The sequence below is a fragment of the Muscardinus avellanarius genome, assembly GCF_963383645.1.
Source record: "Muscardinus avellanarius genome assembly, chromosome: 9".
NCBI classification, from domain to species: Eukaryota; Metazoa; Chordata; class Mammalia; order Rodentia; family Gliridae; genus Muscardinus; species Muscardinus avellanarius.
Window position 1 is genome coordinate 29846993 of NC_137795.1, and position 144179 is coordinate 29991171.

The 144179-nt window shown below is 41.3% G+C and overlaps 1 protein-coding gene across 2 annotated transcripts; it reads right to left on the bottom strand.

Moving 5' to 3' along the window:
* Window positions 1-8025: 8025 nt before the first annotated feature.
* SP4 (Sp4 transcription factor) lies at window positions 8026-76719 on the bottom strand (the record flags this gene model as incomplete). 2 transcript variants are annotated; one of them, XM_080701098.1, is made up of 5 exons in its annotated part: window positions 76597-76719; window positions 74533-76087; window positions 24763-24991; window positions 19065-19264; window positions 8026-8273 (listed from the first exon to the last, which is right to left on the bottom strand). In XM_080701098.1, exons 1-5 carry the CDS (start codon window positions 76666-76668, stop codon window positions 8026-8028), a joined length of 2304 nt encoding a protein of 767 aa, XP_080557224.1. In that variant the 5' UTR covers window positions 76669-76719. The 2 variants fall into 2 exon arrangements, with proteins under 2 accessions (XP_080557224.1, XP_080557225.1); XM_080701099.1 differs by having other exon boundaries at window positions 19065-19258; window positions 76597-76704.
* Window positions 76720-144179: the final 67460 nt, after the last annotated feature.

Sequence of the window (144179 nt, forward strand, 5' to 3'; positions counted from 1 at the left end):
CATCTCAAAAATAATATTACTATCAATAAAATATTTATTAGACCATATTTTATAGAGGATAGTAAATAACACAATTGAAACCAAGCCAACCACCTAGAAAGGCATAATTCAAAGATAAACTGGTGTCTGAGGCAACTGCTTATGCTAATTTCTTCATCTTTCCCGTACGTTGCTTTTGTCTGATTTTATCCACCAGATTTGACTTCTTAGCTCCCCTGAGACCTGGGCATTTAAACTTGGCCCAGTAGCCAGGCGTGGTGGTGCACGCTTGTAATCCCGGTGCTTGGGAGGCTGAGACAAGAGGATCGTGCAGGTTCGAAGCCAGCCTCAGATACTTAGTGAGGCTCTCAGCAACTTAGTGAAATATAAAAATGGGTCTGGGAGGCCGGGCGTGGTGGCGCACGCTTGTAATCCCCGCACTTGGGAGGCAGAGACAGGAGGATCGCACAGGTTTGAAGCCAGTTGCGCGCGCTGGCTTAGGAGACCCTGTTTCCAAATAAAAATGTAAAAAAGTAGGTCTGGGAGTGTAGTCCAGAGGTAAAAGGGCTTCCAGGAACCCCAGTACCACAAAAAAAAAAAAAAAAAAAAAAAAAGGTCTGGGAGTATAGCCCAGAGGTAGAAAGCCTCTGGGTTCCACCCTCAGTATCACCAAAAAAAAAAAATAAATAAATAAAAATAAACTTGGCCCAGTATTACCTGAGCCTGGCTCCTCCGATAGATGTGGTCTTAATGTGCGCCAGTATCTCTGCAGTCCTTTCCTAGCCAGGCACGTGGATCCAGCTCTCCGGGAAGGCTGCCATCATATGATTTAGAGGTTAGGGTACTCCAAGCTAGCTGTTAAATAGCTTGAGAAAAATGTATGGGTAAAATGAATAATTCCCACCAAGATTTTTTTTTCTCTTTATGGAATTTTGAGAAATAACTTTTCAATATATCATTGTTCCTTTCCAAAGCATTTCACTATTGGCTCATTTGGTAACCAGTCCTGTTTTGGTCTAAATGTTTGAGTTCCCCAAAATACTAAGACCTGATTACCAATCTGGTGTTTGGAGGTGGGTCCTTTAAGAAGTGACTAGATGCCTGCTTGTAATCCCCGCGCTTGGGAGGTGGAGACAGGAGGATCGCGCAGGTTCAAAGCCAGCCGAGCTGGCTTAAGAGACCCTGTTTCCAAATAAAAATATAAAAAAATAGGTCTGGGAGCATAGCCCAGAGGTAGAAGGGTTTCCAGGAACCCCAGTGCCACAAAAGTAACAACAACAACAACAACCACAACAACAACCAGCCTCAGCTGGCTTAAGAGACCCCGTTTCCAAATAAAAGTATAAAATAGGTCTGGGAGTGTAGCCCGGAGGTACAAGGTCCCTGGGTTCCATCCCCAGTACCACCAAAAAAAAAAAAAAAAAAGTGACTAGATTATGAAATGGAGCCTTCGTGAATAGGATTGATGCCATTACAAAAAGGCTCCAAGAAGCTGCCTTACCCTTCCACTAAGGAGGACGCGGCCAGAAATGTGTCCATGAGACACATGAACCAGGGTACAGGCTCTCACCACACACTGAATCCACTGGCATTTTGACCTTAAACCCCCAACCTTTAAACTGCGAGAAATAAATTTCTGTCACTTATAAACCACCTAGTTTATGGTATTTTGTTATAGCAGGCGGTACTAAGACTAAGATGACCCTCTGACTTGTGGATCAAACTATAACAGCAAAAAATTTACCTATTGACCACCGTTTGTCAGGTGCTTGGCATAGTTTTCTTAATTTTAATAGATTCATGAGGCATCAACCACCCAATTTTGCAAAAGAAGAGATACTGCAAAAGTAAGTATCTTGCCCAAGGATGGGCGGTGAGCAAGTGGCTGCACCAGGGCCCAAGCCTGAACTCGTGGACTCCCAGGCAATGATCTTTGTCAGGGATTTGCTATCACCATGGAAAGCAACTGTGTTATCAACCGGCCTCTGGGCTCCTTCTTTCCCTCTCCCTTCCTTAGTTTCTTCACTAGTTTCCACTTGAGATTATCCTCAGGTATCCACAAATAAAGTTTCATTTTCACTATTAAGAGGAGCAACACTCAAGGCTTAGGTTTATCAGCTAATCCTTAGAAGAATGAAAGAAGCTGGGCGTGGTGGTGCACGCTTGTAATCCCAGCATTTGGGAGGCTGAGACAGGAGGATTGCACGGGTTCGAAGCCAGCCTCAGCTACTTAGTGAGGCCCTTTGTAACTCAGTGAGACCCCGTTTCAAAATAAAAGAATAAAAAATAGGAATGGGGTGTAGCTTGGAGGTAAAATGTCTCTGGGTTCCATCCCCAGTACCACAAGGAAAAAAAAAAAGAATATGCCTTAAAAACCATGCCTTCATGCCGGGTGTGGTGGCACATGCTTGTAATCCCAGCATTTTGGAGGCTGTGACAGGAGGATTGTGATGTGCAGACAGCCTCAGTTACTTAGTGAGGCTCTTTCCAACTTAGTGAGACCCTGTTTCAAAATAATAATAATAGGAAAATATGGCTGGGGATGTACCTCAAAGGTAAAATGCCTTTGGGTTCCATCCTAAATACTGCAAAAAATGAAATAAAATAAAAATCCTGCCTCACAATAACAAGTTGGTTCTGTGTATATTAAGCAGACATTACTGCTTAGGCAGCAAACATTTTAATACATTTTTCAGATTCACTGAGAGATAAACTTTTACATTTCTTACAGATACTTAGAAGTCTCTGTATCCTACAAAACATTTGAACTCTTAAATACTAAGCTGTACTGGATATAATTTTTTCTCATGACCCTTAAGTCTTTATAAGCTCTATCAGTTACAGTACTGTTGGGCTGGGAATGTACAGCCCAGTAGTAAAGTTCTTGCCTTGAGTGTATGAGACTGTGGGCTCAATTACCAGCACCACAATACAAAACCCCAGTAATGCTCTTACCACACTTCACCATTCCTAACTTATGGCACTGATGGTTTTATGTCAATAATCTATGAGTGATTTTCCAATTTTTTCTTTTGTGACTCAGTCTTCTTCATGTGGCTGTAACTCCTAGAATTCAGCTGGGCATGAATTCTAATGGCTGTAATCCCAGTACTTGGGAGGCTGAGACAGGAGGACTGCGGGTTCGACGACAGCCTCAGCTACTTAAGTGAGGCCCTCTGCAACCTAGTGAGACCCTGCATTAAAATAAGTAATAAAAAAAATAGCCTGGGGGTGTGGCTGAAGAGGTAGAATGACCCCAGGCTCAGCCCCAGTATTACATACACACAAAAGATTCAAGAGTGATGGTGATCTGAGATTGCATGTTTAGCTCTTATAAAAGAGGTAGCCGGGCGTGGTGGCACATGCTTGTAATCCCAGCATTCGGGAGGCTGAGACCTGAGGATCGCGGTTCACAGACAGCTTTTTAGCTAATTAGTGAGGCCCTCTGCAACTCAGTGAGACCCGGTTTCATAATAAAGAATTAAAAAAAAAATAGGGCAGGGGGTGTAGCTTGGAGGTTGAATGCCCCTGGGTTCCATCACCAGACCCGCAAAAAAAAATAAAAATAAAATAAATAAATAAATAAATAAATAAATAAATAAATATAAAAAGAGGTACTGTGGTGGGTGCTTGATTTCACCATATCTCTTAGGACAAGTGGTTTCCATTTTATGAGACTCTCACCAACCTAGTGAGATCCTGTTTTAAAATCAAAATAAAAGCTGGACTGCTGGGTGTGGTGGCGCACGCTTGTAATCCCAGTTCTTGGGAGGCAGAGACAGGAGGATCACGCAGGTTCAAAGTCAGCCTCACTGCTTAAGAGACCCTGTTTCCAAATAAAAATATAAAAATAGGGCTGGGAGTGTACCCCGGAGGTAGAAGAGCTTCCAGGAACCCCAATACCACCAAAAAAAAAAAAAAAAAAAAAAAAAGAGCTTGGAAGTAGAATGCCCCTGGATCCAATTCCTAGCATCACAAAAAATAAAAATTCCTACGAATTCCAAAAACCATATGGCTGCCATATTAAATGTACAAAAAAGCAATTTTCTTTAGTTTTCTAACCGCATTATCCCCTTTTATACACTATCATCCTGAGTTTCCAAATGTAATTTTTCAGGTGATTAAAGTATACACCTTCAGTTTTGTTATCTTTGGATAAATTCATTCCTTACTATTTTACTTGGCAGAGTAGGGATACATTTTGTTCTTTCATTTGCTATGAACTTACACTACATTAAGTTGTGATATAACCATGCTTTTAGGGCTTTCCTGGATAAACATCTGCCCCACACTGTGTAGTCTCAGGTACTGCAGACTTAAAGACTCTCTAGAGTTTTGGCCAGCTTACTTTCCCTTCTACTTCATTGGTGGCCCACAGCTCTCCCTTGCCGCCTTTGCTGTGTCTGGAGCTTGAAAATGTGTTCACGGCAGCAACCCAGTATTCACTGTCAGTGAGGTTCTTCATAAGATTTACAAGGCTCTCTCAGAGGCAAAGACATTTTTGCTTACAGACTTTGCATCATCTCTGTGGCCTACAATGGCTGCTTAGTGTTTCTGTGGGCTTAAATAATATTTTAATTATGTTTTTCACTTTTAGATCTTTCTACGTTTTCCTAACATTTATTGCTTAAAATAAGTAAGATGTATCTCTAAATCAAATTTTAATTTTCATAATGTCTAAAGCAATGGCTACAAATTAACATAAATTTGAATTGCTATTCTTTGATGGCATGTTTCAGACAAATGGTGACCAGATCTTAGTACCAGAAATCGTGAAGGGCTGCCAATACATTTTCTAGTGAGAAGCATTTAACTTTCTAGTGTTCGTCGTGATAAAAAGGTTGATAGTTCAAACAATTTATTGCTGCTTTATAGTATACATAATTAAATGAAACATGTTAAACTCAAGGGAATTTTTAATAGGTTACTTGCAATTGTTATTGCAGGCAACAACTTGTACATGATTTTATTTCCAAATCCACAAAAAAACAAATTTTATACAAATCAGCACTGTAAAAATGTTGTCAATTACAGCCCCAGAGGCTTTGCTGGCAGAATAATTGTCTAAATTCTAGAATATGGGAAACAAGTTTTTTTTTTTTCTGGATTCATCTTTTTTTTTTTTTTTTACAAAACAATTTACAAGTGAAATGTTACTACGAAACTTTTTATAAGGAATTTTTGCAAAACATTTACATTTTACCATCAACTATTTCTGTTTTAAAATCATTATGTAGATTTAATACCCTATGCTGCACATCAATTTATGTGGGATGACAACTTAGTGACATGCATAAAAAAACACCACAAGGCATTAAAATGAAGACTTAAATACAAATATTGTTGCAATAAAACAGTTATAAAATTGAAAAATAGGACCTAAACATCATGCTTATCTAAGTTTGACAAATTAACTTTTTCTCCTAGATTACACACTTTTATTACTGCTCTCATGAGAGTGTGATAAATAATGACTTAACATCAAGTTCTAATGTATCAGCAACACATACACAAACCTAACCAAAGAAAGTATACTGTAAGAAAAAACTATTCTAACACTGGAGTTCTACCATGATAAATACATAGCTTTGCACTGATAATTACAATAAAGAAAAGTTTTATAATGGTGGCAAAGGGAATGAACAGTGAAATGCCATTAAACAAGACTCTACTGCACATCTGTGCCCTATTACTTATAACAGCTATATCCCACTGAGTCAAATAAAGGATGTTGAAATTTACGGTTCTTGTAAGACAGAAAAGTGGACTCAGAATGGTATGCAGAACAGACTGTCAAAATATTTCTAATTTCAGTTGTGAAATGTGCACCTGCTAACACAAATATATTTTATATGCTATAAAGCTATCCAGATTCAGTTTGATAAATTTATAATAGGCCTCATTGTTGATTAAAAATAACTTTCAATTCTGATAAACATACGTGGGTTTGCATTAAAACTGGTTCATGAAATAATGATGCAGAGTGCTTATACATGGTATTAGCAAAAAAACTGTCACTCGGAGGAAACATGATTAAAAGATTAAGAAAGTCTTTTTGCATAAAAAAATTTATAGCACTGATTGTGTAGCATAACGATAGATAAAATATATATTTGATGTTTCAGCTCCTATATAATAAAATTAAAATTAACACTACCAAATGCTCCTCTGTACCAAACAAAACAACAAACTGATTCTGATGTTTTAAAGCCGGATACATCAGTTGTTAAGAGTACATTAAATAAAATATACAAAACAATTTACAAAATCCAACTAAAATTTAAAGACTTTGTTACAAGTCTACAAAAGCTTTAAGAAACTTGAAATTTATAACCACAGTGTAAAAATTGTTTCCTTTAATCTCAAAGCTTTTTTATACAAACTGAAAGCACAAAAGACCTTCAGTTTTATATAACGCTACAAAGGGCTGGCCTAAGGATACATAGTGTAAACAGTGATCATTACAGTATTTCTCCTTCATCAAAAATACAAGGAACATCACGATTTGAAGGGAATTCGGGTGAGTAGTACTTTTCCTGAAATAATAGAGAATGCACAAGAAAACATGTACCTATATTCAAACAGTCCCCAAACCAATGATGTTAGTAAACCAAGCAGATAAAAACTTCAGTTTTCAAATGGTCAATTTATTTATGATTCTGTGTAAATACTTCTTAAAAACCTGAAGCATTTTACTAATGCTTAAGAGATGAGAATAATCCAATTTTTTTCTTATGAAATTTTTGGCCATCTTTCCTAATAAGACCTTTCTCTCTAAGTCCCTTGAATAAACAATGAAATATATTTTTCTTTAGTCACTATTGGACTGAAAAGTATTGATTTTTCAAAAATAACTTTTGCTTCATAATATATCTATTATATATTTGCTAAGCTGTCAAGATTTTTAGGAAAATTTAGTAAGTGACCTAACATGAATATTACTGTGATATAAATTCCTAATTAATCTTCTAACACAGGATTAGCTGATTTTTAGTAAAAGAAAACAAAAATTATAATGTAGTTTAAAAATAATTTTCTGTGGGCCTTGAAAAAGTGTGGTAATTCTTTCTTTGGCTACCAAGTCAAAGCATAAAGAATTCTGCACATTGTCAACCTAACTCATATTTACAGAATAGGAAACTACAAAATGATTTGTAATCTATGCAAATATTTCTAATATAAACATTTAAATGAAATTTTGTGGTTCAACTTAGGGTTAGGAACATAATCAGTCCTAACTTTAAATCACTGCATGTCAAGTTGCTTCATTTCATTTTCTGAAGCTATTATGAGTTCTGTTTTAACCATTTTCCCCCAGCATTTTCCTAAGGTTTTCATCTAAATTTAAACCTAAGGTTTAGCTCTAAGTTCCTCTGTATCTCCAAAATGGAGAAAGTAACTGGATTTCACTGATTGTCTGCATACACACTACTACAATGTAGTGGTAATAGAGATCTGAGGTACATCTCAGATTATTATTTTTGGAACTTACCTAATTTAACTTTTGAAGAATTGCTAACATTTAGAAAAGACGGCCAAAACTATTTTGAGTTGATTTCCCAAAAAAACAAGCTAAGGAAATATAGTATTATCCCTATCATCAGTTAACTATGCTTCCTGTGCTATAGAGAAAAAGAAATATATGTAAATTATTACTGACTGAATTTATAACAAAGTACTTTCAAAGAATAAGTCCAATTAAGGTCCAGCCTGCAAACTACCGAGGTCTGTCTTTTTAAACATTTTAACACATGATGTAAAGGAAGGGGAGGATTCTGTTTAAAAGTTATGTGATATATATTTCCAAATAACTACAACATACAGCATGGAGGAAATACTTTTCTGTTTCCAGCATATTGGTTTGCTTTTTGAATTTTTAAAGATTCAACACTTCATTTGTTGAAGCAAAACCCTGGAATACTTGAAGAAGCCAAGGATGACAACATGATTTCCTACTCTGTAATCCACTTGACCAGCCCATTTCCAGATTTTCAAAGGTGTGTAAACTTAAGTGCAGCACTAGAGGTCTCTGATATAAATAACTTTTCAGAATTCTTCCATGTTGGTTGAAACATTGGGAGTTGCTGGATTCGAATCTTGAGAAATGGCTGCAACTGTGACAATTCTTGGGGAGCCAAGCACCTCTGTAACAGATGAGTCCAGTTCTCCCGAGGTAACAATGGCAAGAGCTGTCCCACCGCCTTTTTTATTCTGGTGCGTTTTGACATGTTTAGAGAGATGATCACTCCGCATAAACCTTTTAGAACATTCTGGGCATTCAAATCTCTTTTCACCTATAAAGAAAAATAGTAAATGAAATTATATACATTTTACTTAGATGAAGTTATAATTTTTTTTAATATGGTACCAGGGATTAATCCATTTACCACTGAGCTATACCCACCAGCCCTTTTAAAATTTTTTTTTTTTTTGAAACAGGATCTTTTGCTGAGTTATCAGACGCTGGCCTAGAACCTACAATCCTCTTGCCTCAGCCTCCTAAGTACTGGAATTATAATCATGTGCTGCCTCACCTGGAAGTAATATTATTACTTGGTACTATAATTATAATAATTTTCTATAATACTATAGAATTCTATACTATGTTATAGTATAGAATTATATACTATATTATATGCTATACTATAATAATTTTCATGGAAAATTCTATCTTCTCTTTTTATTCTTCATTCTGAAATAGGATCTTGCTGAGTTGCTGAGAATCTCATTACGTGCTGAGGTTGGCCTCGCACCTGAGATCCTCCTGCCTCAAATTCCCAAGGACTGGGGTTACATGGTATGTGTGCCACCACGCCTGGCACAAATGACAATGTTTTCTTTCTTTCTTTCTATTTTGGTGGCACTAGGGATGGAACCCAGGGACATTCTACCTCTGAGCTGTATCCCCAGCCCTATATTTTTATTTTTTATTTTGAAATAGGATCTCATTAGGTTATGGAAGATCTTGCTTAGTTGCTAAGGCTGGTTGTAAACCTGAAATCCTCCTGCTTGAGTCTCCCAGTGCTGGGATAATAGGCACTGGCCATTGCAATTGGCTGAAATTATAATTTAATAATTTTTTTTCTGATCATACCATACATTTTGTATGATACAATATTTTGTATTTTTAATTATATGCATAATTTGTTTTATTTAAAAATGTGATTAAACAAGTCCTATAGGAGAAAAACTATGGATGGTGAATAAAAGACTTAAAGTCTTGGTTCTGCTTTAAACTGGGAATAAAAGCTGGAACAAGTAATATAACCATCCTCGGCCTTAGTTTTATCAACCACAACATAAAAGGGGTTTTAACACATATCTGGAAAATCTCTACCAGATAAAATTCATAATGTCAAAAGCTCATGTCTATTCTTCTTTAAAACTGTTATGTGGGTTTTCATCTTAATCCTTAGAAGAATGAAATATTTTAGAATGGCTTTTTTTTTGCTTTTTAATTAACTATAAAAAAGAACCCATCTTGTTTTATATATAATTGATGGGGCACATGAAAATTAGGTTAATTGGTATATCCTGATGGTAACAAAAGATGACTTTAAGCTTTAGTCTTTCCTTTTAAACTTGTTACTTATGGGAATAACATGTGTTTTCCTAATCTGACAGACATAGATCATGAGAACATTCAGCGTGGCTGATTTCTTCTCTTGGCTCTGCCTCTGACTTACCAAGAGAAAAGCGTCACCGTGTGCCACAGTTAGGCCGTAAGACTTTAAAGAGACCCGAATATTACAAATGCTGACATTTAAGTAAGGGTGAGAATAGTAAATGCTGCCAAGTATCAATCTTGAACTTCTTTCCCTTTTCAACTTTCCCATTTCATTTTAAAAGGAAACAATCTTGCCAGGTATGGTGGCACACACCTGTAATCCTAGCTACTTGGAGGTTGGTCTAGGCAAAGCAGAGAGACCCTGCCTCAAAGTAAAAAGGGCTGAGGATGCAGCTCCGTCGTAGAGTGCCCCTGGGCTCAATCCCCAGTATTGAGGGAAAAAATGTTTATGAATTTTTAAGTTGGAGAAAATCTTATTTCATACTTATTTTTACATATGAAATTTCAAGTTGAGGCTCAGAAACTGATTTGCTTGACAGATGAGCATGGTGGTACATGCCTGTAACCCCAATATTTAGGAGGCTGAAAAAGGAGGATCAACTTGAGGACAATCTCAGCAATGTAGTGGGACTCTCAGCAACCTATGAAAACCTAGTTCCATAACAAAAATAAAACGGGGTCTAGGAGCCTGTTGTGGTGGTGCACATCTGTAATCCCTGCACTTGGGAGGCTGAGACAAGAGGATTGCAAGTTAAAGGACAGCCTCAGAAAGTACTGAGACTCTCAACCTCAAGACACCTGTTTTGAAGTAAGAAATCGGTCTGGGGAAGCCGGGTGTGATGGCGCACGCTTGTAATCCTAGCACTTGGGAGGCTGAGACAGGGGAATCGCAGGTTCAAGGCCAGCCTCAGCTACTTAGTGAAGCACTCCACAACTTAGTGAGATCCTGTTTCAAAAATAAAACAATTTAAGGCTGGGGGTGTAGCTCGAAGGCAGAATGCCCCTGGGTTCCACCCCTAGTACTGCAAAAAAAAAAAAAAAAAAAAAAAAAGAATCGGGCTGGGGTGTACCCCAAAGGTAGAATGCCTCCGGGTTCAATCCCCTGTAGCACACACACACCAAAAAAAAAAAAAAAAAAAAAAAAAAAAAACACATATATAAATACAGGGCTGTGGGGAAGGTAGAATGCCCCTGGATTTAATCCCCAGTACCATCAAAAAGAAAAAAGATTTATTAAAGTCAGAGCAGGATTCAAGGCTGTGATTTATGCGAGAACTCACATGGTGATGGCCTAAAAAGACGAGATCACTCAGTAAGTGAACAACTGGTGATCAACCTGTACACAATGGCTGTTTAACAAATATTTATTAACTGTGATGGTCATAGACTCAGACATTTTCAACAAGCATTTGTAGAATATCCACAATATATCAGGTGCTGGTGATATGATAAATAAACAAGTGAGTCTCTCTCATATTAACGAGCTTCCCATTCTCTTTAGACAGTTACTTGCAACCATAAAAGGGCTATGATCCCAATTAAGAAATGAATTCCAAGCCAGGCATGCGGCTCATGCCTGTAATCCCAGTATGTGGGAGGCTGAGACAAGAGGATCGCAGGTTCAAGGCCAGCCTCAGCAAGTAGTGAGGCTCTCATCAACCTAGAGAAATCCTGTTTCAAAATAAAAAATAGGGCTGGTATTATAGCTAGAGGTAGACTGCCTCTAGTTCAAACCCCAGTACAAAAAAGAAAATAAAAAAAAGTAAGTAATTCTGTATTTCCTGCCCCCTGCTACACAGATGAATGGGAAATAACGGTGACATGGTTAGTATGCAGACCTCCTAGCCTGTCTACTCAGAAGTGATGTGGGTATCTAATTAATTTTCAGCAATAAAAGCTGGCTAGAATCTAGAATATGCAAATTATGTTGTACAATTACACTTTCATTAGAAGAATGACTCATTTCAGTTCATTATCCTTTTCCATACAGAAGTGTTTTCTGTTGTGTCAGATAATTTCTGTATTTCCAACCCTTGGCAAACATTCTTAGTATACTTGCTCAGAGATGTAAAAAATGTTATACTAAGTATATATGTTATCTTTCATATTTGTAATTATTTTTGTAAGTATCCACAATATATAAATTCTTTTTATAATTAATGTATATAATTATCAATACTGTTATTAGTTACTGTGGTGGGTGGAATGGCCCTGCAAAGTCATCCGATCCCTAGGACTTGTAAATATACTGTATTATATGATAAAGGGACTGCAGATATAACTCAGGTTATATACCTCGATACGGGGAGATTATTCTGAATTATCTACATGGGTCCAAGTTAATCACATAAGCTAGTCAATGCAGAGAGTTTTCTTTAGCAGAAGTCAGAGAGATTAGAAGCATGAGAGAGATGTGAGTAACTGGAGAAGACCATAAGGCAAGTCTTCGAGAAATATGGGCAGCCTCGTCTAAGGACAAGTGCTGGGCCCCTAGCAGGGAAACAAGGACTAAATTCTGCGACAGCACAAAGGGGAATTTAGCTGGCAATGGGAATGAGTGTGGAAGCACATTCGTCCCCGGAGCTTCAGGAAGGAGGGCAGCCCGGCTGACACCTTGGTTTCAGCTCTGAGATGCTGAGCAGGGTGCTCAGCTGAGCTCACTTGAACTGACCTACAGAAATGGAGATAACAAAGTGTTATTTTAAGCTGCTAAGTTTGTGATATTCTTTTTAGTTTGCTGAACATTTTTATAAAAATGCAGACTTTTGCCAAATATTTACTGTGTATTTAAGTGATGATGATTTTTTTTCTTCTTTCATCAGTAATGTGAATTATATTGCCTGAGTGATTTTCATATGTTCAAATACCCTTACATTCCTGGGATAAACTCTACTTAGTTCTGATGCATTATCCTTTTTATATATTGCTGGATTTAGTCTGCTAATATTTTTTCGGGTCCCCTCCACCCCCGGTACTGGGGATGGAACCCAGGGGCATTCTACCTCCAAGCTACACATTCCAGCCCTACTTTTATTTTTTATTTTAAAACAGGGTGTCACTAGGTTGTGGAGGGCCTAAGTAGCGGAGGCTGGCCACGAGCCTGTAATCCTTCTGTCTCAGCCTCCCAAGTACTGGGAGCACAAGCGTGTAGCGTGTGCCACCACCCCCAGCTTGCTGAGATTCTTGACACCTAAATTCATATTATTAGTCTCTCTAATGTTTTTCTTTTTCCCTATTAATGTCTGGTTTTGTTACAATAATTTAGGTCTCTTACAATGAGCTGGAAAAGGTTCCTTCCTCATTAATTTTTAGAGACTATGTAGAACTAGTATTCTCTCTCTCTCTCTCTCTCTCTCTCTCTCTCTCTCTCTCTCTCTCTCTCTTTTAACAGTACTAGGAACTTGAACACAGGGACATTCTACTTCCAAGCACACCATAACCCTATTTTATGTTTTATTTTGAAACAGATTCTCACTAAATTGTGGAGGACCTCACTAAGTGAGGCTGGCTGTGAACCTGCAATCCTCCTGGTCTCAGCCTCCCAAGTACTGGGATTACAAGCATGTACCACTATGCCTGGCTCAGTTTTATCTTTTTTAGCAAACCAGATTTTGCTTTGATTTTTTTTCTTTTTTCTTGCTCCAATCCTTTTTATTTTTTATTTTGAAAGAGGGTCTTGTCCTCTTATCTCAGTCTCCCAAGTACTGGAATTACAGGCACGCACCACCCCATCCAGTTTTGATTCAGTGTCTCTACTGTCCTCACCCCTTCTTCTTCTTCTTTTGGGTACTGGGGATTGAACCTAAGGGCATTCTACTTCCAAGGTCCATCCCCTGTTCTATTTTCTTCCTTCCATCTACCCCCAGTCCGTCCGTCCATCCATCCATCTGTCCTTCCTTCCTCCCTCCCTCCTTTCCTCCCTTCCTTTTCTTTCTTTACGGAGACTGAACCCAGAAGCATTCTACCTCCAAGTCACACCCTCAGCCCAATTTTACTTCTTATTAGGAAACAGAGTCTCACTAAGTTATGAAGAACCTTGATAAATTGCCGAGGCTGGCTTTGAACCTGCAATCCTCCTGACTCAGCCTCTCAAGTACTGAGATGACAAGTGTGCACCACCACAACCAGCTTTATTTTATTTTATTTTATTTTATTTTATTTTATTTTTGCAGTACTGGAGATGGAACTCAGGGGCATTCTACCTCTGAGCTACAGCCCCAGTTCTATTGTTTTATTCTTTATTTTGAAACAAGGTCTCATTGAGTTGTTGAAGCTGGCTTCGAACCTGAGATCCTTTTGCTCAGCCTCTCAAATGCTGAGATTACAAGTGTGTGCCACCACACCCAGTTTTATTTTTTATTTTGAAACAGGGTCTTGCTTAATTGCTGAGGCTGGCCTCAAACCTATAATCTTCCTGTCTCGGTCTCCCAAGTACTGGGACTACAGAAGCATGTGGTGCCACAATCAGCTTGTTTTCCTATTTTCATTTCATTTCTACTTATATTCCCAACTTGTTTTGGATTTGATTTCCGCTTTGTTTTTTAAGATGAAAGTTTTATTTTTTTTACTGACTGACGACATTTCTTTCCTTAATGGGAGGACTTATGTTATAAATTTACTCTAGGGATTGCTTTACATACATCCAACAAGTTTTATCATGTTGTATTTTTGTTCTGTTTCAACGTCAGAGGATTTTTAGATATTTTTGATATTTAATAGGTTCTAGTTTAATGCAATTATGATGAGACTACCCTTTGTATGACTTATTTTAATTGTTAAGGTGTTTCAAAACTCTACTTTTTGTGGTGTGTGTGGTGCTAGGGATTAAAACCAGGACCTCACACATCCTAAGTAAGTAAGTGCTCTACCACTGAGCTACATCCCTGGATCTTTTTTTTTTGGCAGTACTGGGGATGGAATCCAGGGACATTCTACCTCCAAGCTGCACCCCCAGCCTATTATTTTATTCTTTATTTTGAAACAGGGTCTTACTGAGTTTAAAAGAGCTCACTAAGTAGCTGAGGCTGTCCACAAACCACAATCCTCATATTTCAGCCTCCCAAATGCTGGGATTACAAGCGTGCACCACCACACCCAGCTCTCCCCAGAGGGAAACAGGTTCTGACTATATTACCCAGGCTGGACTCAAACTTGGAATCCCCCTGCCTCAGCTTCCTGAGTCGCTGGGATTATAAGTGCGTGCCACAATGTCTGGCTCCATGTACTCTTGAATAAAATACAGAATTTATCAGGTGTGGTGGCACACACCTTTAACCCCAGTACTTGGGCTGTAACAGGAGGATGACAAGTTCAAAGACAGACTTAGCAATGTAGGAAGACTCTCAGCAACCTAGTGAGACTGTTTCAAAAAAAATTAAAATATTAGCCATAAAGAAAATTATGTCATTTGTGGAGAAATGGATGGAACTGGAGAACATTATGCTAAGTAAGATTAGTCAGTTACAGAAAGTAAAAAGTTGGATGCTCTCCCTAATATATTGAAGATAGGGAGAAAAAGGGTCACAGGAGGAACTCTAGACGAAGAAGGAATCACATATAAGGTGACCTAACTGAAGGGGATGGGAGGGGGAAGAGGGAAATTCCCTAATGTACATGATGTACATTCACAAACATGTCGAAGTCAATCACCAAGCCAAATGAGAAGGAGGGAGAGGGGAGAGAATGGGGTGAGAACTGGGGAAAGGGTAAATGAGAGATGAGTGCATCTATGCCTCTACCATTTTGTACTCCATTAAGATGTATGACTACAATGCACCAATAAAAAAATTAAAAATTTTAAAAATTTAAAGGGCTGGGGATGTAGTTTGGAGGTAGAATACCTCTGGGTTCAATCCCAGGTAACACACACACACACACACACACACACACACACACACACACACACACTTATTATTATTATTACTACATATTTTACTGAACTTCCTGAATCTATAATTTATACCTAATACGGGAAGCTTGAAAGACTGAGATAGGAGGATTGCAGGTTTGAGGCCAGTTTCAGTAATTTAGTGAGACCCTATTTGAAAATAAAAAGTGAAATAGGGCTGTTTAGCTCAGAGATACATTGCCCCTGGTTTTAATCCCCAATACAAAATATATATATATATATATATATATATATATATATATATATATAATACATACATACATATATATTATCAATAAAGCTCTAGGAGAAAGTTTATCTGCAGCAGAAATTTATAAGTCTAGGACTCAAATTGGTGAGAAAGAGACATGATATGTAAAATAAAATATAAGTCTAATGCCAGGCTTGGTGGCACATGTTGGTAATCCCAGTGCGTGGGAGGCTGAGACAGGAAGAGCACAGATTTGTGGCCAGCCTTAGCTACTTAGTGAGGCCCTCTGCAACTTAGTGAGTCCTTGCTTCAAAATAAAAGAATAAGCCGGGTGTGGTGGTGCACGCTTATAATCCCAGCATTTGGGAGGCTGAGACTGAAGGATCAAGGTTCACAACCAGCCTCAGTTACTTAGTGAGGTCCTTTGCAACTCAGTGAGACTCTGTTTCAAAATAAAAATAAAAAATAGGGCTGGGGGTGTAGCTCGAAGATAGAATGCTCTTGGGTTAGATCTCCAGTACCACAACAAACAAACAAACAAACAAACAAACAAACAAAACTACTACAAGTGTAGCTCAGAGGTAAAATACCCCTGAGTTAAATCTCCAATACTGGGGTGGGGGTGGGGGGAAGGCTGGGGTGTGGTGTGGTGGTACATGTGTATTGTAATCCCAGTTCTTTGGAGGCTGAGACAGGAGGATTCCGGGTTGGCAACCAGCCTTAGCTACTTAGTGAGCCCCCCCCCCCAACAACTTAGTGAGACCTTGTTTCAAAGTAATAAATGAAAACAAGAAATAGGACTAGGGGTATAGCTGGAGGTAGAATGTCTCTAGGTTCAATCCACAGGTAAAAAAGAAAAAGAGAAAAGAGAGAAGAGAGAGAGAAGGAGAGAACAGAGAGAGAGAGACAGACAGACAGACACAGAGAGACAGAGACAGAAAGTGGCTGGATATCTGGCTCAGAGATAGAATTCCCCTGGGTTCCATCTCCAGTTTAAAAAAAATTAATTTGGGTGAATTAATTTAAATCTAAATACTGACTTATATATCAGGCATATTCTAGAGAGTGGGAGTTCTGAGCAAATAAATGAAAACTGCCCTACCAGAAGTCAAGACTTTAAATGGGAAAAGTTTCATTACAAATCAATAGAGGAAGAATGAACTTGTAAAGAAATTACTTTCAACATAAAAAAAAGAAGAAAAATAAAACTATAGCCCCAATTCATTTCATTGTCAAAGAAAACAAAAACCTCTAGGCTGTTAAAGGACCAAACTTACAAACAGAAAACCTTTTTTTCTGTGTGTGTGGTGCGAGGAATTGAACCCAGGCGCATTATGCCTCTGAGCTACACTCTCAGCCCTATTTTTTTTTTTTTTTTGGTGGTACTGGGGTTCCTGGAAGCCCTTCTACCTCCGGGCTACACTCCCAGACCTATTTTTACATTTTTATTTGGAAACAGGGTCTTCTAAGCCAGCACCACGCGGCTGGCTTCGAACCTGCGTGATCCTCCTGTCTCTGCCTCCCAAGCGCGGGGATTACAAGCGTGCGCCACCATGCCCGGCTCTCAGCACTATTTTTAAAATTTTGATACAAGGTCTCGCTAGGTTGTGGAGGGCCTCCCTAAATTGCTGAGGCTGGCCATGAACTGTGATCCTCCTTTCTCAGCCTCCCAAGTACTAGCACTCCTGACTAAACAGAAAACTTTAACACTATTAAAAGAAAATGCTTACTTAGTGAGGCTCTCAGCAACTTAGTGTGACCCTGTTTCAAAATAAAATATAAAATAGCACTGGGAGTATAGCCCAGAGGTAGAAAAGCCCCTGGGTTCCACCCCCAGTACCACACACACACACACACACACACACACACACACAAAAAAAAAAAAAAAAAAAAAAAAGAAGAAAATGTTTAAAAAACTTTAAATAATCTTCAGATAAAAAAAGTAAAAGAAATAGTTTATATCTAAGTAAGCAAACATGTAAAACTTTTTATGACAAAATATAGCACAAAGATAAGACTTTAAATAAAGGAAGAAACTACAACATATAAATCATATAAAAAACAAAAAACCTGCTGGAAATGGTGGCACACATTTGTAAGGCCAGTGCTTGGGAGGCTGAGAAAGGAGGATCACAAGTTCCAGGCCAGCCTCAGCAACTCATTGAGACCCTTGGCAAATTAGCTAGACTGTTTCAAAAATAAATAAATAAATAAATAAATAACAACAAATAATTTTTAAAAAGGGTAAATGTCCTTGGGTTCAATCTCCATTGCCAAACAAAACAAAGACCAAAAGAACACACAATCCAAAAGAAAAATGAAAATCAAAATGAACAGCTGGGCGTGGTGGCGCACACTTGTAATCCCAGCATTTGGGAGGCTGAGACAGGAGGATCGAGGTTCGCAGACAGCCTCTGCTACTTAGTAAGGCCCTCTGCAAATCAGTGAGACCCACTTTCAAAACAAATAATAAAAAATAGGGCAGGGGATATAGCTCGGAGGTCGAATGACCCTGGGTTCCATCCCCAGCCCCGCAAAAAAAAAAAAAAAATACATACATGCAAATATACATATATGTGGACTTGGATAAATCTCAAAACAGTAAGTAAAATAATGATTCTGTAACATAATCTACACAAAACATTAATTTATATAGAAGCCCATGAATATGTATAAAAATTTAAAATTCACTGAACAATTACAGACAGCATAGCTGTTTTCTTCCATATTTATAAGTGATTGTTTTATTAAAAATTTAAAAATAACTGCTAGTTTTGAGTGAAAAGGTGATATATTATTCTTCACATTTTGAATAACATTTCAGGATTAAAGAGGCAAAACAACAAAGCTAATGAAGGTCACCATCAAGACCACAGTTCAATGTTCTCTATACCTACGTAAACACAAAAGAACTATGTGAACTCAACTTGCTAAGTACAAGATGAGAATATGAAACAAATTTTAAGTCATGTAAATATGCTGATAAAGCTTGCAAAAAGTAGAATGAAGCTGGGTATGGTAGTGTATGCCTGTAATCTCTGTACTTGGGAGGCTGAGGCAGGAGGTTGAGGCCAGCCTTGACGACTTAGCCAGGTCCTCAGCAGCTTAGTCCATTTCAGAACAAGAAACAGAAAGGGCTGGGTATAAAGCTTAGAGACAGAATGCCCCTGGGTTCAATCCATAGACAGACAGACAGACAGACAGACACACACACACACACACACACACACACACACACACACACACACACGAACTGTATCTCAAAAATGAGGTTAAAAATTTTGATCTCCAATGTATCTCCTATGTAATTGCTAAAGTGAATTCTTTCTCCTTGAGTTATATACTTCCAATTTGATAGCTAACCTATCACTAAAACTTTCATCACAGTACTAAAAAAAAAAAAAATGAAACCAGCTAACCTGTGTGGGTTCTTCTGTGTCTTTGAAGCTCATCACTCCTTGTGAATCTTTTGCCACAAAACATCCAGTTGCATATGAAAGGTCTTTCTCCAGTGTGCCAGCGAAGATGTGCTCGGAGGTGAGATGTTTTGCCATAAATTTTTCCACATCCTTCAATATGACAAATATGCTGTTTCTTTTTTCCAGGTTCATTGCTGCTCCTAACAAAAACCAAAACAAACATTAACTAGACTTCCAAACTAAACCTTTAATTAGGGGAATAAGAAAGGGAATTGTAATTAAATGATGCTTTTCTGAGTAAGTCTGATCATAATGCCACATTGGAGTTAAATACAGAAAAATGACAATTAAAGAAAAAATATAAAAGGTCTGTGTATTAAACATAAAACTGCTATGAAAAGGTATTAACTTCAGAGCTTCCACATGCTATGGACTTCAAGTCCTTCCCCAGTAGGCTCTTCCTGCGAAAAAGAAACACTACTCTAAAGATGTTTAAGACCCTTTAAAATGCCAAAAGGAGTGGTAACTTAGCAAGACCCTGTTTAAAATTAAAAAGAATTGGAGTTTATCTCAGAGGTAAACATCATGGGGTTTAATCTAAACACAAAGCATCCCAAAGAATAATTAACTCCAGTAACAGTGTAAGGTACAGTTTTATTTCCATAGGGTAGTGTGAGTAGTTCCACAGACCACTTCCCAGCAAAACTGGTGAAAAGTATAAAACAAAATACCATTTAAAATCTCTGGAAATGGTCCTAGAAGCAAATACAAACAAAAATAGTAAGAACAGTGAGACTCTGGGGCACTTCACCTCCTTCCCTTCTCCCTCCCACCTCAGGACACATGTGGCATTACAGACTGGAGCAACCAAGAAAAGGATTCCCTCTCCTCCACCTCTCCAGGATGCACAGGACCCAGCACTGCTCATCCTACCCCCAGTGCTCAGTGTTGAAGCTAAATTCCGGTGAGTGGTTGGAACACAAGTGCTATTTTGGATGTGGGTGGTGATAATGCTATGGCCCATGTGGCCCTTGCCCAGCTTCATTCAGTTCTTAAGCTGGAGTTTCTAAGCTGGAAGAAGCATGCTACGAAGACCCGGGGTTATTGCGGCTCCTCCCACCAAGCACTCAGCTCCTAAAACAGGGTATCATTCAGAGAAATGTCCTGGCCTCCAGTTTAAGAGCCATGACTCAGAAATTCTGGCCAGCATGAGACACACACCATCAGAGAGATACAAATCTCTTTCAGCCGGGCGTGGTCGGGCACACTTTTAATCCCTGCACTTGGGAGGCTGAGACAGGAGGATCACACAGGTTTGAAGCCAGCCTCAGCTACAGAGTGAGGCTCTCAGCAACTTAGTGAGACCCTGTTTCCAAATAAAATATAAAATAGGTCTGGGAGTATGGCCTGGAGGTAGGAAGCCTCTGGGTTCCACCCCCAGTACCACCAAAAAAAAAACAAAAAACAAAAAAACCAAAAAAAAAAAAAAAAAACTGACAATCTGTAACAAAGTAGAAATTGGAGGCTAAGGTGAGGAGGAGGAGGAGGAGGAGAAGGAGGCGGCTGCGGAGGAAGAAGAAGAAGAAGAAACACTAGCCAGGTGTGGTGGTGCACACTTGTAATCCCAGCATTTGGGAGGCTTGAGACAAGAGGATCCTGGTTAGTGGATAGCCTCAGCTTCTACTTAGTGAGGCTCTTTGCAACTCAGTGAGACCATGTTTCCAAATAAAGAATAAAAACTAGGGCTGGGAGTGTAGCTCTGAGGTGGATAGCCCCTGGTTTCATCCCCAGACCTGCAAAGAAAAATAAAGATAACGCAATTGCAAAAGGCATATGAGGGGAGATTTACTAATTCATTGGAGATATATATCCAACTGTAGCTTGGCTAGTTTGTTGAGGTTAAGAGACAGGAGGAGTGAGGGCTCCTGAGATCAGAGGAAATAAATGTCAAACATAGAGATTCTTAAATGAATAATGAGGTATCACTACCAACCTTACAAAATAAAAGATCATAAAGGAACTATGAATAATTACTTAGATATGATGGACAAGTTCCTAGGGAGCACAAAATATAAAACTGATTCAAGAACAAATAGTGAATCCAAATAAATCTATAATAAAGTAAAGAAACTGAACTAGGAATAAAATAACACTGGGAGTGATAGTGCAGGCCTCTAATCCTACTACTTGGGAGGCTGAGACAGGAGGATCACAAGTTCAGGAACGGCCTCTGCAAGTGAGTCTCATCAGCCTAGATATCTGGGGATATAGCTTGGAGGTAGCATACCCCTGTGTTTAATTCCTAGTATTAAAAAACAGTAAAAAGAAATAAAAAGTACCCATAAGAAAAATCCAGACTCAAGTAGCTTCAAGGGTGAATTCCACAAAACATTAAAAAAATTAATACCTGTTCTTCACTAACTTATTCAGAAAATAAAACTGGAAGAAACACTTCTTAACTTGTTCTATAAAGTCAGTATTTACTGTCATCACGACTAAATACATTGCAAGAAAAACAAACAGCAGCATCTCTAATGAGTACAGATGCAAAAATCCTCAACATAAGGCTAGAAAACTGCATCCAGCAACATATAAAAGAACTATACGCCATGACCGAACTGAATGTACCCAAGAGTGCATAAATGCTTTCCCATCTAACAATCAACACAAATTATATTAAAATAAAAAACAAAACCATATGATCATCACAACAAATGCTAGAGAGCATTTGACACAAAGAACCTTTTTCACGATAAAAAATGCTCAAAAACTAGGAATAGAAGAAATATCCTTCCACTTGACTACGGCCCCAGAGCTAGGTACCATTATAGTGAGACACTGGATGCTTCCCCTAATATTAGAAACAAGTATGTGCAATTTGCTGCTTCTCTTCACCATTACACAGAAAGTTCCACACAAGGAATCGATGAAAAGAAAAAGAAAAAAAACTCTTCCTGAGTGGAAAAGAAGTAAAATCTCTTTCGCAGGTAACACGACTTTATAGAGAGAAATACTAAGGAATCTTATCTAGAGTCTTTGTAGAAAATGGCAAGTTGATGTTAAAATTCCATAAATTACAAGTGCTACAAAACAGCAAAAACAATTTTGAAGAATAGCAAAATTAGATGACCCATATTTCCCAATTTCAAAAGTTATTACAAAACCAAAGTAATCATGACAGTGTGATACTGTTATACAGACAGACCTACAGTCCAGATGCAGGGGTGCAAGCCTATAATCATCGTACTTGAGAGGCTGAGACAGGAGGATTGCAGATTTGAGGCCAGCCTCAGCAATTTAGTGAAACCCTGTTTCAAAATAAAAAATAAAATAGGGTTGAGGTATAGCTAGGAGGCAGAAGAATGCCTCTGTATTACTAGTACCAAAGGAGGAAGGGGGGTTGATAATGTAGCTCCGAGGTAGAATGCCCCTGGGTTCAATCCCTGGTACAAAAAAAAAAAAAAAAAAAAAAAAAGTAGACATAAAGATTAATGAAATAGGACTGAGAGTCCAGAAATAAACCCACTGTCTTCCAGGCATGGTGGCCCAAGTCTGTAATCCCACTATCTGGGAGGCTGAGATAAGAGGATCACAGGTTCAAGGCCAGCCTCAGAAACTTAGTGAGACCCTCTTTCAAAATAAAAAAATAAAAACAGGTCTGGGGGAGTCACAGGTTTTCTCTAATATGCAGAAGCTAGGGAGTAATGGGGATACCAGAGGGACTCCAGATAATGGAGGGGAAATTTCAGTGGAGCCAGAGGTGGTCTAAGGGGAGGAGAGGGGAAAGAATGAGGTCCACTGAAGGAATTACTACCATCAGCTTTGTGTACATATATGAAAAAACCAATTTCGATCTCAGGACTCTATATGGGGAGGCGGCAGGGGGAGGGGTGAGGAACCAAGTGCTGTGTGCATGCATGTCACTGTCAACATGATTGACATTATGATGTGAGACTAAAATGCACCAACAAAAGCATATTAAAAAAAAAAAGGTCTGGGGTTGTAGCTCTGAGGTAGAACACCCTTGAGTTCAATCCTCAGAACCCCTCCCCAACAAAACCACATGTCTATTATCAAATGATTTTTGACAAAGGTGTCAAGACTATTCAATGAGGGGAAGGATAGTTTTATCAGTAAATGGTGGTATATAGATGTTTACCTGAGACCACATATAAAAAAATAAATGAAGCTGGGTATGGTGGTGCATGCTTATAATCCCAGTACTTGGGAGGCTAAGACAGAAGGATCACAGTTTCAAGGCCAGCCTCAGCTACTTAGTGAGGCCCTCTGCAACTTGGTGAAACCCTGTTTCAAAATAAAGAATGAAAGCTGGGCGTGGTGGCTCACGTTTATAATCCCAGTTTATAATCCCAGCATGAGGGAGGGAAGCTGAGACAGAAGGATCGTGGTTCAAGGACAGCCTCAGCTTCTACTTAGTGAGGTCCTTTGCAACTCAGTGAGACCCTGTTTCAAAAATAAAAATGATGCAGGACGTGGTGGCACACACTTGTAATCCCAGTACTTGGGAGGCTGAGACAGGAGGATCATGCAGGTTCAAAGCCAGTCTCAGCTACTTAATGAGGCCCTCTGCAACTTCGTGAGACTCTGTTTCAAAAATAAAGAATAAGCCGGGCGTGGTGGTGCACGCTTGTAATCCCAGCATTCGGGAGGCTGAGACTGGAGGATCGCAGTTCGTGGACAGCCTCAGCTACTTAGTGAGGCCCTCTGCAATTCAGTGAGACCCTGTTTCAAAATAAAGAATAAAAAATAGGGTAGGGGCTGTAGCTCGGAGGTCGAATGACCCTGGATTCCATCCCTAGACTAGCAAAAAAAATAAAAATAAAGCATAAAATAGAGCTGGGGTGTGGCTCAGAGGTAGAATACCCCTGGGTTCGATCCTAGGGGAAAAAAAAAAACCTGGCAATGGTAAGGATATAAAATGGTGCAGCCACTTTGGAAAATAGTCTGGCAGTTCCTCAAAGGATAAAAGTACAGTTAACACATGATCCAGCGATTACATTCCTAAGCATATACACAAGAAAAACAAAAGACATATGTCCACACAAACACTTCTATAAAAATGTCTATAGCAGCATTATTTATAATGATCAAACTCTATCAAATGATGGGATAACGTACAATCACACAATGAAATATTACTTATCCATAAAAAAGGAATGAGCGATAGATCATGCTATCTTATGTCTGAACCTTGAAAACATTATTGTCAGTGACAAAAGAACTTAACTGTATGACTCCACTTATATGTCCAGAATAGGCAAATCTATAAACAAAGCAACTAGTTTAAGGGTTGCTGAGGAATGAAAAGGTTGGAGGGTGGGGATGAGTAATCTCTAAAGGAGAGAGGATTTCTTTTTGAAGATGACAAAAACCTTCTAAAAATAACTGTGGGAATAGCTATACAACTCTATAAATATATTAAAAACCAATAGAACATACATTTTGAATGAGTATTTAAAATTGTATAAAGTAAATGAAAGAAGAAATCTATTTGAAAAAAATAAAAGTATGAGATAACACTCAAATTCCATTCCTAGCACAGCCTAACTTAATTATCTTTCAACTTCTGGACTACGAAGGGAGTGACTTTTCAGTGATCAAAGTATGTACTAATGACTTCATTTTTAACTACTATTTTATGTCTTCCAGCGAACTAGAGGTGAAATAGAGAATTTACCTTCCTTCTCCTTCTCTACAGTTAGGACAGGAACAGGCAACTCTCCGAAGCCTCTTGCCAGGCTGCACCTCTTGATCAGAGCTCTGCTGGCCTTGCTGCAAATGCACTTGTGTGAGTTGGTCAGGACTAACAGCACCTATCGTCGCATTAGCAATTCCTCCAACTGCCACCGTTACAGGAGCTATGGTAGCTTGCTGGACTTTCACACCATCTTGTCCTTGCTGCTGACCTTAAAAGAAATCAAGAGGGTAAATAACATTATTTTCCTATAGAAAAGAGTAAAAAAAATCATGTGGACATTTTTTTTTTTTTTTGCATGTGTGGTACTGGGAATTAAACCCAGAGGCATTCTACCTCCAAGCTATACCCCCAGAATGATTTTATTTTTTATTTGGAAACAAGATCTCACTGGGTTCCTGAGAGCCTCACTAAATTGCTAAACTTATCCTTAAACCAGTGATCCTCTTGTCTCAGCCTCCCAAGTACTAGGATTACAAGCATGTGCCACCACACCCAGCTTCATGTGAACATTTTAAAGGTAACATATTTGTCCATGTTAAATTGCTGAGGCTGGTCTTGAACCTGTGATCCTTTGTCTCAGCCTCTGAAGTATTGGGATTATAGGCACACGCCACCATGTGCAGCTCTAAGGTATATAAATTTTAACCACATACATTAAAACTAAAGGAGACATGGCTTGATCAACTCCTGTGAAGTTACTTATAAAAAGCATTTAAAAAAATACATAGACCTTAGTAACATTTTAAATAAAAGAACATGGAGGGGAAACTAGAAATAATAAAGATGAAGATATGAGTTGTGAATTTCCTACAACTATTATTAATTTGATTATTTCACCAATCATTTGAGGTAAGTAAATCAGTTATTAACATTTCCATTTTACAGATTTGATAATAGACCCAAATCAACCGTGCGTGGTGGTGCACACTTGTAATCCCAGCATTCGGGAGGTGGAGACTTGAGGATCTCGGTTTGCAGACAGCCTAACAGGTACTTAGTGAGGCCCTTCGCAACTCAGTGAGACCCTATTTCAAAAATAAAAAGACTAAGCCGGGCGTGGTGGCGCACGCTTGTAATCCCCATGCTTGGGAGGCGGAGACAGGAGGATCAAGCAGGTTCGAAGCCAGCCGTGCTGGCTTAAGAGACCCTGTTTACAAATAAAAATATAAAAAATGGGTCTGGGAGTGTAGCCCGGAGGTAGAAGGGCTTCCACCAAAAAAAAAAAAGAAAGAAAGAAAGAAAGATACATATTTAGGGATAGGCTTTAACAGCTTTGACAGACATGATAAGAGAGTCTGTGGTAGAGTAGTAGTAAAAAGAATAATAGCCTAGGTTTGGGAAGTATGCTTATTAATTACAGAACATTTCTTTGTCTTATCCAAGAGCTACAACTAGTTGTCTCCCTAGAGATAAATGTTAGCCCGAGAATATCAAGGAATAGCTGAGTCCTCCCTATACTGTTTAAATGAAAGAGAACTGATAGGTTGGGTCCATCCCTTCCCCCATGGGACCCCGCAGCGGGGACAGGAGGCGGAACCAAAGCGGAGAAATCTTGAGACTCCAGGTATGGAGAGACTCCAGATGTTGCGAGAGGACCAGCTAGCCCCACCCCAGAATCTGGCTGCATAAATACCATCAATTCCTCTCTGACCAGTGACTCTGCCCATCAAAAGTGACTGCTGGCTGACTCTGTTGACCCCATGGCTCTGCTGCTCCATCATCAGTCCCTTCCCCCACAGTCAGCAGACCTTGCCTGAAGGTGCCAGTTTGATTACAGTTGCCTGGTCTCACACAATAACTTGGCTGGTGTTTACCTCCTTTGCGACACCCCCCCACACTCAATTTCAATGTCACAGTAACCACTTCATTTAAAAAAATTTAGGCAAATGAGTAGACACAACAGTCAGTTTAGTAGAACCTAAAAGTTAAACAGAGCTTTTGGGTCAAGTCTTCCCTGTGAATTATGACTCTCTCTTCAGATTTTTCCTTTGAGGAACTATGAAGAGTGAGCATCAACTAAGATAATATACTTAGCATATTTAACATAATGTCTGACATGTGATAAACACTGAAGAGAAAGATTGACTTCAGTGAGCCTGGTATTCAGTACAACTAGTTAATAACAGCCATTGAGATTTCTGTAAATCTTAGATCTTTGAATGAGAACCTATGGCTTGGATCTGGAATGCACACCAACTACTCTGTGCAAGAATGGCCCCCAGCACTTAAAAACATTCAGTAGGGCCTAGCAGGAGGTTTTAGTCACTAGGGAAGTTCACTAGAAGGAGACTGTATTGCCCATCTCTTCCTCTCCTATTTTTTTTTTTGGGGGGGGGTGGAGTGGTCATGAGGTGAAGATTTTATTACACCATCGGAATGTGCCATGAGCTACACCCTCCCACTTACCACTGACCACCAGAGCCTAAATGCACTGAGTCTGCCTGATCATGGACTGAAACCTCTAAAATTGAGCTAAAATATGTCTTATCTCTTTATAATTTGGTTATCTCAGGTATTTGTTCTGGTAGCAAAAAACTAGCACAAAAATCTAGTATAAGGACTTCCGAGAAGATGGCGACCAAGAAAAGCAGCGTTTACAAGTCCTGCTAAAACTCGATCTCTGTTGCCACAAAATCAGTGCTTTTCAAAGCCAGAAAACACCATAAGCAGAGACATAAAAAATGTAAACACAAGGGACAGGGAAAAGAAAGACTAGAAGAACAATCAGAGACCAGAAATCAAGCCTGCAATGCGGCAGCAGAGCCGTGCTGGCGCCATCTTCCCTCACAGCACCAGGCTCCAGAGAGGAAAGATAAACAAGGAGCTGAAGTGAGCAGCTGCAGATCATTCGGGTGCAATTCAGCAGTTCTTTCAGCGCAATGAACGTCAAAAACTCCCAGGGGTCAAGCTCATAATGCCTTCCAGGGACTCAGAACGGAGCTCAAAACCAGAAAAGAAATACACTAGCCTCATGGCCAAGGGCGTGGCAGCGGCGCCATAATGCCAGTAGCAACAGCAAGTTCACCGCGCCCCGCCACAGCTCCAGATCTGCACCCACAATAACCGTGAGTGTAACTGAGGCCCCTAATGGAGAAATCTCTGTTCTGCACTCCCAGGGACTTGTGATAATCTCCTTGGGTCAGATATTTTGCAGTCCAACCCAGTGAAGGAGTAGCAGTGGCAGAGATACCACACCCTAGTCGCAGCTCCCTGTGGGAAAATGCCCAGCCCGGCACCCCCACGGTCTTGCGCAGCCTTGATTAACTACCTGGGTATGAGACTTTGTGATACAACCCAGTAAAGGAGTAGTGGAGGCTGAGATTACAACAGACTTGAGATACAGAGCACCCTAAGTGAAGTTGTGGTGACCCGGGGAAGAACCCAGAGAAGGCACAAACTTCTGAAATCATGGGAAAGAGAAACAACAACAGAGCAATGAATGCCCACAACCCCATATTATCAGAACCTGAAACACAGAAATTCAGAGATCTCTAGAAGATCAAATCAGGAAAATAACTGTAGAAATAATACAAGACTTTCGAAAAGAATTTAGAGAGAGTCTAAAAGAAATAAAGGAAGCAATCATTGAGGTAAAGGCCTCAATTCAAAGTATAAACAATCGATTAGACCACATGGAGAATAGAATCTCGCTCCTAGAAGATGATCACTCTAAAAATGAACGCATAATTTATAACTTAGAAAAAAAAATCAGACAGCAGGAATCGGACATTGAAGAAATATGGGCCCATTAAGAGAGCTAACTTAAGAATAATCGGAATAGAGGAGGGAAAAGAAGGTGAAACCAAAGGGATCAATAATCTCTTCAAAGAAATAAGAGCAGAAAATTTTCCAAACATAGAGCAAGAGGTCGATACACAGGTCCAGGAAACTGATAGAACTCCCTTTAGAGAGGATTGGAGAAGAGGATCCCCACGCCACATAATTGTCAAAATGACCAATGTGGAAGCCAAGCAGAGAATCTTAAAGGCAACAAAAACAAAGGGCCAAGTGACATTCAGAGGCAAACAAATTAGAATCACTCCAGACTTCCCAGACCAAGTCATGAGAGCCAGAAGAGCTTGGAGTAACATATTCCAAACTCTGAAAGAAACCAACTTCCAGCCAAAAATTTCCTACCCAGCAAAACTATCTATCAAATTAGATGGGGAAATAAGAAGCTTCCATGACAAACAGAAACTGAAGGAATTTATATCTTCAAAACCAGCGCTAGAGGAAATACTCAAAGAGATTAACTACAAAGAAGAAATAGGTAATACACACCAAAACCAGAGAAACAAGATTTTCCATCCAACAGACAACTAAGCAAAGAAGAATATATTCGTGTGTTTATAGGTTGAAATCTTTGGAGATTCATTAGTTATTTCAGTCTTTTACCTATTTCTAAATTGTATTGTTTGCTTTTATTGTTGCTAAGTTTTAGGATTTTTACTTAGAATATTAATATACCTTCAGATATAGCATTTGGAAATATTTTATCCCATTCTATCAGTAACTTTTAACTCTGTTTACATTGTCTTTGCATGTACAATATTTTTTTAGGAAGTTTGTTTATTCTTTTGTTGCCTGTGCCTTTGAAATCATATCCAAGAAATCACTGCCAATTTCAATGTTGTAAAGTGTTATAACCCAGGTTTTCTTCTAAAAGTTTATAGTCTTAAGATTTACATTTAGGTCTTTTATCTCTTTTGAGTTAATATTTGTATATGGTGTTAGGTAAGGGTCCAATTTTATTCTTTTTCATGTAATGATTATTTTTCAACAATATTTAGTGAAAAGATTATTATTTCCTTCACCAAATGTTCTTGGAAACTTTGTCAAAAATAACTTTACCATATATGGAAGAATTTATTTCTAGGCTTTTTATTTTACCCCACTGGTTTATATATCTGCCTTTATAGCAGTACTACACTGTTTCAATTATTGTAGTTCTATAAGGTTTGAAATCAGAAAATGTACATCTTCTAGCTTTGTTCTTTTTTGAGATTGTTTTGGGTATTTAGAGTTCATATTTCATGTTAGGATAGATTTTTTCTGAAAAATAAATGTATGATAGTTTTACCTTAAAAAAAAAAGAAAAAAATATCCTCTGTTAAGAAAGCAAAAAGAAATACTGAAATGTTATCTCTAAGTGATCAAAAGTTTGATATCAGACAGATGAATCTGTTATGTGAGATTATCATTGTTAATTTTGGATAAATTGCTATAATATTAGATGTCAACCACTAAGCCAAGCATGGGAAAGAGAAATGGGGAGGGAATGGGGTGGCGACTGGGTAGGGGCTAACTGGTGTGCATGTATGTCTACACAAGTTTTTATCCCATTATAATATATGAATACAGTGTACCAATAAAAAATTTAAAAATAAACAAAAAAACAAAAACCTAGTATCAAGTGAGATTTATTCATTAAACAAACACTCCAAGTACCTACAATACGTTTAACACTGCTAAAAAAAAAATGAAAATAAATAAAATCTGACCTGTCACTCCTATCTGTAGGGAAGACAAACTCAAATGAATAATTATGTACAAAAACAAAAAGGTGCTTTTGATGCTTTCGTAGTACACAGAAAATTGATTTACTATCAAAAAAGAATAATGAAGGCTTTGTGCTATTAAGCAGCAAAGCCAAGATGTGAACTAAGCTAACCTGAATCCAGAGCCCTGAACTCTTTTCCAGTTGGCTTTTTTGGGAGGGGCAATACTGGGAATTGAACCCAGGGGCATTTTACCTCCAAGCTATACCCCTAGACCTATTTTTTATTCTTTATTTTGAAATAGGGTTTCACTAAGTTGTAGAGGGCCTCACTAAGTGGCTGAGGCTGGCTGTGAACCTGTGATCCTTGTCTCAACCTCCCAAGTACTAGATTATCAGTGTACGCGCAGGACCATGCCCAGCTCAGCTATCTCTTCTTCTTATGAGTTCAGGAATTACTTAGGCTTTACAGACAATAAGTAGAGATATACAAAATAATATCTATCAATTCAGACTATTTAAGATGTTGCATTTTTTAACGTCTCTGAACTAGGAAAGAAAGGCACTCTAACTTCATTTACTTTTAAATCTGCTATTTTTGAGGAATGGTAGCAATTTTTACTAGGGTTTTTCCCCGACTCATTTAAAGCCACAGGAGGACTGTCATTATTTATGTTTTACATCATGAAGAGCAGATATGCACATTTTTAAAAAGTTCCCTTAAACATCACCAATAATTTCATTCCTATCAAATTCAAGTAAGTGTGAAGAAGAATTAACATATCCCTCTGGGGTGAGTACACTAAAGAGAGGCATCTAAGCAGAGTTAAGAAACAATAATAGCCTGAGGATGGTGGTATAACCTATAATCCAGTATTTAGAAAGCTGAGACAGGAAGAGTGCATGTTCAAGGCCAATCTCAGCAATTTCACAAGGCCCTCAGCAACTTTAGTGAGACCCTGTGGTGGATGAATGGATGGGTAGGTAGAAAGGTAGATAGAAAGGATTTCGGGAATAGCTCAGAGGTAGAGCACCTCTTGATTCAATCACCAGTAAGCACGCGTGCGAACACACACACACACACACACACACACACACACACACACACACACACAAAGCAAGGAAGGCATTAAAAGCATTCAAGCAATTGAAAAGTGATAGGTTGGCTCCCTCCCTTCCCCCACAGGACCTCACAGTGGGGACAGGAGGCAGAACCCCGGAAGTTAGAGCAGAAATGCCTCGAGACTCTTGATATCACAAGACTCTAGATGTCATGAGGACCAGCATTCCCATGCCACTTTCCCACATTGTTAGCTCTACCCCAAAACCCCAGCTAAATCGATACCCTCACTTCCTCTCTGCCGTGTGACTCTGCTGACCAACCCAACCACCTGTGACTCTGCTGAACCTGTTACTCTGCTGCTCAGTCATCTGGTCCCTTCCCCCACGGTCGGCAGACCTTGCCCTAATGTGCCGACTGATTAAAGAAGCCTTTAATAATTTGGCTGGTGTTTGCCTCCTTTGCGACCCCAACTCAATTCCAACATAACAAAAAGAACTATCTCTGATCTTGTATTAAAAAAGAAAAATAAGAATATTCTAGTTTGTAAGTCAGCTTCTTGTAAACCCAGATTACATAAACCTATTTTTATAGAATGGTCACTAAAAATCCATTCATGAAATTGCAAAACTATACACTAAATCATAGATCTAGTCTAACTTTCTCAAAGAATCATTTTAGGAAGGCCTATTCTAAAACATAAAAATTACCCTAATCATTTTAAATACAAATAATCATACATATGCACAAATTCAATTATGCAAAAGCAAGAGTTTGAATTAAAATTAAAGGTTAACAATTTTTAGAGATTATACAGGCAAATATAAAGGTTTTAAATTATGTAAAAACATAATACACACTGAGTCATAATGATTAAGTGTGGTGGATTAAGAGTTTCAGCATAACAGCATTATAGACCTTGAAATTAATCCCATATAGAAGTGCAATACCCTAGTGCTGTGTGTGTGTGTGTGTGTGTGTGTGTGTGTGTGTGTCAGAGAGAGCGAGAGCGAGAGGGAGAGCGAGCGAGAAAGAAAGCGCGCACGTACACACGCGACCGAGAATGAGAGAGATACTGAAGATTGAACTCCAAGTGCATTCTACCTCCAAGCGACACCCCCGGCCCAATGTTTTATTCTTTATTTTGAAAAAGGGTCTCACTAAGTAGTTGAATCTGGCCATTAATCTGTGATCCTCCTGTTTTAGTCTCTCAAGTCCTGGGATTATAAGCATGTGCCATCGCAGCTAATAACCTAGTGTTAAGAGAAGTAACAACCTCTATAGATGCCTAGTTAAAAAAATGAACCAGTCTAATTTTTTTTTTTTTCAGTAACAAGGATTGAACCCAGGGGTATTCTACCTCCAAGCTATCCAAGCTGTACCCCTAACCCTATTTTACTTTTTTATTTTGAAACAGGGTCACACTAAATTGTAGAGGGCCTAAGTAGCTGAGGTTGGCTGTGAACCTGGAATCCTGCTATCTCAGCCTCCCAAGTACTGGGATTACAAGCACACGCAACCATGCCCACCTGGCTAACCTCTGCTCTTATACAACTTTAAGTATGTATGTATGTATGTATGTATGTATGTATGTATGTATGTATTGTGGTACTGGGGATGGAACTCAGGGGAATTCTACCTCTGAGCTACACCCCCAGCCCTATTTTTTATTCTCTATTTTTTGAAACAGGGTCTAAGTTGGAGAGGGCCTCACTAAGTAGTTGAGGCTGTCCACAAACTGAGATCCTCCTTCTCAGCCTCCCAAATGCTGGGATTACAAGTGTTTGCCACCATGCCTGGCTAACCATATTCATTTAAGATGGTGGTGAAGAGCCGGGTATGATGGCGCACACTTGTAATCCAAGCATTCGAGAGGTAAGACAGGAGGATCGTGGTTTGTGGACAGCCTCAGCTATTTAGTGAGGCCCTTTGCCACTCAGTGAGACCCTGTTTCAAAATAAAGAATAAAAAATAGGGCTGGAGGTGTAGCTCAGAGGTAAAATGCACTTGGGTTCTATTCCTAGTACTGCAAATAAAATAAAATAAAAAGATAGTGAAAAAAATTATTTTTAAAAAAATCTGATTACTTCTATGAACTTTTAATGGTCCTTAATGTTTTAAGGCACCTCTGGTGCTTATAAATAAAAAGAGTTGCTCGGTGTGGCGGTGCTCACTTTTAATTCCAATACTTGGGAAGCTGAGACAGGCAGATAACAGGTTAGAAGGCAGCCTCAGCAACTTAGTGAGGTTCTTAGCAGCTTAGTGTGACCCTGTTTCCAAATAATAAAATAGGTCTGGAAGGAAGGAAGAAAAGAAGGAAGGAAGGGAGAGAAGGAGGGAGGAAAGAAGAAAGGAAGGAAGAGGAAAGGAAAGATAAATAAATAAATAATTAATTAAATAAATGGAGTGACCCACCATAGGTAGCAGTGAACTGATATAGCCTCTGTTGCCAACTTTCATCCTATACTGGGCTCCATCACTTTTTGAAAGTTTTAATAACTCGAAAAGTCTGCAACTGGAAACCTATGAAGGTTGTAAGAAAGGAATAGGAACGCACCAGAACGATCTTATCAAAACTCTGAAATGTTGAGTATAGGCCAGATATGGGAAAAAGCAGGCAGAGGTACCAATTAAGAAGCTATTTTACCTTCAGGTGACCAAACCCTGAAAGAGATCTCTAACAACAGAAAGAACAAACAGAGATAACGTGAATAATTAACCATAATAATTAGTTGCTAGCACTTAGTGAACACTTCCTGTGCCCTAAGCACCAGGTGAAGCACTTCACACATATTACCCACTGAAGTAACACAATGACTGCTCCTTACAGATGAGAACACTCAGGGAGAGACACTTGATCAAGAGTCAAGTGGCAAAACCAAGACTTGAATCAAGGTTTGTCTAATTCAGGCATAAAGGTATAATCTTGGTAAAAGTCATTAGGTTATGAAGTTCAAAATAGTTCATACTCTGAGCCGGGCATCGGGCGTGGTGGCGCACGCTTGTAATCCCAGCATTCTGGAGGCTAAAACAGGACTGCGGTTTGCAAAAGCCTCAGCTACTTAGTGAAGCCATTCGCAACTCAGTGAGATCTTGTTTCAAAATAAAGAACAAAAAATAGGGCTGAGGGTGTAGCTCAGAGGTAGAATGCCCCGGGGCTCCATCCCTAGTACTACCAAAAAAACAAAAACAAAAACAAAAACAAAAAACAGGAGGGAAGAAGTCTGGAAAGTAAAGCCAGTTCTCTGCTCGGGCCATCTCCTACCAGCAGGACCCTGTGCCAACTCGTCATCTAGTAGAACCGCTTTGCTGCCAAGAACTGTCGGCCTCAGCCTGTCTTTTCTTTAGTCTCTTAACTGTGTCACTCTTAACTCCAACACTCTGAATTCCATCTTCCCCTCTCCTGTTCCCTAGTCACCTGTCTGCACACACTCCCTACCCAGCAACCCTCCTCTGGTGGTCTGGCATCCTTGCTGAACTCTCGCCTCCTTGAACTCCAGCCACACCTGGTAGTAATTCTCACCACCCCTGGTCTCATGTTCTCAGGCTGCTAACTCAAAGGAAAGAAATTACAAGATGGCGAATTCCCTAAAATTGTATTTTAATGAAACATTGCCTGGGCTGTCACTGTTTCTTGGTACCCCTTCATTCACTCTATATAAAAGATGTATATATAATAAATTCCTTCACTGGCGGTTCCAATTTCCCCTCTAGTCCTCAAACTCTTGCTCCCTGCACTTACGATCCATAGATGACACTGCCTAACTTACTGAGAAGACTAAAGTCACACGGAAGTCTCTTATCACCAGCATCTGGGTACTCGCCACCAGTTCTCTTGTCTTTGTATGTATGTATGGGGGTGTTACTGGGATTGAACTCAGGGCACTCTATCACTGAACAACATCACCACCATTTTATTTATTTATTTATTTATTTATTTATTTATTTATTTATTTATTTATTATTTAGGTACTGAGGATGCTGGGCTACACCCCCAGCCCTAATTTCTTTTTAGTGTTTTTTTTCTTTTCCCAGTACTAAGGATGAAACCCAGGGGCATTCTACCTCTGAGCTATACTCCAGCCCTGTTTTTTATTCTTTATTTTGAAACAGGATCTTACTGAGTTTCAAAGGGCCTCACCAAGTAGCTGAGGCAGTCTTCGAACCACGATCCTCCTGTCTCAGCCTCCCAAATGCTGAGATTACAAGCGTGCACCACCACACCCAGCCAGCACTTTTTATTTTAATTTCAGAAAGTGCTTATTAAACTGTGGAGGCTGGCCTCAAACTTGAGACCCTCCAGCCCCGGCCTCTGGGCTCACTGGGATTAAGGGCATTGGAAACTGTGCCCAGCTGACTCTTAAAAAACCTCACCTTGGAAGCACTTCCTTGGTGCATCTGACTTCACCTCCTACTACCTACTGCCTCAGATAACATATTCAGTTCTCAAGTCTTCCCTCTCAATAGTTCCATCTTCCTGTAGAATTGATATCCTTGAAACAAGATTAGCCTTCCCTTGTCCACTGTATGCACTGAGTGATTCAGACGGTATTCCACTTAAGGCCTCATAAAAGGTTCCATGTAACTTTCAGGTAGTTTAAATTCTTGTCAAGGAAAGAATCTTCTTGGCCTAGTCCTTGCTACTACGACTTTATACAGCAAATGCACTCTTGGGCAGACACAGGAAGTTATCTGTAATGCCCTGATCACATCACAGAGTCTGACTTCTGCCCCGAGTGTCCATCCTCTGATGTCAGGTCATCCTACCTGCACTATCTTGTATCACCACCTCCTCCAGGGAACCTTCTCACAAATTCCCTCACTTGTTTATACAGCCACACTTTAGTGATCCCAGAGAAGATGCATCCTTCTATTTTTAAAACATTAGCATCCTATATCATAACTAATCTGACTTCCACCCCTCAATATCTTTATTTCAACTGCTTCCTTCTATATTCTCTAAGGCCTTCTGTAGCATTGTGGTTTCTAGATCTAATACAGTACTTGCCACATAATAGGCTCTAAATAAGTAAATATTAAATGAACAAACACAGTTTTACAAAGTCTTTCTGTATCATCCCCTAAGATACTATCCTCTACTTCTCTATTTTCACCTTGTTTCAAAAAAGGAATAAAAAACAGGTCTCATGGTGTAGCTTGGAGGTAGAATGCCCCTGAATTCCATCCCCAGTACAGTGGAGGGGGAAAAAAAAAAGGTATTACTGTCCTAGAAATTTCTGTGATAATAAAAATGTTCTGCATCAGTACTGTCCAGTATGGTAGCCTCTAAACATATGCGACAATTAGCACTTGAAATGTGTTTAATAAGCCGGGTGTGGTGGTACATGCTTGTAATCCCAGCATTTGGGAGGCCAAGACAGGAGGACTGCGGTTCGCAGACAGCCTCAGCTGTCTCTCTGAAAGCCCTTTTCTTCTTCTTTTGGTTCCCAAAGACAGTGTGGAACCCTAAGTTCAGTTTTCAACCTTCAGCACTTCCAATGCAAAACTGTCCCTCATCAATTTCAGGTTCTGCCATAATTTCAATCACCATCACTATGCAGTAGATTTTCAAATCCAAAATGCCAACTCTGGGGCAGGTGTGATGGCACACCCTTGTAATCCCAGTTCTTGAGAGGCTGAGACAAAAGGATTATAGGTTCTCTGCCAGCCTTAGCTACTTAGTGAGACCCTCCACAACTTAGTGAAACCTTGTTTCAAAATAAAGAATGAAAACTAGGACTGGGGGGTGTATCTTAGAGATAGAATGCCCCTGGGTTCCATCTGTACTGCAAAACAAAAACAAAAACAATTCTGACTCCTTCTCAGACCCAACCCCCAGAAACAAATTAAACATTTTCAGACTTAAGTATTAAAATTTAGGTTCATCCCATTCTTCATCTGACTGCTCTTTCAGTGGTGCACTCGTCCTCATGGCCATCCACATTCAACCACATTCAACCTTACTAAAATTACTTAAATTAGCCAGGTGGTGCACTCCTGTAACCCCAATATTAAGAGGCTGAGACAGGAGAATCACATTCAAGGCCAGACTCAGCAACTTACTGAGACTCTCAGGGAGTTAGGGAGACTCTGTTTCAAAATAAAAAATAAATCCACCGGGCATGGTGGCGCACGCTTGTAATCTTCACACTTAGGAGGCTGAGACAGGAAGATCACACAGGTTTAAAGCCAGCCTCAGCTACTTAGTGAGGGTCTCAGCAACTTAGTGAGACTGTGTTTCCAAATAAAGTATAAAACAGGTCTGAGAGTATAGCCTGGAGGTAGAAAAGCCCCTGGGTCCTATCCCCCAGTACCACAAAATAAACAAATAAATAAATAAATATACATTTGATTATATATATTTGTATGCATGTATACACATGCCGCTCTCTGTAAAATTATCTTTCCTCTCTATATTCATATATCACTCTGTTATTATTCTTATATACTCCTGAAAAAAATCATCCTATGACCTCAAATCAAATTCAAATTGCCTATCACTGATATCTAGGACTAATACTATGATCCCAAACTTGGTTTCCTTGTTTTTCCTGTGTATACTAAATAATAAAACTAAAACATTGCATTATAAGTAAAACTCCCCGTCCTGTCCCACTCCAAAAGTATATATATATTCACATACTTTCAATAAGTTTTAACCTATCCTTGGTCTGACAGTCATTTAAATCTAGACTTCTACCAGCCCTGCCAACTTCATTTTCTAACATATCTCTTTCTTGAGATCTCACTACAGTTTATATGATTTATTTATTTTTTGACACAGGGTTTCACTTAATTTGCCCATAATGGTCGTGCACTTTCAATCTTCCTATCTCAACCTCATCAGTACCTGGGATTACAGGCAAGCACCTGGCCATCGTTTCTTTTTTTCTTTTCTTTCTTTCTATCTATCTATCTATCTATCTATCTATCTATCTATCTATTATTTATTTATTTATTTATTTATTTATTTATTTATTTTGTGTGGGGGGGGGTACTGGGGATTGAACCAAGAAGAACTCAACCACTGGGCTATTCACCAGCCCTTTTAAATTTTTTTCAAATTTTGAGACAGGGTCTAAGTTGCCCAGGCTGGCCTGGAACTTGAGATCCTCCTGTTTCAGCCTCCCAAGTACTGAGATTATAGGCATGAGTCACCATGTCCAGACCCATTCTTTATTTCTTTTCTTTTCTTTTTAGTGCTACTGGGAATTGAACCCAGCGGCATTGTACCTCTGAGCTACATCCCCAGCCCTATTTTTTATTCTTCATTTTGAAACTTACTAAGTAGCTGAGGTTGGCCGCAAATTTGCAATCCTCCTGCCTCAGCCTCCCAAGTACTGGGATTACAAGCATGCATTACCACACCCGGCTCCATCATTTTTTAATATGTGGATCATTATCCAGTTTCCTTTTGTACATGTTGTGTCCTCAGCCTATAATGTGTCCTTCTGTATACATGTTTGTTAGGGCTCTCCTTTTCTTTCAGAATGAGCTCAAGCCTCTTAGCATCATTTCTACCCAGTTCTCAGTGGCTTCATCCTACTCTAATTTCAGTATTACTACTTTTGTTACTCATTTCACCTCTAGTATATACCCATCATGTGTTATTCCTATACACTATATTTTTATGCGTATTTCTACTTTTTTCATGAATGTATACACGTACACACATACACAATTTTACTTCCCTCTTCCCCATTCTCTTGATTACAAACTAATTTTTACCTTAATGAATATTCTGTCTCCTCAACTAGAAGGCAAAGACTTCACCTTTAAATTCTCAGCACCTAGCCTTAATTATGCTTATACTTCCTCAGTAGGAATAATCACAAAGAGATATGCAATTAACATATGGTGAGTAACATGAAAAAGAAAGTTAGAAATCAGGAAAGCTAACTAATGGGCAAAATTGAAAACAAAGAGGGGAAAAGCAATCTGACATGAGCAGAGAATAAGAGCAAAGACAATCACAGAATCACAATGAGGGTACTGACCATCTAACATTAGCATAACCTTACCACATGATCATCAAATGACTTGAGACTTTTTTATAGGAGTTCACTCAAAGAACAATGCTTAAAGTATGAATAAAACAGGTTTTTGCCAGGCATGGTAATGCATGCTTGTAATCCCAGTAATTGGGAGACTGAGACAGGAAGATCACAGGTTCTCGGCCAGCCTCAACTACTTAGTGAAGCCCTCTGCAACTTAGTGAGACCCTGTTTCAAAATAAAGAATAAAATATAGGGCTGAGAGTGTAGCTTGGAGGTAGAATGCCCCCAGGTTCAATCCCCAGTACCGCAACAAAACCAAAACATAACATAGGTTTTTATGGTTTTCTAACCATTTTCCCCCTACCATAGCATTTATCTTAATGAAATCCAATATATGAAGATTACTTGTATGGGTGGGTACGAGAATTCCTGAAACATTACAATGACAGCTTTAATTTCAGAGAAATTTATGGTTGATCTGTCAAGTCCTGGAAATACATAACTGGTACTCAGTGGTAAAAAAGTACAGTATGCCCTGTCAGTTCTTAGGGTCACAGCTTAAAATAGTTATGCAGTTTAGGGCCAACAGAGGCTAGTCCAAACACTGCCACACTGTCATGGAGCAGTCCTACCCCACAGATGGCTATTTTAAGCTGCATCTCTAAACAGCAAATTGAGCAACCAGGTATACTAGCTTTCTATTTTCAAATGTACACGAAAGGGCCACAAATCTTCTCTAAAAACTCAATGGGGATCAGTATAACCACAGACCCATCCTTGATTACATCTGTGATGTAATCAAGATGAATCTTCAATTGTAGAAGTCTAGCTCTAGTCATTTTGTTTTTACTTTCACTTAGGAAGAGAAGAATATGAGCAAATATTTGAATAAAAATAACTTTTAAGAATTATATTTAAATATAAATATTCTTGGACACAAATAACATTTGGCATGTGGGGGAAATCAAAACATAGGCAAAGGTTTTATCAGTTACCTGATGAATTCAGTTTGGTTTTAAAAAGAACTCATTTATAGAAATAAGCCTTGACAAACAAGAGAACCATTTGTGTATTTGATAAAAAGAAACAAATTTTAAGTATTTTAGAGGGCATTTAGAAAGGAAAGGAATAAACTTTACTGTAAAACTGTAATAGAAACAATCCTTTTAAACAAGGAATATCTACATTTACTCTTCAAAATAGTTGTAAGAACTTAAAATAGTTTTAAAGCTAAATACTCAATAGCATTTTATTTAATTTCATCACAGTAAACCTCCCAAAGACCATAAATTTGTAATATATATATATATATATATATATATATATATATACATTATATATTTTTATATATTGGGGGGGGGTCTGGGGGTGGAACCCAGGGGCATTCTACCTCCAAGCTACACTCCCAGCTCTATTGTTTTTTTTTTTATTATTTTGAAACAAGGTCTCACTAAGTTGCAGAGGGCCCCACTAAGCAGCTGAAGCTGTTCACAAACTGAGTTCCTACTGTCTCAGCCTCCTGAACGCTGGAATTACAAGCTTGAGCCACTACACCTGCCTTTTTTTTTTTTTTAATAGTGACTTATACTAGGGACTGTGACTCACACCTGTAATCTCAGTACTTAGGAGGCAAGAAAGGAGGTTCACAGATTCTAGCAGTCTCAGCAAGTAGTGAAACTCTTGTCAACCTTGCAAGACCCAAAACAAACAATAAAAAGGGCTGGGGGCAGAGCTCAGAGGTAGAATGCCCCTGGGTTGCTCCCTGGGTTCAATCCCCAGTAAACACACATACACACACAGAAAGACTATTAATTCTTTATAGATAAAGATAGCTCAAGAACATTGCTACATATATGCACTTAATCATTATTCATGGCAACCAATGAGAAATGAACAAAAAAAAGTAAAGCAACAGCTGAGTGTGGTGGCCCATGTCTGTAATTCTAGTATTTGGGAAGCTGAGATAGAAGAATCACAGGTTTGAGGACAGTCTCAGCAAGTAGTAAGACTCTTACCAAACTAGGGAGACCCTGTATCCAATTAAGAAATAAATTAGGGCTGGGGGTGTAGCTTTAAGGCAGAATGCTTCTGGGTTCAATACCCAGTACCACAATAAACAAGTAATGAATAGAACCAATGATAGATGTCATATCCCTTTCCCGTTTATGACAGTGGAGGTTTAATTATTATTTTAGAATTCTACTTCATTGTTCCTGGGAAAAATTCAATGTGCTTTTATCAGTTTGGACAGACAATGATCTATTTATGATAAAAACAATACTTTTGAGCCAGGCCTGGTTGTGCACACTTGTAATCCCAGTGCTTGGGAGGCTGAAACAGGAGGATCACAGATTCAAGGACAGCTTCAGCAAGTAGTAAGACTCTCATCAACCTAGCGAGACCCTACTTCTAAATAAAAATAAAATAGAGCTGAGGGTGTAGCTCAAAGGTGGAATGCCCCTGGGTTCAGTCCCCAACACCACACACACAAACACACACACAAAAAGAATGCTTTTGGTTTCCTTACTTTTGATGATTATGAAAAGGAAAGAAATATGTCAGTGTTCTTATTTCCTTTTTTTTTTTTTTTTTTTTGGTGATACTGGGGGTGGAACCCAGAGGCTTTCTACCTCCGGGCTATACTCCCAGACCTTTTTTATACTTAATTTGGAAACAGGGTCTCACTAAGTTGCTGAAAGCCTCACTAAGTAGCTGACGCTGGCTGCGAAGCTGTGCGATCCTCCTGTCTCAGCCTCCCAAGCGTGGGGATTACAAGCGTGCGCCACCACGCCCGGCAAGTGTTCTTATTTCTAAATGTAGTAAATACAGGTTGAGGATCTCTTATCTGAAGTGCATGGAACCAAAAATGTTTTGGATTTCAGTTTTTTGGGATTTTAGAATATCTGCATAGCCGGGTGTTGTGGCGCACGCTTGTAATCCCCGTGTTTGGGAGGTGGAGACAGGAGGATCGCGCAGGTTCGAAGCCAGCGGCACGCACTGGCTTAGGAGACCCTGTTTCCAAATGAAAAAGTATAAAAAATAGGTCTGGGAGTGTAGCCCGGAGGTAGAAGGGCTTCCAGGAACCCAAGTACCACCAAAAAAAAAAAAAAAGAATATCTGCATATACACAATAATTGTCTTGGTACAAATATGAAAGTCATTTATGTTTCATATACACCAGATACACATAGACTGAAAGTAATTTTATTTAATATTTTCCCTGTGCCTGCATTTTGACAGCAACCTGTAGCATGAGTTGGTGTGAAACTTTCTACTTATGCCATCAAGTCAAGTAAAATTTTTCTGGTTTATCTGAGTTCATTCCTAGCACTGTCATTAAAAAGAAAAGTTTCTAAGATGGGCATGGTGGTGCAAGCCTATAATCCCAGTCCTGGGAGGTTGAGACAATAAGATTGCAGGTCAAGACCAGCCTCAGCAAGCAGTATGACTTATCAACCTAGTGAGACTGTATAGAAAAACAAAACAAAAACAAAAAGTTTCTGATTTGGGAGCATTTTGGATTTCAGATTAGTATATTCAATGTGTTCTCTAAATTCAAAGAATGGTATTTTAAAAAAAATCTGCTTTTAGTTAAATTTCTTAAGAAACCAGGAAATTTATCCAGACATGGTGGTGCACACTTGTAATCCCAGTACTTGAGAGGCTGAGACAAGAGGATCGCAAGTTTGAAGCCAGCCTCAGCAACTTAGTGAGGCTCTTTAGCAACTTGGCAAGACCCTGTTTTCAAATAAAAAATAAGCCAAAGCCTGGTGTACTGGCACACACTTGTAATCCCAGCATTTGGGAGGCTGAGACAGGAGAATCACAATTTGCAGACACAGCCTCAGCTACTCATTGAGGCCCTTTCCAACACAGTGAGACCCAATTTCAAAATAAAGAATAAGGCTGGGTGTGGTGGTGCACGCTTATAATCCCAGCATTTGGGAGGCTGAGACAGGAGGATCACGGTTCGCGGACAGCCTCAGCTACTTAATGAGGCCCTCTGCAACTCAATGAGACCTGGTTTCAAAATAAAGAATAAAAAATAGGGCAGGGGGTGTAGCTCGGAGGTCGATTGCCCCTGGGTTCCCTCACCAGACCCGTGAAAGAAAGAAAGAAAGAAAAAGAGAAAGAAAGAAAGAAAGAAAGAAAGAAAGAAAGAAAGAAAGAAAGAAAGAAGAAACAAACAAGCAAGCAAACAAACAAACAGGGCTAGGGGTTTAGCTTGGAAGTAGAATAACACTAGGTTCCATCCCCAGTACCGCAATAAATAAATAAGTAAGTAAATAAATAAATAAAATAGGTCTTAGGGCTGTAGCCTGGAGGTAGAAGGCCCATGGGTTCCATCCCCATTACTACAAAAAGAAAAAGGAAAAAAAAAGGAAATCTGAAAATTTACTAAGTTTTTCAAAGTTCCAAAGGATGCTGCTAGATCTGTATCACAGAAAACTTTTAGTATTAATTACTAATAAAAAAAGAACTGTAAATGACTTTAAAATCCTAAACAATAATGAGCAAATAATGAACAAAATTTGGCCAGATTTACATAGCATCTAGAGTATGGCTGTCCATTAAGTATCTAATGTTTCAGTTAAAGAACAATAATACTAAAACACAAGAAAAAATCACTTGATGTAAATGTTATTAGTAGCTACAAAGCACAAAATCAATATAAAGCAGATATGCATCATTAAGTAAAATCAAAAGATTTTCTAATAATATGGAATATTTACATTTTTGTTACTAGGGGAATAGTAAAATTATCTTTTATTCAATTAACCAAAAAAGCCAGATGTGTTGGTGCTTGCCTGTAATCCCAGTACTCAGAAGACTAAGAAAGGAGGATTGAGGGTTCAAAGGCAGTCTCACCAACTTAGTGAGATTGTTTTAAAATAAAATAAAATAGGGCTGGGGGTAAGGCTTGAAGGTAGAAAGCCCCCCTGGGTTCAATCCCTAGCTTCACCACACACACAAAAAAAATTAACCCCCCACCAAAAAAGCAAAGCAATCTGAAAGGCAAACTCCAACGTTTCTGTATGCTTATTACTATGGCTGAAATAACTATTAGTCCTTGATAAGTTTTGGAAAATGCCCATATGCTTATTAAAAACTAAATCAACTAAATGAAAAAATTTTCAGTAGAGCCACATCAGCCAAGTCAAATATTAAGCATCAACCACATGCAAAGCAGTCTATGCACACTGGAGGAAGCCAAAATGATCAAGCCACTAAAGTATTAGCAGTAGTATAATGGATTCTCCAGTATAGCTCTGTGTGTTTTCCACTAGAAAAGCTGAAAGTTAATGCAATAAGTGTATCTCAGGGCTTCAAGGAAACTATGCATAGGTGCTGGCAAGAAAAGGCTGGATGAGAAATGTGGCAGGGAACAAAACAAAAACTCTCAAACTGGGCGTGGTGACGCATGCTGGTAATCCCAGCATTCCAGGAGGCTGAAACCAGAGGATTGCGGTTCGCAGACAGCCTCAGCTACTTAGTGAGACCCTGTTTCAAAAATAAATAATAAAAAATAGGGCAGGGGTATAGCTCGCAGGTCAAATGCCCCTGGGTTCCATCCCCAAACCCGTAAAAAAACAAAACAAAACAAAAACTCTTTTGATTCCCAAAGAAGCCAGATTATTCTACAGTGTAGGTTCCCAAAGGATCTTTTAGATGCAAAGCTATGTAGATGCAAAATTGTCACTGAATCTTTCTGTTTGTTTGTTTGTTTGTTTGTTTGTTTGTTTGTTTGGTGGTACTGGTGTTCCTGGAAACCCTTCTACTCCGGGCTATACTCCCAGACCTATTTTAATACTTTTTTATTTGGAAACAAGGTCTCTTAAACCAGCGCAGCTGGCTTCGAACCTGCGCGATCCTCCTGTCTCCGCCTCCCAAGCTTGGGGATTACAAACTTGCACCACCACGCCCAGCTCTGTTTATTCATTTAAAGGAAGTAGATTTCTTTTGGGAGTGGTTGCTGAGTAGTATTTTTTTCCAGAAAAGGGGACAATAAGTAGAGTAAGTCTGGGAATCTCTATTCTACATCATCCCCCAATAATTATAATTGTGCTATAAAATGAAACTCCTAAACTGGGGATGGTAGCAAACACCTATAATCCCAAAACTTGGGAGGCTGAGACAGGAGGATCAATCGTGTTTTCAGAGCCAGCCTCAATCACTTGGTGAGGCTCTCAGCAACTTAGAACCTATTTCCAATTAAAAATAAAATAGGGGTGGGGGTGTACCCCAGAGAGAGAAGGCCCTTGAATTCCATCAAAAAGTACTGTATTCAATATAATTTTTAAAAAATTGTCATCTAGGAAATTATAGGTTCCTTGGGGGAACAGGTGACATGCAATCCTAGAACAAGCTAGTATGCAGTATATAAAATATTTTCATGGGCGGAAATTTAACATCATCCCTCAAAAAGTTATTCCATTTAAACACTTGAATCAAGAACACATTTATTTATTTATTTATTTATTTATTTATTTATTTATTTATTTATTTATTTATTGGTCTGGGGATGGAATCCAGGGGCATTTGACCTCCAAACTACACCCCTGCCCTACTTTTTATTCTTTATTTTGAAACCGGATCTCCCTGAGTTGCAGAGGGCCTCACTAAGTAGCTGAGGCTGTCTGCGAACCGTGATCCTCCAGGTCTCAGCCTCCTGAATGCTGGGATTACAAGTGTGCGCCACCACGCCTGGCTACGAACATTTATTTTAATGTAACCTAATTTCTCCTAACATAACTACATTATGATTTGTTTGGTTTTGTGAGGAAATGGGAGAACTATCTTTAAGTTTCTGCAATGGAAGCCATCTCTCTAGTTCTACTTCTCTTCATTTATTCCTTAAAATGTGGAAAACCAAATTTGATTCACCATTTACAAAAGGCCCAGCAATACAGAACACAAGAGAAAGAAAGCTTTTTACCTATTCACATTTACCTCTTCATGTTATAACCCCCACACAAAAACAAAACCAAGCCGGGCATGGTGGCCCACACTTGTAATCCCAGCATTCAGGAGGCTGAGACTGGAGGATGGTGGTTCGCGGACAGCCTCAGCTACTTAGTGAGGCCCTCTGCAACTCAGTGGGACCCTGTTTCAAAATAAAGAATAAAAAATAGGGCAGGGGGTGTAGCTCGGAAGTCAAATGCACCTGCGTTCCATTCCCAGACCCGCAAAAAAATAAATAAATAAATAAATAAAATTTTAAAGCCCACTAAATGTCCTATATAATTTTTTCACTATAACTGACCTTGTTCACAATATGATTATATGGTTCAAATTTATCACAAAAGCACAAATGGTGAAAATGTTTACGAAAAAACGTTTAAAAGAGCTTAAGGGCTGCTACAAGTTTCCAAGTTTGTGAATCTAATACTGAAAGCAAACTAAAATAAAATTATAAAAATCATTTTAGGCCAGGTGTGGTTGCACATACTTGTAATCCCAGTACGTGGGAGGCTGAGACAAGAGAATAGCAGGTTTGCGGCCAGCCTCAGCAATTTAGTGAGGCCCTCTGCAACTTAGTGAGAATAGGGCTGATGGTGTAGTTCAGAGGGAGAATGACCCTGGGTTCAATAAATCCCCAGTACCATGAGGAAGAGGAGGAGGAGAAGAGGAAATCTTTTAGTAAGCAAGACACAAAACAAGTAGATTTTGGATATAAAATACCTGGGCTCGATTTCCAGGAAGATGGCGACCGAGAAAAGCAGCGTTTATGAGTCCTGCTAATACTTGATCACTATTGCCACAAAATCAGCGCTTTTCATAGCCAGAAAACACTAGCAGCAGAGAAATAAAAAATGTAAACACAAGTGATAGATAAAAAGAAGACTAGAAGAACAACCAGAGACCAGAGAAGAAACCAGCCCGCACTGCGGAGCTGCACCGACGCCATCATGTCTCACAGCACCAGGCTCCAGAGAGGAAAGGTAAACAAGGAGCTAAAGTGAGCAGCTGGAGATCATTCAGGTGTAATTCAGCAGTTCTTTCAGTGCAAAGAACATCTAAAACTCCCAGTGGCCAAGCTCATCATGCCTTCCAGGGACTCAGAACAGAGCTCAAAACCAGAAAAGAAATACGCCAGCCACAAGGCCGAGGGCATTACAGCAGCACCATATTGCCAGCAGCAGCGGTGGCAAATTCACCAGGCCCGCGACAGCTCCAGATTAGCGCACACAATAACCGTAAGTGAAATTGCGGCCCCCTACAGGAGAAATCCCAGCACTACACCCCCAGGAACTTGCGCAGCTTTGATAATCTCCCTGGGTCTGAGATTTTTGTAGTCCAACCCAGTGAAGGAATAGTGGTGCCAAAGATACCACACCCTACTTGCAGCTCCCTGTGGGAAAACGCCCAGGCCGGCACCCCCACTGTCTCACGCAGTCTCAACTCCCTGGGTCTGAGACTTTATAATACAACCCAGTAAAGAAGTAGTGGCGGCTGAGATGACCACAAACTCGAGATCCAGAGCACCATAAGTGAAGTCGTGGTGACCCAGGGAAGAACCCAGAGAAGGCACAAACTTCTGAAATCATGGGAAAGAGGAACAACAACAGAGCAATGAATGCCCACAAAACCATATTACAAGAACCTGATAACACAGCAATTCAGAGATCTCTAGAAGATCAAATCAGGAATATAACTGTAGAAATAATGCAGGACATTCTAAAAGAATTTAGAGAGAGTCTAAAAGAAAAAAAGGATGCAATCATTCAAGTAAAGGCATCAGTTCAAAGTATAAACAATCGATTAGACCACATGGAGAATAGAATCTCGCTCCTAGAAGATGATCACTCCAAAAACGAACACATAATTTATAACTTAGAAAAAAAATCAGACAGCAGGAATTGCCACTAAAAAAATATGGGCCCATTTTAAGACAGTTAACCTAAGAATAATCGGAATAGAGGAGGGAAAAGAAGGTAAAACCAAAGGGATCAATAATCTCTTCAAAGAAATAATAGCAGAAAATTTTCCATCCATTATGGGTCTTACATTTAAAAGAGCTGAATCAAAGATGATATACAAAGATAGCAGCATTTTAGTCATCTTCCAGTGAGGTTAAAAAAATATTTATATACATAAAAAAGTATGTACATACCCATATACAATGGCGTATATCTCAATGCTATTCTGAATCTTTTTTTTTTTTTTTTTTTGCAGGTCTGGGGATGGAACTCAGGGGCATTCGACCTCCGAGCTACACCCCCTGCCCTATTTTTTATTCTTTATTTTGAAACCGGGTCTCACTGAGTTGCAGAGGGCCTCACTAAGTAGCTGAGGCTGTCCGCGAACCGCGATCCTCCAGGTCTCAGCCTCTTGAATGCTGGGATTACAAGCGTGTGCCACCACGCCCAGCTTTATTCTGAATCTTGATTCAAATTACATCTAAGATTTTTTTTTTTTCGGGTCTGGAGATGGAACCCAGGGACATGCGACCTCTGAGCTATACCCTCTGCCCTATTTATTATTATTTATTTTGAAACAGTGTCTTACTAAGTTCCAGAGGGCCTTGCTAAGTAGCTGAGGCTGTCTGTGAATCGCCATCCTCTGGTTTCAGCCTCCTGAATGCTGGGATTACAAGTGTGCGCCACCACGCCTGGTAAAAATTTTAACCCAATTTAATACTATTTCTTAATAGTAAGATTTTTGTCCTAAGAATTGTTTTTGTAAAAAAAAAAAAAAAAGTCCGTATTTCAGTGTTTTAAGGCAGTGTATTAACTGATTGCCAATGAAGAGTCTGTTACTCAGAATTCCCCACAGGGCATGCCATGGCATAGGACTAAGGTGCCGGGTATACAGAGAGGCCCAGGGTCTGTCAGGAGGTACAAGGAGAGCTGTAAGCAAGAGCCTTTGTTGTGGTTTCTGATGCAAGGAATACGCAAGGCCAGGTAAGCAGACTTAGGACAGCCAGGCTGAATAATTTTAGAGGCTTTGGGGCACAGTATTTAGGGACAGTTGTCCCTAGCTGTCTTGTACCTGGCTCCGGAGGGCAGGTAGCCTGAATTATGAAAAGCTTCTAAAGAAAGTGAATCAAGTGTGGCCTTTGGGTTGTTTGGTTTGTATTTGGAAATCACAGTGGCAGGGTAATGGCTTATTACCTCTAGAAAATGGCTAACACCAGCCGTGGTGGTGCACAATTATAATCCCAGCATTTGGGAGGCTGAGACAGGAGGGTCATGTTTCATGGATAGCCTCTGCTACTTAGTGAGACCCTATTTCAAAATAAAGAATAAAAATAGGGCTGAGGATGTCGCTCAGGGGTAGAATGCCCCTGAATTCCATCCCCAGTACAGAAAAAAAAAAAAAGAAAAAGAAAAAGAAACTGGTTAACCATGGGGGTGTAGTACCTCTAGGTCTAGTAAGCACCTGCTATCAAAGCATCAGAATACATAAAATAAAAAACACAGTTAAAGCTGGACAAGGTGGTACACTCCTGTAATCTCAGTAGTTGAGAGGCTGAGATAGGAAGATTGAAGATTAGAGGCCAGTCCTGGTAACTTAGCAAGATGCTCAACAACCTACTGAGACCCTGTTTCAAAACAAAAAATAAAAAGGGCTAGAGGTATCTCAGAGGTAGAATGCCCCTGGATTCAATACCTAGTACCATCACTGCCAAATTTTTTAAAAAGATTTAAATTTTCAATTATGTTACGTAATAGAAATACTTTTAACTGGGTATTTACTCAACACTCACTATATACCAGCACTGCACTAAGTTACAGATATAAAACTGACCATATAACAGAAAACAAATGCAAAAGGCTATGCATATATTAATCTAGAAGAGTAGAGCAAATTTCTGGTAAAAGTTTATATCAATTTAGTACTTGGCCTTTCCAGAAGATTTTCACACGGCATTGCACTGAATCCTCAGGAAAACCCTGTCTGTAGGCAATTTGTTCTTTTCATTTTATGTATGTTTATGACTGAGGCTCAAGAAAGCCAGAAGACACCCCAAATGACAGTAACTGGCTAACAGGGATTTGACCCTAGGTCTTGGTTCTTCTCCACTATTTTTACCAACACCACAATGTCTGCTCCAATTTAAGTCTGTCCATAGAATTATTATGCAGAGACAAATAAGTAATCATTCCCAATCATTAAGAACTAATTGCTGCCCAGGTGTGGTAGTGCACACCTGTCATCCTGGTACTTGGAAGGGTGAGACAGGATCACCGGTTCAAGGACAACCTCAGCAAGTTAGTGAGACTCAAACCTAGCAAAACTCTGTTTTAAAACACAAATAAGTAGGGTGTGGTGGCACATGCTTATAATCCCAGCAATTGAGATGAGACAGGAGGATGTGGTTCGAGGACAGCCTCAGCTACTTAGTGAGGACCTTTGCGACTTAGTAAGACCCTGTTTCAAAATAAAAAAAAAATAAAAAATAAAAAATTGAGCTGAGGGTGTAGCTCGGAGGTAGAATGCCCCTGGGTTCCATCCCCAGTACTGAAAAAAAAAAAACATAAATAGAATGCCTCTGGGTTCAATCCCCCCTTTCCCTGACCCCGTACCAATTAAAAAAAAAAAAAAAGAATTACTTGCTCAATGACCTAACAGCAACAAGATTGGGCAAACATACTAAAAAGCATGGAGGATTCTTACTAACTAATGAAATAAATTATTTACTAAGAGTTTCATAAGTGGTACCTGAAGGCATAATTTTCATTCTTTTTTTAACTTCTTTATAATAACAGTGTGCTAGGTAGGTCTCAACCTTTCTAAGATACATTTCCAAAACAAAGCTTTATTTTTTGGTAATCATGGGTAATTTTGGGGGGAGGGGTACTGGGGCTGGAACCCAGGGGCATTCTACCTTTGAGCTACACTCCCATCCCAGCCCTATTTTTTTGTTGTTTGTTTTTTGAAACAGGGTCTCACTGAGTTGCAAAGGGCCTCATTAAGTAGTAGCTTAGGCTGTCCACAAACCATGATCCTCCTGTCTCAGCCTCCCAAATGCTGGTATTACAAGCGTGCACCACCACGCCCAACCTTAGTGAGATTCTCATCAACCTAGTAAGACCTTGTTTCAAAACAAAACTTTAAAAAGGACTGGTTACATAGCTCAGAGGTAGATTACCTCTGGTTTAAATTCCTGTAAAACACACACACACACACACACACACGCACGCACGCACGCACACACACACGCACGCATGCACACAAAAATTGCTTTTAGAGTGAGATATTAAGTATTCTCACCAGAAAAATGAAAATCATGTGAGATAATACACTTATTAGCCAGATCAAACCATACGTGTGCCTCAAAACATCGTGTTGTACATGATACGTACAATTTTGTTTATTAGAAGACCATTTTTAAATAAAGTTGCCTGTACTTTTATCATTAGCTAATTAAAAGGTATTCTTCTTAGGGGCTATTGTGTAAATACATATTTGACTTTGGAGTAATCCAGCGTTTAAGGTACTTTCTTCTCATGGTAGCAACTAGAGTCCATTATTAAACTCCAGTTGTGTTAATGGCTGTAAGGCTAAATTGGTACTCTCCCTGCTTTAATATCTCTAGCAGAAAATTTTACAGGTCTAGCAGATAAAGACACCACTGTTCCTAGGAGACCTCTTAGACTATAAATCAGCTGCTATTTTCTTCACCTTCTACAATAATAAACAAAGCATTTTCTCCTTTGAAACTGAGATTAAAAAGATTCAGCTAACACTTCTAAATTTCTAGATTTTACAACTATCATCTGTCATGTAGGCTGACTAGAAGTCCAAGTCATGAGGTACTAAAATAACAAAACAGGTAGGTTAATATGGTTACAGAAAAGAAAGAAGGCAACAAGGACTATAATAAAAGCCCTTGGTCTGAAGGTTAGTGATTGACTTTTGGAAAGGTTAAGAGGTAGACAAATAATTTTCTTAAATAATTCTGTAAGTAAACTGGGCGTGGTGGCACGCGCTTGTAATCCCAGCATTTGAGAGGCTGAGAAAGGAGGATCACGGTTCACGGACAGCCTCAGCTACTTAGTGAGGCCCTTTACAACTCAGTGAGACTCTGTTTCAAAATAAAGAATAAAAAATAGGGCTGGGGGTGTAGCTCGGAGGTAGAATGCCCCTGAATTCCATCCCCAGTACTGGAAAAAATTTTAAAAAAAGAAATAAAAATTATAGTATTTTAACACTAAGTAAAAATGCCTCAACTATTTCATGTCACAATACAAATATATACACACGCAAATAGTATTTCATTTCACACAAGAAAGAACAAGAACTCATTCCCAAGGGTCACACTATTGCTTAATAAGGCACTCATTATTCAACACAAAGCTTTTTTCTTAAGATATCATAGTTACCTTTGCTTATCCCAAACTGCTTATGGAATAAAACGTGTATGCCATCCAATTTGAAAATTATACATAAGATAACATTACCAGTAGGAAGCTATTAAAAACACCTTTTAAAGCTCTAAAACCATCTGAATACTTTGGTTTGAACAATCAAGTTTTTCTGTGGCTTAGAATGAGGATCAAAATGTGAAGATATGTGCTATTTTTTATATAAGTACCCCCAAATGGTTTATATCCTTAATTATAAACTAAGGTTAGAAAAACAAGAAGATGGTGAATCAGCACAGAATATAATCCCCCTTAAATTTTTCCTCAATATGTTTTTGGGTTTTGTATCTTTGCTTTTGCAATATTGGGAATGGAACCCAGGGGCATTCTACCTCTGAGCTATATCCCCAGCCCTATTTTTTATTCTTTATTTGGAAACAAGGTCTCACTGAGTTGCAAAGGGCCTCACCAAGTAGCCGAGGCTGTCCCGCACCCAATCCTCCTGTCTCAGCCTCCCGAAAACTGGGATTACAAGCGTGCGCCACCACACCTGGCCCCTCAGTATGTTTTTGTTTCAAAGTATCTCATGTCTTTTTTGCAGTACTGGATTAAGCCCAGTGTGCTCTTCCACTAAACTACACTTTTAGCTCCCTACTCTTTGTTTCTGCAATACTAGGAATTGAATCCAGGGATTTTTCTACCTCTGATCTACATCCCCAGCCCTATTTTACATTTGATTTTGAAATAAGGTCTCACTAGGTTGCTGAGGCTGGCCTCAAACCTGCAATTATTCTGTCTCAGCTTCGCAAGTACTGAAATTACAGGTGTAGGCCACCACCATGCCTTCTCTCCCTCACCTTTTTTTTTTTTTTTTTTTTTTGGAGAAAGGGTCTGGCTAAATTGCTGAGGCTGGCCTTGAACTTGTGATCCTCCTGCCTTAGACTCCTAAGTAGTGAGATTACAGGCATGCATCACCAAGCCAGGCTCCTATATGTTTCTAATGAGTAATTTTTTTATATGTAAAGGTAAACATATGTACATATATGTGCATACAGATACATACACAGAAAAACAGATATACATGAGATGAACTCAATCGGCTGAGCGTTGTGATATGCCTGTAGCCCCAGTATTTAAGAGGCCAAGATCAAAGGATTTCAGGTTCAAAAACAGCCTTAGCTATTTATCAAGACCCTCGGCAACATAGACTCTGTTTCAAAACAAAAAATTAAAAGAGTAGGGATGTAGCTCAGAAGTAGACTCCCCTAAATTCAATCCCCAATAATACACAGACACTCATACACAAACTCAATCATGTTTGGGAAATAAGAGCCAAATGAATTTATTCTATTCTAGTATACTGTAAATTTACTCATATATCAATGTCTATAAAATGTAAATTTGCCTCAATTCTTTGTTAGCTTTTTTACTGATAAATAAATCTTCATTTACTTATTTATTTAGCTAAACCCCAAACCAATTTATATTTATTTGAAAATAGGTTCATAAGAGTTTCATTACTTACTGAGGCTATCCTCCAACCTGTGTTCCTCCTGTCTCAGCCTCCCAAGTACTGGGTTTACAATCATGTATCACCACACCTGGCTTATTTTTTTATTTTTTATGTGGTACTAGGAGTTGAACCCAGGGGCATTCTACCTCCAAGACTCAACCCCCAGTCTAATTTTTTTTTTTTAAACAAGGTCTTGCTAAATTGCTGAGGCAAAAGCCGGGCATGGTGGCGCAAGCTTTTAATTCCAGCATTTGTGAGGCTGAGACAAGATCGTGGTTCAAGGATAACCTCAGCTACTTAGTGAGCCCTTTGCAACTCAGTGAGACCCTGTTTCAAAATAAAGAATAAAAAACAGGGCTGGGGGTGTAGCTCAGAGGCAGAACACCCCAGAGTCCCATCCCCAGTACTGCTAAATAAATAAATAAATAAATAAATAAATAAATAAATAAATATTGCTGAGGCTGGCCTCTAAGCTATTATCCTCCTGTTTCAACTTCCCAAGTAATGAGATTACAGGCATGTGCCACCATGCCCAGCTTAAGAGAGAACTTTTAACTTTTCATGGAAACTATGATTTATTTTCTTGGCCGCACAAATTTATGATGAAAAAGCAGGAAAAGTTTTAAAGCCAGATAGACTTTGGGTTCTTTTCCAAATATTCCCATAAATTAGTAAGACCCTGCTTCAAAATAAAAAAAAGTAAAATAGGACTTGGGATGTAGTTTAGATAGAATGCCCCTGGATTCAATCCCTAGTTAAAAAAAAAAAAAAAAAAAAAAGGGCAGAGAGGCCCTGGGTTTGATCCTACCACCACAAAAAAACAAACAATAAAATAGCCCTCCAAGAAAAAACATCAACAATCTAAAGTTGAGATAAAACAACTTAACTGTCTGATACATAATGGTACATCTTTATTATTTATCCACCACAAAACAATAAAGTCACAGCACCATTGCTATCAATTGACATTGATAAAAGTGATGTGCAGAAACAGAATACAGACTTTATGAAAATAATTTTTATAGGCTCTGGGGTTTCTTAAAGTCATTTCTTTATTTCAGATTTTTTTTTATGGTATCGGGATGGAACCCAGAGGCTTTCTACCTCTGGGTTACACTCCCAGACCTATTTTTTATATTTTATTTGGAAGGAGGGTCTCACTAAGTTGCTGAGAGCCTCACTAAGTAGCTGAGGCTGTATTCAAACCTGCGCAATCCTCCTATCTCATTCTCCCAAGTACAGGAATTAGAAGCATGTGCTACCATACCCGGCCATCATAAAATGAATATTAATTCCCATCTAAAAATTAAAAATAGCTGGGCATGGTGACGCACACTTGTAATCCCAGTATTTGGGAGGCTGAGACAGGAGGATTATAGGTTCAAGGCCAGCCTCAGCAAACAATGAGATTCTTTGCAACCTAATGAAACCGTTTTAAAATAAAATAAGGCTTGGGATATAATTCTGAGGTAAAATGCCCTGGGTTCAACCCTCAGTACCTCAAAAAAAAATTTTTTTTTTAAAAATCACAGATCAAAACCAGGGGCATTCTACCGCAAAGCTATATCCCCAGCCCCCCCCCCTTTTTTTTAACAGAGTCTAAGTTGGAAAGGGCCTCACTAAATAGCTGAAGCTGGCTGCAAACCTATGATCCTCCTGTCTTAACCTCCCAAGTACTGGGATTACAAGTGTGAGCCACCAGCTAAACATATGTTTAATCAAGGAACTGTTCTTACTAGCCTCAAATTCCTAATCAACATATCTTATCAAAACAATAAAAACTTTTCTGTGTTTTAATTCCCTCTGTGACAAGTGTGGCCCCTGAAAACAAGGAACAGAGCACTGAGCTAACAATAAAGGAATCCATGCCTAGCTGAATATATTACAGTACTACAATTATAATAGGAGACTTTTAATAGTATAATTTAACTGATGGTTATGATGATGGTATAGATTATGATGATGTTGATCTAGATCAAATCTCCTAAAGACTTTTTACTTCATAGTTCCGTAAATGTATGACATTGGCCAAATAAATTAACTTCTGATGGTTGGGTTTCTTGTTCTATAAACTGAGGTCACTACCATTAGGCCTTCACCATAGGATTGTCAAAAATAAATGAGTTAACATACATACAGTGCTTAAACACAATGTCAGATGTATAAGAGAGAAACAATGAATGATCCCAGAAGACAGACACTGCACAGAGTTCTGGAACTGAATTGTTAGACTCTGGCTCCATCCTTTACTATGTGGCCTTGAGCAAGTTATCTCTCTAGATCTCAAGTTTTTATACCTGAAAGTCAGGATGATAATACTTACCTATAGTGTGTTCTAAAAATTAATGTTACTGTATCAATTGTTTTGTATATTATCTGTCATACTATAAACATGCAGTAATGTCAGCATGAGGGTCAAAGAAGTTGTTTTTTTTAACTACTTTTTCATGAAAGAAAACTACATGATTTCTTTCCCCATTAGAACATAAGAAGGCAGGAGTTCAGTCCCATGATGTTAACGTTAATGAGGAACACATCAAGCCGCACAATAGAGATGCTGAGTATCTATTTGCTGACAGAATTCACAGATGCATTCGAAGCACAGGGTGTTCATGAAATGGATCAAAGTCTATCCAGGAATTATTAAACCATCTATCATTAAAATCATTATTAGCAGTATTCTACTAATGAAGACAAAAGATGAGAGAAATTCTAGAAATAAAAATAGAGTGCTTTAACATCAGAAAACCAAAACCACAAATACTTAATCAAATTTCTGCTTCATCAAGCATACTGTCATAATTTATGTCATGTATGACAAATATCTGTCAAATGTTTGTATCTCAAGTTAGTTGATACTTAGATTTAACATTTTTAGGAAAACCTACCAAACTTATAAATTCTTATAATTTATTTCTCCTAGATCTAGATACCTAGTTAGTATTTGACGTCATACTCATCTAATCTTTTCCTCTTTCTTCTTCTACTTCAATTCTGTGGTGTGGACATCTTCAACTATACCCAAAAAAGGGTTTTCCATCCTCCCGCAGCCCCACATCAGGCACAGGTCCCACTTACCACAGCACAGATCACTATCTGGTTCCTATACTCCTGTGCAAAAGCAGCTCCGCTTCTGTGAACAAAAAGCTATGGTGACTTGACTCATTATTTACAGAACTGTACTAAACCCTTCTGACTGGCCATAATACATGGCATCTACATAACCTCAGAGGTAAAGAAACCAACAGGAACCTTTATATGCCTTCATTTTCCCTCAAAACTCCCCTCACTGCTAAGATTCTCACCTGAAACTGTCTACTAAAATATATAAGACAGTCAGACATAAATTACCTTTATTTCACTTTACTAATCACTTTTAATTTTATGATAAGAAACTCATTCCTTTAACTATGCATTCTGAACCTACTCCAAGAATCTATCTGTCCCATTCTCCTATGAAATCAAAGGAAATTAAATTTCTCCACCACCAGGCATGATGGTGCACACTTGGAATCCCAACATTTGGGAAGCTAAGACAGGAGGACCATGGTTCTAGGACAGCCTTAGTTACTTAGTGAGGCTCTTTGCAACTCAGTGAGACCCTGTTTCAAAATAAAGAATAAAAAATAGGGCTGGGGATGTAGCTCAGAGGTACAATGCCCTGGGTTCCATCCCCAATATCTAAAAAAATAAAAACAGTTCTCCACCTGTGTACTTTCTCCTGGTATCAAATTATATATTGAGAAATGTTCATCAAGGTGTGAAAAAATATATACGGATTAGCTTAGGTCCTATCTACATGAAATTTACAATTCCACTCTAATATGTACTATTATTTCTTAAGCTATGTTTAAATTTTATAATACTTACACAAAATACTACTGAACTATCAAACTACACGTGAAATCCAATGCAACCTGAAATAACACTCCTCTTTCTTCTGACCTGGCAAACTTTTAGTTATTCTTTAAGTCCCAGCTCAGTTATCACCCTCTGGAGGAAAACATTCACAGAACCACAAAAGCAGAACTAGTTCCCCTTTCCTCTGGGCTTCTAACACTTTACTTATAGTTTTTACAAACCAAATACCTCTACTAAACTATGAAATGCCTTTGATTTTTCTTTCTTTTTTTTTTTTTTTTTGAGGTAGTAGGGACTGAATCCTAGAACCTTCTACAGCCGAACAATATCTCCAGCCCTATTTTTTGTTCTTTATTTGAAACAAGGTCTTACTAAGCTCTGGAGGGCCTCACTAAGTAAGGAGACTAGCCACAAACCTGTGATCCTCCTGTCTTGGCCTCCACATACTGGGATTATAGCTAGGCATGGTGGTGCATGCTTGTAATTCCAGTATTTGGGAGGCTGAGATAGGAGGATTGTATGTTTATGGCAGCCTCAGCAACTTAAGCCCTCTAAGAGGGCCTCATAGTGAGACTCTGTTTCAAAATAAAAGAATAAAATTGGGCTGGGGATGGAGGATGGCCCTGGGTTCCATCCCCGGTACCACACACACAAAAAAAGGTACTGGGACTGGGATTACAAGCATGCACACCATGCCCAGCAAAACGCCTCTGATTATAAAATATATTTCAACTTCACTGAAAATAAAATATAAAAAGTATGTCTTAGAACCAAAGAAAGTGTCTACTAAGAGATTATATATCCTTTGAAGGCAAAGTATGTATCTCACTTCATATTTTACCTTCATAGGTAATGTCTTCATATATTAATAACTTTATAGGTAATGCTTATTCCCATGCCTTATACACATTTGGGGAAAAGACCACATCTAATTTTTCAATCTAATCTTACCATTTTTCTTTCATGTCAACATAAGGATACTAAAAAGAAGTTCAGCAATCTGTGCTGCCTTTTTTTTTTTTTTTTTGTGGTACTAAAGATGGAACCCAGAGGCATTCCACCTCCAAGCTACACTCCCAGCCCTATTTTTTATTCTTTACTTTGAAACAGGGTCTCACTGAGTTGAAAAGGGCCTAAATAGCTGAGGCTGGCCTCAAACCAGGATCTTCCTGTCTCAGCCTCTCAAATGCTGGGATTACAAGCGTGTGCCACCACACCTGCTTTCAATATTTCTATCTAGGCATCCCAAGCACTGGGATTACAGGCATGGGCCACTGTGCCCAGCCAACAATCTGTTTTTGACATACAGTAACCATTTATTTCACTACCATAGCCTTTTAGAAACATTGTGACTTCATGATTGAGTTACTTCAATATCCCTCTAACAGGATTCCTGAATTTTATTTATTTATTTATTTATTTATTTATTTATTTATTTATTTTTGCGGTGCTGGGGATTGAACCCAGGGGCATTCTAACTCTGAGCTATATCCTGAGCCCTACTTTTTTTTTTTTTTTTAATTGAAGTACTGGAGGTTGAACCCAGGGGTGTTCTACCTCTGAGCTACACCCCCAGCCCTATTTTGTATCCTTTATTTTGAAACTGGGTCTCACTAAATTTCAGAAGGCCTCAATAAGTAGCTGAGGCTGGCTGCAAACCTGCAATCCTTCTGTCTCAACCTCCCAAATACTGGGATTACAAGCCTGAGCCACCATGCCTGGTCCCCAGCCCTACTTTTTATTCTTATTTTGAAACAGGGTCTCACTAAGTTTCAGAGGTCCTCTCTAAGTAGCTGAGGCTGGCTTCGAATGTGCGCAATCCTCCTGTCTCAGCCTCCCAAGTACTGGGACTACAAGTATGCACCACCACGCCTGGCTTCAATTTTTTTTTTTTTTTTTTTTTTTTTTTTGCGGGACTGGGGATGGAACCCAGGGGCCTTCTACCTCCAATCTATACCCCCAGCCTTATTTCTTATTCTTTATTTTGAAACAGGGTCTCATGGAGTTGCAAAGGGTCTCACTAAGTAGCTGAGGCTGTCCTCAAACTACAATCCTCCTGTCTCACCCTCCCAAATGCTGAGATTACAAGTGTGCACCATCATGGCCGGATAAACATTTATTTAAAAAAAAATAACAGAGCTCTGTGCTAAATATTTTGTCAAAGAAAAAGACATTCTGGATTTGCGTTCTCCACAGGGTATATAAATTAACAAATTTAAAGTTGTGAGAGCCAGTCGTGGTGGCGCATGCTTGCAATCCCAGCATTCTGGAGGCTGAGACCAGAGGGTCACGGTTTGCAGACAGCCTCAGCTACTTAATGAGGCCCTCCGCAACTTAGTGAAACCCTGTTTTAAAATAAAGAATAAAATGCCAGGCGTGGTGGCGCACACTTGTCATCCCCGCGCTTGGGAGGCGGAGACAGGAGGATCCCGCAGGTTCAAATCCAGCCACGCTGGCTTAGGAGACCCTGTTTCCAAATAAAAAAGTATAAAAATAGGTCTGGGAGTGTAGCCCGGAGGTAGAAGTGCTTCCAGAAACCCCAGTACCACCAAAAATAAAATAAAATAAAACAAAGAATAAAAAACAGGGCAGGGGGTGTAGCTTGGAGGTCAAACGCCCCTGGGTTCGACCCCCAGACCAGCAAAGTAAATTAAAAAAAAATTATAAAAGTAAAGTTGTGAGTGCTCCCCAGAGTTTGGTCTCAGTTAGGATCCTAGCCTTTCTAACTGTTCTCTAGCTCCACTTAAGGAAAAGCAACCACATTGTTCATACCAAGTGACAGTCGCAGAGAAACAACTACAGTTCAAGGCCCACTGAGATCAAATACTGCAAAATCAGCGTTAGAAATAAAGCCTATGTTTAAAATACTAATACTTTGGTAGTCACCAAATTAAAGAGCAAATAATATTTTAAAAAGCACCTAAAAGCACAGCCTAAAAACAATGGAGAACAGAAATGTATTAATTTATCAATTAATATATTACATTCACTGCATCTTAGAATTCAGCTTATACTGTGTTTGTAACAAGAAAAATGGTATCACCCTGAAACCTCCCCCATAATCCCTAAATACTTATTCAGTCATGTAAGTTTAAGTTGTAGAGAGCACTCTAAAGTAGACCGCTATCCAGCAAATGAAAATATAGTCAAATATTCACAAAATCTTAATCTCAGAAAACAATTCATAGCTAAGCTAATCAATCTTTCTATATAGTACAAGCAACTTTTTTATAGTCCACAGTATCTCTGACAGATGGCTACCCAACCTTTAACAGACCATCACTAGCTAGTGAAGCAAATCATCTCTTTACCGTGAAACTCTAGACTATGCATGTGTGAGTGGTTGTGCACATTTGTGTAGCTATACATATTGTTTCAAAACCCAGACCTATTTCCGTTTCAGATAAACAGCCCTTCATATATCCAAAGACAGATGTCACACTTTTTCTTGTTTCCCTTTAACAATAAAAAAAAAAATCCCCTCTCTTTACTGCCAGTGTGAAATATTTTCCACACACTTCATCCAGGGAATCTTTCTTGATATGTCTGCCAGTTTGCCAATGTCCCAATTAAAACGTGCTACCCAGTACTTGGCACATTACTGCAGTAGCCGTGACAAGCACAAAGTACAGAAAAAGCCTTCACTCTCAATTCATATTAAGCCAATAAACTCCCATTTTCACAAGTCCTGCTGCCAAGCCAGGTTTTTAATCCTGTAGGTATGTAATTTGCCCCCACTTTAAAGAATCTTGAATCGATCTCCTCTCATATTAGCACCATCTCCCAGTTGTGTCTCATGTTTGAGTTCAGTAAATAAGGCCCCTTCTTCAGCTTTTTATCTAAACAAAAGTTACGCAGGAATCTGTTAAGGGTAGAAAAACATACCAAAATGCCAGAGACTGCAACTGAGGTGGACAATCAATACTTTTCATCTAATTGTGTGACCAGCTATGAGCCCTTCAGAAATGACAGGAATACTGAAATCAAGATACGTTTGTGGAGCCGGGCGTGGTGGCAGATGCTTGTAATCCCAGCATTTGGGAGGCTGAGACAGGAGGATTGAGCAGGTTGGAAGCAGCCTCAGCTATTTAGTGAGGCCCTTTGCAACTCAGTGAGACCCTGTTTCAAAATAAAGAATAAAAAATAGGGCTGGGGGTGTGGCTCGGTGCTAGAATGCCCTTGGGTTCTATCCCCAGTACTGCAAAAAAAAAAAAAAGATACATTTGTGTTGACATTCATTGGTATACTCCTAGTTTCTTCATGAGCCCATACTGGGTCTCAAAGATCCTGGAACTTTTTTTTTCGAGGTACTGGGTGTGGAACCCAGGGGCTTTCTACCTCCGGCCCAGGATCCCAGAACTCTTGATAATTCATTCAAGGACTTTGTTAAGTACAGATACTTACCAAGCTCATTTGTCTGACATTTACGATGTCTTAAAAAATTGAAGTGTTTATTCATGCTCAGTTTCCTGGTACTTTTTCCATGCTATATAATTTCTGAGTTACTGATACTAGCCTAAAACTGAAAGTTCCTTCTTAGCAATCATCTGTATCATCCTGACTTTTTTGTTTTTGCTTTTTTTTTTTTTTTTGGGTGGTACTGGGGGTGGAATTCAAAGGCTTTGTACCTCTGGGCTATACTCCCAGACCTATTTTATTTTAATTATTATTTTTCTTTTTTTCTTTTTTTTTTTTTGCGGGTCTGGGGATGAAACCCAGAGACATTTGACCTCCGAGCTACACCCCCTGCCCAATTTTTTATTCTTTATTTTGAAACAGGGTTTCACTGAGTTGCAGAGGGCCTCACTAAGTAGCTGAGGCTGTCCGGGAACCGCGATCCTCTGGTCTCAGCCTCCCAAATACTGGGATTACAAGCATGCACCACCACGCCCGGTCTATTTTATATTTTATTTGGAAAGAGGGTCTCACTAAGTAGCTGAGGCTGGCTTCGAACCTGTGTGATCCTCCTGTCTCAGCCTCCCAAGTGCGAGGATCACAAGTGTGCACAACCACGCCCAGCTCTCATCCTAACTTAAAAAAAACTAAATGAGCTCTATCTCCTCACTTACCTTGACCAAGTATCTCTGAGTGAGTTACAGGCTAATCCTCTCAGCTGGAACTACATTTTCCTTGCTGGTTAACATAAAGAGAATGGAAAAATTATGCCTTTTTCTGGCCTTTCTTCACCATTACCCAATTTTGTTTAAATAATCAGTATCTCTCTCTTGCTTTAATGTAAAGCCTGAAAATATAGTCAAATATTCACAAAATATTTGTCTGAAAACAGACAAATTCAAGTACTTTCCCTCTTTAATTCTTATATACTTCAGCTATATTTTCTCACTTGCTAAAGCTGTTAAAATATTCTTTAAAAATCTGACTTTGAAAGCCCGGCGTGGTGGTGCACACTTGTAATCCCAGCATTCTGGAGGCTGAGACTGGAGGATTGCAGTTTGCGGACAGCCTCAGCTACTTAGTGAGGCCCTCCACAACTCAGTGAGACCGTTTCAACACTTAAAAAACTGGGCAGGGGGTATAGCTTGTAGGAGGTCAAATGCCTCTGGTTTCCATCCCCAGACCCGGAAAAAAAAAAATCTGACTTTGCGCTGGGTGTGGTAGCACACACTTGTAATCCTAGTCCTTGGGAAACTGAGACTGGGGCTCTCAGCAACCTAGTGAGACCTTGGTTCCAAACATGAAACAAAAATCTATCTGAGGATGTAGCTCAGAGGTAAAATGCCTCTGGGTTCAATTCCCAGCACACACACACACACCCACACACCCTGACTTTGAGTTTCTGCTTTCCTGATATGATGTTTAAAATGTCATGCTGCTTTGTGTTTTCATTCTTAACCCTATGACCCTCTTCCTATCTTCCACATTTAGTATTATAAAATCTGAGCTTAACATGGAGGTCTACAGGCAATCACAAGAATTTCAATTCACCACCTCTTTTACCACTTTTGTCCATCGGTGCCACAAATTCTTGAATTAGACAAGACTTTAACTGCAGGATCTTTTTTTTTTTTTTTTGGCAATACTGAGGATTGAACCCAGGGGCAGTCTACCTCTGAGCTACAACACCAGCCCTATTTTTTATTTATTTATTTATTTTTTGCAGGTCTGGGGATTGAACCCAGGGGCATTAGACCTCTGAGCTACACATCCTGCTTTATTTTTTATTCTGTATTTTGAAACAGGGTCTCACTAAGTTGCGGAGGGCCTCCCTAAGTAGCTGAGGCTGTCCATGAACCACGATCCTCTCTCAGCCTCCGGAATGCTGGGATTACAAGCATGCGCCACCACACCTGGTTTATTCTTTATTTTGAACAAAGACTAAATTACAGGGGGCCTCACTAAGTAGCCAAGGCTGGTCTCGAACCTACAATCTTCTTGTCTAAGCCTCCAAGTACTGGAATTACAAGCATACCCCCACCATGCTGGGCTTTACTTACAGCATTTACTAACACCTTTAGTTCTGAACTTGACCTTTCAAGAAAAATTAAACTGGGTGTGATGGCCCATGCTTGTAATCCTGGTACTTGGGAGGCTGAGAAAGGAGAATTGAATGATCATAGCAAGCCTCAGCAACTTAGTAAGGTCCTCCACAACTTAGTGATACCCCATTTCAAAATAAAAAAATAAAGCTGGGCGTGGTGGTGGCACACTCTTGTAATCCCAGGATTTGGGAGGCTGAGAGGAGAGGATTGTGATTCGCAGAGAGCCTCAGCTACTTAGTGAGGCCCTCCGCAACTTAGTGAGGCCCTGTTTCAAAAAAAATAAAGAATAAAAAATAGGGCAGGGGGTGTAGCTCGGAGGTCAAATGCCTCTGGGTTCCATCCCCAGACCTGCAAAAATAAATAAATAAATAAATAAATAAAATTTAAAAATGAGCCAGGCATGGTGGCACATGTTTGTAATCCCACTACTTGGGAGGCTGAGAAAGGAAGAGCCTCAGCTATTTCATGATGCCCTCTGTAACTTAGCCAGATACTGTTTTAATAAAGAATAAAAAAAAAAAGAGGGCTGAAATATAGCTTGGATGTAGAATGTCCCTGGGTTCAATCTCCAGTACCACAAAAATGAATAAAATAAAATAAATAGGGCTAGGGTATAGCTCAGAGGTAGAATGTCCCTAATTTCAACCACCAGTACCTTAAAAAAAAGAGAGAAGATGACTTAAGTTCCACCACTAAATTCAGTAACAAGGAGAGTAGAGTTGCATTTTTCACCAACATTATATTTAATATACAAGTGCTAACTATTAAGTGAAGACAGCCAGCCTATCTGAAAAGAGACAAATTCAAGTACTCTCCCTCACCAATTCGTATAAACCTCATGTACATTTTCTCACTTGCTAAGCAAAAATTTTGGATAACAAACTCAGAAATACAGTGGAAGAAAACTGGAACAGAAGTCAAGATTCTAGCCCTCACTGTGTCACAAAATACAAGAAAGTCATTCAATCTTTCTGGGCTTCAGTTTCTTCATTTCTAAAACAAGGCTAAGGAATAAGGGTGGGAGGAAGAGACTAAGTTACCTTAGTAACTACAATTTCATTAAGCCTTCATCTTACCAAATACTTACATAAACAACTTAGGTTTCAACGGATTTCCTTTGACATAATTTGCTCATTTTGCAGTTAGTAAAATGACCTGTATCAAGGAACATTCCAGGTCAGAGTACAGAAGAGCACATATATGTGTACCAGGCTAGGTGCCCCTTTTTACTACTAATCCTCATTTTCCAAATATTTAACAAATTATTGGAGAACCTGACCCATAATTGTTTTCACTTATAAGAGTAAAATAAAATGCCTTCATAAGCCAGTGTGGTGGCACACGCTTGTAATCCCAGCATTTGGGAGCCTGAAACAGGAGAATCCAGGTTCATGGTTTGTGGCCAGCCTCAGCTTACTGAGGCTCTCTGAAACTTAGTGAGGCCCTATTTAAAAGTAAGAAATAAAAAATAGGGCTCAGGGTATAGCTCAGAGGTAGCATACCCCTGGGTTCCATCCTCATTAACACAAAAGTAAAATAAAATAAAATAAAATAAAATGCCTTTAATAATAGACTTAATAGCAGAGGATGGCTGTGCACACTTGTAATCCCAGTACTTGGGAGGCTGAGACAGGCGGACAAGCAGGTTCAAGGATAGCCTCAGCAAGTATAGTAAAACTCTCATCAACTTAGTGAGACCCTGTTTAAAACAAAAATAAAAAGGGCTTGGCCAGGCATGGTGGTGCACTTGTAATCCCAGCATTTGGGAGGCTGAGACTAGAGGACCATGGTTCACCAATAGCCTCAGCTACTTATTGAGGCCCTTTGCAACCCAGTAAGACCCTGTTTCAAAATAAATAATAAAAAAATAGGACTGGGGATGTAGCTAAGAGGTAGAATGCCCTCCCCCCACCGTACTGCAAAAAGGAAAAAAAAAAAAAAAGGCTAGGTGCTCAGACTAAAAATCTGAATTTTCAGATGAGACCAAATTTTGCTGAGTATATTACCAAGGAAAGAAAAGTTCTCATTTCATAAAACTAAGCAGAAAGTACCCCAACTTTAAGAATTGGTTTCAAGCCGGGTGTAATGGCACACGCTCGTAATCCCAGCATTCTGGAGGCTGAGACTGGAGGATCACGGTTTGCAGACAGCCTCAGCTACTTAGGGCCTTTACAACTCAGTGAGACCCGATTTCAAAATAAAGAATAAAAAATAGGACTGGGTGCAGCTTGGAGGTAGAATGCAACCTGGGTTACATCCCCAGTACTGCCAAAAAAAAAAAAATTGTTTCATTCTATTAGCCTTATACCTTATTTTAAATTGCTGTACTGGAGATTGAATACCTGGGGTGCTCTACTACTGAGCTACCCAACCTTTTTAGTTTTCACTGTGAAAAAGGGTTACCCTAAATTACCAAGGCTGGCCTCAAACTTGCAACCCTACTGCCTCAGGCTCCTGACCACACCCAGTTGATTTTTTTCCCCATTCCTCTATCTTTATCATGTAGACCTCCCCACAACCCAGGAGAATAAAATTGAGTAAAATTCAATGGACGTGGAAAAGTTCTAATCCTTGTCCTTGAGCTACTATAGATTGTCAAAGCTGAACAATAATTTTTTCAAGCCTGAGTAGAACGTGTCATAAGCATGTTCTCACTTATATGTGGAAGGGAAAAAGTTATCTCAAAAAAGTAGAGTATATAACAGTAGTTATCAGAACCAGGAAAATGGGTGAGAGAGGTGAAGAGAAGATGGTTATTGTGTCCAAGGGTGCAGCTGGTTGGACAGGACTAATTTCTAATTTTCTACACTACAGTAGGATAAGTATGGTTGACAACAATTAATTAAATATTTTTAAATAGCTAGTAGAATCAGGGCATGATGACGCATGCTTGTAATCCCAGCATTTGCGAGGCTGAGAAAAAACAGCCTCAGCTACTCAGTAAGGTCCTTTAAAACTCAGTGAGATCTTGTTTCAAAATAAAGAATAAAAAATAGGGCTGGGGGTGTAGCTCAGAGGTAGAATATCCCTGGGTTCCATCCCCAGTATGGGGGTGGGGGATAGCTAGTTGAGCCAGGTGTGGTAGTGCTCGCTTGTAATCCCAATACTTGAAAAGCTGAGACAGGAGGATCACAAGTTCTCAGTCAGCCTTCGCAATATGTGAGGCCCTATGCAATTTAGTGAGACTGTTTAAAAACAAATGCGGGGCATGCCGGGCGTGGTGGCACACACTTATAATCCCAGAATTCGGGAGGCTGAGCCCGGAGGATCACAGTTTGCAGCCAGCCTCAGCTACTTAGTGAGGCCCTTTGCAACTCAGTGAGACCCTGTTTTAAAAATAAGAATAAGCCCAACGTGGTGGCGCACACTTGTAATTCCCGCGCTTTGGAGACTGAGTGGGGAGGATCACACAGGTTCGAAACCAGTCTCAGCCACTTAGTGAAGGCTCTCAGCAACTTAGTGAGACCCTGTTTCCAAATAAAATATAAAATAGGACTGGAAAAATAGCCCAGAGTAGAAAGCCTCTGAGTTCTACCCCTAGAACCACAAAAATAAATAAATAAATAAATAAATAAATAAATAAATAAATAAAATAGGGCTGGGGTGTATCTCAGAGGTAGAATGCCCCTGGGTTTCTATCCCAGTACCAAAAAAAAAAAAAAAAAAATGCGGGACACAGTGGTACATGCTTGCAATCCCAGTACTTGGGAGGCTGAGACAAGAGGATTGCAGGTTTGCAGGCAGCCTTAACTACTTAGTGAGGCCCTCCGCAACTTAGTAAGACGTTGTTTCAAAATAAAAAGAATTAAAAAATAGGGTTAGGGGTATAGCTTGAAAGTAGAATGTCCCTGGGTTTACTCCCCAGTGCCACAAAAACATAAAAATAAAATTAAAATTTTTAAATAAAAATTTAGGTAGCAAAATACCCAGTACCACAAAAAATAAGTAATAAAATAGTTAGTAGAAAGGATTTTGAATATTCCAGACATAAAGAAATGGTATCTGAGGTGATAAACATACCAAATACCCTAATCTGATCATTATACATTGTACACATGTATTGAAATGTTACCCTGGTACCCCAAAAATGTATACAATTACAATATGTCAATTAAAAATAATTTTTTAAAAACTTGCTAAGAGCTGGGCATGGTGGCACAGGCTTGTAATCCCAGCATTTGGGAGGCTGAGATGGGAGGATTGCGGTTCCAGGACAGCCTCAGCTACTACTTAGGCCCTTTGCAATTCAGTGAGACCCTGTTTCAAAATAAAGAATAATAAAAATAAAAATAATAGGTCTGGGGGTGTATAGCTCGGAGATAGAATACCCCTGGGCTCCATCCCCAGTGTGGCAAAGAAAAAAAAAAAACTTGCTAACTGCCAGGCATGGTGGAGCAAGTTTGTAATCCCAGTGCTTGGGAGGCTGAGACAGGAGGATTGCACAAGGTTCAAAGCAGCCTTAGCTACTTAGTGAGGTTCTCAGTAACTTAGTGAGACCCTGTTTTCAAATAAAAAATAAAGAAAAGCCCCTGGGTTCCGCACCCAGTACCACTAAAAAAAAAAAAAAAAGAACTTGCTAATATTGCTGGGTGGGCTTGGTAACCCATTACTTGAGAGGCTGAAACGGGAGTATTACAGATTTGAGGATAACCACAGCAAATAGTGAGACTCTAAACAACCTTTCGAGACTCTGTTTCAAAATAAAAATAAAATAGGGCTGGGGATGTAGCTTGGAGGTAGAATGCCCCTGAGTTCAAACTCTAGTATCAAAAAAAAAAAAAAAAGAACTTGTTAATATTAAGAGCAAATATTTTTCCATAAATTAAACAATAAACAATATGATTATTGGCAGAAATAAAATACAAAATAACCAAGGAATTACTTAAAAGTGAATAGGTATACAAAGTATTAAATCTAACTTTGGGGCTCATTTACATAATAGATCTATGACCAGTTATGGTGGCACACTCTGGTAATCTCAGCACTTGGGAGGCTGAGAAAGGAGGTTCACAGGTTCAAGGAGAGCCTTGGTAACTTAGTGTGACCTGGTTTCATAATAAAAATAAGCCAGGTGTGGTGGCCCAAGCTTGTAATCCCAGCGCTTGGGAGGCTGCAGGTTCGAAGCCAGCTTTAGCTACTTAGTGAAGCTCTCAGCAACTTAGTGAGACCCTGTTTCCAAATAAAATATAAAATAGGGCTAGGAGTAGCCCGGAGGTAGAAAGCCCTGCGTTCCATCCCCAGTACCACTAAATAAATAAATAAGTAAAAATATAAAAATAAAATAGGGCTGGGAGTATAGCTCCAAGGTAGAATGCTTCTGGTGGGTTTAATCCCTAGTACCACAGGAGGGGAAAAAAAAAAGATATGATATAAAAGCAACTGTTCTCTCCCTTCTCAAGAAAGTAAAAAAATTGGTATTCCACATTTTTTTTTTTTTTGTGGGCCTGAGGATGGAACTCAGGGACACTCAACTTCCGAGATACACCCCCTGCCCTATTTTTTATTCTTTAATTTGAAACAGGGTCTCACTAAGTTGCAGAGGGCCTCACTAAGTAGCTGAGGCTGTCGCAAACCCCAATCCTCCAGTCTCAGCCTCCAGAATGCTGGAATTACAAGCGTGTAACACCATGCCCGGCTGGTATTCCACTCTTAATATCTTAAAAATGCAAGGGCCAAAAGAAATGAATGAAAACACTACAATTCCATTAGGTTCATTATAACCATTCCAAGACATTACTCCCAGTTCTAAATTGCTATTTTCTCCATCATCTTCTGTACCTTACTTCAAAAAGCATTTTTCATGCACCTAGAACACTAAGAAATAGGATAAACTATGTAAAGTAGGCCTGGATTAATTGTATTGACTTTTAGAAACCAGAGTACATTTCTTTTTTTTTTCTTTTTTGTTGTGTGTGTGTGTGTGTGTGTGTGCGCGCGCGCGCGTGCGTAGTACTGGGGATGGAACCCAGGGGGTTTCTACCCCGGGCGACACTCCCAGGCCTATTTTTATATTTTATTTGAAAACAGAGTCTCACTAAGTTGCTCAGAGCCTCACTAAGTAGCTGAGGCTGGCTTCAAATCTGTGTGATCCTCCTGTCTCAGCCTCCCAAGTGCTGGGATTACAAGTGTGCGCCACCACGTCTGGCACCAGAGTACATTTCTGATCTTGTAATTATATATAATTTTTTTGGGGGGGTGTACTGGGGTTCCTGGAAGCCCTTCTACCGCTGGGCTATACTCCCAAGCCGATTTTATATTTTTTAATTTGGAAACAGGGTCTCTTAAGCCAGCAAGGCTGGCTCAGAACCAGCGCGATCCTCCTGTCTCCGCCTCTCAAGCGTGGGGATTACAGGCGTGTGCCACCACACCCAGCATAATATATATATTTTTAATGGTAGCGCTGATCTATTAAAACATTAACTCAACCAGGTCTGTGAGTATAGCCTGAAGGTAGAAAGCCCCTGGGTTCCAGCCGCAGTACCACAAAAATAAATAAGTATAAAATAAAACATTAACTCTATGACAGCAACAAAATTTAAAATCTTTTCAGGAAAGAATAAGTATGTAAGGTTTAAGTTTTTCATATACTTATTAAGTGAAGCTCCTAAAATTTTTTTTTTAAATATTTTTTTTTTTTCGGTATCAGAGATGGAACACAGGGGCATTGCACCTCCAAGCTACACCCCCAGCCCCCCCCCCCATTTTTTTTTTTTTTTACTTTTAGTCTTTTTATTTTTGAAACAGGGTCTCACTGAGTTGTGAATGACCTCCCTAAGTAGCTGAGACTGTCTGGAAACCACAATCCTCCAGTCTCCACCTCCCGAATGCTGGAATTATAGGTGTCCGCCACCACACCCATCTAAAAATTAAAATAAAAAAAATTACCCATGAAGCTGGGTGTGGTGGCACATGCTTATAATCCCAGTACTTGGGAGGCTGAGACAGGAGAATCCAGTTTTGCTGACAGCCTCAGCTACTTAGTGAGGCCCTGTGCAACTTGGTGAAACCTTGTTTCAAAATAAAGAAAAAAAAATCCAGCTAAGGGTATATTTCGGAGGTAGAATACCCATGGGTTCAATCCCCAGCACCACACACACAAAAATACCCATGAAGCCTGGCATGGTAGTGCTGTTTGTAATCCCAGTACTTGGAAGCTGAAACAGGAAGGTTTGCAGGTTTGCAGCCAGCCTCAGCTACTTAATGAGGCCTCTGCAACTTAGTAAGACCCTGCTTCAAAATAAAGGATTAAAAAAATAGGGCTGGAGGTGTAGCTTGGAGGTAGATGCCCCCTGAATTCAATCCTCAGTACCACACACACACACACACACAAAAAAAAAAAAAAAAAAAAAAAAAAAGAATAAAAAATAGGCCTGGGGGTAAAGCTCAGAGGTAGAATGCTCCTAGGTTCAATCCTCAGTACAACAACAACAACAAAAAACTGTTAACAGTGAAATTCATTCTTTGAGGCATATATAGCTCTGTACCCAACTGACTTCATATTCTGCCTTATACTGATGATTAGAGAGTTTGAAGTCACCTGGAAAAATAAAATTTTCATTCTTTTACACTGGGGATTAAACCCAGGGACATAGCTGGGCGTGGTGGCGCACGCTTGTAATCCCCGCGCTTGGGAGGCTGAGACAGGAGGATCACACAGGTTCGAAGCCAGCCTCAGCTACTTAGTGAGGCTCTCAGCAACTTAGTGAGACCCTGTATCCAAATAAAATATAAAATGGGTCTGGGATTATAGCCCGGAGGTAGAAAGCCTCTGGGTTCCACCTCCAAAAAAAAAAAAAAAAAACCCAGGGACATTTTACCTGCAAGCAGAGGCCCTATTTTAACCAGCTTTATTTTTTATTCTTTATTTTTAAACAGGATCTCACTAAGTTGTGGAAGGTCTCACATAATAGCTGAGGCTAGCCTCAAACCTGTAATCCTCCTGTTTTAGCCTCCCAAGTACTGGGATTACAACATACACCACTATGCACAGCTCCACCTGGAAAATTTGAAAAGCAAATCCTTTGACTCTACTTCCCAAAAACCATAGTCATAAAAGCAGGATCTCTGTAATGCCCCATTCAAGTGAATCTGAGTTGGGAGGTCAGAACATTGGCTCTCACACTAGGTGAGGGGAAGAAAACTTCTGGACTGTAACAGATGTTAATTAAAGAAAAGAATTGACAATTTCTAACCTAAATTATAAACTGTTCAATTCTCTTAATTAACTACATCTCACTAACTAATGCTTAACAAGCAAGATGAAATGTACGTAAAATAACTTCTGCTCTGACAATGCAAACGTCATTCAGCCTACCAAAAGCAAGACACTTCTGAAATGCTCCAATTATCACTGACATTTAGAAAAAAAAGTAGGAATAGTGCCCCTGTTTGTAATACAAGTGACTAGAGAGGCTGAGGCAGGAGGATTGTCTGGGCAATTTAGCAAGACTATCTCAAAATAAAATATTTAAAGGGCTCAGGGGTAAAGTGACTCTGGGTTCAATCCCCAGCACTGGGAGGTAGGAAGGGGTGCAAATAAGAGAAGATAAAGAGTAAGAACAAAGCAAGTTATGAATAGAGAATCACTTATACAATTGTGCTGTAATAGTTTTAGAAGGTAAAGTATCACACTCAATACATTGGCAAGAATACTGAGCTGTCAATAGGCGAGCTACTAGCCATGTGTGACTACTTAAAATAAAATTTAAAATTGAGTTCTTTGATTGCACTAGCCACATTTTAATTGCTCAATAGCTACACATAGCTAGTAGCTAACATGTTAGAGAGAACAGAAAGAAAACATTTCCAACATCACAGAAAAGTTCTACTGCGTAGCACTGGTCTAGAGGTAGTTAAGTATCTAGATAAAAACTGCAATCTAGGTTTACTTGAATCAGTAGGCCCTATCTGGCAATTCACAATTTTACATATATACATCTACTTTAGTCATTAACTATAAAAGAAAGCTAAAATAATTTTTCTGTAACCTGTTTCATGAAAGGTCATTCAAATCCAACAAGCTTACTTATTTCAGATGACCAAAATAGAAAAACTTAATTAACAAGTCCTGAAAGTATCAAGGGCACTTAAACCATACCTAAGTTTTTACCAAATCAGAATCAATGAAAAATATTTACTAGAAATCAGAAGGTATTAGGTACAATAGAACCGGTCCCCAAAAGATTAAACTACTTAATAAGACTAGCATCTCCAAGTACTTTAGAAACACCTATTTATATGCTCAACAAATAACAATTGCTTTTGTAATTGGCTTAAAAATGAACTTACCACAATGAGTTCAAATTAGTGACATCACTGTCTACATTTTTCATTACTTTCCATCAATCTGACATTAAATATCTATAAATAATATAATGACCTTAAAATTTACTTAAGTAAAAATTTTTATGTGAAAGTCTATTAATTCACAATCTAGGCAATTCCCAATTGTAACAAAAAGTAGACATAGAAGTCAATGAGACAATTTCAACTTAACATTCTATCCCTTAACTGCAACAATATCTAGTTTAAAAAAACAACTCAATGTAATAAAGCACAGGCAACAAGATGCTGAAGCTTCAGTAATAACTTTTAAAAATGTTAGTTTATTACACAGAACTAAAACTTTTAACAGACTCACAATTATATGCCAACTCAATTTAAGCTTGTTTTCCCTGAAGAGATGAATATCACTTTGACTAGACTTTTTTCTAAAGAGTGAAAATGTACTCAAATATGACCTCTTAATTACAGAAGATAATTTGATTCTGATAAAAATTTTGTTCTATAGAATTTTTAAAACTAATTAACAAATTTAACTGGCTAACATGAACCCAATACTAAAATCCACAAAAGTGCAGAGGTCACAGTGATTATAGTTACAGTTGTTGGTATATTATTATTATTTGGTTCATTTCTTACGATTATCTGTTTAGAACTGGCAAAGAAAAGCAACAATTGTTACAAAGAACTGTTTAAAACAGTTCTTGAAAAGACATTGTAACTTACCTGCAACACTAGTGATTGTAACTGGAACTCCCTGCACTTGAACGCCTGCAGCACCCAGGTTGGCAACACTCACTGTCTGAAGGTTAGGCACTGATGCAAGCTGGGCAGTATTCAAAGTTATTGGGGCACCAGCAACAGCAACAGGAGCAATTTGGGCAAGAGTTGTGCCACCACTTGAAGACACTGGGGTGATGGTTAATTGTTGGGATAAACCAGCATTTTGAACTTGCAAATTTGAAAGACTCTGAATATTCTGAACCTGTACAGTTTGCCAACTGATTTGCCCTGAAGGTGTTAAAGTTGGAGCCCTGATAAGCACCTGAGTCGGATTTACTGCTTGAAGTTGAACATTCTGCAAAGGCTGCTGCTGGATGGTCTGAATTGTCTGCCCTGACTGAAGTTGAAATGACTGTGGTGGAATAGCCTGAATAATCTGTTGCTGAGGCTGTTGGATCTGGATCTGCTGTAGGATGGGCTGGCCTACAATTTGCACTTGCTGAAGAGAATTGGATTGATCCTGTGCGTTCTGTATTCCATTAGGCTGAAGCTGACTGGAGCTCTGGGCTTCAGACTCAGTAGCAGCAGGTGTTTGAGATTCTTCAATAGTGCGTTCAGAACTACTGGCTGATGTGCTTGCATACTGGCCCGTATCTGCTGAGCTCACTAATGTGTCGCTGCTTGTTAGAGATGTTGATGCGGTGGTTGTGCAGGTGGTGGAGGAGGAGGGTGACTCCGGCATGGTACTGGCAGAAGCAGTGGTGGTGGTGGGTGTGGACACTAACTGACTCCCATTGGAAGTCCCACTGTCAGTAGAAGTAGCAGGCTGGCCAACTTGTCCAGTCCCTCCTCCAGTTGTCACATTGTTTATCACTGGCAAAGCTAAAGTCACTCCTCCAATGTTAATTGGTAGAGTTGTTACAACTTGAGCCTGAGTACCAGGAAGGGTCTGTAATTGCAGTGGTATTGAAACACCAGGTCTAATTTGGACCGGAACTGTCTGATTTGCCAGGTTTTGAGCAAGAATATTTCCGGAAGCTGTCCTATTAGCAGCTGTGAGTATAGCTTGGTTATTACCTGCAGAAATTAGTTGAATCTGACCCTGCAAATCCTGTAGAGATGAACTACTAGTCGGGTTGATTTGAATTTGCTGACCTTCCACGGTCTGGAGTTGTGGAATTACTTGGTACTGTACACTACCGCTGGGATTTTGTACTTGTATGACTTGAAATTGACCAGGGGTGGAAGAGTTACCCGATTTAGTTTTTGTGGGAGATGCGCTCCCGTTATTACTGCTGGAAGAACTAGATGAACTAGAAGCTGGTTGAGAAACGTTATTTTCTTTTGAAGAGGGAGGAGTGGAGGCAACAAGTTGCCAAGCATTTCCAGCAAGTTGCGTTGTCACCAGCTCTAGCTGTTGTGGTTGATTCTGCAGCTGCACCAATCCTTGGCTGGGATCTATAATAATTTGTTGCTGTCCAGTTGCTTGATTTTCACCAGGAGTCCCTATTTTGCTGCAAGTAGCTGCCAGTAAAGCCAGAGGAGAGGGCTGAGAGTCCTACCCAAAATGGGATGGTAAAGGAGAGGGGGGGAAAAAAGTGGGTGGATTTAGTGGAGGCCAGAATCTGAGAGGGGGCTATTTATTTATTTTGACAGCTCTACATATCAGAACTTACTCAGGAAGTGGCAGAAACAAAAAAAAAAAAATGAACAAAAGCACATAAGAACTATATGAGTAAGGAAGCAGAACCTGTAAGTAATATAAAGTTTAAATTTTAAAATTTCAAACAAACTTTCCTAAAGTGTTATTCTCTTAAATTCAAAATGCCCTTGGGAAAATACACATCGTTTTCTTAGAGTCTAGATTCCTGATGTAATTTTAAACAAGGTTATACCTTCAAATGTGAAATCTTCATGAATTTACAATTTAAGTTCCTTACTCTCTGAAAGATGCTTTTGAGTGGATAAACATTGTTATTTTGGTCTTTACTTCGGACATTTAAAGGGCATAACTCCCTCTCTCCTCTAATGTTTCGTGATAATTTTTTTTGGCATGTTTGCTTTTACCTGGGAGCCTGAGGTTTTAGTTTTTTTATTGTTATTCTCTGGCTCAGAGGTTTTCCCTCCTTCTGTAGCCATCGCCGCGGCTGCCGCCTCCTCCTCCTCCTCCTTCTTCTGATCTGCAACAAACACCCCCCATACACACACACACACACACACACACACACACGCACGACAACAGGTTATTAGGATTATTATTATTCGTCTTTCCTCTCCTCTTCTTCCCCCTCCCCCCGAACATTAATCTCCATAAACCCGCGATCCGTGCACACGGGCAGGGGGTGGGGGAGAAGGAGGGAAGGGAGGAGGGGGATAACACAAAACGTGGTTTGAAACCCGACCCATCGGCTCCAGAGCAACACCCAGAAGGAGGTTGTTCTCGCTCAGACATTAAGACAAAACACAACCCTCCTTCCCTCCCCGATTCCCTCCCTCCCTCTCCTCCTCCCCTTCCAGCATCTCGGCGGCCCCGGGGGAGGGGGGAGAACCGAGCAGGGTCTGGGGAGGAGGGAGGGAGGGAGGCGGCGAAGGAGACCGAGGGGGGTGGAGAATACGTACCGCTCATCCCGCATTAACAGGACAAACCCTCAGACGGAGACACTGGGATAGAGGTGGGTGGGGGTGGGGGCGAGGCGGGAGGAGAGGCCGGTCCCGCCCGCCCGCCCGCGGTGGCTCGGAGGAGGCTGTAGCTGGCACAGGCTCTGCCTCTTTTTCCGCGAATGGCCGCCGCTGGGCTGTGGCGTAGCAGCTCCTCTCTCCGCCCGAGCCCGGCTGACTCGCCCTTGATTGACAGCGGCGGCGCGGGCGGGGGCGGGGCCAGGGCGGCGCGAGCCCGGCGACTCCCCACCCCCCTCGGCCTCGCTCGCCGGAGCCGCCGACTCTCCACCCCTTCCCCCAGCGGATTGGCCGCCGACCTGCCGGGGGCCGGGGCGCTGGGGCCGCCTCCTCTCCACCCCCTTTCCCGGGGTGATTCCTCCAGCCGCGGCTCTCGGCCTCCCGCGGCTCTTCTCGCCCTCTTCTCTCGGCGTCCTAGCTCAGGCGCGCTGCCGGTCGGCCCTCCATACAGCCAAACTTGTTGTCTCAGGATATCCCGCCCCCTACTCATTTCCCAGCGCCCTCCACTCAAAACCCCGCTCCCGCATCCCTGCGAATGGCCACGAGAGGACGGAGTGGGGCTCGAGCGCAGCGGGGGCGAGAGGGACGGGCGCGGGAGCGCGCAGACCCGGGGCGGCTCGGCGCGCCGGGCGGACTGCCCGCTGCCCCCGCGCTGCGAGCATGGCTTTCCTGAGGCGCATCCGGACCCGGGCGCCCTTTTTCCCTGGCTCGCTCCCCATTGGCTAAGCCCCTGCTGACGCGCGCTGAGTGGTGGGAGAAAGGGGGCGGGCCCTGCCGCAAAGGCTGCCGGGCCTCGTAGTCTCGGCCTCCGCGGCTGCGGCTCCGAGGTGCCGCCCCCTCCCGCCCCCGACCGAGGCCGGGCCGCGAGCGGAAAGCTGCCCGAGGGGGCGGCGCAGGGCGTGGCCGGGCCGAGTGGGAGTTGAGCTGCGCCGGGGGAGGGGGAAGGGGTGTTGTTTGCCTGGGCCTATCCGCCGCGCGGGGCCGCCCAGCCCGCCCCGGCCGCCGCCTCCTCGGCTGCAAGCCGCTCCCCGCGGGCGAGCTCACACCCGGAGCGCTCGGCGATTGAGCGGGCGGCGGCGTGGGGAGGCGGGGTTTGCTGTCCTCCGGGTTTGAATGAACCCGGCTTCTTGAAGCAGCGCCTTCGCGGTGCCTTTCTTTGCTCACCTTCCCCTTCAGTGCCTCCGCTGTGAGTCTGAGGCCTGTTTTCCATCGAGAAGGATCTTCCATTTTTATTTGTGTCCCTGGCCGGCTCTGGTGCAGAGCAATGGCCGGAGCTCGTGTGATTGGTGGACTTAATCACTCTTACCGGCCTCACAAGATTTCCCTGACCAAGAAAGCCCTGCTCCCTGTGGGTCAGCCCTGCATATAGTTTTAGTACAAGCTGGCTGCACAAGGCTTACCATCTTAATGTATTTGAGCAGTCTTCTGCCTCCAGGCTTCCTCCAAAGTCTTTAAGTCAGGATGATGCCAAGGAACAAAATCAGCGCCCGATTAAGTATACCAAGGGTGGAAGTGAATCCCTAACGCAAATGTTGGCCTTGGAAACAAGACACCCTTACACATCCGGCCTTAAAACCACCCACTTTCTTTTTACCAGCGCGGTATACGCCGCCTAGGGCGTTTTTGTCTTCTGCCTGGGGTCTGACATACTGCATGGGTGAGGAGGTCCCAGGTGCTGCACTTGAATGGCATTTCCTTTGCTTGTTAAAGTAATTGTAACATCAGCTGATGACAAAGCCATGCAGCAAGACAAAGCAATTCGAATAAAGAATTGCAGAGTATTGTCTACTCCATCTTATAAAGGGAGCTTAAGATCCTTGAATAACCTGCTTACACACGCATGCACACCCACTAACATCTCCAAGAAAGCTCAGAAGAGCTTACTTTGATAAATACACTGTATATCCCCAGCTCCCCCACCCTATGCCCAGCTCACCATAATGAATGAAGAAAAACATTTTGCGGTCTTATGAGGTGGAGCATTCTTTGTGATTTTCTTACCTTAGAATACTTGCTTCAGAGAAGCAGTGTCACTCTCTCTGAACCACAGGTCATTCATATGGACCTGCAAGTGTCCTAAATATCCTGCATCCTATGGATAACTGGAAATACTGGTAACCATGGAACAGATACAAGCCCGGCTTTTATGTTGGGCCAAGAGCTTCTAGTTCCTGGCTGTTACTGTTTGTCTTCTCTCTCCTCACCCTTCAAATTCATGTGCTGAAACTCTAGCCCTCCACTCCGAGTGTTTGGGAGATCCGTGGGATTACATAAGGGCATGACTGTAGACCTGGCATGAATGCGATTAGTGACTGTAGGAAATCCTGGATAGAGCTTCCCTTTGCCCTGCCGCCCTCCATGGGAAGATGCAGTCATAAATGGGCAGTCTGTGACCCTCCAGAGGGCCGTCTCCAGAACCTGATGGTGCTAGCACCTTCACCTCAGCCTCTCAGCTTCTAGAACTGTGAAATAAAGCTGTGGTTCATAAGCCACCCAGTTGATGGTATTTTTATAGCAGCTTGAGCTGATTAAGATACCAGCTGAGCCCTGAGACCCAGGGCCCATGACAAATTAATAACTTCTTTGGGGGCCAACATCATTTTGCTATCCATATAATAGAAAGTTAGCTGTGTTTTTTTTTGGGGGGGGTATTTTTAATTTTAAAAATTTATTTATTTATTGGCAGCACTAGGAATGAAACCCAGGAGCATTCTACCTCTGAGCTACATCTCCAGCCCTATTTTTTATTCTTTATTTTGAAACAGGGTCTCACTGAGTTTCAAAGGGCCTAAGTAGCTAAGGCTGGCCTCCAACTGTGCTCTTCCTGACTCAGGCTCCCAAATGCTGGGATTACAAGTGTGTGCCATTACACCTGGCTATGTTTTTTGTTTGTTTTTGCGGTATTGAGGATTGAACCCAGGGAAATTCTCTGAGTTACCCCTATTTTTCATTCTTTGTTTTGAAATAAGCTCTAAGTTTTGGAGGGCCTCACTAAGTAACAGGCTAGCTGTGAACCTGTAATCTTGTTGTCCCAGACTCCCAAGTACTAGAATTACAAGTGTGGACCACCACATCCAGCACTAAAAAGTTTAGATAAGATAGTTTCAAGAAGCTGGGCGAGGTGGCTCATACTTGTAATCTCAGCACTGCGGAGGCTGACACAGGAGGATTGCACAGGTTCGAAACCAGCCTCAGCTACTTAGTGAGGCTCTCAGCAACTTAGTGAGACCCTGTTTCCAAATAAAATATAAAATAGGTCTGGGAATATAGCCCAGAGGTAGAAAAGCCCCTGGGTTCCACCCCCAGTACCATAATAATAATAATAATAATAATAATAATAATAATAATAATAATTTTTAAAAGATACTTTCAAGAATATAATCAGTCCCTAATCATCTTCCTAATAAAACTATATACTACCTATAGCTTGATTTACTTATTTTGTGTAGGGAGGGGAATATTGGAGATTGAACCCAGAGGCATTCTACCTTTGAGCTACAGTTGTATTTTATTTTTTATTTATTATGCTCTGTATGTATGTCTTTTGTGTCTATGAGTCACTAGAAATTGAATTCAGGAGCATTGGTATGGGTGTGTGTGTGTGTGTGTGTGTATGTCTGGAGATTGAACCCACGGAATTCTAACTCTTGAGCTATATCCTCATTCTTTTTTTTTTTTTTTTTTTTTTTTTGCGAGTCTGGGGATGGAACCCAGAGGCATTTGACCTCCGAGCTACACCCCCTGCCCAATTTTTTCTTCTTTATTTTAAAACAGGGTCTCACTGAGTTGCAGAGGGTCTCACTAAGTAACTGAGGCTGAACACAACCTGCAATCCTCCTGTCTCAGCCTCCCAAGTAACTGGGATTACAAGCATGCGCCCACCACGCTCGGTGAATTCAGGAGCATTCTAGTTCTGAGCTACACCTCAGCCCTACTTTTTCAAATTTTTATTTTGAAACAGGGTTTCACTCAGTTGCTGAAAGCTTCACTAAGTTGCTGAGGCTGGCTGTGAACCTACAATCCTCCTGTCTCAGCCTCACAAGTACTGGGATTATAAGCATTACCACTCCCGGTCCAATTATTTTTTCTTAAGCCAAACTGCTTTTATATCTAACAATTTAAAAAGAGAAGTCTATTATTACTACTATAGATGGAAAAGCAGTTGTGCTATAGAGATAATTACTGAGGAAGAGTCTCTCCATAGGCCAAATTTGAATCAGGCTTCTATCCTGAATCCTAGGATTTTGCTCATTCAGTATAGTTTTGGTGAGAACTGCCTGGGTCAGTTTATTAAAAATCTCCCACCCCTAATTGGGCATGGTAGGGCATGCCAGTAATCCCAATATTTTGGAGGCTGAGACAGGAGGATCACAGGTTTAAAGACAGCCTAAGCAATTTAGTGAGACCTATTCCAAACAAATAAAATAAGGTTAGGGGTAGAATGCTCCTGGGTTCAATCCCCTGAATCACACACATATTCACACAAAATACCCCATCCTTAGTATCTGACCCACTTTGATATCTGATCAAAATTCCTTATCCCACCCAGGGGATATCTTATCACCCTGGTCTGCCAGCAGTAATAATCCTGTCAAGTCTGTTTGGGCAGAACCCTCTTAACTCGGGATATTCCCTCCTAGTAATTTTCTATTCTCTGACCCCCACCCTGCTTCTTATCTGCAGATCTCTGCTTGGCTGTGTTCTATTCACAGTTGGGCCAGATCTCCCCCATTGTACAACCCCTGTGTACTTGTCTCAATCCCTGTCTCTATAGTTCCCACACCCCTGAGTAACATCTTATTTGCTGTCTTTAACAAGTGTCATCAAGCTGGGCGTGGTGGCGCACGCTTGTAATCCCAGCGCTCGGGAGGCTGAGACAGGAGGATCACGCAGGTTTGAAGCCAGCCTCAGCTACTGAGTGAGGCTCTCAGCAGCTTAGTGAGACCCTGTTTCCAAATAAAATATAAAAAAATAGGTCTGGGAGTATAGCTCAGAGGTAGAAAGCCCCTGGGTTCCACTCCCAGTACCACCAAAAATAAAAAATAAAAAAAATTAAAAAAAACAAGTGTCATCAAAAAATATTTCTTTTTTACCTGGAATCGGTGGTGTATGCTTGTAATTCCAGCACTCTGGAGGCTGAAACTAGAGGATCACGGTTAGCAGACAGTCTCAGCTACTTAGTGAGGCCCCTCCACAATTTAGTGAAACCCTGTTTCAAAATAAAGAATAAAAAATAGGGCAGGAGTTGTAGCTGGGAAGTCAAATGCCCCTGGGTTCCATCTCCAGACCTGAAAAAAAAAATCTCTTTAACACTTTAAACATAAATTCAGCAAAATTATCTGCCTCAGGCCCGCCTGGATGGTCTTTTCTGAGTAAATCGTTGGTTTAAAAAGATTTCTTCCTGCGTTCATACTGCCCAGTAGAACAATGGTTTTCAAGCATTTTAAAATTATGACCCTAAACCAACCGAGTGTGGAGGCACATGTTTGTAATCTCAGTACTTAAGGAGGCTAAAACAGAGAGAACGCAGGTTCAAGACAGCCTCAGCAACTTAGTGAGACTGTTTCCAAATAAAAAATAAAATAAAATAAAATAAATCTGGGAGTATATCCCCTGTGTTCCATCCACAGTACCCATCCACAGTACCCCCCCCCACACACACACATTATGACCACCAGGAATAATTTGTATGTGTGTGTGAGTGTGTGTGTGTGTGTGTGTGTATGTGTGTGTGTGGTGTGTGTGTGTGTGTGTGTGTGTATGTGTGTGTGGTGTGTGTGTGTATGTGTGTGTGTGGTGTGTGTGTGTGTGTGTGTGTGTGTTACTGGAGAAGAACTCAGGGATTTTTCTACCTCCGGGCTATACTCCCTGACCTATTTTATACTTTATTTGGAAACAGGGTTTCACTAAGTTGCTGAGAGCCTCATTAAGTAGCTGAAGCTGGCTTTGAACCTGTGTGATTCTCCTGTTTCAGCCTCCCAAGCGCTGGGATTACAAGTGTGCGCCATCATGCCCAGTTGGAATAAATATTTTCTATATCATGGCCCAATATGTATACACACAAAATCCAGCTTTTTTTTTTTTTTTTTTTTTTGCGGGTCTGGAAATGGAACCCAGGGCATTCTACCTCCCAGCTATACCCCCTGCCCTATTTTTTATTCTTTATTTTGAAACAGGTTCTCAATAAGTTGCAGAGGGCCTCACTAAGTAGCTGAGGCTATCTGTGAACCACAATCCTGTCTCAGCTTCCCAAATGCCAGGATTACAAGTGTGCACCACCATGCCTGGCAGAAACCAGCATTTTTATTCCAAATATTTAACAACACTGAGCACTGACCACTCAGATCAAATACTGTCTGTATCCTAGGGGTTCTTGACACATGACTTTAGTTGCAGGATGAATAGGTCCACAGGGTGACCAAACAGTGCTGGGGGCAAGGACATTATTTGACCTGAAGTCACAGCTTTTAGTCCTACCCATGTGTATCAACCAACTGTTAACTTAAAAGTGTCAGGAAAAAAGTGGTCTTCGCACAAGTGGTGCCCTCTGCTTCCTGCCCACCCTGCCTTTCAGAGTTCTAGCAGCATCGATGATGAATTTGAGGAAACAGCACACAACTTGGCGCAGTAACACATGCCTGTAATCCCAGCTACTCACTACTCAGGAGGCCGAGATGGGAGGATTGCGGGTTCAAGGCCAGCGCACATTAACTTAGTAAGTCCTTGATTCAAAATAAAAAGTGAAAGGAGCCATCATAAGGCAAAAACAAAGTAAGAGGAATGAACAGTGACCGCTGCGCTTTTCCCCTCTCCCACCAATCCTGCTTTATAGAATGAGAAAGAAATTTAAAATTTATATAGGTCTCCTGTGCTCTATACACCTGCTTTGACTCTTGGGCTACATTTCGAAAAAAGCCGTTCAACTTTATCATGGTTTTTTATTTGTTTGTTTGTTTGTTTGTTTCAGATAGAAAATATTTGCTCTTCCTCACTGTTCAGGACCTGACATTTCTCAACTGACTACTGGTTCAATAAACACGTCTTCAGTGCCACATATAATCACATTAAATCACTACTCTTGTCTCCCAGTATAAGCCCTTGGTTCCTGGAAGACAAAGACCAGGACTTTGAGCCCCCCACGACCACTGCAACACACACACAGAGATGAGGATGCGCCCATGACTGGGATAAAAGCAGCTCCAAAGGTCACTTAATACTTGGGGAGACACAACTTAGGTCTAGATGTGACAAGGATGAGATAAAGAACCTTTTGTGAGTGTCTCACTCCACGACCTGCTGTGTCAAAACAACTGTTGAGCTGTTACACTTTGTTTTGGGGAAACAGATAACAAAAGGTTTGGAGAAGCCACAAACCAGAGATATGTACACAGTTGTTTTTGTTTGTTTGTTTGTTTGTTTTCGTGGTATTGGGGGTTAAACCCACGAGCATTATACTTCTGTGCTATACTCCCATACCTATTTATTTTTATTTTGAAACAGGGTCTCACTAGGTTGATGAGAATCTCACTACTTGCTGAGGCTGTCCTTGAACTTGTGATCCTCCTGTCTGAGCCTTCCAAGTACTGGGATAACAGGCCTGCACCACGTGTTCAGTTTTAATAGACACCTATGTCCAAAGTGCATTGACTGAGCCTATAGTCAACCAGAAATCAGACAGCAGCTCAATGAACATGTTTCATTCAGAACAAGTGGTTTTACTAGTACATTTAGGAAAATAGTATAAAATAAATTGAGAATTTATTTTATAAGAATTTTTACCTGGACACAGCATATACCTGTAATCCCAGTTACTCAGGAGGATGGTAAAGTCTAGCCTAGTCTGGGCAATTTAGTGAGAGTCTCCCACCCCCCATCTCAAAATTTAAAAATGAAAATGATAGACTGATGTAGTGGCGCATGCTTGTAATCTCAGCATTCAGGAGCCTGAGACAGGAGGATGGTGGTTCGCGGACCTCAACTACTTAGTGAGGCCCTCCCCAACTTAGTGAGACCATGTTTCAAAATTAAGAAAGCCAGGCATGGTGGCACACACTTATAATCCCATTACTTGGGAGGCTGAGACAGGAGGATCGCATAGGATCAAAGCCAGCCTCAGCAACTTAGTGAGGCCCTGTTTCCAAATAAAATATAAAATAGGTCTGGGAGTATAGCCTGGAGGTAGGAGACCCCTGGGTTCCTTCCCCAGTACCACACACACACACACACACACACACACACACACACACACAAAAGAAGAAAAAATAGGGCAGGGGGTGTAGCTCAGAGGAAGAATGCCCCTGGGTTCCATCCCCTGGGGGAAAAAAAAAGAAAGAAAAAAAAGAAAAAGATTACTAACATATCTCAATGGTAGCTCCTGGGTTCAATCATTAACACTACAAGATACAAGATAAATAAATAAATTCATTAATTAATCATCTTTTTTGTGGTACTGAGAATCGAACTAGAGGCATTATTCTACCTCCAAGCTATACCCCCAGGCCAATTTTTTATTTCTTTTTTGGTTTGTTTTTGTGCTACTGCAGATGGAAGCCAGGGGCTTTTCTACCACCAGGCTATACTCCCAGACCTATTTTATACCTTATTTGGAAACAGGGTCTCACTAAGTTGCTGAGAGCCTCACTAAGTAGCTGAGGCTGGCTTCAAATCTGTGCAATCCTCCAGTCTCTGCCTCCCAAGCACTGGGATTAATTTGCGCCACCATGCCTCGACCTCCAAGCTACACCTCCTATTTTTTTATTCTTTATTTTGGAACCAGGTCTCACTGAGTTGCAAAGGGCCTCACTAAGTAGCTGAGGCTGTCCACGAACCGAGATCCTCCAGTTTCAGCCTCCTGAATGTTGAGATTACAAGTGTACGCCACCACACACCCAGCTTATTATTATTTATTTACTTGGAAACGGTCTCACTAGGTTTCTGAGCCTTGCTACAATGCTGAAGTTGGCCTTGAACCTGTGACCCTCTTGTCTCAGCCTCCGAAGTAGCGTGTCGCGCGCAGTGACGACTCTTACACGATCTTCCTCAAGCAGTTTTATTACCCCAGGTTCTTGTACAGTTACCATTCCTCTTTAATGCTCTCTCAACGCCCTCTCAGGTAAAAACAACATCAGTCTTCTATCCTCTCCCTCATCACTCCACCAACCCTCCTTCTGGCACTCTATGTCTCTGCTGCAGCACACACCGGTCACAATGGTGGCTTTGTGAACATGTCCGTCCCAGCTCGGAGCCCGGAGCAGTCCGCCAAGGAACCGCTCTTCCTGTCCACCAACCCTCTTAGCTCCTTCTCCTCCCTCCCGCTAGGGCATGCGCGCTTTTTAACCTTCTCCTGGGCGGGCAGGTGGTAGCACGAGGCGTTGCGTCACTAATTATCCGTAAGGCGCCTGATAGGGCTCACTGCGCAGGCTCAGGGCACCGCCAGCCTCGTGAGCCTCGTGACTTGGCTGCAAGCCCAGGCGCCATCTTGAGTCCACGCTGGCAACAAGCCTGGGTGCCACCTCGGTCCTGCCGAGTGGGCCCCAACAGTAGCGGGATTACAAGCATGCACCACCAAACCTGGCTTCATTAATTAATCTTAAAAATAAAATAAGTAAGCTGGGCATGGTGGGACATGACTATAATACCAGTACTTGGGAGGCTGAGACAGGAGGATCACAGGCCAGCTTCAGTAAGGAGTAAAAAATTTTCGATTTAGCAAGACCTTGTTTCAAAATAAATACCATAAAATAGGGATGAGGGTATAGCTGAGAGGTAGAATGGCCTGAATTCAATCCCCAGTACAAATAAATAAATAAGTAAACAAACAAACAAATGAATGAATAAAAGCCGGGCCTGCTGGTGCAGGTTTGTAATCCCAGCATATTCAGAAGACTGAGACAGGAGGATTGAGGTTTGCGAAGAGCCTCAGCTACTTAGTGAGGCCCTTCGCAACTCAGTGAGACCCTGTTTCAAAAATAAAAAGACTGAAAAATAGGGCTCGGGGTGTAACTCGAGATAGAATCTTCCTGGGTTCCATCCTCAGTACCACAAAAAAAAAAAAGAAGAAGAAGAAGAAATATTCTTATTGTGTGTGTGCGTGTGCGTGTGCGTGTGCGTGTGCGTGTGTGTGTGTGTGTGTGTTACTGGGAATTGAAGCCAGAGGCATTTTTCCTCTGAGCTACACTCCAGCACCACTATATATTTTTTATCTTTTTTATTTATTTATTTATTTTTTTGTGGGTCTGGGGATGGAACCCAGGGGCATTCGACCTCCAAGCTACATCCCCCAGCCCTGTTTTTTATTCTTTATTTTAAAACAGAGTCTAAGTTGCCGAGGGCCTCACTAAGTAGCTGAGGTTGTCTACGAACCGCAATCCTCCGGTCTTAGCCTCCCAAATTCTGGGATTACAAGCGTGCGCCACCACGCCCGGCTTATGTTTTTATTTTGAAGCAGAGTCTCATTAAGATGTGGAGAACTTTGCTAAGTTGCTGAGGCTGGCTAAGAGCCCGAGGTCCTCCTATTGCATCCTCCCAAGGACAAAGATTACAAGGATGAGCCACCACACCAAGCTAAAAAATATAAATTTCTCAACCAATTATAACTGTTTTCACAAAGCAAAAGAAATTGTGGAAAGTTTAAGGGTAGGGTAATTGGGAACTGAATATAGAACTATTATGAAAATAGGTAAAAGGTTACTATGTATGTGTAGGCCTTTTAAGAGTTATAAATAATGTCTGTAACTTGCATTGTCAAGTATAACTGACGCTATCAACTGACAAGTACAGATAAACACTCACACTGCCCGAGTCTTTCCAGCAATCGTCGGCAGCATGGCTGTTTCTCCAGCACACATAGCTCTTTCATGGCATGCTAACATACAACTTCAGAACATTTAATTCACTATTTTTAAGTGTGTAAGGTCTATGATTTGGGCCCCAGTTATATTTATTGTTAACTCATATAGGACACAATGGATACATATTGGTAGTTGTTAGGGCAGAGTATAAATATTACCTATTTAATATTTTATATAAGCCGGGTGTGGTGGCAAACACTTGTAATCACAGTACTTGAAAGGCTGAGACAGGAGGATTGTAGGTTTTTGGCTAGCCTCAGCAAATTAGTGAGACCCTCCACAACTCAGTGAGACCCTGTTTCAAAATAAAGAATAAAAAATAGGCCTGGAGGTGTAGTTCAGAGGTAGAATGCCCCTGGGTTGTATCCCCAGTACCACCAAAAAAAAAAAAAAAAAAAAAAAAAAAAATATATATATATATATATATATATATATATATATGAACAAAGAAGTATAATGTGGCTTACTGTTGTTATAAAACAAAAGATATTTGGTTAATACTGAAACAGATAAATTTTCTAAAAACCAATAAAAACCAAGCATTGTGGCACATGCCTGTAATCCTAGTACTTGGAAGGCTGAGACAGGAGAATCACAGAATGGAGGACAGCCTCAGTAATTTGGTAAGACCCTTAGCAACTTAGACCCCATTTCAAACTAAAACATAAAATAGGATTGGGGACATAGCTCAGAAGTAGAATCCTCCTGGGTTCAATCCACAGTACCAAAATAACAAAACCAAACAAAAAAATAGAATTGGTGAACAAAATATAGAGCACAAAAGCTTAGTGTGTTTGCAATTATGACTTTCTGATGCATGCCAATTTCATATGCTCAATGTGACTTTTTTTTATTAATAAAGAAATCTTTTGAGCCGGGCGTGGTGGCGCACACTTGTAACCTCAGCATTTAGGAGGCTGGGACAGGAGGACCTGGGTTCGCAGGCAGCCTCAGTTACTTAGGCCATTTGCAACTCAGTGAGACCCTGTTTCATAATAAAGAATAGAAAAAATAGGGCTGAGGGTGCAGCTTGGACGTAGAATGCACTTGGGTTTTACCCCAATACTGCAAAAAAGAAACAAACAAAAAAAAAAAAGAATTGAGCAATATTAAAAGTTCTTAGAAGAGTCTTAGGTAAATATTCATTAAGTGTAATCTACCTGGCAGGGGCAGGGGCATAGCTCAATGGTAGAGTACATGCTTAGTATGAGGCCCTGGGTTCCATTCACAGCACCCAGCAAAAATAAATTAATTAATTAACAAATATATGTTAGTTGCATTTATTTATTTATTTTTGTGGTGTTGAGGACAGAACCCAGGTGCATTCTATCTCTGAGCCACACTCCCAGCCCTATTTTATTTTTTATTTGGAAACAGGCTAAGTTGCTCAGGCTGTCCTTAAGCCTGTGATCCTCCTATCTCAGCCTCCGAAATTCTGGGATGATGAGCATGTGCCACCACGCCCAACTCTGCCTCTCCATTTTCATTGTTTTGTTTTTTTTGTTTTTTTTTGTTTTTTTGGTGGTACTGGGGTTCCTGGAAGCCCTGCTACCTCTGGGCTACACTCCCAGACCTATTTTTACATTTGTATTTGGAAACAGGGTCTCTTAAGCCAGTGCGCGCAGCTGGCTTCGAACCTGCGCGATCCTCCTGTCTCTGCCTCCCAAGCGCGGGGATTACAAGCGTGCGCCACCACGCCCGGCTCATTGTTTTTACTATTATTAAAATACAGGGGGCAGCTAAGCATGGAGGCACATGCTTTGTAATCCCGGCATTCAGGAGGCTGAGACAGGAAGGCTCAAGGTTCACAGACAGACAGCCTCAGCTGCTACTTAGGCCCTTTGCAACTCAGTGAGACACTGTTTCAAAATAAAGGATAAAAAATAGGGCTGGGGGTGTCTCTTGGATGTAGAATGTCCCTGGGTTCCATCCCCAGTACAAAAAAAAAAAAAAATTGGGTCAAAGACTTGAAAATCAGACCAGAGACCTTGCAGCTCCTTGACAAGAGCAAAGGTCCAACAGGTCAACACATAAGCACAGGTAAAAACTTTGCAACGAGACCCCAAAGGCATAAGAAACTAAAAGGAGGATCAATACGAGGGATTTCATGAAACCAAAGAGCTTCTGGACAGCAAAGGAAACTATCAAGAACCTCAATAGAGAGCGGAGTGCGGAGGCACACGCTTGTAATCCCAGCATTTGGGAGGCTGAGACTGGAGGATCATGGTTCGAGGACAACCTCAGCTACTTAGTGAGGCCCTTTGCAATTCACTGAGACTCTGTTTCAAAATAATAAATTAAAAAAATAGAGTTGGGGGTGTCTCTCGGAGGTAGAATGCCCCTGGGTTCCGTCCCCAGTGCCGCAAAAAATAAAAATAAAATAAAATAAAATTTGGTTTTCTTTGAAACAGCGTCTCACTAAGTTACTAAGAGTCTTGCTACATTGCTGAGGCTGTTCTCTAACCTGCAGTCCTCCAGTCTTAGACTCCAGAGTACTGGGATTAGGAGCATGCACCACCATGCCAGGCCACAACTCAATAAAAACGGCTAGAGGACTGCATAGCCCAAGGTAAACAACCAGTATGTAATGATTGAACTGATGAGGTTTATTTATTTATTTACTTACTTACTTATTTATTTTGTGATGCCAAGATGGAATTTAGGAGTGCTCTACCACTGGCTTTGTAAAATTTTGAGATAGGGTCTCCTCTAAGTTGCTTGGGTCGGCCTCAAACCTACAATCCTATCTCAGCCTTCTGAATCACTGTGTCCAGATGAGTCAAAAATTAAAGTGTTAGTACATAATCTATACAAAGAAAATAAGTTACCCTATCAGAGCAAAATGGCAGCTTTTTTTTTTTTTAATCAAATGTAGAAGATTCTAGGAATGGTCTGCATTAAAACATGAACTGAGAAATGCAACGGGCAGGAGACTGGAGAAATGTCTCCCAGAGGGTGCGCTGTTAATGACAGCCCTATGGTCAGGTGTGGTGTCTCGGTTTGTAAGTCCAGTAATTGGGAGACTGAGACAGAAGGATCCCAAATTCTTTTTTTTTTTTTTTTTTTTGAGGGTTTGGGGATGGAACCCAGAGGCATTCGACCTCCGAGCTACTCCCCCTGCCCAAGTTTTTATTCCTTATTTTGAAACAGGGTCTCACTGGGTTGTGGAGGGCCTCACTAAGTAGCTGAGGCTGTCTGCGAACCACGATCCTCCCGTCTCAGACTCCCAAATGCTGGGATTACAAGCGTGTGCCACCGCACCCAGCTCAGAATCCCAAATTCTAAGGTAGCCTCAGCAACTTAGCAAGACCCTGTTTTCAAATAAAAAATAAAATAGGAGCTGAGCATGGTGGCGCACACTTTTAATCCTAGCATTTGTGAGGCTGAGACAAGGATCACAGTTCTCAGATAGCCTCAGCTATTTAGTGAGGCACTTTGCAACTCAGTGAGACCCTGTTTCTAAATAAAGAATAAAAAATAGGGCTGGGAAGCCGGGTGTGGTGGTGCACACTTGTAATCCCAGCTTTGGGGAGGCTGAGGCAGGAGGATCGCGCAGGTTCAAAGCCAGCCTCAGGTACTTACTGAGGTTCTCAGCAACTTAGTTGAGACCCTGTTTCTGAAAAAGATACAAAAAATTAGGTCTGGGAGTGTAGCTTGGAAGTAGAAAGCCCCTGGGTTCCATACCCAGCACCACAAAATGTACTAGTGAAGCCACTTGTTCTGCATGAAACGTGTTCATTGAGGTGCTGTCTGATTTCTGGTTGACTATGGGCTTAGTCAATGCACTTTGGACACAGGTGGCAGTTAAAACTTAACACGTAAGCTGGGTGTGGTGGTGCAGGCCTGTTATCCCAGTACTTGGAAGGCTGAGACAGGAGGATCACAAGTTCAAAGACAGCCTCAGCAGCTAGTGAGACTCATCAACCTTGTGAGACCCTGTTGGTGGTGGTACTATAGACTAAAACCCAGGGGTATTTTTTTGTGTGTGTGTGGTACTGGGGGTGGAACCCAGAGGCTTTCTACCTCCGGGCTATACTCCCAGACCCAATTTATATTTTGTTTGGAAACAGGGTCTCACTGAGTTGCTGAGAGCCTCACTAAGTAGCTGAGGCTGGCTTCGAACCTGTGCGATCCTCCTGTCTCAGCCTCCCAAGCACGAGGATTACAAGCGTGCGCCACCATGCCCGGCTAACCCAGGGGTATTTTACCTCTGAGCTACACCCTCAGTCCTTTAAAAAAAATTTTTTTTTTTGAAAACAGGGTGTTGCTAGGTTGCTGAGACTGTCCTTAAACTAGCAATTCTTTCTATTTCCGCTTCCCAACCTTCCAAATGCTAGGATTACAGGCCTGCACCACCATGTCCAGCACCTTATTTATTTTCATTGATCAATATGTTCTTTTTCACAAGGACTTGAGTCATATGTCATAAAAATAAAATATAATTTTTTTTTTCTTTTTTGCGGGTCTGTGGATGGGATCCAGGGGCATTTGACCTCTGAGCTACACCTCCTACCCTATTTTTCTTTCCCTTTCTTTCTTTCTTTCTTCCTTCCTTCCTTCCTTTCTTGTGGTACTGGGGGTGGAACCCAGGGGCCTTTCTACCTCCGGGCTATACTCCCAGACCTATTTTATACTTTATTTGGAGGCAGGGTCTCATTAAGTTGCTGAGAGCCTCACTAAGTAGCTGAGGCTGGCTTCAAACCTGTGTGATCCTCCTGTCTCAAGTCTCACAAGCACTGGGATTACAAGCGTGTGCCACCGTGCCCAGCTTATATTCTTTATTTTTTGAAACAGGGTCTCGCTAAGTTGTGGAGGTCCTCACTAAGTAGCTGAGGCTATCCGCGAACCACTATCCTCAAGTCTCCAGCTCCCGAATGCTAGGATTCTAAGCATATGCCATCACACCCGGCCTAAAATATTAATTGAATATAAATAAAATCAGGTTCAATGGAAAAAACAAGTGACAACCAATAGTGCCAATGTTTGTTTCATCTGAGCTTAATTTTGACTATAAGCTTCCTAACAGCCAGAGCGAATAAAGAAATATGGTTGTTTGCATAATAGCATTATCAGAAAGGGAAAAGAAGCCAGTTTCCCAGAGAAAGCAAAGCTTTTCCTAGCTCCAAAGATCACCAGCTACTACATTTCAGAAGTATCGCTTAGAGCCAGGTGTGGTGGTGCGTGCCTGTAATCCCGGTATTTATGAGGCTGAGATAGGAGGAGAGCAGGCTTGAGAACAACGTCTGCAAGTTAGTGAGACTCAGCAATCTAGCAAGACCCTGTTTCAAAATAAAAAATAGAACTGGTGTAGCTTGGAGGTAGGATGTCTCTGGGCTCCATCCCACGTGTCTGTCTGTCTGTCTGTCTCTCTCACACACACACACACCACTTACACGTTAAGGCTGTCAATTTGCCATTTCAGGCATTTTATTTTATTTTTATGTTTTGCAGTGCTAGAGATTGAACCCAGGGCTTTGCACACGATAGGCATGTGCTCTAACACTGAGCTAAACCCCCAGTCCCCATTTCAAATATTTTAAACGGGAATTTTAAATGGTTCAAAGAGCTGGGTGTGGTGGCACGGGAGACCCCTGAGACAGGAGAATCACAGTTTCAGCAATTTAGCAAGGCTCTCAGCAACCTAGTGAGATCCTGCTTCCAAATAAGAAATAAAATCAGGCTGGGGGTATAGTTCAGAGGTAGAATGACTCTGGGTTCAATCCTCAGTACCAAATAAATAAATAAATGTTTTGGAGCCGGGCATGCGCATGCTTGTAATTCTAGCATTCGGCAGGCTGAAATTGGAGGATCTCAGTTGGCAGACAGCCTTAGCTACTTAGTTAGGCCCTCCGCAACTTAGTGAGACCCTGTTTCAAAATAAAGAATTAACGCTGGGCGTGGTGGCGCACGCTTGTAATCCCCTTGCTTGGGAGGCGGAGACAGGAGGATTGCGCAGGTTCGAAGCTGGCCTCTCTGGCTTAAGAGACCCTGTTTCCAAATAAAGATATAAAAATAGGTCTGGGAATGTAGCTCTGAGGTAGAAGGGTTTCCAGGAACCCCAGGACTACCAAAAATAAATAAATAAATAAATAAATAAATAAATAAATAAATAAATATAAAAAATACGGCAGGGGATGTAATTTGAAGGTCGAATGCCCCTTAGTTACATCCCCAGACCTGAAAAAATAAATAAATTTAAAAATTAAAAGAAAAAATAAATGTTTTAAATAATTAATTATATTAAATATATGAATGTGGCTTAAAATATTTAATGAGATTTAACTAATTTCTTTTTTTTCTGTACTGGGGATGGAACCCAGGGGCAGTCTATCTTCGAGCAACACCCCCATCCCTCTTTTTTATTTTTTATTTTAAAACAGGGTCTCACTGAGTTACAAAGGGCTCACTAAGTAGCCGAGGCTATCCTCGAATAGAGATCCTTCTGTCTCAGCCTCCCAAATGCTAAGATTACAATCATGCACCACCACGCCCAGCTAATTAATTTCTTACCTGAGATTATTTAGAAAAGGTTTGTGGATTTTGAGATTAATAAAGCATTAATCAAAGATTGGGAGCTAAGCATGGTGACACACACTTATAATTCCAGTACTTGGGAAGCTGAGACAGGAGGATCGCAGATTTGGGGCCAGCCTCAGCTACTTAGTGAGGCCCTCTGCAATTTAGTGATACCCTGTTTTAAAATAAAGAATAAAAAAAATAAGGTTGAGGGGGTAGCTTGGAGGTAGAATGTCCCTGTGTTCAATACACAGTACTGCAAAAAATAAAAATTAAATTAAATTAAAAATTGGGTAAAAGTTTTTTTCTAGCTGGGCGTGGTGGTGCACCCTTGTAATTCTTGCATTCGGGAGGCTGAGACAGGAGGATCACAGCGGTTTGCAGACAGCCTCAGCTACTTAGTGAGGCCCTTGGCAACTCAGTGAGGCCTGGTTTCAAAATAAAGAATAAAAAATAGGGCTGGGGGTGTAGATTAGAGGTAGAATGCCCCTGGGTTTAATCCTCAGTACTGCGAAATAAATAAATAAAGAAAATAAATAAACAAATAAATAAATAAATAAAATAAAGATAAATAAAATAAAGATAAGGTATAAAGTAGAGGGCAAGAATATAAAACCCAGCAAACATTAATTTAATTTGTACTGAGGATCAACCTGGACACATCAGCCCTGACACTGAACTAAATTCCTAGTTCCTCGAATCCTTTTTTTTTTTTTTTTTTTTTTTGTAGTACTAGGGATTGAACCTAGAGGCATTATTATTTGGAAACAGGATATCACTAGGTTGATGAGAGTCTTACTTGCTGAGGCTGTCCTTGAACCTTCGAACCTCCTATCTCAGCCTCCCAAGTACTGAGATTACAATTGTGGGCCACCATGCCCATTTCCCCCAGATTCTTATGGGGCTATGAAAATGCAAATTTGTTGGGAACCTCAGTGATGGAGTTCCTGCAGCTTGGCTAATAGCCATTCCACAGTGAGTGAGGTCTCGCAGATGAGCATCAGCCGGCTTTGGGGAAGGCAAGCCAGGGGGGGGCCCCCATCTCTGCTCCCAGGCAAGATCTTTAACTTCTCTGCGTTCCCTCATCTGTATGCAAAATTTGCACAGGAATTTCTGCCATGTAAAGTTATTAGAAAGAATAAGTGAGGTAATATCCATGGTAGGCACTTCATAATTAATTTGGAGATCTTTCCATCTGATGCAGTGATTATTTTTCATAATAATTATCTTAATTTTACTATTCTCCTACTTCTAAAATATAGTGAGCAATCTAAGTGGGTCAAAGGTGTTTTCCATGAGCAAGTAATAGCTTCTGGGGTTATCAGTAGCCTTTCTGACTTTCAGGGTCTATATGCACTTAAATTTTTTTAAAGCACTTTGCTATATAGATTACAGAAACAATTCCATTAAAGTTTAACGGGGTTTGGGGTGTGTCTCCTCTTATCTCCAAAAGAATCTGGACTTTGAAGTTTGCTATTTTTTTTAACTGAAAAGGCTGAATGAGAAATTTTTCCACCAAAAGGAAAAGCTATGAGAGAGAGTGAGCTCTTTGAGGCAATGTGGAAGTGAACGGAAGCTGAGTACAGTAGCACATCTGTAATCCCAGTGACTTGGAAGGCTGAGGCAGGAGAACTGCCACATCCAAGGCCAGCCTTGGCAGTATAGTGAGAAGCTATCTGAAAAAACCAAAAAGGGCTAGGAGTGTAACTCAGTGGGAGAGTACCCCTAAAGAAAAAGAGCCCAGCGTGGTGTAATCCCAGCATTCGGGAGGCTGACACAAGAAGATCGGGGTTCGCGGACACCCTCAGCTTCTTAGTGAGGCCCTCTGCAACTTGATAAGACCCTGTTTCGAAATAAAAAATAAAAAATAGGGCAGGGGGTGTAGCTCGGAAGTCGAATGCCCCTGGGCTGCATGTCCAGACACCCTACCCCCCAAAAAAAAAGGGTTGAGGGTTGGAGAAGAAGTTAGGGTAATACATATATTTGCAATAATAATTTTATGGTGATAAATGCAAAAGCTTCCACAAACAAGGCTAGCAGAGAGGTTGCTTTCTTTGTCAAGCTGGACCTGGAGTGTTTCGAAAGGGCATCAAGGATGTGGAGACGATGTGGGCCAGGAGGGCGGGCTGGGAGCCTGGGGTGACTGGAGCAGGTATGCGCAGGCCTCCAGCACCGGCAGGCTTATGAGATAGAGCCATCGGGTTCACTCTGCGTAGTTTCCGAGGATTGAACCTAGATCAATACATGGATGTTGTCAGGAGACAGAGTTGGCACGGTATAAAAAGAACTACTAGGCTGGGGATATGTTGGTCAAAGGATGAATAAATACAATTTAGAAGGAAAGAACTTGTTAAGAAGGCGAACTAAGGGAAACGAAACTCCCTTTGGGGTGCTGAGCCTCCCTTCACTGGAGGTATAGCAAAGACTCAAATACTTTCTTTGCAAGGGTTTTTCTTTTGACACTGGGCACTGAATCCAAGGGTGCTCTCCCACTGAGCTACTTCTCCAGCCTTTTAATTTTGTTTTGAGACAGAGTCTTACTAAACTGCCAACGAAAACTGCGATCCTCCTGCCCCAGACTCCAGAGTAGCTGGGACTGCAGGTGTGCACCACTTCGCCTGGATTATTTGGATGTTGTAAAAGAGAATTTAACATGCCAGGAGTGGTGGCAGATGCCTGTAATCCCAGTACTTGAGAAGCTGAGACAGAAGGACACAGGTTCAAGGCCAAAAACAGCAATGAAGTGAGACCTTCAGCAACTTAGCAAGGCCCTGTTTTGAAATAAACATTGTGGCACATACCTTTAATACCAGTATTTGGGAGAATGAGACAGGAGGATCACAGATTTGACAGCCTAGCAACTCTTTGAGACTCTTGGCAACCTAGTGAGACCCAGTTTCCAATATATATATATATATATATATATGTATGTATGTATGTATGTATGTATACGTATACGTATATGTATACGTGTATGTATATATATATGTATACATATATATGTTTTATATATACATATATATTTATTATATATATGTTTTATATATACATATTTATTATATATATGTATTTATATATAATTTTTAAAATTCCTGCATTTGGGAGACTGAGACAGGAGGATCGCAGCTCCAGGACAGCCTCAGCTACTACTTAGTAAGGCCCTTTGCAACTTACTGAGACCCTGTTTCAAAACTAAAGAATAGAGCTCAGTGTGGTGGCGCTTGGAAAGCTAAGACAGGAGAACCGCACAGGTTCGAAGCCAGCCTCAGCTACTTATTGAGACTCTCAGCAATTTAGTGAGACCCTGTTTCCAAATAAAATATAAAATAGGTCTGGGTGTATAGCTCGGAGGTAGAAAGCCCCTGGGTTCCACCCCCAGTACGGCAAAAAGAAAAAAAGAAAAAAAGAAAAAAAAGAAAAGGGTTGGGGTTGTAGCTTGAAGGTAGAATCCCCTGAGTTCAATCTCCAGTACAACAAAAATAAATAACTAGAGCGGGGCGTGGTGGCACACGCTTGTACTCCCCGCGCTTGGGAGGCTGAGACAGGAGGATTGCACAGGTTCGAAGCCAGCCTCAGCTACTTAGTGAGGCTCTCAGCAACTTAGTGAGACCCTGTTTCCAAATAAAATATATACTAGGTCTGGGAGTATACCCTGGATGTAGAAAAGCCCTGGGTTCCACCCCCCCCCCATACCACAATAAATAAATAAATACACAAATAAAATAAAATAAATGGCTCGGATATAGCTTGGAGGTAAAGTGCCTCTGGTTTCAATCCCTAGTTCAAAAAGAAATAAAAGACTTAACATATACATACATGACAGCAGCAGAAACAGATCCAGATTTTGTAGAGACCTTAATTTTAGAAGTTGGGGAGCACTTGTTATAAGAAAAGAACACAAAGTTATTAATAATATATGAAATGTAGACGCTTAGAAGGCTTTTTTTTAAGGGGGGGGGTTACTGGGTATTGAACCTAGGGGCATTCAATCTGTAAACTACACCCCCAGCCCTATTTTTATTCTTTATTTTGAAACAGGGTCTCACTGAGTTGCAAAGAACTTCATTAAGTAGCTGAGGCTGTCCTCTAACCGCAATCCTCTTATTTCAGCCTCCCAAATGCTAGGATTACAAGTGTGTGCCACCATGCACAGCTCCTTTTTTAAAAGTTGGAAGCAGTCTCACTAAGTTACAGACCCTTTTTTTATTTTTAAATTTGGTAACAGTCTAAGTTGCAGAGGGCCTCACTAAGTTACTGTCGGTGGCTTTGAAGCTGTGATCCTCCTGTCTCAGCCTCCCAAGTACTGGGAATACAAGCGTGTGCCAACCATGTCCGGCTTGGAAGGTACTTTTATGAATGGTTGACAAAACTGAAGCTTCATCAGCTTCATGATAAACTCTTACCAAGAGAGTCAGTTGATATTGGACAACAGTGAGAGCCCTGAATTTGTTTGTATTTATTTATTTATTTATTTATTTATTTATTTATTTATTTATTTATGGTACTAGGGATGGGACTCAGGGGCATTCGACCTCAGAACTACACCCCCAGCCCTATTTTTTATTCTTTATTTTGAAACAGGGTCTCAATGAATTGCAGAGGCCTCACTAAGTAGCTGAGGCTGTGCGTGAACTGCGATCCTCCTGTTTCAGCCTCCCACATGCTGGGATTACAAGCGTGCATGCACTGCCATTCCCGACCTGAAGTTGTTTTTAAGTAATGAATAATTCTCCCTAATCTTTTTTTTTTATTCTGCTTCCAAAGTGTACCCTGAGGCTCTGTGCAGCATCCCCTCCCCACATTTCATTTTGAAACAGAGTCTAGTTACTGAATCTGGCCTCAAACCTATGTGTGGTTATCTTCTCTCTACTTCCCAAGTAATAGGGTTACAGGCATTGCGCCACCACTCCAAGGTCATTTATGTTGTGTGTTTTGTTTTGTTTTGTTGTGGGTCTGAGGATGGAACCCAGGGGCATTCGACCTCCGAGCTACATCCCCTGCCCTGTTTTTTATTCTTTATTTTGAAACAGGGTCTCACTAAGTTACGGAGTGTATCACTAAGTAGCTGAGGCTGTCTGGGAACCACGATCCTCCGGTCTCAGCCTCCCAAATGCAGGGATTACAAGCGTGCGCCACCACGCCCGGCCTCCCTAATCTTAAAATAATGCTTCTGTCATCTGCAAGATGTATGGAGCAGTGGAAGGAAGGCAAGGGAGTTAAGCCCACCAGGGGCCCCTGTCTGTCGGGTGTGACTGCACAGCTGGGTAACTGAGCAGACCACTAACTGCACTGAATCTCCATTCCTTCGCTCTAAATTGAACTGATGATCTTGAGCTGAGATATCTGGGGAAATATTAAATAAAATTACATATGTAAAGCACTGGTAAGTAGGAGTTGTATGATTACTGTAGCTTAGTTGATTAAGATTGTTGGGCCTGGTAGCGCATGCTTATAATCTCAGTACTTGGAAGGCTGAGACAGTGGAATGACAGATTCAAAGCCAGCCTCAGCTACTTAGTGAGGCCCTGTGCAACTTAGTGAGACCCTGTTTCAAAATAAAGAATAAAAAGTAGGGCTGGGGGTGTAGCTCGGATGTAGAAAGCACCTGGGTTCCATCCCCAGTAACTAACACACACACACACACACACACACACACACACAGGCCAGGCATGGTGGCACACACTTGTAATCCCACATTTGGGAGGCTGAGACAAGAGGACTGCAGGTTCTCAGCTACTTAGTGAGGCCCTCCACAACTTAATGAGACCCTGTTTCAAAATAAAGAATAAAAATAGGGCTAGGAGTGTAGTTCTGAGGTAGAATGCTCCTGAGTTCCATCTCCAGTGCTGTTAAAAAAAAAAAAAAAGTGCCATTTAAACTGGATGTGGTGGCACAGGCCTGTAATCCCAGTACTTGGGAAGCTGAGATAGAAGGGCCGGAGGTTCAGTGACAGCCTAAACAGCTTAGCAAGGCTCTTAGCAACTTAGTGAGACCCTATTTGCAGATAAAAAATAAAAAGTGCCATTTGGAGTTATCTGTAACAATGAGGGTAATGAATGACATCATTCCTCATTCTCCAAGAGAAGAGTTCATGAAATGCAACCAAGCTGTAGCATTTATGTTAGGCTCACCTGGGCCATAGCTTGAGAATAGACTGGAAGAATCATTCACAGGCTTTTTTTTTTTTTTTTTGGTACTGGAGGTTGAACCAGGTCAATTTTTTTTAATTAATTTTTTTTTTTTTTTTGGTACTGGAGGTTGAACCAGGTCAATTTTTTTTAATTAATTTTTTTTTTTTTTTTGGTACTGGAGGTTGAACCAGGTCAATTTTTTTAAATTAATTTTTTATTTTTTTATTTTTATTTTTTTGGTGGTACTGGGAATGGAACCCAGGGGCCTTCTACCTCCAAGCTATACTCCCAGACCTATTTTATATTTTATTTGGAAACAGGGTCTCTTAAGCCAGCTGAGGCTAGCTTCAAACCTGCAGGATCCTCCTGTCTCCGCCTCCCAAGTGCGGGGATTACAAGTGTGCGCCACCATGCCTGGCTTCAATTTTATTTTTGTTTTGAAACAAGGTCTCGTTAGGTTGCTGAGAGTCTCACTACTTGCTGAGGCTGTCCTTGAACCTGCCATCCTCTTGTCTCATCCTCCAAAGGATTTGCCAGTGCACCTTACTCACTCACTCACTCACAGACCTTTGATAAACCCCTTTATCCTCCTGACCCCTCCTCTCCATTCTTTTAAACTCTGGAGTCAGAGTCATAGGCCAGGATGTTCCTTGTTCATTTCACTCCCAAGAAGCAGGTGGCCAAGGTCAAGAATGCACAGAGGGCTGCATTGTCGAGGGGTGGCGGCTTAGCAGGAGTCCTGGAACACTGCACACTGCTGGGCACCATTCGTCTAGAAGACTCTTGCTACAGCAGTGGTATCACCTGGGAACTGTTAGATGCACACAGGCCCGGGCCCACCCATCTATCTAACAAAATCTCTAGATTATTGGCTACTCAAACAGGTCTGAGAAGTGCTGCTTTAGAAGCAATGCAAATGACCTTCCCCTGGTGATGTTCTGAGACTCCTCCTCTGGGGTCTTGGGGTATATTTCCTTTTTTGTGTGTGTGTGGTACTGAGGGTGGAACTTAGAGGCTTTCTACCTCCAGGCTATACTCCCAGACCTATTTTATACTTTATTTGGAAACAGGGTCTCACGAAGTTGCTGAGAGCCTCACTAAGTAGCTGAGGCTGGCTTCGAACCTGCGCTATCCTCCTGTCTCAGCCTCCCAAACGTGGGGGTTACAAGCGTGTGCCACCATGCTGGGCTTGTATTTTCTTTTATAAAGTGAGAGAGTAAGAAAGAGCTAGGTGGGGGCTTGCCTGCTGTTCCCAGGGAGAGGCTCAGCTCACCTGATTTTCACTGACCTTGCCTTCTTTGGGTTCTCTTCCTGTCATATAATACTTTGTGTGTGTGTGTGTGTGTGTGTGGTACTAGGGATGAAACCCAGGGGCATTCTACCTCCAAGCTACACCCCTTGCCCTATTTTTTATTCTTTACTTTGAAACAGGGTCTCACTGAGTTGCAGAGGGCCTTGCTAAGTAGCTGAGGCTGTCTTCGAACAGGGATCTTCCTGTCTCAGCCTCCCGAATGCTGGGATTGATTACAAGCGTGCACCACCATGTCTGGCTTGCTTGCTTATTTATTTATTTATTTATTTATTTATTTATTTATTTATTTATTTAATTTATGGTACTAGGGCTAGAACCCAGGGGCATTCTATCTCTTAGCCACACCCTCATCCCTATTTTTTTTTTTTTGAAACAAGTATCCTTAGGTTGATGAGAGCCTCAATACTTAATACTTACTGAGGATGTTCTTGAACCTGCGATACTCTTGTCTCAGCCACCCAGGTACTAGGATTACAAGCCTGTGTCATCACACCTGGATTCTGCCATGCAATTCTTTTTTTTTTTTTTTTTTTTTTTTTTTGTGGGTCTGGGGATAGAACCCAGGGGCATTTGACCTCCCAGCTATACGCCCTGTCCTATTTTTTATTCTTTATTTTTGAAACAGGGTCTCACTACGTTGTGGAGGGCCTCACTAAATAGCTAAGGCTGTCCGCGAACCATGATTCTCAGGTCTCAGCCTCTCAAATGCTGGGATTACAAGCATGCGCCACCACACCCAGCTGTCATACAGTTCTTGAAAAAGAATAGTTCAAACTTGCCTAGCATTCACCTGTAATTCCTGTACTTGGGAGGCTGAGACAGGAGGATCAGAGGTTTGAGGACAACCTCAGCAAGTAGTGAGACTCTGATCAACCTAGAGAGACTCCATTTCAAAATAAAAATAAAGCAGGGCATGGTGGTGCACGCTTGTGATCCCAGTACTTGAGAGGCTGAGACAGGAGGATTATGTAGGTTTGAAGCCAGCCTCAGCTACTTAGTGAGGCTCTCAGCAGCTTCTGAGATCCTGTTTTCAAATTAAATATAAAAGGTAGATGCTTGTAATTTCAGCATTTGAGAAGCCGAGACCCGAGGATCACAGTTCACAGACAGCCTCAGCTACTTAGTGAGCCTCTCTGCAACTCAATGAGACCTTGTTTCAAAATAAAGAATAAAAAATAGCTCCGAGGTAAAATGCCCCTAGTACTGCCAAAGGAAAAAAAAAAAAAGTGGGTCTGGGAGTATAGCCTGGAGGTAGAAAGCCCTTGGGTTCCATTCCCAGCACCAATAAATAAATAAATAAATAAATAAATAAATAAATAAATAAATAAAATAGGGCGGGGGCATAGCTCAGATGTAGAATGCCCCTGGGTTCAATCCCCAGCACCACCAAAAAAAAAAAAAAAAAATCAGTTCAAATTTGATGTGACAGCTAGGTATAGGGACTTACCCTTGTAATTAATTCCAGTACTTGGGTTTCATCTCCAGTACCAAAAAACCCACAAAAAACCAAAACAAACAAAAAAAACTTAAAGTAGCAAGTCATAGGTAGTAGAAGGTCCAGCCATACTTCTTTCCTTCCTGGGACCCACACTTCCCTTTTTTTGGTACTGGGAACTGAACCCAGGAACGCTCTATCCAAGATATACCCCCAGGCCTTTTTATTTTTTATTTTGAAACAGGATTTTACTAAATTGCTGAGTCTTCCTACATTGCTGAGGCTGGCCTTGAACTTGCCATCCTCCTGTCTCATCCTCCCACGTACCTGAATTACAGCTATGTGCCATCATGCCCAGTTACCATACTTCCTTGCAAGATGGAAGATGGGGTAGGGGTTGCCACTACTTCAGAGAGGGGCTCCATCTAAACCACTCTTCTCTGGTTTCCTCTGGCTTCCTCTCCCTCTCTCTTCTCTTCCCCTCCACTAGCTGGGCCAGTTCACTAGGGGTGAGTCCTCCTGCTCTTGGGAGACTTGGGCCACAGGTTCAGGCAGCACTCAATCTTTCTAGGTAGTATGATGTATCTGAGTCCACTTTTCCCTAACCTTGGCTGTGGTCCTGGGAAGAATGGAAAGAGGAGAACCCTTACTGGTCTGAATTACCTTTAACCCTGCAGCCTAAACAAAATGAAAAATTTTTTTTCAGTACTGGGAATGGGACCCAGGGGCATTCTACCTCCAAGCTACATCCCCAGCCCTGTTTTTTTTTTTTTTTTTTTTCCGGGTCTGGGGATGGAACTCAGGGGCATTTGACCTCCGAGCTACACCCCCTGCCTAATTTTTTATTCTTTATTTTGAAACCGGGTCTCATTGAGTTGCGGAGGGCCTCACTAAGTAGCTGAGGCTGTCTGCGAACTGCGACCCTCCAGTCCCAGCCTCCCAAATGCTGGGATTACAAGCGTGCACCACCACACCTGGTTTTCTATTTTTTATTCTTTATTTTGAAACAGGTCTCACTGAGTTGCAAAGGACCTCACTAAGAAGCTGAGGCTGTCCTCAAACCGTGATTCTCCTGTCTCAGCCTCCCAAGTACTGGGATTACATGTGTGTGCCACCACGCCTGGCACAACATGAATCTCCTATCGGCTCCGGCACAGCTTCCCAGTTTGCATTGGCATTGGGAGGGTCCCTTTAGTATGGAAGGACAGGCCTTTGCTGGATTGGCTCCTCTAAAATAAGTACTTATTCAACACTATGCTCTAAACACTTTATATGTGTTAACTCAATCCCCAGTAACCCTCTAAAGTAGATATTATACTTACTGCCATTTTACAGACATGAATCAGAAAAGAGTGGCAAAACTGGGATTTGAGACTAATGTCTCATACCAGAGACCTCACTCTTTTTTTCTTTTTTTCCTAAGCAAAGTGATTTTACTTTTTCCAAAAAGGACCTTGCCCAGAGGGAAGCCATGTATGCAAAAACTTTGAGCCACAAGTGGGCCTGTTTTTATCCCTAATGCAGATTTCCACCCGGTCCTCCTATTGGTGGGAGCAGGATCTCACAGTTGATGTAAAGGCTTCATTCTGCACCCACCTCTGACACTTTGCTCAGAACCTGCAAGGAGGGCTGGTTTGGGTGTTCCCAATCTCCAGCAGTTACCATCCTAATCGCATTACCATTCCCTACAGAGCTTCTTTGTGAATGCTCAGCAAAAGATCTTAAATCATGAAAGCTATGCTTGACTTTGGTGAATGCAGTTGTTTGTTTGGTAGATGGACCAGATTAACAAATTAGGGAAGGAAGCCCATCACCAGCTCGGAAAGACTGCCCACAGCAGAGCAGAGCATGCATTCTTAAAAGATACACACACACACACACACACACACACACACACACACACACCAAAGAGAGACAGAGTACTCTTTTTGCTGAAGCAATTTTTCGAGATTTTCAAAACTGAGCCAGTTACATTTGTTTCCTGTTCTCAACCACAGTTACTTGCTTAGGGTAAAGCGAGCATGCTGTTTACAAAGTGCTTTCACAGATGTTGACTCCCTGATCTTTACAGCATCCCAAAGAGGCCGAGTACCTTGCCTAAAATAGCGTGCAAAGTGACAAGCAAAGTGACAGTGTTTAGTCTACGGCGTGTTTCCACAAGCTCCAGCTTTGCCCCTGCTCTCTGCTCTGTACCAGTATTGGGAATGGCCTAGGAAGATTTGAGAAAGCTATGATTATTATATTTCAAAAATATGTGAAAGGACTTGGTTTCTGCCTAAAAGCAGGCAACTATCCAATGTAAATTGACTTAGATAAAAGTAATTAACAAGTCAATAGAGGAGAGCTAGGGCTTCCTCTTTCTAAAGACAGATCTACATAATTTAGCTAGGATAGGAGAAGGGGGTCCTTCGGTGTTCATGAAAGGAGACACCTTGTCACACCTTGCTGGGGGAGGAACCTTACAGGGACATTGTCAGAATTACGTAAACAAGATGGAGGTCATGGGTATAAAAAGTCTGGTCCACGGCGCTGTATCTGGGGTGGGGCATTCATTTGAACCACCCCCCCCCATGCTATTCTGGCATGGGGCTGTAACTATCTTCTGTACTTCTATCTTTTTAATAAACTTTAAATTTTCAGCAAGAGTCTGGGCTAATGTGTATTGACACTTAGCTCAGGATAAGAACCTGTGCTTTTTATCTTTGTGTGGTTTGGTTGGGGGAATTATTTCTCCCCTCACACACACTGCAACATATTTCACTGTAACATATTTTGGTGCCCAGGCAGGGCTATCTGTCTAGCCAAAGGCGACTCCAACTGACGGTGGCCCCAAAGCCACTGCATCTAGAAGGTCAGTAACCCTCCCCCAAATGGGACCAGATCCTGGTGGATAACTGGATCGCTGGAGCCAATGGGCTCTCTGGAACCGTGGAGACCTCCCTACCATGGACTAGCTATGGCAGAATCTCCAGTGGAGGGGAGAATTCCCCATTAAATAGTGTAGGGGACGATAGTGGACTTTGAACCTCCTCCTGGCTTACTCTCTGGCTTAGTGATGACCAGTACACGATCTGGGATCCACACCCTTCGGGGGTAAGATCCTTGCTGCCTATGCCCACGTAAGGGAAGCAGGGCCAGTGCTTGGTCCTTATGGAGGCTTCAAGGAAACCCACTATTGTCTTGTTAGGCCCAATGAGTGCCCATCCATTCTGCCCACATCACAGATAGGACACTCTTTTAAAAGCCCTATACAAAGTTAAATCTAAAAAGAAATGTTCATGGCAGAAAGCTTCCCAAACAGGAGATGCCAGCCAGCACCCATTTCTAAAATGGTAGTGAGTTTTTTTTCTGTAGTTTAAAACCAGTTCTAGGGAGATAAGCTAGCTTGTTTTTAGTGACAGCATCTAGGAAGCGTTGCCACTGGCAACTGCAGCCATATGCAGTAGTTACGAATCCCTGGCAGCTACTGGAAGCCTAAATGGGTAAGCTTCTCCAAGAGCTCAAGAAAAAGCCAAAGTCAAAAGTTACAGCCAGCCAGGCGTGGTGGCGCACGCTTGTAATCCCCGTGCTTGGGAGGCAGAGACAGGAGGATCGTGCAGGTTCGAAGCCAGCCGCGCGCACTGGCTTAGGAGACCCTGTTTCCAAATAAAAATGTAAAAATAGGTCTGGGAGTGTAGCCCAGAGGTAGAAGGGCTTCCAGGAACCCCAGTACCACCAAAAAAAAAAAAAAAAGTTTCAGCCAAATAACAGGCAGGTCTGCTAGGTGAATGGCCACACTCAGGACGCATTGTCTGGCATTCAACGGGCAGTTACAGTTTCATTTGCATAAGGAAGCCCTCCAGGGAGAAAGTTCAGGAGGAGGCCACGCTTGACCACTGGTGGCTTGGGATTCTTAGGCCCCTCAGAAATTGGAATATTTTCAGGGAAGCAAATTAATAAGATTTTTTTTTAAATGGCAATATTTTCAGCTAGAAAACCTCATTGAGAAATGGGAAAGGTGAAAGTTGAGTTGCAGTGCAGGGGGGAGGTGGCTAAACTTCAAGCCTGCACTGGCTTTCTGGTGGACAGTGAGGCCACTTCACTGCTCCATGTCATCCCAGCTGGATGCCCCCAGCTGGGCTCCTAGCTCTAGGGGTACAGAGAATCACATCTGGACAGAGAAAGGCCATGTAGATCTCTCTCTGTCTTAAGATGAGATTCCAGCAATATCCTAAATGCTAGGGTAATTAATTGGTTTTAGACTGGGAAGCTCTGGGAAGGGGGGGCGACCTTGCCCAGACAGGCCACTAAAACCCCACCCTTTCTCTCTCAAGTAGGATCCCAGCAATGCAAAGTGAGTGCCGGATCTCCACTCGCATGTGTTCTCCAAAACTGGGGGAAATTTGATCCCAAAATGCTAAAGAAAGCTCTTGGTTTTTTTTTTTTTTTTTTTTTTCACCCAAGTATGGCCGCAGTATGCACTGGGGAATGGAGACACGTGGACACGTGGCCCCGTCAGGGAGGGTTTTTTTTTTTGGGGGGGGGTGGTCCTGGGGTTCCTGGAAGCCCTTTTACCTCTGGGCTACACTCTCAGATCTATTTTATACTATTTTTATTTGGAAACAGGGTCTCTTACGCCAGTGTGACTGGCTTTGAACCTCGCGATCCTCCTGTCTCTGCCTCCCAAGCACAGGGATTACAAGCGTGTGCCACCACGCCCAGCAGGGAGGTTTAAATTATAACACTATTTGGCAACTAGATCTATTTTGTAAAAAGGAGAAAGGATAGATGGAAGTAGCTTATCTTCAGCTGTTCTTTAACTGCAGAGACCACCCAGATTTCTTAATAATTGCAGGGTTGAGACAATTTCCAAAATGCAAAGGTTCTTCGGCACTTGAGCCCCGACACAGTAAAGTCGGACCATCCCAGCCACAGCTTCAGTGGTCTGGGATCCACAGGGTCTTAGTGCCGCCAGATTAGTCTCCAATTGGTTCTGCCTACGGGCCTCCTTATACCACCTGGAGAGGAGAGTTTAGAATTCAACCTGACCATATGCAGTTCTTTCTTAAGGGCTGAGTGTAAGGCTATATCACCAACTCAAAAAATAGGTGTTGGCATTCTTAAATCTTTACCCAGTAGAATGGGAGGCCATCCTCAGACAAAGTCTACTACTGCAGGCTGCCAATTCGGTTTAACAGGGACTTGAAAAGGGACAGACAGATGGGCAAAATCCATAAAAGGACTCTGGCTAAGCACAGAAGCCTAGGCTCAAGTCTGTTTAAGGGTGGAAAGCAAGGGCACCTGGGGCGTAAATGCCCTCAACCACGAGGCCAAAAAAGGCCTTCTGAGGCCTGGCTCACAGGCCAAGGGGACCATTAAATGGCTGAGTGCACCCAGTTCTCCGGAACTGGGGTCCCCAGACCTAGGTTCCCAGTGATTCCTCCCAATTCCCACCACCTGAGTTAAGACTAAAGAACCTTTAGGCGGTCACAGTGAGATCTCAGAGGCCAGATGTAAGGCATTACACTTCTTACCTGGCCCAAGGTCCAAAAGCTTAGCTAGGGTGATCAGACCAGCCCCTACACTATTTTTTTTTTTACCCAATACTCAGCCTGCGGCTTCCAGGATGACCTCCAATTCTCCCATTCTCAGTTAAACTAGAGATTTAAGGTCTTCTCAGGAAACCAATTTTTTTTTTCTTTTTGCTGGCTACCCTAAAGTTATTGCTCAAAGTTTTAATTTCAACCAGTATTAGCTAAAATGTAAACTTCAGATAAGCTGTCCAATTAGACCTGTATGAGATGTGATTAAATACAATATACATTGGCTGGACACGGTGGCGCACGCTTGTAATCCCTGCGCTTGGGAGGCGGAGACAGGAGGATCGCGCAGGTTCGAAGAGACCCTGTTTCAAAAATATAAAATAGGTCTGGGAGTGTAGCCTGGAGGTAGAAGGGCTTCCAGGAACCCCAGTAGCACCAAAAAAAAAAAAAAAATACAATATACATTGCTTTTAAAGTTCTTTTTCCTTTGACAAAATTAATGTTTTAAGACACTAGTGATGTTTATATGATGTCATGGATTTCTGTGGTAATCTATTATACATTTATCAAGTTATGTGATCAAATAGGATATGCATTGTCTTTAATTTTATTCCTTTTGCAAAACTAAGGTTTTAAGGTGCTAGTGATATTTACCTAATGTCTTATAATTCAGTTATTAAATTGGGAAAATACAGAATACAATGCTTTAAAGTGCTCTTAAGGTTTAAAGTAACAAGTCTTTTAAATGGGTTTTTTAAAATTGCTGGTATATGAACAACATTATTAAATGGTACTTTTTTGGGGGGTTTGCTTATATGCAACAACAAAAGACAGATGTAGAGAGTCTATAGATGTATTTCTTTATATGTTGGTAAATACAGAGAAAGGAGAAAGGAATTTTGTAAGACTAAGAAAGCAGGTTGTAAGGTTTATCTTAAGATTGTCCCAAATGGGAAACAAAGGACCAGGATAGAAAAATCAACAGGGTTAAAGTAAGTTGCAGAATGTTTGTGGTAAGTTGCAGAGTGTTTGTGGTATGCTTGTTTGCATATGAGAAGATGTTTTTAATAGTTAAGAGGAAATGCGTTTCTACTAAGTTTACCTCTCTTTAGACCTCTGGAGGCCATTTTATTTAAACTTATGTTTGGCCCATAGTTTCCATATTATGTGGTTGTTTGTCTTCAACGGAGTTAAAACCATTAAGTTCCAGTTATACAGGCACTCAAATTTGTGCCTTTTCACTTTTTCTACTTATACTCATTTTTCTGGATTAGGTAAACAATGAGGCAGTTCATTTTTGGTCTTTTTCCAATTGTTATGTGTTCAAGTGCTGAAGGATGCTATCTTACAGCCTTTAGTTACAGTGGTCACACAGTGGTGATAGGAAGTTCCTTGATATTGCAGTGCTGGAAAAATTGTACTTCTCCCATAGGGCTGGTAATATAAATAAAAGATACAAAAACAGTATTTTCTCATATAGCTCAATAGTCAAGATTTAAAAATTTAACGAATCAGTCAAAGCCTTTCCTTAGCTCAGGACAAGAACCCGCGGTTTTTCTGGGTTTTTTGTTTGTTTGTTTGTTTGTTTGTTTTTGTTTTTGTTTTGTTGTGGTTTGAGGGAAATTGTGTCTGGAACCCTAACGGGGATCCTCAGGGACAGTTTCCCCAAAACCATAACATTCCTACACTGTAACATGCTCCTTGGGATAAAGTAGGATGGGAAGAGGCATGAGAATATCAGACTTGAGACTTGGAAATGTCCAGACACAGAAATACATAAGTAGCAAGGGCTCCACCAGGAAGCAGATGTCGACCCAAGAACACCACAGGGTGTCATTCCACCCCCTCCCCCCGCCCCACTTTGGTGTTAGAGAATGAACCCAGGGGTCTTCTACCTCCAAGCTACACTCCAAGTCCTGTTTATCTTTTATTTGGAGAGTCTCACTAAATTGCTGAGAGCCTTGCTAAGTTGCTCAGGTTGGTCTTGACCTGTGATCCTCCTGTCTCAGCCTCCCAAGTATTGGGATCACAGGCATGAGTAACCATGCCCGGCTATGTCATTTTTTATTTTTATTTATTTTTATTTTATTTTTTTTTGCAGGTCTGAGGATGGAACCCAGGGGCATTCGACCTCTGAGCTACACCCCCTGCCCTATTTTTTATTCTTGATTTTGAAACCGGGTCTCACTGAGTTGCAGAGGGCCTCACCAAGTAGCTGAGGCTGTCTGCGAACCGCGATCCTCCAGGTTCCAGCCTCCCAAATGCTGGGATTACAAGCGTGTGCCACCACGCCCGGCGCTATGTCATTTTTAAATCCCTCCAACAAATCCATGACAAATATATGATAAGCTGGGCGTGGTGGCGCATGCTTGTAATCCCAGCATTCAGGAGGCTGAGACAGGAGGATTATGCAGGTTCAAAGCCAGCCTCTGCTTCTTAGTGAGGCCCTTTGCAACTCAGTGAGACCCCGTTTCAAAATAAAGAATAAAAAAGGGCTGGCAGTGTCAGCTTGGAGGTAGAATGCCCCTGAGTTCCATCCCCAGTACTGCAAAAAAGAAAGAAAGAAAGAAATTATAATCTCCCTTTACAGATGAAGAAACCAAGGTACAGAAGATTAAAACAAAAAAAAACAAAAAACTGGCTCAGACTCACCCTGTGGCAGGTGGCAGAGCTCAGATTCCAACATGACTTGCGGTTCTGGAAGTTTCTCTTACCTTCCAAGCTCTCCTGCCCTATCAAGGATTCAGATCCAATTGTCTGACAGCAAACAACAGCATCAGTTGGTCCTGAGATGGAAAAGGGAGAGTACATTGGGGTAAGAAGCAATATGCTAAATAAACATTTGAAAGTGAACTGGACTGACCACCAGCCAGGATACTAATGATTAAAATAAGTAACACTTTTAAAACCACTTTAAGAAAAATAAAACAAAATAAAGAATAAAAAAATAGGGCTGGGGGAGGTAGAATGGCCCTGGGTTCAACTCCCAGTACCACACACACACACACACACACACACACACACACACACACACACACACTTCTTTTTTAAGAGCTGGGCGTGGTGGCACAGGTTTGTGATCATAGCATTTGGGAGGCTGAGACAGAAGGATCTGGGTTTTTGGCCAGCTAATACTTAGTGAGATCCTTTGCAACTCAGTGAGACCCTGTTTCAAAATAAAGAATAAAAAATAGGGCTGGGGGTATAGCTCAAGGTAGAATGCCCCTGGTTTCATCCCCAGTACCACAAATACACACACACACACACACACACACACACACACACACATATTTTTAAATGTTTTATTATTTATTTATTTATCTTTTTTGTGGTACTAGGGATCGAACCTTGGGGCATACTACCTCTGAGTTACACCCCCAGTCCTGTTTTTTTTATTCCTTATTTTGAATCAGTCTCTCACTAAGTTACAGAGGACGCTACTAAGTGTCTGAGGCTGGCTGCTAACCTGTGATCCTCCTGTCTCAGCCTTCCAAGTGCTGGGATTACAAGCGTGTGCCACCACACCTGGTTATTTATTTTTGAGGCAGCATTTTCACTAAATTGCCCAGGATGGCCCCAAACTCACAGGCCTTCCACCTCTTTCTTCCAGGCAGGAGGGCTTACAGGTGTGTGCCACTGCACCTGGCATCATCTGACTTCTAATGAGATGCCCCTTTATTATTCTGTAATCCTTTATTAAGAAAGGACTGAGCCGGGCGTGGTAGTGCACGCTTGTAATCCCTGTGCTTGGGAGGCTGAGACAGGAGGATGGCACAGGTTCAAAGCCAGCCTCAGCTATTGAGTGAGGCTCTCAACAACTTAGTGAGACCCTGTTTCCGAACAAAATATAAAAAATAGGCTGGGAGTATAGCCTGGAGGTAAAAAGCCCCTGAATTCCACCCCCAGCACCACCAAAAAAAAAAAAAAAAGAAAAGAAAAGAAAGAAAAAAAAAGAAAAAAGAAAGAAAGAAAAGAAAAGAAGAGAAAAGAAAAGAAAAGAAATGACCGAGCCGGGCGTGGTGGCGCACGCTTGTAATCCCCGTGCTTGGGAGGCTGAGACAGGAGGATCACATGGGTTTGAAGCCAGCCTCAGTTACTTAGTGAGGCTCTCAGCAACTTAGTGAGACCCTATTTCCAAATAAAAATATAAAATAGGTCTGGGAGTGTAGCATAGCCTGGAGGCAGAAAAGCCCCTGGGTTCCACCCCCAGTACCACCAAAAAATAAAACAACAACAAAAAAGGATTGCCTTTGACTTTGTAAGGAATTTTAATATGACATGGTTTTTTCCCTTACAATTTAATTAGTTCAAGTGTTTCAACTTCTAAGAGCTGAATGTCTTCTCTTGTACAAGGGGCTCCCCAGACTGTGGCTGAGGAAAGCCTGCCTTGCCTTCCACAAGCTTCCAGGAGAGCTGGAGAAGGAAGGCCTGACAGGAGAGGCACAAGAAAAGTTATATAATTCAAAAGGCATAAATAATGAGCTTAGCTGTGCGTAGAGTAACATGCCTGTAATCCCAGTACTTGAGAAGCTGAGAAGGGAGGATTGAAGCTTTGAGACCAATCTCAGCAATTTAGCGAGATCATCCTCATCAATTTAGAGACCCTGTTTCTGTGTGTGTGTGTGTGTGTGTGTGTGTGTGTGTGTGTGTGTGGAACTGGGGGTGAAACCCAGGGGCTTTTCTACCTCTGGGCTATACTCCCAGACCTATTTTATACTTTTTTGGAAACAGGTCTCACTAAGTTGCTGAGAGCCTCACTAAGTAGCTGAGGCTGGCTTCGAACCTGTGTGATCCTCCTATCTCAGCCTCCCAAGTGCTGGGGTCACAAGTGTGCACTACCATGCCCGGCAGAAACCTGTTTCAAAAAAAAAAAAAAAATTAAAAGAGCTAGGAAGTAGCTCAGAGATACAATACCCTGGGTTCAATCCCCAGTACAAAAAAAAAAAAAAAAAAAAAAAAAAAAAAAAATTCAAGCAATGTCACAAGGCTACTAGTAGGTGATTAACTGCTAAGTGAATTCTAGTCAGTAACTGATAGGAGTTCAAAGCAAGGAGGAAGGAACCCCCTTTGGGCTGGGGTTGTGAAGGAAAACTTTGTCAGGGAGATAGAGTCTGAGTCACATCTTGAAGAATGCTGAAAATGTGAATCGCTGTAGGGCTGTAGGGGAGGCAAAAGGTGTTCCAGACCAAAGAACAGTGTTATCACAGGCATAGGGGCAAGAAATTGCTGGAGGTTCGCATTTGTTGGGGATGGAGTAAAAGAAGCCTGGCTGCGCCCAGCATCAAGCCAGCGCCAGGCCCTCCCCTCTCTAAAGATACTGGGTGATCCCCGTCTGGATCACTCTGTGCCCATCCCTCTGGGTTCTGCCTGCCTCCCTTTCCTACTGGGGAACCTTTGGTAACCTAAGCATCCTCAGGATGAGGGACTCCTTCCAGCCAGTCCTGTACTCTTCTCACACTCCAGGGCCTGCCATCGTTTCTCCTATGGATTCCTTCAGAAGTATAATCAATCCTCATGGGTCGTTGGGAATAAGGTTTTGGAAAACCAGCAAATATCCTATTTCTATCCCTGTCTTTGTCCTTGGAGACTCTCTGAAGTAAGTTCCTCTAATCCTCTACCCTCCCTGCCTCTGTGATTCATACAGCTCCGGGATCCTCTGATTTTTTTTCTTTCTTTCTCTTTGAATTTGGGATGTTTCTGTGTTGTCCAAGCTGGTGTCTAACCCATGGGCTCAAACAATCCTCCTGCCTTAGCCTCCCAAGTAGCTGGGACCACAAGCGTGGTCCATGCCCAGCTGGGGCTTCCTATCACTGACGTAAGCCCTCTGTCCATCAGTACTCACTGGAGCCAAGCTTGGTGGCTCACGCTTGTAATCCCAACATTTGGGAGGCTGAGTCAGGAGATCAAGGTTCACGGACAGCTCCAAATAAAGAATAAAAAGTAAGGCTGGAGCCGGGCGTGGTGGCGCACCCTTGTAATCCCAGCCTTTGGGAGGCTGAGACCGGAGGATAGCGGTTCGCGGACAGCCTCAGCTACTTAGTAAGGTCCTCTGCAACTCAGTGAGACCCTGTTTCAAAATAAAGAATAAAAAACAGGGCAGGGGGGTGTAGCTCGGAGGTCAAATGCCCCTGGGATCCATCCCCAGACCCGCAAAAAAAAAAAAAAAAAAAAAAAAAAGTAAGGCTAGGGGTGTATCTTGGAGGTAGAATGCCCTGGGGTTCCACCCCAGTACTACAAAACAAACAAACAAACAAACAAAAAATACTAGAAAGCGTAACTCACACTCTTCCCTCGCAGAGCAGTCCCTACATTCCCCTCGGATCCTGCAGTTAGGCCCAGAGTCCTGCTCGTGGGCCATTGCCACTGTCCTCATGCAGCAAATATGTATTTATGCCGACTACAGACACCACTGTGAGCAGTCTCACCAAGCATTTTGCACTCTAGTAGCTTATATTCTTGAAGAGGTTTGCATGGGTAAAATCCAAAGATAAAACTGGGCTTGATGGAGCACACTTGTAATCCCAGTACTTGGGAAGCTGAGACAGGAGGATCACAGGTTTGCGGCCAGCCTCAGCTACTTAGTGAAGCCCTCCACGACTTAGTGAGACCCAGTTTCAAAATAAAGAATTTTTAAAAATAGGGCCTGGGTTTTATCTCCAAGGTGAATGCCCCTGGGTTCCATCTCCAGTACTGAAAAAAAAAATCCAAAGTAAATGTTTGTAAAGTTTGATAGTGATAGGTCTTATGGAAGAAAGCTAGACAGAGATATAAGACAGGGAATGCTACAGGGCAGCACAGCATTAGAGTAGGAACACCATGTTGATGTGGTGGGGTGGGAAAGAAGAAATAAATAGTAAAAAAGGAGACAAACAGGAAAGAAAAGTAAAACAGAACATTAACATAAGAACCTGAAGTTAGCCAGGCATGATGACTTTGTAATCCCAGCATTTGGGAGGCTGAGACTGGAGGATCAGCGACTTAGGGAGGCCTTTGCAACTCAGTGAGACACTGTTTCAAAAAAAAAATAGGCCTGACATGTTGCTCAGAGGTAGAATGCCCCTAGGTTCTATCCCCAAGAGTACACACACACACACACACACACACACACACACACAACCTGAAGTTAAAGTGCTTCCACCTTTATTTCCAAGCAGGTCTCTTCTCAGACCTATCTCTCCCAAATTTCTGGGAAATCTGTAGATCCTAGAGTTAATTGAAAGTAATTGTAGTTGCCCTGTGCATTGTTAACAAGACAGATGAAATACCTTGATAAACATGTGACTTAGGATACTCTCCAGCGTATCTGTCAATTAAATAATAAAGACCTCAATCTGCCTGAGAACCCAAGGTTGACAAAGGCCACTAGCAACTGCTTTGGGACTGCTGGACTGAAGTCATCCTCCCTACAGCTGATCAGACTGCCAGACCACCATAAACTGCTGTGGGGACTCCCGGACTGAGATCATCCTCATACACCTCCTCTAGCCCACCCCTCATAAAAATCCCTTCTAAGAAAAGAGGCCTCAGCTGGGCGTGGCGGCACAAACTTGTAATCTCAGCATTTGGGAAGCTAAGACAGGAGGATTGCAGATGAGATTCTCAGACAGGCTCAGCTACAAGACTCAGCTACTCCTTACTGAGGACCTTTGCAACTCAGTGAGACTCTGTTTTAAAATAACAATGCTGGGCTGCTCTCTCGGCCTTAGTGCCTTCTTTGTAGAAACCTCTGCTCCATAAGAGCCAAGGGGAAGAAGAAGAGAATGCACAGACTGAAGCATAAAAGAAGAAAGATGAAGCTGGGCGTGGTGGCGCACGTTTGTAATCCCCATGCTTGGGAGGCTGAGACAGGAGGATCGCACAGGTTCGAAGCCAGCCTCAGCTACTTAGTGAGGCTCTCAGCAACTCAGTGAGACCCTGTTTCAAAATAAAATATAAAATAGGCTGGGAATATAGCCCAGAGGTAGAAAAGCCCCTGGGTTCCACCCCTACTACAAAAAAAAAAAAAAAAGAAGAAGAAGAAGAAGAAGGAGGAGGAGGAGGAGGAGGAGAAGAAGAAGGAGAAAGATGAGGCAGAGGTCCAAGTAAACTAGCACGTGAACCATGAAGGCCAAAGAGGCAGGCAGAAACAAGGATGCCAGAGGCAAGGCCCTCGCTACATGTTGTTGGGCTGTGGCTCCTGACCAGGTTTGTCCCAGTGTTTCTGGAACTTCCATCGCCACAATCACCTTTGAGGGAGAGACCTTGCTCATAACAAATTGTCCTCTTTGATCTTTTGCGCTGGGCCTTTGGCGTTCTGGACTAGTTCTCTGTTGTGGCTGAGTGTGTCGCATGTACAATAAATCATCTCTTCTGCTTAACTGAAAAAAAAAAAAAAAACAGGGCTGGATCTGCGCGTGGTGGTGCATGCTTGTAATCCTCGTGTTCGGGAGGCTGAGATGGGAGGATCGCAGTTCTCAGACAGCCTCAGCCAGTTACTGAGGCCCTTTGCAACTCAGTGAGAACCTGTTTCAAAAAATAAAGAATAAAAAATAGGGCTGGAGTTGTAGATCAGAGGCAAAAAGCCTCTGGGTTCCATCCTTATTACCACAAAAATAAATAAATTAAAATATCAAGACTGGGGGTGTAGCTCAGAGGTAGAAAGCCTCTGGGTTCCATTCCAATGACTGCAATAGTAATTAATAATAATAATAATAATAATAATAATAATAATATAATAATAATGCTGGGCGTGGTGGCACTGACTTGTAATCCCTACATTTGGAAGGCTGAGATAGAAGGATCGTGGCTTGTGGATAGCCTCAGCTACTTAGTGAGGCCCTTTGCAACTCAGAGAGACCCTGTTTCCAAATAGAATTAAAAAAAATAGGACTGAGGGTGTAGCTCGGAGGTAGAATGCCCCTGGGTTCCATCCCCAGTACAGGAAAATTAATGATAATAATAATAATAATAATAACAACAACAACAACAATAATAAACCTCTATGACTTTGACTAGCATTTGCTGAAATTCTTTTCCATCATGTTAGCCAAGAACTAGTCACCCCAACAGTGGAAGTTGAACAGAGACCTGAAGGAGCCATGGGAGTGGGTCACTGGGTGGAAAACTTCCTAGGCATTTGGATGAGCAGGTGCAAAGGCCCTAGGTGGGGGGAGTATTCCTTAGGTTTGAAAGGAGTTGGTGTGGCTGGAGTGGCTTAAGGGCAGGTAGTGAGGGCCTGGTGGGGACACTGGAGCTGTGCAGGGAGGTGGGAAGCCATGGGAGGTTTTGAGCAGAGGACTGTGGCATAATAGTAAACATATTTGTGTGGTGTAATAATGCATGACTGTAATCGCAGTGCCTAGCAGGCTGAGACAAGATGATCCCAGGCTCATGGCCAGCCTCAGCAATTTAGTGATGTCCTGTTTCAAAATAGAATAGGGCTGGGGGTGTAACGCTGAGATAGAATGCCCCTGGATTCTGTCCTCATTATCAAAAAATACTTAGAAATACAAATAAATAAATAAATAAATAAATAAAAAAGAAACACATTTACTTTTTGGTATTCAGTTTCTTTTCCAGAGATTCTAAAACCCTTATAATTTTCCAAGTAACAGGAGAGTCTTTTATTGTTGTTGTTGTTGTTATTATTATTAATTTTTTTTGCAGTACTGAGGATGGAACCCAGGGGCATTCTACCTCTGAGAGACAGCCTCAGCCCTAATCTTTCTTTCCTTCCTTCTTCTTTCTCTCTTTCCTCTTTCTTTTCTTTCTTTCTTTCTTTCTTTCTTTCTTTCTTTCTTCCTTTCTTTCTTTCTTTTTCTTTCTTTCTTCTCTCGTGGTACTGGGATTCCTAGAAGCCCTTTTACCTCCAGGCTACACTCCCAGACCTATTTTATACTTTTTTATACTTATTTATATTTGGCTTCGAACCTGCGTGATCATCCTGTCTCAGCCTCTCAAGCGCGGGGATTACAAGCGTGCGCCACCATGCCCAGTTTATTCTTTATTTTTGAAACAGGGTCTCACTGAGTTGCAAAGGACCTTGCTAAGTAGCTGAGGCTGGCTGCAAACCGCGATCCTCCGGTCTCCACTTCCGGAATGCTGGGATTACAAGTGCGCCACGACACCTGGCATCATCATCATCATCATTATTAGTGTGTGTGTGTGGTACTGGGGATCAAAAACAGAGGCATTCTCACTTCGAGCTACAATTCCAGCCCAAATTTCTTTCTTTTTTGGAAGCATCTCCCTAGGTTAAAGAATGAGTCTCGGTGCTTGTGGAGGCTGTCCTTGAACCTGCAATGCTCCAGTCTCAGCCTCACAAGTGCAGGGGTTACAGGTGTGCATCACAACGCCCAGATGTCTTTTGTTATTTGCAATGAGCTCCTTTTCAACACACTTGGGTTTATGCTAATGAGGTTATTTAAGTTGAGTCCCAGCCAGAAGTGGGAAATCACCTGAAATACCAGGTAATTAGTAATTAGCTCAGTGGGGTTCCAAACTTTGAGCCCAACCAACCAATTTAGGAAAGGTGTGAAGGCAGTGGGGGAGAAGGGAAGAGATTAAACTCTAAAAAACTTTGGGGGCTGGCGATATGTAGCTTGGTGGTAGAAGGAGACCATGTAGCATATGCAAAGTCTCTGGGTTCAATCCCCAGGACCACAGACAAACAAAATACTCGTGAACAAAAAGATTTGATCATTGAAACAACAAAATACCCAGAATAGCCAAAGTAGTTCTCAGCCACAAGAACCATGCAGGAGGCATCACAATACCTGACTTCAAACTACAAAGCCATAGTAATAAAAACAGCATGGTACTGGCACAAAAACAGATACATAGACCAGTGGAGCAGAATAGATGACTCAAACAAATCCACACACTTATGGCCAACTGATATTTTTCTTCTTTTTTTCTTTTTTCTTTTTGTGGTACTGGGGATGGAACTCAGGGGCTTTCTACCTCCGGGCTATACTCCCAGACCTATTCTTTATATTTTATTTGGAAACGAGGTCTCTCTAGGTTGCTGGCAGCCTCACTAAATAGCTGAGACTGGCTTTGAACCTGCGTGATTGTCCTGTTTCTCAGCCTCCCAAGAATTGGGATTAGAAGCGTGTGCCACCATGCCCAAATAGCCAATTGATTTTTGAAAGATGGCCAAAAACATACATTGAAAAAAACAAAGGTATTAATGGCAAAAGTAAAAAGGAGGCAAGCTGAAAGGAGAAAAATATAGTTGTAAAATTTAGAAACTTTATTGTCTATACACCACAAGGTCTGTTCTTTTTTAGAAAAGAGTCCTTAATAAGCCACACTTTTAACCACAATAGCCCATCTGGCCTGTCCCTTCTTAGGCAATAGAACTCCATAGGCCCATACTTTTAAAATCATAAATGGCCTTTCTTCCCACCTGACATTCCTGTGATTTATGTTAAACTAAAGAATTTTTCCCCACAGTATGACCTTGGGTGGAGCCCAGGCCTCGCCCAGCACCTGACCAGAACAGGAGGACCTTGCATACTTTGCACACCAGATAAACTAACTCTGCCCCTCCATTTTTGACTTTACTACTATTATTAAAATACAGGAGCCAGCTAAGCGTGGTGGCGCACTCTTGTAATCCCAGCATTCAGGAGGCTGAGACAGGAAGGCTCACAGTTCGCAGACAACCCCAGCTACTACTTAGGCCCTTTGCAACTCAGTGAGACCCTGCTTCAAAATAAAGAATAAAAAATTGGGTAGGGGGTGTAGCTATGAGGTCAAATGCCTCTGGGTTCCATCCCCAGACTAGCAAAAGATAAGAAAGAAAGAAAGAAAGAAAGAAAGGAAGAAAGAAAGAAAGAAAGAAAGAATTTAAAAAAATAGGGCTGGGGGTGTAGCTCAGAGGTAGAATGCCCTTGTGTTCCATCCCCAGTACAAAAAAAAAAAAAAAAAAAAATTGGGTCAAAGACTTGGAAATCAGACCAGAGACCTTGCAGCTCCTTGACAAGCACAAAGGTCCAACAGGTCAACACATAAGCACAGGTAATAACTTTGCAACGAGACCCCAGTGGCGCAAGAAACTAAAAGGAGGATCAATATGGGGGGTTTTATTAAACCGAAGAGCTTCTGGACAGCAAAGGAAACTATCAAGAACCTCAATAGAGAGTCCAGTGCTGTGGCATGTGCTTGTAATCCCAGCATTCGGGAGGCTGAGACTGGAGGATCGCGGTTTCCGGACAGCCTCAGCTACTTAGTGAGGCCCTTTGCAACTCAGTGAGACCCTGCTTCAAAATAAAGAATAAAAAATTGGGTAGGGGGTGTAGCTATGAGGTCAAATGCCTCTGGGTTCCATCCCCAGACTAGCAAAAGATAAGAAAGAAAGAAAGAAAGAAAGAAAGAAAGGAAGAAAGAAAGAAAGAAAGAAAGAATTTAAAAAAATAGGGCTGGGGGTGTAGCTCAGAGGTAGAATGCCCTTGTGTTCCATCCCCAGTACAAAAAAAAAAAAAAAAAAAAAATTGGGTCAAAGACTTGGAAATCAGACCAGAGACCTTGCAGCTCCTTGACAAGCACAAAGGTCCAACAGGTCAACACATAAGCACAGGTAATAACTTTGCAACGAGACCCCAGTGGCGCAAGAAACTAAAAGGAGGATCAATATGGGGGGTTTTATTAAACCGAAGAGCTTCTGGACAGCAAAGGAAACTATCAAGAACCTCAATAGAGAGTCCAGTGCTGTGGCATGTGCTTGTAATCCCAGCATTCGGGAGGCTGAGACTGGAGGATCGCGGTTTCCGGACAGCCTCAGCTACTTAGTGAGGCCCTTTGCAACTCAGTGAGACCCTGTTTCAAAAATAAAAGAATTAAAAATAGGGCTGGGGGTATAGCTTGAAGGTAGAATGCCCCTGGGTTCCATGCCTAGTACTTAAAAAAAAAAAAAAAAGAAAAGAAAAAGAAAAAGCCCGGCATGGTAGCACAAGCTTGTAATTCCCATGCTTGGGAGCCAGAGACAGGAGGATCGCACAGGTTTGAAGCCAGCCTGCTGGCTTAAGAGACCCTGTTTCCAAAAAAAAAAAAAAAAAAAAATATATATATATATATATAGGTCTGGGAGGGTAGCCCAGAAGGTAGAAGGATTTCCAGGAACCCCAGTACCACCAAAAAAAAAAAAAAAAAAAAAAAAAAGAAAGAAAGAGAAAGAACCTCTATAGAGACGGAAGAAAATTTCTCTGATAGAGGACTAAATCTAGAATATACAGAGAACCTAAGAAACTCACCGCTAGAAAAACAAATAACTCAGTCAAAAAATGGGCAAGTGAACTAAATAGACACTTCATAAAAGAAGACATTCTGATGACCAATAGATGTATGAAAAAATGTTCAACATCACTCATAATCAGAGAGATGCAATCAAAACTACCCAGAGATTTCACTTCAGTTAGAATGGCAAAGCCGGGTGTGGTGGTGCACGCTTGTAATCCCCACGCTTGGGAGGCTGAGGCAGGGGGATCGCATGGGTTCGAAGCCAGCCTCAGCTACTTAGTGAGGCTCTCAGCAACTTAGTGAGACCCTGCTTCCAAATAAAATATAAAATAGGTCTGGGAGTATAGCCCAGAGATAGGAAGCCTCTGGGTTCCACTCCCAGTACCACAAAACAAAAAAGAAAAAAAGAATGAAAATTAGAGCTGGGGGCCTAGCTGAGAGGTAGAATGCCCTTGGGTTCCATTCCCAGTACTGAAAAAGAAAAAAAAAAAAATGGCAATCATTCAAAACACAAAAAAGAGCAAATGCCGGTGAAGATGTGGAGAAGTGTGAACTTAATACATTGTTGGTGGAATTGCGAATTAGTGCAACCACATTGGAAATCATTTTGCTGTTCATTTGTGTCCTTTACAAGATCATGTGTGTGTGTGTGTGGGGGGGGGTCTGGGGATGGAACCCAGGGGCATTTGACCTCCGAGCTACACCTCCTGCCTTATTTTTTATTCTTTATTTTGAAACAGGGTCTCACTAAGTTGCAGAGGGCCACCCACACTAAGTAGCTGAGGCTGTCCACGAACCGTGATCCTCCAGTCTCAGCCTCCTGAATGCTGGGATTACAAGTGTGCACCACCACACCCGGCTACAATATCTTTGTGTGTAAGTATGTGTGTGTGGTGCTGGGGACTGATCCCAGGGGCATCTACCTCCATGAAATACCTCTTGCTCTATTTTACTTATTTTGAGACAGGTTCTCTCTAAGTTTCTGAGGCTGGCCTCAAATGTGGGATCCTCTTGTCTCATCCTCCCAATATTACAGGAGTGGGCTATCACATCCAGCTTTCCATCATCATCATCATCATCATTATTATTATTATTTTATTTGTTTATTTACTACAAGAGGCAGCACACTCTTATAATCCTAGTACTTGGTAGGCCAAGATAAGAGGATCAAGAGGATCATAGGTTTGTGGCCAGTCTCAGCTACTTAGTGAGGCTGTTTTCAAATAAAGTATAAAACCTAGAGCCGGGCACGCTTGTAATCCCTGCGCTTAGGAGGCTGAGACAGGAGGATTGCACAGGTTCAAAGCCAGCCTCAGCTACTTAGTGAGACCCTGTTTACAAATAAAGTATAAAATAGGTCTGGGAATATACTCCAGAGGTAGAAAAGCCCCGTTTCCACCCCTAGTACCACACACACACACACACACACACACACACACACACGAATAAAAAATAGTATTGGGTTTGTAGGTTGTCCAGAATCGCAAAAAAAAAAAACCCTCATTTTTTTGTTATTGAGGATTGAATCTATACTCCCAGTCCCTTTTTAAAAATATTTTTATTTTTTAATTATTAATTTTTTGTGGTACTGAGGATTGAACCCAGGGGCATTCTACCTCTGAACTATACCTCCAGCCCTATTTTATTTTTTTATTTTTTATTTTTTTGCAGGTCTGGGGAGGGAACCAAGGGGCATTCGACCTCTGAGCTACACCCCCTGCCCTATTTTTTATTCTTTATTTTGAAACAGGGTTTAAGTTGCGGAGGACATCACTAAGTAGCTGAGGCTGTCTGCAAACCATGATCCTCTGGTCTCAGCCTCCCGATTGCTGAGATTACAAGCATACACCACCATGCCAGGCTTGCACCAGCGCTATTTTTATTCTTTTATTTTGAAACCGGGTCTCACTGAGTTGCAGAGGGCCTCACGAAGTAGCTGAGGCTGTCGCAAACCACGATCCTCTGGTCTCAGCCTCCTGAATGCTGGGATTACAAGCCTGCGCCACCAGGCCTGGCTAACATTAAATGATTATTTTTTTTTTATTTTTTATTTTTGTGATACTGGGGATGGAACCCAGGAGCCTTCTACCTCCGAGTTACAGAGCTATACCCCCAGTCCTACTTTTTTAGTTTTTTTTTTTTTTAAATTTTGAAACAGGCTTTCACGGAGTTGTAATGGATCTCGCTAAGTAGCTGAGGCTGTCCATGAATTCAGATCCTCCTTTCTCAGCCTTCCAAATGCTGGAATTACAAGCGTGCTCCATGATGCCCCACTTTTATTCTTTCTTTCTTTCTTTCTTCCTTCCCCTCCCTCTTTCTTCCTTCCTTCCTTCCTTCCTTCCTTTCTTTCTTTCTTTCTTTCTTTCTTTCTTTCTTTCTTTCTTTCTTTCTTTCTTTCTTTCTTTCTCTCTTGTACTGGGCTCTCTTGTACTGGAGTTGGAACCCAGGGACTTTCTACCTCTGGGCTATACTCGCAGATTGTTTTTATACTTTATTTGGAAACAGGGTCTCACTGAATTGTTGAGAGCTTCACTAAGTAGCTGAGGCTGGCTTCAAGCTTGTGTGATCCTCCTGTCTCAGCCTCCCAAGGGCAGGAATTACAAGCGTGCACCACCACGCCTGGCTATTTTATTTATTTATTTATTTATTTATTTATTTATTTATTTATTTATTTATTTATTTATTGTGTACTAGGGATGAACCCAGGGGCATTCTACTCCCAGGGCTACATGCCCAGCCCTATTTTTTATTCTTTATTTTGAAATAGGGTCTCACTGAGTTGCAAAGGGCCTAAGTAGCTGAGGCTGTCCACAAACAACGATCCTCCTGTCTCAGCCTCCCAAATGCTGGGATTACAAGTGTACACCACCACGCCCAACTTTATTCTATATTTTGAAACAGGGTCTCACTAAGTTGCAGAGGGCCTCACAAAGTAGCTGAAGCTGTCAGAGAACCCGGGATCCTCTTGTCTCAGATTTCCAAGTACTAGGATTACAAGTGTGGTTTGTAACCTGGCTCTTATTTTTTATTTAAAATAGGGTCTCACTATGTTGCAGAGGGCCTCATTAAGTTGTTACTGCTGGCCTTGAACCTGAGACCCTCCTCTTTACCCTTCCAAGTAGAGTACTGGGATTATGAGGGTACACCACCATTCCTGCCTTGCTTTTACATTTTCTTTCCTTTTCTTTTTTGTGGTACTGGGGACGGAATCCAGGGGCATTCTACCTCTGAGCGATACCCCAGACCTAATTTTTTATTCTTTATTTTTGAAACAGGGTCTCACTGAGTTGCAAGGGGCCTCACTAAGTAGCTGAGGCTGTCAGAGAACTGCAATCCTCTGGTCTCTGCCTCCAAATGCTGGGATTACAAACATGCACCACCATGCCTGGCCTACATTTCTCTCTCTCTCTCTCTCTCTCTCTCTCTCTCTCTCTCTCTCTCTCTCTTCCCAACCTCCTTTCTCTCCTTCCTTCCTTACTTCCTTCCTTCCTTCCTTCTTTCTTTCTCTTTCCGGGTCTGGGGATGGAACCCAGGGGCAACCTCTGAGCTACACCCCCTGCCCTATTTTTATTCTTTATTTTGAAACTGGGTCTCACTGAGTTGCAGAAGGCCTCACTAAGTAGCTGAGGCTGTCCGTGAACCGCGATCCTCCGGTCTCAGCCTCCTGAATGCTGGGATTACAAGCATGCGCCATCACGCCCGGCTTATTCTTTATTTTTGAAACAGGGTCTCACTAAGTTGCAGAGGGCCTCACTAAGTAGTTGAGGCTGTCCATGAACCACGATCCTCTGGTCTCAGCCTCCCGAATGCTGGGATAAGCGTGTGCCACCATGCCCAACTCTACTTTTTTTTTTTTTTTTTTGTGGTAATGGAGATGGAACCCAGAGGCTTCCTACCTCCGAGCCATACTCCCAGACCTATTTTATATTTTATTTGGAAACAGGGTCTCACTAGGTTGCTGAGAGCCTCACTAAGTAGCTGAGACTGGCTTCGAACCTGTGCGATCCTCCTGTCTCAGCCTCCCAAGCGCAGGGATTACAAGCGTGCGCCACCAAGACCAGCTACATTTTTAAAAAATAATCTCTTTTGAGACACAAAAGTTTAACATTTTGTTTCATTTAGCTATTATTTATTTGTTTTGCATTGTTTGGGGTATATTTAAGAAAATATCGCTTAATCCATGGTTATGAAGATTACTTCTATATTTTAAGAGTTATTTTGTTTTCCCTGCTTTGTTATTAGCACCTGCTCTGCACTAATAAAGCACTGCTTTTGAGTCCTGGCTTTTCATTTACTGTTGTCTGATTTTATGCAAATTTTAGGTAATTTTTGTCAGCCGGTTTCCTTTCTCTGAAGTGGAGTGAGTGAGCAAAAACACCTGTGTCATGCTATCTTTGTACTGCTCAGATGAGGTACTTTTTGTCAAGGCTCTCCACACAACATCTGGCACATGGGAGAGTTCTGTAGAAGTTATCTCTTACAGACCACCAAGGGTAGCTTCTCAGTATTTCCTGGTCTCCGCCTTCCATGTCTCTGTTTTAACTTTTACTTCCATGTCAGAGTAAGGGTGTAATTAACTTTTATTGTTTATTACAGATAACAGAGAAGGTGGGCGTGGTGACTCACTAGTAATTCCAGTGCTCTGGAGGCTGAGACAGGTGGATTGAAGGTTCTCCATTAGCCTCAGCTACTTAGTGAGGCCCTCCACAAGTTAATAAGACCCTGTTTCAAAATAAAAATAAGTTGGGCATGGTGGCACATGCTTGTAATCCCCACGCTTGGGAGGCTGAGACAGGAGGGTCACACAGGTTCCAAGCCAGCCTCAGCTACTTAGTGAGGCTCTCAGCAACTTAGTGAGACCCTGTTTCCAAATAAAGTATAAAATAGGTCTGGAAGTATAGACTGGAGGTAGAAAAGCCCCTGGGTTTCATCCCCAGTAACAGAAAAAATAAATAAATAAAATAAGGCCAGGGTTATAGCTTGAAGGTAGAATGTTCCTGGGTTCAATTCCCAGTACTGCAAAAACCAAAAAATATATGATCACAATTGCATTATTTGTTTTTGTTTTTGTTTTGCGGATCTGAGGATGGAATTGCCCTCTTTTTTATTCTTTATTTTGAAACAGGGTCTCACTGAGTTGCAGAGGGCCACACTAAGTAGCTGAGGCTGTCCGCGAACCGTGACCCTCCGGTCTTAGCCTCCTGAATACTGGGATTACAAGCATGAGCCACCACACCCGGGCACAATTGCATTGTTTAATGTACATTTTCTTGTCTGAAACTGTGAAGAACATTTTCTAAGCCATAACTTTGAGTCTGTTACTGTATTTATTTATGCAGGATGGTTCATTACTGTACCAGTATTGGGAATGACCTAGGAAGATTTGAGAAAGCTCTGATTATTATATTTCAAAAATTGGTGAAAGAAGCCGGGCGTGGTGGCGCATGCTTGTAATCCCGGCGCTTGGGAGGCTGAGACAGAAGGATCGCACAGGTTCGAAGCCAGCCTCAGCTACTGAGTGAGGCTCTCAGCAACTTAGTGAGACCCTGTTTCCAAATAAAATATAAAATAGGTCTGGGAGTATAGCCCGGAGGTAGAATGCCCCTGGGTTCCACCCCCAGTACCAAAAAAAAAAAAAAAAAAAAAAAAAAAAATTGGTGAAAGGACTTGGTTTCTGCCAAAAAAAAAAAAGCAGGCAACTATTCCAATGTAAATTAACCTAGCTAAAGGTAATTAGCAAGTCCATAGGAAAGGGGAACTACAACTTCCCCATCCTCATTCTAAAGACAGGTTTACATAATAATTGGATAATCTAGCTAGGATGGGAGGAGGGGGTTGACCTTCGACCATGACCTTCCTGAAAAGAGACATGGGGGTGGGGGAATACACCTTGGTGGGAAAGTAAGGGGAGGTACCTTACAGGGTAAGGGGAACTACCTTACAGGGACGTTTACTATGTCAGAATTACATGAACAAGATGGAGGTCATGTGTATAAAAAGTCTGGTCCACATGTTGTATCTTTGGTGAATTCATTTGAACCCCCCACCCCATGCCACTCTTGAATGGCATGAGGCTGTAACTGTCTTCTGTATTTCTATGTTTTTAATAAACTTCTTTAAATCTTCAGCAAGAGTCCAGGCTATTGAATACTCATCCTTAGCTCAGGACAAGAACCTGCAACTTTTTATCTTTTTGTGTTTTGAGGGAAATTGTGTCCGGAACCCTAACAGGGGTCACCATGGACAGTTTCCTCAAACTGTAACATATTCTCAAACCATAACAATTATAATGATCACTTTAGTATTACCATACAAGATGTGTTTTTCATGAAATATAATTATGACCACCAAGGGTGTATATATATAATTTCATTATATATATATATATATATATATATATATATATATATATATTGCATTATATAAATCAGAGTGTTGCTGGGCGTGGTGGCGCACACTTTTTTTTTGTGTGTGTGTGTGGTACTGGGGTTCCTGGAAGCCCTTCTACCTCCGGGCTACACTCCCAGACCCATTTTTATACTTTTTTATTTGGAAACAGGGTCTCTTAAGACAGCGCGGCTGGCTTCGAACCTGCGTGATCCCCCTGTCTCCGCCTCCCAAGTGCGGGGATTACAAGCATGTGCCACCACGCCTGGCATTGGTGGCACACACTTTTAATCCCCATGCTTGGGAGGCTGAGAGAGGAGGATCACACAGGTTCGAAGCCAGCCTCAGCTACTTAGTGAGGCTCTCAGCAACTTAGTGAGACCCTGTTTCAAAATAAAACATAAAATAGGTCTGGGAGTATAGCCCGGAGGTAGAATGTCTCTGGGTTCCACCCCCAGTACCACACACACAAAAAAATTCGAATCAAAGTGTATTACAAGTATTCATTTGGATAAGAGCAACCTCACACAAAACAAAAACATTGAGGGCATCTACATTTTTTTTTGTTTTTTGAGGGTCTGGGGATGGAACCCAGGGGCATTTGAACTCTGAGTTACACTCCCTGCTCTATTTTTTATTCTTTATTTTGAAACTGGGTCTCACTGAATTGCAGAGGGCCTCACTAAGCTGAGGCTGTCCGAGAACTGTGATCCTTCTGTCTCAGCCTCCAGAATGCTGGGATTATAAGCGTGTGCCACCATGGCCGGCTCTAATCTACGTTTCTAAGATGGACAGCCTCTGGGATATTCCATGGGTCTTCCAGACTTTATCACATATACTGGAGCTCCCTAGAAGATCTCTGGAACTCTGATTATCTCACAATACTTTGAAGTTTTGCAATAGCAAAAGTAAAAAAGGAGGCAAACTGGAAAGAAAGGACAATATATAGTTTTATAATTTAGAAATTATCTTGACCCTGAAAGATCTGAGTCAAAAACCCTTAATAGGCCACACTTTTAATTACAATAGCCCATCTGGCCTGTCCTTTCTTAGGCAATAGTACTCAATAGGCCCAAACTTTTAAAATCATAATGGCCTATCTCCCCACCAGAAATTCCTGTGATTTGTGGTAGACAAAGGATCCCTCTCAAGAGTCTGAAGTTAGGTAGAGCCTAGGCATCACCCAGCATCCCCTGACCTCGAACCCCACATGACTAAGTAGCAAGAGAGCACTGTACATGACCAAAGCAGCATGGCCCGACATATTGGACCCTGCATACTGGATAAGCTAACAGCAAGTTCCTGCTTCTGTAAACCTGCTTGTTTATTTTAGCATAATAGATGGATGACCCCTCGTGATTTTCTCCCTTGTTAACCCTTACCCGGGGCTAGTTGGGATACCCCTCCAGTCCGATTTCTAGTCTGAGGGTACCGCCGCTGCCAGTTGATAAAGGCTTCAATTGGCACATTTCCTTGGACTCTTAAGTCTCTCATTTTTCGCTAAACCTGCATTCAACAATTTTTTTTTTTTTTTTTGTGGGTCTGGGGATGGAACCCAGCAGCATTTGACCTCCTAGTTACATCCCCTGCCCCATTTTTTATTCTTTTATTTCGAAACAGGGTCTCACTAAGTTTCAGAGGGCCTCACTAAGTAGCTGAGGCTGTCCGCGAACCGCGATCCTTCAGTCTCAGCATCCTGAATTTTGGGATTACAAGTGTGTGCCACCACACCCGGCTTATATAATTTTCTAAATAAAACATTGGGAATAGATCACCCAAAGGGTGTTCCTCATAGTTAATAAAAAATCATTGAGCCAGGTGTGGTGGCGCACGCTTGTAATTCCTGCGCTTGGGAGGCAGAGACAGGAGGATCACGCAGGTTCAAAGCCAGCCTCGCTGGCTTAAGAGACCCTGTTTCCAAATAAAAAAAAATATAAAATAGGTCTGGGAGTGTAGCCCGAAGGTAGAAGGGTTTCCAGGAACCCCAGTACCACCCCAAAATAAATAAATAAATAAATAAATAAATAAATAAATAAATATTAATCCTCCCAAAGCTCTCAAATGCATGTACTACTATTCATCTATGTAAATCCACAGTCTTTGTCAAGTTTTATTGGGATGCTTCCATTACCCTCAGAACAATTCAGTGCTCACTGTATTCTGTAGAATTAGGAGTTTGCACTTGCTGGGGGTCTGACAACCAGCTATGGACGTGTCACATTGAGGCCAGGGTAACATCCACCTTGAATCTTGGTGTTTCAAATATTCTTTCAGAGTCATGCAGTGAGGCTGGTGTCGGGTCCTCAGAGGCTGGGATCAGAGCCTACCATGCAGCGAGGCGGGTTCCGGGGCCTTTGAGGCTGGGATAGGAGACTGCTGGGTGGTGAGGCTGGTGCCACGTCCTGTGAGGCCAGGATAGGAGACTGCTGGACAACGAGGCCAGTGCCAAGGCCTGCAAGGCAGGGATCAAAGCCTGCCATGGGGCGAGGCCAGTTCTGGGGCCAGTGAGGTTGGGATCAGAGCCTGCTGAATGGCGAGGCTGGTGCTGGGGCCTGTGAGGCCAGAAAAGGAGCCTGCTGTGTGGTGAGGCCGGTGCCGGGATGCCTGAGCGAGCCGGCAAAAGTATGGGTTCTGAAGAGAGTAGTGAGGATTAAAGAATTGAAGCATGGGAGGGCCACCAGTCACTACTGGGACCACAACTTTATTCTCTTATGGTTATTTATACAGTTTCTAGCTTCAGGTTACACAGGAATGCAAGAAAGACAAGTACAAAGTACATACATCACAGGCAAGTCAAACAATACCCTGGTACAACACAAACCATATCTTATCTAGCAGACAGAACAATAGAATCAATCATTCTAAGAGAATTTTAATTGCATAACAACATACCTTGTTGACTCTGGGCCAAGGACAGTCAGAAGTAACCTTTTAAGTAAAGATAAGGGGAAGACCTTAATGGCTCCCCACACTGGGGCCTTTGAAGCTGGGATCAGAGCTTGCAGTGTGGCATTCACAAAGAAATATCACACACACACACATACACACACATCAGATGTTTTGCTGAATACGCAAAAACTAGGGAGAAATGGGTAATAGGAGCAACTATAGATGAAGAAAGGGCCCTATAGAGGAGCAATTAAGGTGACCTATCTGAGGGGATGAGAAGGGGGAAGATGGAAACTCTTAAAGCACATGATGTGCTTAAAGAAATATATCAAAGTCAATCACTAAATCAAGCATGGGATCGAGGGAGGGGGAGGGAATGGGATGGGGATCAGATAAAGGCTAATTGGGTGGTATGTGCTTATATATCCTCATAAGTCTTGTATTCCATTGAGATGTTTGACTACAATGCACCAATAAAATATATTTAAAATTAAAAAATATTCTTTCATAAGCCAGGCATGGTGGCACATGTCTGTAACCCCAGCACTTGGGAGGCTGAGTCAGGAGGATCACACAGGTTCAAAGCCAGCCTTGGCTATTTAGTGAGGCTCTCAGCAATTTAGTGAGACCCTGTTTCCAAATAAAAAAATAAAACAGGGCTGGGAGGATAGCCTGGAGGTAGGAAGCCCCTGTGTTCCACCCCCAGTACCAATAAATAAATAAATAAATAAATAAATAAATAAATAAATAAATAATTGTTGTTGCTCAGAGCTAGAATGCCCCTGGGTTTAACCCCCAGTACCAGAAAGAAAGGAAAGAAAGAAAGAAAGAAGAAAGAAAGAAAGAAAGAAAGAAAGAAAGAAAGCAAGCAGGCAACTTTGTTCAGGCAGTAAACTGGAAGGGTCAAAGGCTCACTATCACATCATGCCATGTAACAGTTACTTACTACCATTCTGAAAAGCTCTCTGTGTCCTTTGCAGACAATTCTTTTTCTTAAACCCTGGCCTCTGGCAGTCATTGGTCTTCCTTCATCCCTTCCTTTTTTCTTTCCTTCCTTCCTTTCTTTTGTGGTACTGGGGATTGAACCTAGGGACGTTATACTTCTGAGCTATATCTCTAGCCCTTTTTATTCTTTTAGTTTGGAACCAGGTCTTGCTAAATTGCTGAGGTCTCACTAAATTGCTGTGGTGGGTCTGGAACCTGCAATCCTCTTATCTCAGCCTCCCAAGTGCTGGCATTAAGGGCATGTGCTATCATGCATGGCGACCATTTATCTCTTTTCTATCAATATAGTTTTGCATTTTCCAAAATTTCATATGAATGAAAAATCATACAGCATATGGCATGTTACATCTAGCTTCTTTCTGTCCCTTAGCATTATGCTCTTGAGATTCACTTATATTATTGTGGCAGTGGTTTGTTTCTTTTTGTTGCTTAGTATTTCATTGTATGGATGCACCAAAACTTGCTTATCCATTTGATAGAAATTTTCGTTTTTCCAGTTTGGACTGCTTTGCAAATTTGTGTGTAAGGTTTTGGTGTAAACACCAAGAAGAGGAACTGCCAGGTTGTATGGCACTTGATTGAGTCTTTTCAGACATTGCTAAACTGTTTTTCAAAGCAATTGTACTATTTTGTATTCCTCCCAGGAGTGTATAGAAAACTGGTTCTATATCCTTGCCAATATAGACACCATGTTTGACTGCACTTCAGCATGTTCATGGATATTGCATTTTGTACAAACTGAAGGTTGGCAGTAATCTTATGTCTACAAATCTATCGGGACAATTTTCCAATAGCTCACATGATCATTAGCATTTTTTAGCAGTAAGATATTTTTTCATCAAAGTATATACTTTTTTTTTTTTTTTTGGCAGTACTGGGGATGGAACCCAGGGCCAGTCTACCTCCGAGCTACACACTCAGCCCTATTTTTTATTCTCTGCTTTGAAACAAGGTCTCACTGAGTTGTAAAAGGCCTCACTAAGTAGCTGAGGCTGTTTGTGATCCTCCTGTCTCAGCCTCCCAAATGCTGGGATGACAAGCCTACACCACCACACCCCAGTTACATTTTTTTTTTCCCGGTACTGGAGATGGAACCCCGGGCATTTTACCTCCGAGCTACACCCCCAGCCCCCCTAGCTTCTTTCTTTCTTTCTTTCTTTCTTTCTTTCTTTCTTTCTTTCTTTCTTTCTTTCTTTCTTTCTTTCTTTCTTTCTTCCTTCCTTCCTTCTCCTTCCTTCCTTCCTTCCTTCCTTCCTTCCTTCCTTCCTTCCTTTTGCGGTAGTGGGGATGGAACCCAGGGGCATTGTATCTCTGAGCCATACCCCCAGCCCTATATTTTAGTATGTATGTATGTATGTATGTATGTATGTATGTGTGTATGTATGTATTTTGAGGGTTTGGGGATGGAACCCAGGAGCATTCGACCTCCGAGCTACACCCCTGCCCTATTTTTTATTCTTTATTTTGAAACAGGGTCTAAGTTGCAGAGGGCCTAAGTAGCTGAGGCTGTCTGTGAACCACGATGATCTTCCTGTCTCAGCCTCCCAAACACTGGAATTACAAGCCTGTGCCACCATGCCCGGCTTTGGCTTTTTGTTTTGAGACAGGGTCTAACTTGCAGTCCTCATGTTTCAATTTTTCCCAGCTGTGTGCCATTGGATCTAAATTTTAATTATTTTTTCAGTTCTGGGGATTGAACCCATGGACATTCTATCTCTAAGCTACATCTCTAGCCCTATTTTTTATCCTTTATTTTGAAACAGGACCTCAGCCGGGCGCCGTGGCACACGCTTGTAATACCAGCATTCAGGAGGCTGAGACCTGGAGGATCGCGGTTTGCGGACAGCCTCAGCTACTTAGTGAGGCCTTCTGCCATTCAGTGAGACCTGGTTTCAAAATAAAGAATAAAAAATAGGGCAGGGGGTGTAGCTCGGAGGTCAAATTCCCCTGGGTTTCATCCCTAGACTCGCAAAAAAAAAAAAAAAAAAAAAAAAAGTAGGAAACAGGACTTCACTAAATAGCTGAGACTGGATGTGAACCTGCGATCACAGGTTCACAGTAATTCGAGTAATTAATGCAGTTCTCAAGTACTGGGATTAGAAGTGTGCACCATGCTCAGCTGATTCTAATGTTTTTTTTAAATATAATATTGGAGGCATTTAATTATCTTTAGTTTTCAAAATACTTTATTTATTTATTTACTTATTTATTTGTGGTACTGGGGATGGAACACAGGTGCTTTCTACCTCTGGCTTATACCCCCAGACCTATTTTATATTTTATTTGAAAACAGTGTCTCGCTAAGCTGCTGAGGCTAGCTTTGAACCTGCGATACTCCTGTCTCAGCCTCCCAAGTACAGAATTACAAGTTTGCATCACCATGTCCGGCTTAAAATATTTTAGAACTTGCTGGGTGTGGTGGTGCACGCTTGTAATCCCAGCATTCGGAAGGCTGAGACCAGAGGATCGCAGGTCGGGGACAGCCTCAGCTACTTAGTGAGGCCCTCTGCAACTCAGTGAGACCTGGTTTCAAAATAAAGAATAAAAAATAGGGCAGGGGGTGTAGCTCGGAGGTCAAATGCCCCTGGGTTCCATCCCCAGACACGCCAAAAAAAAAAAAAATTTAGAACTTAATATAATGTTTACTATTTTTATTATTATTCCAGATAATAATAAAATACTGTTTACTATTTTTACTATTATTTCAGATAATTACTTCTTTCTAGTTGTAGCTACTGAAAGGGTTCAGGAGTCCTCCACAAAGAGACCATCAGGGTATTTGCAATCACAAAAGCTTTATTTTGGGGAATCCAGCATGCTGGGGTCTATCAGCACACAGAGCAGAGATGAGACCTCAAAATGGTGGCTCGCAGGCCTTTTAAGGAGGGGGTAGGGGATTTCCTAAGTCCTAGGGGTGGGGTGCCCTGACCTTTTCTTGATTGGTGAAGTTTGAGGTCTGAGCATTAGCAAACAGCCCTTCATACATACCCACCTGAGTCAGGTCACCTTTAGGCCTAGTCCTCCTGCAGTGAAATCTGAAGCCTGTCATGGAGTCCGCGTGGATGGAGTCCAGGTGGCTCTTCACTACTGAAGCTGGATTACTAACTGAGGTAGGTTAGGAGAAAAAAAATATTGGGTAGAAAGGAGACAAATTGGGAAGGAAAAGACACACACACACACACACACACACACACACACACACACATATATTTTTTTTGTGGTACTGGGGATCAAACCCAGGGGCATTCTACCTACATTCTACCTCTGGGCTACACCCCCAAACCTATTTTTTAATTTTTACTTATTTAATTTTTTGTGGGTCTGGGGATGGAACCCAGGGGCATTCGACCTCGCAGCTACACCCCCTGCTCTATTTTTTATTCTTTATTTTGAAAGAGGGTCTCACCGAGTTGCAAACAGCCTCACTAAGTAGCTGAGGCTGGCTGTGAACCCCGATCCCCTAGTCTCAGCCTCCCAAGCGCTGGGATTACAAGCGTGTGCCACCATGTCCGGCTTCTATTTTTTATTCTTTATTTTGAAACAAGGGCTCACTAAGTTGTGGAGGGCCTCACTAAGTAGCTGATACTGGTTGCAAATCTGCAAACCTCCTGTCTCAGCCTCCCAAGTATTGGGATTGCATGTGTGCGCCACCACACCACACTGAAAAACTTGTTTTTAAAATCTAGAAACTTCATAATCTCTAATTCCATCCTACAAGGTGCGTTCTATTTTAGATGGAAACCTCAATAGGCCCACATCTTTTTTTTTTTTTTTTTTTTTTGGTGGTACTGGGGATGGAACACTTCTACCTCCGGGCTCCCAGATATATATATAATTTTTTTTTTTTTTTTAAACAGGGTCTCTTAAGCAAGCAAAGCTGGCTTCGAATCTGCGTGAACCTCCTGTCTCCACCTCCCAAGCTCCAGGATTTCAAGCGTGGGCCAACGGGCCAGGATCAAGAGGCCCAAATCTTAACTCCACCCACAAGATCTGCACTATCTTAAGCAAAAACTTGCAGGAGCCTACACCCTTAATTATAATAGTCCCTTTCTGGAAATGGCATTCTGAAATGCTTAGTAATCAAAGGATTCTTCTTCTTCTTTTTTTTTTTTTTGTGGTACTGGGAATGGAACACAGGGGCCTTCTACATCCGGGCTACACTCCTAGACCTATTTAATATTTTATTTGGAAACAGGGTCTCTTAAGCCAGCTGAGGCTGGCTTCGAACCTGCGCGATCCTCCTGTCTCAGCCTCCCAAGCCTGGGGTGCACCACCGCCAGGCTTCAAAGGATTCTTAAGGAAGGACAGGGTCTGGCACCACCCATTGATGCTGGGAAGTCCAAACCTCCAACACTGCTGAGTGATTTACCCACCCTCTCATGGGGGTTCTTATAAAAGAACTGTAAAAGGCCCCAAATGATCTCTATCTCAATGATTCTCTCTTTCTAGAGATAGGAAATCTCTAGAAAGGTCTTGCTAGGTTGCTGAGGCTGTCTTATGTATTTATTTATTTATTTATTTATTTATTTATTATATTTATTTAGTGCAGTACCGGGATTAAACCCAAAGGCATTCTACCTCTAAGTTACACCCCCAGCCTGATTTTACTTCTTCTTCTTATTTATTTATTTATTTATTTATTTATTTATTTGCAGTTCTGGGAATGGAACCCAGGGGCATTTGACCTCCGAGCTACAACCCCTGCCCTATTTTTTATTCTTTATTTTGAAACCAGGTCTCACTGAGTTGCAGAGGGCCTCAGTAAGTAGCTGAGGCTGTCCGCGAACCGTGATCCTCCAGGTCTCAGCCTCCTAAATGCTGGGATTACAAGCGTGCGCCACCACGCCTGGCATAGTTTTAACTTCTTAATGCAGTTATTTTATTTGTGGTTCTGAGGATTGAACTAGGGGCATTTTACCTCTGAGCTACACTCCCAGTAAAAGTAGAAAAGGTCTGGGAGTATAGGCCAGAGGTAGAAAGCTCATGGGTTCCATCCTCAGTAACACACACACACACACACACACACACACACACACACTATAACTATAGTATAACTTTCAGTATTTTCAAAATTTATTTAATGCCCAACACTTTGGGAAATGTATATTTTAAAGCATAACTTAGGAAAACTTGATGGGTAACTCTTCTGTTCCTGGCTGAGTATTAGATTTTATAGATTTTGGTGAATAAAATAGGCATGATCCTTGCTCTCATAGAGCAAACATGTATTTTGAGACAGTATCTATTAAAAGAAAGCTAGCCGGTTGTGGTGGCGCACCCTTGTAATCCCAGCATCTGGGAGGCTGAGACTGAAGGATTGTGGTTCGCGGACAGCCTCAGCCACTTAGTGAGGCCTCTGGCAACTCAGTGAGAACCTGTTTCAAAATAAAGAATAAAAAATAGGGCTGAAGGTGTAGCTCTAAGGTAGAATGCCTGAGTTCCATTCCTAGTACCAGAGAGAGAGAGAGAGAGAGAGAGAGAGAGAGAGAGAGAGAGAGAGGAAGAGGAGCTAAAAGCTAGTTGTAGTGGCACACACTTGTAACCCCAGTAAACTTGGGAGGCTGAGACAGGAGGATCACAGGTTTGTGGTCAGCATAGCCCTTCGCAATTTAGTGAAATTCTATTTAAAAAAAAACTATAAATAAAGCTGGGCGTGGTGCGTACACTTGTAATCCCAGCATTTGGAAGGCTGAGACAGGAGGATCATATAGTTCTTGGGGTTCTTGGAAAGCCTCAGCTATTTAGTGAGGCCCTTTGCAACTCAATGAGACCCTGTTTTAAAATAAAGAATAAAAAATGGGGTTGGAGGTGTAGCTCATAGGAAGAATGCCCCTGGGTTCCATCCCCAGCACCACACACACACACACACACACACACACACACACACACAAAACCCAAAACAATAAAATAATAAGCTGGATGTGGTGGCACAGGCTTGCAGTCCTAGTACTTGGCAAGTTGAGACTGGAGGATCACAGTTTTGAGGACAGCCTCAGCCAGTAGTGAGGCTCATATCAACCTAGCAAGATGCTGATTCAAAATAAAAATAAAATAGTGATGGGGGTTTAGCTCAGAGGTAGAATGCCCTGTATTCAATCTCCAGTACTAAAAAATAAACTAAACTAAAATAGCAAAATAGGGCTGGGGGATATAGCTCAGAGGTAGAATGCCCTTTGGTTCAATCCAGTAACACACACACACACACACACACACGTTTTCCTTTGCTGCAGTATAGATATAAAGCAATTTATAAACATTTTGCATATATTTACAAAATCAACATGTAACTCAAAATGTAACTGTTAATATGATTATCAAATAGTGGTAGAGGAGACAGATAATGAATAAAATATGAAAAGGGTGCTATAACCAGGAAGAGGGCTATAATTGAAGGCAATTAGCTGGATTCCATGTGGTCTGTGCAGAATTCCATCTATCTAAAGCAAACAATAAAAACTGAAAATTAAATTTGCATAAAGGTGAAATTTGAAATACACCCAAAGGGTGTGTTTTAGGGGATGTACATTTCATGGCCACTAGAAGCATGCTTTTTGGTTGCCCTGTTGATACAATGATTAGGACTGGACAGGAGAAGGAATTGCAGATCTGATCTGACAGTCCAGTTCCACATTTAAACCCCAGATCTGTAGCTGCAGCTTAGTTTGGAAATGTTACCAAAAGAACTTGACACTGCAGGAGGTAGTAAGTTTCATTCTTTAGTTGAATAAGTGACTTTGTAAACCCACAAATTTCTGGAAATAATACGGAGATATGATAATGCACAGAAGGCATTAATACCATAAGAGTTTATGTGGACTAGATTTTAAATCACAATGATAATTTGCTTATTATAAGCATATTTACTTATTTTCTATTTTATTTGGCACTGGTGATTGAACCCAGGAACATTCTACCTCTGAGCTACCCTCCCAGCACTATTTTATTTTTACTTTGAAACAGGGTGTTGCTAGGTTGATGAGAGTCTCACTACTTGTTGAGACTGTCCTCTGATCTGCCATCCTTCTGCCTCAGCCTCCCAAGTACTGGGACTACAGGGCTGCACCACCATGCCTGCCTTATAGGCATATTTAAAAATGCTCAAGAAATGGTATATATATATATATATATATATATATATATATATATATATATATATATTGAAACCCAGAGGCTTTCTATCTCTGGGTTATACTCCAAGACTTATTTTATATTTTATTTGGAAAGAGGGTCTCACTAAGTTGCTGAGAGCCTCACTAATTAGCTGAGGCTGGCTTTGAACCTGTGTTATCCTCCTGTCTCAGCCTTTCAAGTGCGGGGATTACAAGTGTGCACCACCATGCCTGGCTTATTTTGTGTGTGTGTGTGTGTGTGTGTGTGTGTGTGTGTGTAGTACTGGAGGGTGGAACCCAGAGGCTTTTCTACCTCCGGGCTATACTCCCAGACCTATTTTATATTTTATATTTTATTTATTTATATTTTATATTTTATTTACCTATTTTATATTTTATTTCATATTTATTTTATATTTTATTTTATTTTTTCTATTTTATACTCCCAGACCTACTTTATATTTTATTTCTTTAGTGGAAACAGGGTCTTACTAAGTTGCTGAGAGCCTCACTAAGTAGCTGAGGTTGGCTTCAAACCTGTGCGATCCTCCTGGCTCAGCCTCCCAAGCTCTGAGATTACAAGTGTGTGCCACTATGCCCAGCAAGAGATGGTATATTTTGAAGGCTGTTTGACATTTAGAGAGTTTAATTATTTGGCTTTTATTATTAATTAGAATTGCCTAGTTGATACTTGGGGCTTAAAGCTGACATGCACTAGGGAATGTAACTAATTAAGTCTATAAACAGTGTTTGAATACTTGCTAATTTTATACATTTAAAGTTTTATATTTTAAAAGCTAGTAAGAACTTACAAAAATTGCCTTAGTTATTAAGTTGGGTTTATTAGAAATGTGATGTGTTTGAGAAAATGAAAAATATTAAACATATATGTGTTAGTTGAATTGTTTATTGATATGTTTTAACGGGCTGGTCATGCACACTTGTAATCTTGGGAGGCTGAGACAGGAGGATCACAGGTTTGTGGCCAGCCTCATCTACTTAGTGAGATCCTCTACAACTTATTGAGACCCTGTTTCAAAATAAAGAATAAAATATAGGGCTGATGGTGTAGCTTGGAGGTAGAATGCTCCTGGTTTCAATCCCCGGTACTGAAAAAAAAGAAAAGAAAAAAAAAAAAGAAAGAAATATTTAATGAACTTTAGTGATGTAAATTTTTAGATGTTTTATAGTTTGCCTAAAATATTTTTTAGCTTATCTAAAATATTAAACAGAGCCAGGCATGGTGGCACACGCTTGTAATCCCAGCATTCGGGAGGTTGAGACTGGAGGATCGCAATTCGTGGACAGCCTCAGCTACTTAGTGAGGCCCTCTGCAACTCAGTGAGATGCTGTTTTAGAATAAAGAATAAAAGCCAGGCGTGGTGGCGCACGCTTGTAATCCCTGTGCTTGGGAGGCAGAGACAGGAGGATCACGCAGGTTTGAAGCCAGCCGCGCTGGCTTAAGAGACCCTGTTTCCAAATAAAAAAGTATAAAAATAGGTCTGGGAGTGTATCCCGGAAGTAGAAGGGTTTTCAGGAGCCCCAGTACCACCAAAAAAAAAAAAAAAAAAAAAAAAAGAATAAAAGATTGGGCAGGGGGTGTAGCTCGGAGGTCAAATGCCTCTCTGAGTTCCATCTCAGACCCGAAAAAAAAAAAAATTAAACATATTAGTTAAACCAATCAAAGTGTAAGTAAAATGATTATGCTTTTGTTAATAAAATTACTTAATTCATAAATCAACTAGCAAGAATTATAATTTGAATTCATCAGAGGTTTAGAAAAAATTCAGTCTTTTAATTAACTATAATAACAAGCTTCGTATTTAGACAGCTCTGAGTGATTCATTTTGCATATAAAACCTCTCCCTTGGACATTAAAAAATTCACTGACATGTTAAGCCCAATGCATAATTACCAGTTGAACGTTGACAACATGAGAAATTCATATCACTCTGGAAAACCTAGTTTATTTTGTCATTTACATTTAGATAGGCAGAATTCTTATATTTTAAATAAGCATGTAATAAAAGTATATTTAATATGGAAAACTTGTAAGATAAGAAAAGCATAGGAAACAAACATTATCCGTAATTAGCTGAAAGATAAACACTGGAACACTGGTAATATTTTGGTGATTTACTTCTTGGCCTTTCTTTCTTTCTTTCTTTCTTTCTTTCTTTCTTTCTTTCTTTCTTTCTTTCTTTCTTTCTTATACTGGTGATTGAATCCAGGTGCATTCTACCTCCAAGCTATATTCCCAGCCTTATTTTGTATTTATTTATATTTTTATTTTATTTTGCGGTACTAGGGATGGAACCCCGGGACATTCTACCTATTTTTTTTTTTTTTTGCATTCTATCTTTAAGCAATTCCCTCAGCCTTATTTTTTATTCTTTATTTTGAAACAGGGTCTCACTAGGTTGCAGAGGGCCTCAGTAAGATAGCTCAGGCTGGCCACGAACTGCTATCCCCTTGTTTCACCTCTCAAATGCTGGAATTACAAGCATGCGTTACCATGCCCGACTGTTGTTTTTATTTTGAAACACAGTCTCACTAGGTTAATAAGGTCTCACTACTTGCTGAGGCTGTCCTTAAACCTGTGATCCTCCTGTCTCAGTCTCCCAAGTACAGATTACAAGTGGGATTACAGTCACCATGCCTGGCTCTCTTGGTCTTTTATATATATATATTAAAAGCAGGAAAGCCAGGTGTGGTGGCACACGCTTGTAATCCCAGCATTTGGGAGGCTGAGACAGGAGGATCGTGGTTTAAGGACAGCCTCAGCTAAAACTTAGTGAGGCACTTTGCAACTCAGTAAGACCTTTTTTCAAAATAAAGAATAAAACAGGAATGAGGGGGTATAGTTTTGAGATAGAAAGTCCCTGGGCTTCATCCCACATTAAAAAAGCATGAAACAAATTATTACCCTACTGTATATACTGCACATAAAGCTTCTTATGTGTTACTTTAAAATTTTTAACTTTTGGAGCTGGGCGTAGTGACGCATGCTTGTAATCCCAGTATTTGGGAGGCTGAGACGGGAGGATCAAGGTTCACAGATAACCTCAGCTACTTAGTGAGGCCCTTTGCAACTCAGTGAGATGCTGTTTCAAAATAAAGAAAAAATAGGGCTGAGGGTGTTGGCTTGGAGGTAGAATCCCCTGGGTTCCATCCCCAGTACTGCAAAACAAACAAACAAACAAACAAACAAACAAACAAACATTTTTGGTTGTGCACCTGTAATCTCAGTGTTTGGGAAGCTGAGAGAGGAGGATTGCAGGTTCAAGGCCAGCTTCAAAAAATTAGCTAGACCCTCAGCAACTTACTGAGGCCCTATTTCAAATAAAAAAGGGGGTTGAGGGTATGAGTTTGGAGGTAGAATGCTATTGGGTTCAAACCCTAATACCACACACGCACAAAAAAAGTGTGTGTGTGTAAGGAAGCCAAGACACCCAGGTGACTGTACATCTTGGGTGGTGAAGGGAGCATGGGATTTGATACTAGAGATAGCAAAAGTTAACACATCATCTCTTAAACATTTCAAATATTTTAGCAACTTGGGAGGCCAAGGCAGGAGGATCCCAAGTTCCAGGTCAGTCTGGGCATCTTAGTGAGACTCTGTCTCAAAATAGAAAAATAAACCTGGCATGATAGTGTACACTTGTAATCCCAGTACTTGGGAGGCTGGGTCAGGAGGAACACAGGTTTGCAGCCAGCCTCAGCTACATAGTGAGGCCCTCTGCAACTTAGTGGGACCTGTTTCAAAATAAGGAAAAAAAAAAAAAAAGGATTGGGGGTGTAGCTTGGAAGTAGAATACCCCTGGGTTTAATTCTCAGTACTGCTAAACAAACAAACAAACAAACAAAATAAAAAAATAAAAAGTGCTGAGATTATAGGTCAGAGGTAGGATATCCTTGGGTCCAATCCCCATAAAATGGAGGAAAATCTTGGCTATTACTGAGGGGTCAGTGACCCTCTCTCTCTTTCAGCACCTCCCCCCATTTCTTACATCACTTCCTCTAGGGATGTCTTCATTCACCTTAGAAGGCTTATTTATTTATTTATTTGGTGATAATGGGGATGGAACCCAAGGGCATTCCACCTCCCAGCTACACCCCCAGCCCCTTTTTTTATTCTTTTATTTTGAAACAGGGTCTCACTGAGATGCAAAGGGCCTCACTAAGTAGCTGAGGCTGTCTGCGAATCGTGATCCTCAGCTTCCCAAATGCTGGGATTACAAGCGTGAACCACCATGCCTGACAGAAGGTGTTTTTATGATGGAGACTCTGCTTTCCCCTCCTGACTCAAGTTTTACCATTTATTCTCTCTACCCTACACTTATACTTTAATGGAGTCATATCAAACAACTTGGAGTTCCTGAAATGTGTGGGATCAGCCCCCAGTACCACAAAAACAAATCAAAATGCCTATAGGATGCCAGGTATGGTGGCACGTGCCTGTAATACCAGGGCTTGGGAGGCTGAGAGAGGAGGATCGCACAGGTTCAAAGCCAGCCTCAGCTACTTAGTGAGGCTCTCAGCAACTTAGTGAGACCCTGTTTCCAAATAAAGTATAAAATAGGTCTGGAAGTATAGT